The sequence below is a fragment of the Antechinus flavipes genome, chromosome 5 (assembly GCF_016432865.1).
Source record: "Antechinus flavipes isolate AdamAnt ecotype Samford, QLD, Australia chromosome 5, AdamAnt_v2, whole genome shotgun sequence".
Taxonomy (NCBI): domain Eukaryota; kingdom Metazoa; phylum Chordata; class Mammalia; order Dasyuromorphia; family Dasyuridae; genus Antechinus; species Antechinus flavipes.
Window position 1 is genome coordinate 20,281,724 of NC_067402.1, and position 144,179 is coordinate 20,425,902.

The following is a 144,179-nucleotide window of genomic DNA, read 5'->3' on the forward strand; positions in this document are numbered from 1 at the left end:
TGAGTTCAAATTCAGCTTCACATACTTACTTGTTATATAGGTCACTTAATGTTTGTTTCGATTTCCTCAAATGTAAAATGGAGTAAAACCACCAACGTCCCAGGGTTATTGTGAGACTCAAATGACATAATATTTGTAGAACGTTTAGCGTAATACCTGGCACATAATAGGTACTATGTGAATGCTTGTTCCCTTTCCCCCTACTATGTGAATGCTATTCTAGGCATTGGGAATGATAAGGGAGGGGAAAATAGGCACATCTCAAGGTGTTCAATGATCCTTGCCAGAGTGGGAATGTACAGGGATATGTACTATAATACAAGGCCCCCAAAGGATGGGGGCAGAGACTCTGATTTTAAAATGTTCTAGGGCTAAGGACACAGTATTCAGATTTTCATAGACCATTTTTGTTTCTGTTAAAGATAGTGAATTTAAATTAATGTATTTTAGAAAAGGCCAACTTAGAAACTATTTCAAACTATCTGCTAAATAGACATGTTTTGTATTTTGTTAATATTTTGTGTCCCAAAGCTTGAGCTTTTTTGTAAATCATAATTTGTATAAAGTTATTTGATAGTTTATTGGTTTGTAAATTTAAAAAGATGCAGAGAGCAGCAGTACCAAGTGGGGAAATCGGAGATCTTTCTGAGGAAAGAGGCAGCTGAGCAGCTGAGGCTTGACGTATCTTGGTACCCAGAGAACTGATTGCTTCATGATCATTTTTGACTTGCTAAAAATTTAGTTCTTCCTGGGTCTAATATCGTAACTGTTGAATATTCTGAGAACTTAAACAGAAATAAATTAATCTTCTCCAGGTCTTTAGATATTTTCTAGAGTTTAGGAAGGAGGCAAGAGAGAAATATGAATCTGGTATTTTTTAGTAGCTATGACTCTGAGGTCCTCTAGTGGAAATAAAGCTAATCAGGCATTCCAAAGACAAATCTATATTTCTAAATAATACTGGTAGGTTGCATGACTTTTGAAGCAGAAATTTTTTTAAAAGCTTTTTTTCCCCTGTAGTTGAACTAGATTTATCGATCTCTAACACTTATTGGAAAATACATATTACCTTTGGGTAAACCTAGAATTGGCTGATATCCCTGTTTAGAGAGAGATCTAATCTAAAATTCAATCGTGTACCCATCAGTTGGAGAATGGCTGAATGAGTTATGGCATATGAATGTTATGGAATATTATTGTCCTATATAAGAAACAAGCAGCAGGATGATTTCAGAGAGACCTGGAGAGACTCACATGAACTTATGCTGAGGGAAGTGAGTAGTACGTGGCAACCCCACAATTATACAATGATCAATTCTGATGGACGTGACCCTTTTCAACAGCAAGGTGATTCAGGGCAGTTCTAATGGTCTTGTGATGGAGAGCCATATGCACCCAAAGAAAGAACTATGGGGATTAAGTATGGATCACAACATAGTATTTTCACTCTTTTTGTTGCTGTTTGCTTACGTTTTATTTTCTCATTTTTTTCCTTTTTGATCTAATTTTTCTTGTGCAGCATGATAATTATGAAAATATATATAGAAGAATTTCACATGTTTAACATATATTGGATTACTTGCCATCTGGAAGAGGAAATGGGGGATTAGAGGGGAAAAATGGAACACGAGGTTTTACAAAAGTGAATTTTGAAAATTATCTATGCATATGTTTTGAAAATAAAAAGCTTTAATAAAAAAGTAAAAAGAAAATTGAATCATGGATCTGAACTTGGTAAAATACCAGGGATTCATTTAGGAGAAAAGATTAAGCACATATCAGGACAGTGGGAAAATATATTTCAAGGCATTTTCAGGAATATGTCAATGTCTAAAATGTTTCTACCAATAATATCATGTGGAGAGGGTACTCATGAAAACTTTTTTTTTTAATCTAAATCAGAAATAATCCTATGAGTGTTTGTTTCTTATTCAAAGGAAGCAATAAAGATCCTGGGTCTAGAGTGGGCCCATACTGGGATTTAAAAAAAAAAAAAAAAAAAAGAGTGGAGGGAAGGGTCAGTTAGGTTCATGACGAAGTAGAGAAGCTGTGAAACTCTCTGGGGACAATGACAGATCAGATTATGATTAAAACCCCACAAAGTAATTTGCCTCGGTCACCATTTAGGTTATAATTCTGCTAAGAAATGATATTTAAATAAGGAATTCCCACACAATTCACACTGAGGTAATTTTCTTGCTTAGAAAGCATATCCTATGGATTTGTATAGTGACGTATATAGTTTGAAGTGACTCATCTTATGTCATTTAAAAATTGAGATACAGATGCTATATATCATACATGACTTGTATCTATTCAATCAATATAATAGTGCCTTCTGTGTTCCTCTGATGTAAACTGACATCTTGAATGTATTTTCTGAAAATTCCTAGCCTAAACCTTTACTACAAGTATTTTACAATAAAAGTTGTGGTGTATCCGTATCAGTTACTTCACTGATGTGCATTCCCTCCTATGAAGTAGATAGCAATTCGTCCATATCTATCCATCCTATGTGACTCTTCATCTGTCTTCCCATCAATTTCAGGGGTAAGGAGAGAAAGAGATGGTTTTCCATATAACCTCTTAAAGTGAGAATGCCAATTTAGCATGTGAGCTGAGCTATGATTCACCAGTTATCTCAATCTTGTTGTGTGGTAGGAACACTTTTTTTTCCAATCACATATTTCTTTGACAATCACATGCTGTTTTTCCTATGAAATTTCTTGTATTCACTGTATTACTGAATTATATAATTTTGTGGTCTCAAAAAACTAAGATGGTGGCTATGGGTACCTCCTATGGCAAAGGAGATATGCATGGTAGGTGTAAGCTTCAATATGAAATGAACCAAGAATTGCACAGGATAAACATAACGTATCAGTCGCTCGACTGGAATAAGAAATGGGCAAATGATCTTACAAAAATAAAGGGATATCTGATAGTCATCATATCATCATTCTGATATCCTTATACCATCGAGCAGTCTAGAAGGAAGATTCCTAGCACGTCAGGTAAGCCTCTTCTGGAGGATGTATGGAAAAGCATGAATAAGAGCTGCAAAGGATGAGAGAAAGATGGGGGCCCAACTTGGAGTACTGTCATCAATGGGATCACAGATTCGTGCCAAATAAGAAGTGGTTGAAGGAACACTGGTTGAGCCTGGAGAAAAAATTGGGGAAAGGAAAGCAAGAAGGATAAGAAGTGTCTAAGGGCAATCATCTGGAAGGCCTAGTTAGGTTCTGCTTGGCCACAAAGGGCCAAAGTAGGAAAAGTGGGTAGAAGTTTCAGAGAGGTAAAATGAGGCTTTTAAAAAAACTTCTCCAAAATTAAAGCTTTGTAATCAATGAAACAGAACATCTCAGGAGACCATAAGATCATAGACCTTATCTGAAAAAGACTTTAAAGAACATCTAATCTAACCTCTTCATCTCAAAAAACTGAGGCCATCTGAAGAAGATGGAGAGGGAGGAATGGGAAAGAGAGAAGCCTATCATTGCCAAATCTTAAACTGTATTATCATCAGTAATCATCAAAAATGCTTTGATTAAAAAGATCAATTCATAAAAAATGATTAACTACATAGCATATATAGAAGCAAATAAACAAAGCATCATGTTTAATATATTCAAGGACCCCAATTTCTATGGAGGAGAATCACTATTAGGAAAACTAGCTTTTTGACAAAAATTAACTCAACATCTCAACATTCCAGAATAAACTGCAAATGATATATTCTAGACATAAAAAGTGATATAATTAGATGAGCAATGGAAGAAATCGTCTCTCAGATCAAAAGCATAAGAATTTGATAAGGACAGAAAGAATCGATGATAACAGAAAACTTGTATTATATACAAAGATCTAAAGTTTTTGTACAAATAAAATTAAAGCTAAAATAAAACAAAACATACACACACACACACACACAAAAAAAAAAAAAAAACAGATCATTGGGCATAACTGCTATGGCAAGTTTCTTCTAATAAATACCTCTTATCCAAGTTCATAAGGAACCGATTGAAACAAGAGCCATTTCCCAGTTAATTGAAAGGTCAAAAGATTAGAAACAAGCAGTTTTCAAAGGAAGAAATGCAAGCTAACAACAATCTGGGGGAGGGAGACGGGCAGAGGCAGAGTTCCAAATCACTAATCATGGAAATGCAAGTTAAAACAACTGAGCTTTCTTACCCAGCAAGGATAAAAAAAAAAACGGGAAATAACAAATGTTGGAGGGACTACAGGAAAACAGGCACACTAATGTAGTCTATAAAGCTAGCACAGTCATTCTGGAAAGTAACTTGGAACGTTGTCCAAATAGTGACCAAACTGTTTGATCCTTTGACCAGATGATACCAGACTTATATGTCAATATTTTTTACAAATACATAAATTTAAAAAAATTCTTAGGAACTCTATGACAATATATGGACTTTGGGATCCATGACTATAAATGGAAGTTCTATATAATATTTATAAGTAGTTCCAAAGTGGAAACTGCAGGAGTGCTCACCTATTGAAGAATGGCTAACCACATTATGAAACATGAACAAAATAGGCTAAAGTGCCATAGAAATTATGAAATGAATAGTTTCAGAAGACCTCTATAAACTGATAGCAAGTGAAGAAAGCAGAACTGCAAAAATGTATACAATATCAAAACATTTTACAAATTTCTAAAAACTTTAGAATTTCAATCAGCATGACAAACCACAAGAAGAATGAAGATGAAACATATTTTCTATCCATATACTGCAAGAGAAAGGGATAGCCTCTTACTAATATGCAGAATAAGATATACATTTTCCAATATGGTCAACCTCAAAATTTTTGTTGCACTGTGCTTATTTGTTACGGACATTTTTTTTTAATTGTTCAAGTTGAGGAGGTAGCAGTGGAAGCACATCACAAAGGCTTGTAAAAAATTGTTTTTAATAAAAACCAAAAGTATGTAAAATCTTTTCCACTCTCCCTTCCTAATAATAAAAACTTGATTTTCACAATTTGTGACTGGCAAAATCTAGGAATGCTGTGGTCTTAAACTGGCTAAAGAATAGAGTATTAATTGATCGACACTAGAATATTTTGTCTTTCACATTAAAGATGACCTATGTAGATCCAAATAAATAGACATAAGCATTCATGAACATTTTTAATATTTAGCAAACATTCATTAAGTACTGACTCTTCAAAGCAGAGTTTGGGGCTGGATGTGGGATTGGAACAAGAAAGAAACACAGATGAAGACAGTTTCTTTACCTTGAGCAATTTCTTCCAGAGAATGTAATTAGACATATACAGTTCTTAATTTATATTTTGATTAAATGAATGAGAGCTAAGAAATCAGATGAGGAAGAAGAATTGATTTAGTTTGAAAGATCAGGGAAGAGATTCAGAAGAGGAAATTACATTTGAACTGGGTCTTTAAAATGGTTTAAAACTTCATGCTGGGTGTTGAGAGAGGAGCATGGAAATAATTTGGATACAGAAATTGTTGGGTTTGGCTGGGATCCAAAGTGAGGGAGAGGAAATGTGACCAGACCACGATGTCTCAACTTCAGAAGCCAAGGAAGGAAGAGTCACTCAAGAGAGTAAGGGAGACTAGATACTAGAAGCAAATTAGGAAAGCATTATCAGATCTCTGAAGAAGGGAGGAATTTATTGCCAAGGACTTAGAAAACATTATGAAATGCAAAAGGGACAACTCTGATTACATTAAATTAAAAAGGTTTTGCACAAACAAAACCTATGCAGCCAAGATCAGAAGGGAAGCAGAAAACTGGGGGAAAAAATTTTAGTCAGTGTTTATGATAAAGGTCTCATTTCTAAAAATATAAAGAACTAGGGCAGTTAGTTGGTATAGTGAAAATACAGCACCAGCCCTGAAGTCAGGAGGACCTAGTTCAAATCTGAGCTCTGCCCCTTAACCAGTGTTCCTGGCTGTGTGACCCTGGGCAAGTCACTTAACCCCAATTGTCTCAGCAAAATAAATATAAAATATATATATATATATATATATATATATATATATATATATATATATATATATATATATATAAAGAACTGAATCAAATTTATAAGAATACATGTCATTCCCCAATTGATAAATGGTCAAAGGGTATAAATAATTTTCAGGTGAAGAAATTAAAGTCATCTATAGTTAGCTGAAAAAAATGCTCTAAATTACTATTGATTAGAAATACAAAATAAACAACTCTAATGAACCACTTCACACCTCTCAGATTAGCTAAAATGACAAGAAATAATGATAAATGTTGGAGGGGATGTGGGATACTAATCTATTTTTGAGGGAATTGTGAAATGATCCAACTGCATTCTGGAGAGCAATTTGGAACTTGCCCAAGGAACTCTGAAACTGTGCTAACTTTTGATCCAGCAGTGCCACTACTGGGTCTGTGTCCCAAAGAAATCATAAAGGAAGGGGAAAGACCCCTATGTACAAAAGTGTTTGTAACAGTTTTTTGTGGTGGCAAAGAAATGGAAAATGAGCAGACTCCCATCAGTTGGGGAATGGCTGAATAAGTTATATGGTATATGAATGTAATGGGCTATTATTGTTCTACCAAAAAAAAAAAAAAAACAAACTGATTTTAGAAAGGTCTGGAAAGATTTACAGGGGAACTGATACTGAGCAAAACAAGCAGAATCAGGAATGCACATTCGTGCTGTTACTATATACAGTGTGATATCAACTATGACAGATCCAGTTCTTCTCACTGGTTGTGATCCAAGCAGTCCCAATAAACTTTGGAATCCATTCTCATCCAGAGAGAGAACAAAGGAGACAATATAAATCAACACATGCTATGTTCACTTTTTCTTTTTTCTTGCTTTTTTTTTTTTCTTGTGCTTTTCCCTTTTGTTCTGATTTTTCTCTCCTAACATAATTCATAAGAAAATATGTAAATAAATAAATGTATAACAAAAAAAGGGGGGGTTGTTGTCGTTTTTTTACATATAATTGGAGAAAATAAAGAGAAAGTAGGACTAGAAGCGATTTCATTTTGCTGCTTTTCTTAGACTAGGGTTCGGGAGGCTCGAGTTTATAGAGTGGATCGAACGGCCCCAGCTACACGGTTCGCCTGGTCCAGAAGGAAAGGCTCCTTCTCCAGCCCAAGCAGAGATTGGAGAATGGCCACGAAGGCAAGAGCTGGAATGGGGGCGCTCTCCTGCCAACGCTACAGGCTTCTTTGCTAAGTGGCCTGGGGGAGGGACGCCTGGGGGAGAGGGGGGAGGGGAGCTCCGAAGTGGGCGTTCGGAGAGGTGCACTGGGTCAGTGACCCCAGGCTTCGGGGAGCAGCCCGGGAGAGACTGCCCGGCCCCGATGGGTGTGGCTTCGTCCTGCGAGGCTCGGCAACCAGAAGCAGAGAAGGTGGGCGGAGGGCGCATCCTGGCTGGAAGGGCGCTCAGCCTGTGCTAAGGGCCTGAAAGATGGAAGACGGTCAAGGTGAGTGAGGGATTCTGGGAAAGTGGGGGAACTGAGCCAGGTCCCCGGAGTTCAGTCCCGGGACCTCCTTAGGAGTAGCTGAAAGTCCATTCGGCCTAGTCCACCGTGTAGCGGCTTAGAGGCCCCGATGGCGGACCCCTAGGGAGGGGGAGGGGCGGGATGCGGTCCAGGGTGACTCAAAAGCAGTGAGCACAGCACTGACGCAAAGGCTGATGGGGGCTAGAGGGTTCTGACGCCTGGCACCTGAAGCTCAGCCAGGTGAGGGCTGCGAGTGTGATCTCGGGCACAGAGGAAGCACTTAATAAATGCTCGTTCATGGATTCTGGGCCTCATTTGTGCCCAAGGAGAAGTTGCTTGTGGGGTAAGGCATCCTGTATATGCTCGGCAGGGGCTCTGGCTTCCCACTGATAGCCTCCCCCTCCCACGTGGGCCTCACTTTTGCTCCAGGGGACACCTGACTGACAGACCTCACCCTCCCCGCCCCCACTTCCCATGCGCCGGCCTCGCTTTCGCCTTGGAGGCCTTCACACTGTGGGGAGCCCCTCCACTTTGTACCTCCTCCCCCTCCCGTGTGAACCTCGCTTTCGCTTGGAAAGCTGGCTGACTGGCCTCTCTCCCCGTTCCCCCACCCCCACCCTTGCGCGAGCCTCTTTGGCTCCGGAGGCTGCCAGACGGGGGCCTCCACCCTCTCGCCCGCTCTCCCCCATCCCCCGCCCCTCCTGTGCTGCTGGCCTCGCTTTCGCTTGGGAAAGCCACCTGACAGACCAGTCTCCGGCTCCCCTCCCCATCCCTGCACGAACCGAACCTCGCTTTAGCTCCCGCTCCGGACGCTGCTGATACTCAGGGGCACCGGTGTAGGTTGATTGGGGAGGGAGGGAGTAGAAGGGGGACTCGGAGGGTCCCGCGCGTCACTTCCGCTTTCCCACTGCCTCGCCCTTAGCGTGTGAGGAGCACGAGTCGCGCGCGCCCGGGAGCGAGGCTGGCTCGAGGAGTGGCGCGAGGCAGTGGCAGCGGCGGCCGTAGCCGGGGTGCACGTCGAGGCGGCGGCAGCGGAGGCTGCTTGGGGGCGGGGCGGGTCATGCCGCGGTTGCGGTCGCGGGGCTCGGGGCCCGCGCGGCCTGGCGACGGCGACGACGGCGGCAGCGACGAGGCGGAACGGGAGTGGGCGTCGGGCCGCCGCCTGTGCACTCGGGCCTCGGCCTTGTCAGCAGGGCCCTGCCCGGAGTCCGCCTCAGCCAGGCGGGACAGGAGGAGGAGGCGCCGGCGCCGGCGCGCCCGGGAGACTGTGGCGGCAGCCGCCGAAGCAGAGGAGGAGGCGCCGCGGCGCAAGCGCGGCCGCAGGCCCGGCGCCGGGGAGGCCCGGTCGGCTAGCGAGCAGCAGCCGCAGCCTCCGGGGCGCGGGCTGAGCCGGGACCGCAGCCTGGGCCTGAGGGGAGTGGGGCCCTGTGCAGCCGGGGACGAGGCCTCGGGCGAGCAGAGCCTCAGCGACGGGTCGGGAGAGGAGAGGAAGCAGCGGAAGCGGCGCAGGCGGAGCCGGAGCCTGGGCCCTCCCTGGGCCCCAGAGCAGCCGCCGGTGCCGGGGCAGGAGGAACCGGAGCCCAAGGACAGAGGTGGGGCGTACTCGCAGCCGGGGCGGGGGAGCAGGGTGTGGCCGCATCCCCAATCTACAGATGGGGAAACTGAGGTTGAGTTCGGGGTCCGGGCCGCAGGCGGGAAGAAGGTAGTGTGTGGGCTGTGGGGCCTCGGATCCTGCACCTTAGCCTGCCACCCAGACTGGCCCAACTGTCTGTTGCAGAGGGAAGGCTTTAAAGTGGTCAGAATTCAGCCTCCTTTTGGTTGAGAAGATGTCCTTACTTAATCCTTACCTCTAAATTTTACTCTGAGAGCATCTGAAATACTGATTTTTGGTTTTTTGTTTTTTATTTAGCAAAGAAAAAAACTAAAGAAGATTTAAGTGGAAAAGATGAGCTTCTGCCAGCAACTGACTTGAATTTGCTTTGTGATTGTAGCATGAAGGAATCATTAATCAGTTCTGAATCTTTTCAAACAATGGAGTCCAGTGCATTTAAAAGCATGACTTTAATGCAGACTTTGGGCAAGGAAGACTTAGTACAATGTAGTAAAAGAAAAATTAGAATTGCAAAACCTAAAGGTTTAGAAACCTCCTCTCCCAAAGTAGCTGAAAACAGGGATATACAGAACACTTTAGCAGAGTTCCAAGATGGGCTGTATAGGGAGAGTTCCAATTATTCTCATAACAGCCTGTCACCTACAGTAGAGATGGGTCCAGTGATTAAAGGTGACAGTAATTGCCAACCCTTTTTAAAGGATTCTAGTGATGAAAGAAGTCCTGCTTATAAAAGTGGTGAGCATGTGCATGTAGCAGAAATGGCCTCAAAGATAAAGAAAGAGAATGTGGAGAAGAGTGATGTGAATGGTATCCCTCAAGTTCTGTTAAAGGAAGAAAATGCAGGAGCAAAAAAATCATTGCTTGAAGGAAACAAAGAAGGATTACACCAGAACAGAAACAATGGTACATTTTCTTGCTTTCAAAATACAAAAAACAAGCACTCCAAAGAAGTTAAAAGAGGTGTTGGGAGAAAACCCAGGAAAAGGATGAGATTATCTGAAAAAATGGATGAAACAGTTACTGAGATAAGTTTCCCAAATGTGGATAACAAATCAGATGAGTTGTTGTTGCAAGCAAAGCAAATGTTCACAGAAAACAAAGATACTTTAGATTTTAAAACAAATTCAGTTGTTTTAAGAAAGGGTTCCTCTATAATGGATAATTCTCTTAGTTCTCAGGAAATCACTGAAGAGAAGAATTACAAGAAAATGAGCATAAGACACCATGCAAATGATACATTTGAGAAAACATTTGAACCCTGTGGTAGAAAAGAAAGAACTAAGACTGTTCCAGAGCCCTATGACCATAAAAGCACAAAGTCAGATGAACACCTTAAGTTAGTGAAAAACCCCATAGTGAAACTGTCTCGAGATATATTTGACATTTCTGATTATCATTGTGTTGAAAAGAAAGCTTCAGAAGACTTAAAAAATGAAACTGAAGAATTAAAACTAAGCTGTAGAAGAGCAATTCCAATGACTGGTAAAAGAATTTGGCCTTATTATTCATGTGCTAGGACATCTGTTTGGTGTCATAAAAAGGGTATCTTAATTGAATCGAATGCCTTTCCTTCTGCACCTCAAGAAAGTCTATGTGAAGATAATTCTGATAGGCTGCTTCTAAGTAATGAACTCTTAGTTGATAATGCCCAATTAATGTTACAGAGTTTTGTTACAGAAGCAAAGAGAACACCTTCAAGTAAAGAAAAAGGGGACGTAAAAGGTTTTTTGTCTTCTGTTACTGCGCTAACATCTCCTTTAATGGATATAGAGGAGCATGTAAACAGCAATAACAAAAAAGGGAAGTCAGAAGAGCTGAGTAGAATCGAATCGGAGGTGATTTCTAATGGCAGTGAAAATACTCACTCAACTAATGTGACCCTACATTTGGCGGTGAATTCAAGAAAAGATAAAGGAATTTCAGCAAAATTTAATCTGTCCTCTTCTCAAGATAATCAGGATGTAAACAATGTTGCTGGCAAAATTATGAGTCGGAAAGCAGCTCTTGCCCAACAGACACTTGCAGTGCCAAATTTAGTGAAAATGCTAAATACTGGGCGGCTGACAAACTTTAAAATCCCTTTACTCAAGAATAAAACAGAACCCAAAAAGGAGGCAAATGTTAAGACAGAGAAGGAAGCCTATAGTCCCCTGGAGCTCCTTGACAATTTCTCTACAACAGAAATTAGACAGAATAGGATGAAAGAAATTGGCAGTACAGCAAATTCAAACCAGCAGTCTCTGTGCATCCCAGCTGGTGTCCCACTAATGCAAGCAAATACTGATGAGATCTGCAGTAAAAACTCTAGTACTTTTTCTCACAGCTTTGTGAAACAAGCTAAAACCAATTCACCTGACTTGCTTTCTGAGGCTGTACTAGAAACTATAGCTCCTACCTATGAGAAGAGTGATTTTTCTTCTGATTCTGGTTATATAAAGAAAAGCCCTTTATGCTCGCCTTGCAGGGAACCTCACTTGTTTGATTCTTTTATTTCATCTGGAGAAGTTGGTGAGGAAGCATCCAGAAAAAGCTTTGCAGAAATTAAAGTTGCATTTCCAGATATACTTCAAGCTTATGAAGATGATGTCCTTGTAATTGATGTAATTCAAGATGATCCAGATCTCTTTGGGATTGAAGGGGAACCTTTATTTACTTCAGATGATGCTTTTAAAAACCAAGAACCTAATAGTGCTGAAGACTTCCAAGAAATTGATTCGAAGCCTATGAAACTGCAAGAGAAAAGAGACCCAAGCAATGACTCTGGGTATGCCTGTCAGCATGTAAAGAGGTACCTTTTTAGATGCAAAATATTGCAGAAGTTCAGTTTTTGTTTTTTTATTTTTACTTTTTTAGATGACACTAGTTTTTTTTTCAGTTACCAATAAGCTGGGTTAGTGGGTTTGTTTCTTTAATGTAATTTCAGATCACAGTATCGAGACAAGGAAATAATTATGAGAAAAGCAAAGTGGAAGTAAAGGTTTACCTAAATCTTAGACATTAGATATGGTATAAGTATCAGGTATACATATGATAGAAAACTTTTTTGTTGCTACATTTACAAATCAGTAATAAATATTAATTGCATATGTAGTTAATGGAAAATATTAAGCAGTAATAACAAATAAGATTTCCCAATATACTTTAAATTCATGTTTTTTGTTTTTTTTAATATCTTCTGAATTAATACATTTCCTTCCCTGAAAGGCAGCTCTTCTCTAGAAACTTAACTTTTGTGGTTAGTATTTCAAATATTTGATGTCCATGGGGTGGCTTTTCACTGGGAGGAAAAGCCTTATTTGTTAAGGGAGAGATTCTATCTTCCATTTTTCTTAAAACCTTTAAATGAATTGAGTTTAACATTCTGTATTTACAGAGATAAAAGTAAAAAACAGATGAAACTATGGAGTTATGTTATAGATTTTATAAATTTATATAGAATTAATGTATTTGAAGCTTAACTTACTGTGATGAAATATTTCTCTTTAGTCACTGCACTACATAAGATTTCCTAGGAGGACAAAATTTAACAAATACTCCACTTTAAGTAAATATAATCATAGTCAACCTCTCATTTTCCAGGCAGGAGATATTAAGCCTAACATATGATAGTAAAAACACAGGAATCTTGTTGGGTACAAATATATCTAATATTCTTAATCAAGTACTGAGGTGGTATAGTGGCTAGAGTTCAGATTAGAAAACAACCCCTAAATGTTCACTACCATTTTTACCAAGGATGCATACTTAATTTACATTTGAATTTCATTGAAAACTATAGATACAGTACAATCCTAAAGTTTAAGATTTAAACAACTTTTTTTAGCCATTACTTCATTCTAAATTAATGTCGTCGTGAGATCATAGAATTAGAAGGAACTTCACAAATGACCTAGTGCAACTTCCTATTTTAGAGACTGAGAGACTGATTTATTCAAAGTCAAATCTTAAGAAGTAGGAAAGTCAAGATTCGAAAGCAGTTCTTTCCTAACTGGTGCTTTTTTTACACTTTTGCCTCAATTCTCAAGGAGCTGTGAGCGTGGTGAATTTTAAGATAGTTTTGAGTGAACTGTTTGAAATGGCACAAAAAATGGAAATAATCACAAATTGGCTACCTGCATTTTACTTCAATACCTTACCTACACTTCATATCTTTGAAGATTTCTAAATTGGACTTCTCCCCTCTTAAAAAACCTCTGATGATCAACCTGCACTTTTTCTGTATGTCAAGAGATTACCATTAAAAATACCATCAAAATAATTTAATCACAAAACCTAATTCCATACATTCAAATGCATTTCCTTCACTTATGTAGTTTTCAAACTGGGTAATAAATACATCTCCTATTTTTTTGTGATTGAGGCAAACTGGGATTTAGTGAGTTAATTTTGTAGAGGAAAAGCATTACCTTCTGTCTCTGCACAGATCACCATATTGTACAGTATTTATATATAGATAATCATGTTATAGGTGTAAAACTAAGTGCGTGAGCATTATGTTAACCTACCCTGAAAAGTTACTTATTTAGCATTCAAGAAGTAATTTGTTTTTAGTATTCAGAAACTTGATTTCTTAATGATTTGGACGTACATTTTTAAATTTCTAATTGCTTTTAAATCTCATGGTGTTTCATTTTCCTCCCCAAGCTTTATTATATTCTTTTTATTGTACAGATTTATATTGTATCTTTTTTGTTTTTATTGGGATTTTTTTAATTGTTTAAATCCCTAGATTTAGAATTAAAGGAGAGATGATGTTGACAGTTTTTAAACAGATCTTTTATTTCCCCCAACTTTAGTTTTTCTTCTCAAAAAATGTTTGTTATTTTGTAATAACTATTATTACTACTGTGTTTGAGGGTTAAAAAAAAGCTGATTAAGGAATCAAATGTTATGGCTATCTTAGTCATTGCTTAAACATATTTGATCAGTTTTGTAGATTGCTCTTTCCATCTAGCTTTATATGATGTCACTTCAGTTGGTTGTGGGGCAGTAGCTGGCACAGTGGATAGAATGCTAGGCCTTGAGTCAGGAAGACCCGAGTTCAAATTTGACCTCAGACATTTGCTGATTGTAATCTGGGGCAAATCACTTAACTCTTTTTTTTAATCTCAATTTTCTCATCTGTAAAATGAGCTGGAGAAGAAAATGCAAACTCTCCAGTATCTCTCACAAAATTTTCCCATATGGTCACAACTGATAAATAATAGTTGGTTATACTGTTCTAATGGACAAAAGTTTGTCCATTTGTTTAATAAGGATTTGAAAATATTTGTTTAATGGGAATTTGAAAATATCAAATACTTAATTCATCAAACTATCACCCTGTTGGATTCTCATTGTAATTTGCATATTTCTTAATTGAAAGACTGCCCCAATTTTTATTGTTAATAACTGTCCTTTAAAATTGTTATCATAGCCAAGTCTCACAGTTTTATATTATAAGTTTGGTGTTCTTCATCATTACTGTAGTTTATAGTTTTGGTTTTTTTTTTCCCCCCCAAGTCTCATAAGAAAGTTAAAGAAGGAAATGCAAGACTGTGCTCTCTGAAGAGAGTAGCAGATGTCATCAGGAAGAGCAAATCTTCCTCTGACTCAGATGAGCATCTTGGTCCTTGCTACTTTATACCTATAGACACAGGCAAAGGAGCCTTATTTTCCTGGTAATATATAAAGAGACTCCTGGGCACTAGATTCAAACTTGAGATCAGTTTAGGAAGAAAGAGAATCAGAATCTGAGATTTGGAAGAGACTGTAGTCATATAATCCAACCCCATGATAAGTTATAGGAGTTATCATCCAGCCTTTGCTTGAAGAACTTCCAGGGTTTGAAACTACCACTTCTCAAGGCAGCTCATTCCATTTTTGAGAAACTGTAAGTGTTACAACTTTTACCCTTTACTCCTGGTTCTGCTTCCTGGGGCCAAACAGAACAATTCCAATCCCTCTACATAGTAGCCCTTCAGTTACTTAAAGATAGCTACCATGTCACCCTGTGTCTGGGGTCAGTGTACAAGATGGCTTGAAGAAGAGAAACTGAAGGCAACTAAGTTTAAAAGGATGTTGCAGTGGTGCATGGCAAGAGGTCATGGGACTTTGTGAAATGGAAAAGGAAAGAAAAGGGGACAAGAACAAGCAAAGGTTAAAAAAGTTTGGAGATTAGGTGACCTAGGTGTTTGGTGTCCTTTAACAAAAACAATTAAGAGGAGGGGCAAGCATGTAGGCGTGATGGCTTTCCTGCCTGAAACAAGTTTCAGTCAAAAAGCATTTTTGCTTACTATTATGTGCTAGAATAATATGTGGTTATAAAGGAAAACAAATAACTTTTGTCCTTGAAGTTCACATTCTAATAGAAGAGAACATGTAGGTACACACAGAACATATCCAGAATAGATTGTTAAAATGAAAATCCTTTTTTCAGGTAAAGAAAGTGTAAAAGGTCTCTATTAAAAAGACAACAAGGCAGAAAGGCATCGGTGGGTTGGCCTCTCTGGCCAGCCTGGAATTCAAATAGGAATTGCCTTTAAAGATAATCTGCCCAAATAAGAGCAAGACTGTTCTGATAGGTACACCTTTCTAAAAGGGGATGGGCCATTGCCACATCATAGGAAATAAAATTAGAGGGAAGGAAGCACATCCAGTAAAATAAGGTCTAGGGAAAGGAACAAAAAAGTTGCTACCCACTGCTACCCACAGACAGTCTCACCCGAAAAGACCAGCAACACTGGAAACAAAATGGTCACTAGGACTGAGTCAGCAATAGACTTAGTATCTAAGTCTTCAAGAAAGCCAGGGCAACTAAGGAGATGGAAGTTGAGGCAAGGCATCATATGAAAACAGCCAGTGCAAAGGTATATACATGGGAGCTGGAGTAGTGTATGTAGAGACAGCAAATAGGTCTGTGAGACTAGGCTAGAACATTCATGGAAGGGAATAAAGTATGAGACTGAAATGGTAAGAAGGGGGATAGTACTGAATGATTATGTGATGAATGAGACATGATCATGACCTTCAGGAAAATCCTGTTAACAGCAGAGCAGAGGATGACTTGGAATCATGAAGACCCATTAGAAGGCTCTTTCAAGAATCCTCAGGAGAGATAATAGGGTTCTCAGTGAGAGTGATGAATGAGAATGGCAATAAGAGGTCCACTGGCAGTGATGTTTTAACAGATTATGTGTGGAATGAGTGAAAGCAAGGAATTGAGGATGACGCCCTCAATAGAGATTAAAAAAACCAATCCCCACAACAGTAATGAGGAAGCACCCTTCATTGGGCATTATTAGAAATGTGAGTTAAGGCCTAGATTCTGCTGTCCAGAAGCTTATGATCTAATAGTAGAGAAAGACAAACCCAAAAGAACTCAGATGAGAATTGTAATTAGCCAACAAGAAATCTAAATAGTGCTGTTTGAGGTGTGGAGGACCAGTTGGAGGTAGCATTTAAGCTAGGGCTTAAAGGAAAGCAGGCCGAGGATGTTTAGGGGAGAGGGCAGTGTTCCAGGTATGCAAAGGTCCAGAGAAGAAAACAATTAAGACATTAGCAAGTAGCTGTTTTTGTCTGAAACAAAATGATAAGGTGGTTTTGAAATCAAGAACCCCAGAATTCTCCACCAGGTAGTTGAAAATGAAGTTACCAATTTAGTTTCATCTACAAAGATGGTAACAGTTGAGAATAACTGCAAAGGACTTGGGCTCACAAGGAGAGCACTGGAAGTGTGAAGAATATGGGGAAGATGCCAGATGAGGTTCAAGTGGATTTGGAGCAAGATGGGAAGGAGGCAGTGGACAGAAAGGGAGAGTAGATTTGTTCTGGGCTTTGTCTTTTCTTAATCTGTATATATTAAAACCCTTCTTTCCCCCCATGGAAAACTTTGGGGAGAACCTGGACCAGAATCACAAGGCATTGCAGGCATCGGCTGGGCTGTAGTCTTCATCATCAGAGACGTCCTAGAACTGTTGGAGTGACTCCCGAATCCTTGTTCCAAAGCCAAGTTCACTGCTAAGAACTGGCTTCAAAAACGCTTTGCCAATGTCAAGATGGAAGACAAGCTACTGTTGTTTTAAACTGTAAAGATAGCTGTGTGTTCACAGATGCCAACTGTTAGACTCAGTTTAACTCCCTCTCTGGGTTTGTTTCACTGTTCAAATGGGTCACAAGGGCCTATTTGTAAGAGCTCATCTACTTTGCTTATACTTTATTGGATGTAGATCCAGATTGCTTATAAAGGTGCAAGTCACGTTTCTTCTACTATCAAATGTTAACTGATGTATGGAAAACCACATTCTATCTGTTTCCTACTTTTTGACGATAATTACAGCACGTGCTAAAGTTGTATGAAAAACATGCTCTTTGCAGTACATGACCAGGGAATATTTAATACTAGTCTTGGTATTGGGGAAAAATTGATTGTTTTGTTGTTTAATGATTTCATAGGAAAAATATTTATGAATTTTCTTCAACCAGCTGTGTGTTAGCTCAAACTGAACTTCCCCCAAGGCATTCCTCTTCACTCTGCACTATCCTCATTCATAGACTCAAACCTTAAGGCCCTCCTTTGAGCATTTATTGTTATTCAGTTCTCTCCCATTTAGGGTTTCCTTGGCAGAGATACTGGTGTAATTGGCAATTTTCTTCTACCATTCATTTTACAGATGAGGAAACTGAGTCAAAAAAAGGGTGAAGAGACTTAAGTGCCCAGAGTCATGCAGCTAGTTAGTGTCTAAGGCCATGTTTGAATTCACAAAGATGAGTCTTCCTGATTTCAGGCCCATCACTCTAACCACTGCACCACCAGTGCCAGTTGCAGGGCTAAGCCCTAGCATTGTGAAGTTAATGAGAAAAAAATGGTTTCAAATGCTTGCTCCACTTCTTACTGTACGTAGGACCCCTGATTTGTCTCCACCTCTCCAGGAGGACCTATTTCCTCATTGTCTTCATGTTCTGTAATATCCTTTCCAGCTACAGTGAGATCTTCATTCCCACCTATGGGAACCCTATCCAATCATCAGTATCATCACAATTTTTTTTTCTCAGTGTAGTTTCTAAATTAGACTTTCCTCTATTCTTGCCACTTAGTCTTAGCGCCTCCTATTCGGATTAGTCTAATAGTCTCCTAAATGGTCTCGGTGATTCCTTTAATTCATCTAGCATATGAAACATTTTCAATGTGTTGTTTCTCTCAAAGTCCTTTAGGGACTTCCCATAGAAAACCTCTGTAGGAAAGTGTGTGTGCTTTGTCTCTGCTGCCTTGGATTCTTATGGGGATTTGTCCCAACATCCCTGGGCCTTCCTGTTGTCTAAAGTTGGGAGAGTTAGTCTGTGCCTGGTGCAGGCCTGGGAATATAGGCATGTCGTTTTGATGGCTAATTTTGGGACTGAGTTTTAGGAAGCCTTTTCAAAGCCCTTTCAACAAACACATAGTACAGGCATTTTATAGCTTAGGACCCTGGCATTCAGCTCAAGTCCCTTAGCTTTTGAGGCTGCTCTGGAGCTTTGCTAGCTCAGGCCAAGTATGATTCTGCTTCTTCTAGTAAAAAATGGAAACCCAGCACCTTGTGAAACTTATTTGGGTTCCATCAGCATCTTATGGTGGCCATAGATTCCCCTTCTCTTTATTCAGCAGAACCCAAACTCTGCTGTTTTGACTGCTAAAACTGCTTATTTAGCTTTGTTCATTTGTAGAGCAGAAATGACTGCCTTGTTCTGATTTTAATGAATGGGGAAGGTTTTCCAGGGGAATAGCTCTTCTATCTGACATCTGCTCTTTGTCTTTCTCCTGCTCCTCCTTCATTACTTGTTGCTCTACTCAGACTTCTTTGTTTCTCTTGCTGTGACTTTGCTCATATTTTCTTGATCTGGAATGCCCCCCCTCCCCCATTCTTTTCACCTTCTCAATTCTATTCCAGTTCTAGTTTTCCATAGAAAGTCTTTGGATTATTCTAGCTCTGAACTCAAAAAGTACTAGTGTTTTACTTCATTTTAAAATTTAAAACAGGCTTATGTTTGCAACTTCATGCATTAGTCATAGCCTTCCAATTAGATTATTAGTTCCTTCAGGGCCAGTAGCTTCATGCTTTTCTATTCCATATCATCTATACAGTGATGTGCATGTTGCCTGGAACAAAGTAAAATAATTAATTTGACATATAAAATTTTTACTTTTTTCCCTTAAAGACTTTTTGTATGCAATAAATCCTTTTGCTAAAATAATTTGTTTTATTTAATTTGACATTGATTTCATAAGATTTTGACGCATTCTTTAATCATTTATCATGAAAACACATTTTTATCTCATTGGATGATGTATATCTTTGATAATCCAAATTTTCAACTCTGGTCTTATTATAGTGCATGGGTTTGCAGTGGTGTTTAAATTTGGTGAGTTCTTAGGCCATTCAAGTATGCATCTCCCTATCTTAGATAAATTTCTTAATCTCTCGTTAACATGTGACATGATATAAGGTGATACTGCTGTATTCCATCTCCATTTGAGAATTTCTCTAATTCCCAAACAGTTCTGTCTTTCAAGATATCAATATTTATCAGAATTCATTACCCCCTAAAAGGAGATAAGACTTTCAGGCTCATTGGAAGTTAGGGAAAAAAATCTCCAAATCATTGGGAATGGTAGTGAATCATTTTTATCAGTCTGATGAAAGCATTTTGATCTTAAAAGCTGACCAACCTAGTGTTCTATAAAACGTTTTGGTATAACCTTAAGTGAAAATGTTAACTTTATCCAATTAAAAATTGCATTTTGTATTGCTTTGCCCATGACAAAAATTCTTCCAAAACAGCATTTAGTAGCTGTTTGGTCTCTCTGTCTCTGTCTCAGTCTCTCACATACTCACGCATTTGCCTGCTGTTCTTCTAACACTGAAAAACTCGTACTGTACTACAGAACAGTGGACTCCTTTAGCTAGCAAATTCCTCTGAACATAACTGAGCAATTTCACAGTAATTATTGGTCAGTTCTTGGTTTTTTTTGTTTTTAACTATACTCTGCACTTAAGTGTGATTTGATTTAATTTCATTGTGGGCTTGAATAAACCTTTAAACACTTGGCTTCCCCATGTCAACAGCTGCTGCAGGATCTCTGAAAGTCCTTGACTTTGGCTCTTTAAGGGATACAACTGCAGCAAGTGATTGTCATTGTTAAACAGCATTAAAAAACAAGAGAACAATGAAACTTCATGGTTTCCTGCACTCAGCAGACATAGATTAGATTTAACCAAAGGTAGGGAAGTAAGCTCCTCCTATTTGATCTTGTGGAAGTCCAAAATTCTGAGTTAGCCTAGTATGCGTGACATTGCTTTCTTAAAATGAAATCATGAGAATCTTTGCTCCCCTCTCCAAGTAATTTGTATTCTGCCATAGCTCAGTGCTAAGAAATTACTGATTTATATAGTACTTTAAAATTTTGTAAACTGTTTTTCCATCCATTGTCTCACTTGGACTTTGCAACACTCAGAGAGTGAGATTGGTTACAATAGGAATTGACTCCATTTTACAGGTGAAGAAACTGAGGTAAATTATCCTTTGAGTGTAAAGTATTTCCTTTAAATAACTTTCAATGATGGCTTGCCACTTAATTAAGCTGAGAGCTCATTCTTCTAAGATTGATTTTTCTTAAGTGGTTATTACCTAAGATTATTATGGACTTGAGAGGGACAGTTTGAGATTTAACAAATGAAAAAAAGTATGATTTGATCTATACTCAGTACTCGCCAATTCTTTCTGGAGGTGTTTTTTTCCTAATTCTTTCACTTCTCTCTAGCTTTTTATAGCCCCTCCTTCTGTGAATACTCTTACTTTCTTGGCTTTCCAATCCCTGTCCTCAATGTCTTTGGCTTGATCAGAAATTATCGTTCATTTTCTCTCTTCCCCCTCCCATATATAGTTAGTATCCCAATTCCATCATCTCTTTTCTATGTCCTCTCTTGGTGATCTCATTGGCTTCCAGGGATTTCTTTATGCAAATGCTTACTTAGATCTCTGTATCCAGCCAGTCTCGCTGGCTCTCCTCAGTTTTGAATGCCACCTGCCTGTCAGACATCACCACTTGAATGCCCTGTTGGTATCTTATCAAAGTCACATAATACCATCCTCTAATTGCCCATTTTTGTAACCTTGGAGTCCCTGAAGTGCGGAATAGAGTGGGAGAGGGTTTGTGTCCACCGAGTTTCTGTCCAATGTCTTGAAGTTCATCCTCTGGAATTTTATGGTTAACTAAGTGCTAGTTGTCCTTTATTTTCTCTCTTGATACATGATAGATCCTATTTATTGAGCAAACATTAGAAACATTCCACAGTACCCTCTGGGCATTCATGACTTTGATTCTTCAGAAGTGGGGTAGGGGCATTCTAAGGGTTATAACAAGGTACCTAAGAGAATGTTATAGTCTTCATTTGACATTAGTAATCAGAGGCTGAGTGAACAAAGTTCTCTCTCTAATTATTATTCCAAGAAATCTCTCTTGAATCCTATATCCAGGCAGGCTCCCAACCTTGGATCACTCTTATCATTTATTATGACCTTTATGTCTACACAGGTGCTTAAATGAAATTGACTGCAAATTGATGTTGTATAACCTCACCTGGGCCCTCACTTCTTCTAGGCAATCCCACTATTATTCTTTTATCTTCCTATTCTACTCTCCACAGAGCTTCTACGAAATTTTTCCTCATTCTTCAAAAGTCCTGAGGCTTGTGTCCATCTCCCCTACCCCTTTCAGGTGAGGATCTTGTGTCATATTTTACTGGGAAAAAATGAGGCCATTCACCATAATCTCTGTATCCTTTCTCCTCTCCTGTCATTCAGATGTTTTCTTGCCACTTTCTCCTCTTTCACCCCTGTTTCACATGGTGAAATGGCCAGCTATCTGCATTTTCTCAGATGTTTCCCATGCCTGGAAGACTCTTCCTCCTCTGTGCTAACTACTAATCTCCCTGATTTCTTTAAATTTCAGCTGAAATTCTACCCTTTACAAGAAACCTCAGCCTCTCAATTCCAGTGCCTTTCCTATTTTTCCTATATTTTTTGCTTTGTATACATTTGTTTGTATTTTTCGCATTAGATTCTAAACTCTATGAGGTCAGGGACTCTCTTTTTCCCTTGTTTGTAAATTTAGGACTCGGCACAGTCCCAGGCATAATTGATTAATTCTTAACAAGCTTTTCCTCTCCACCTCAAATTTAAATAAAATTAAGCTGTTTTTACTAGTTTGGCCCCATTTGTTTTTACTTTTAGGCAAGTTATTTGTGAATGTTTTTAAATCTCAATTTTGGAATAAGCTATAAAGCAGTATTATGAAATATTGAGTTAACGCTGGAGTTGAATAGAAAACATTCTTGACCTTTATGAATTAAAGCTTTGCCATGTGCAATCAATATTTTGTAATTTTTTCAGAGCACTTCGGGGCATGTTATTCCAAGTGTTCTACTTACTCTTGTTAATGCTTTCCTAGGAAAGGCAATGAGTTTAATAGCTCTAAATGGAGGAAATTAATCCTAGAACTTTAAAATCTATTTTAAGATATACATGCTACAATGCCCTCCCTCTGTCTTTTCCCCTTAGACCTGATTTTAAGGCAAGTATGAAGATCTATTTTTCCTTCCTATAACCTCTTTAGTAGGCTGTCAAATATTGAAGTCCTGAACTTATGAAAGGGAGTGGTCAATAAGAGGTAGTTCAAAAGCTATGAGTTGTCTCTTTCTCTAAATTGTATATAGGTGGCCAAGTCTACAGATATAAATTCTATCTATGTTGTCAGAAGCAAATGATGATTTTTGCAAAGCTGATTTTTTTCTCTCTTTTTTAAAATCTCTGTTATCTAAGATTAATAATCGGTTCCTAGGTCTGTCAGTCTGGGCATCTACTTTCTCTTCTCTGTAAAGGGTCTGGAACTAGATCAGGTTAAATCCTGGGGAATCCTGGCCTCTAAGGAGAAGCCAATCTAGTCACCATCTCCCCACAATCCTTGGTTCCTTAAATACTAATCATCATTTCTTGGTTATGGTTTACTTATAGCTTAGGTTTTAGACTTACAGCTAAGATTTCTGCTAAAGGGCAGTGGGAAGGAGAAAGATACTCAGTATATAAAATGTTTCATATCTAGAACCAGTATTTTATGTCTACACATAAAAGAAGTGCTAAACATAGAAGATTCACAGTACACATTTACAGAATGGCTTAACTAGATTCAGTTAATTTAACTTAAAATTACTGTCACGATCTGTGGGAGTTTTTTGCAGACCAAGAATAACCAGGCCAGTCTCTTGGTAGTTTAGCATAGAGATTAGAATAAAATGAGACAAAACAATAAAAAAGAATGAAATGAAACATGTGCTTTTCTAACCGTTAACAAAAAAATTTCTTAGCTATTTGGGGGGAAGGATAGTCCACAAAGCTATTCAGTGAGGACAAAGCATTGATTCATCTTAATGAAGTTCTTGAGTTTCTCTGCTGCCCAGGAGGGATGTCTGAATCAGGAAGGAACTAGAGCTCTCCTGGAAGGAACTAGAACTCTCCTTGTGATTTTTTGGTACTTGGACAACCAGAAAGTACCAGTAGATCCCCAGGCCTTTAGTCCCCTGAGTCACTTGAGTCCTAGATAGATAGATATCTTTTTTAATGGAAAAAACCTAGCCCAGCCCGTGTAGGAGACTAGTAGAAATTGCTGCTATTTCACACTTCAAAAAATTATTTTCAAAGACATTCCTCCAATGAAATGTTTTTAAGGCTGTTAACAGACAAACCCCAACCTTGGAGATTTGAAAAGCCTTGCAAAGTAGCTCTGATGGAGGGAAACCAAACCAGAAACATAGCAAAACAACAAGCGATGTGGCCCATGAGAGAGTGAATGAATAATGGGGGGAGGGAAAACCAGAAATCCCAGGCTACCCTGTCGCCTTTTGGAAAGAGCACTTCTCACATCTAAACAGTGTGCTAGAGGATGGGGACTGCCAAATCTTTGTGGATCACCATGGATCCTCAGGTGTAAAGAGGCAGCCAGAAGGAGCTTCTGAGACATCATGGTTACAGCGAAGATGACATCTCCTGCCTTACAAGGTGTTGGTTACAAGAATCCACCTTTAAGCAAAGAGTTCTTAACCTTTTGTGTATCATGGACCATTGAGTATCTGATGAAGCCTATCGAGCCCTTTTCAGAATAAATTTTAATTGCATAAAATAAAATAAACAGGATTACAAAGGAAACAAATTCTGTTGAAATACAGATAGAAGGTTCAGAGCCCCTCCTCTCAGCCTTTTCCTAAGATCGCTTTCCAGTGTCCCCTGGCTAATATATTGCTGGCCTGGAAGGACCCTGTCAGTTGCAGATAGTTTTCAAAATGACTAAATTAAGCTTGCCTTTTGTCACTGTCCATGCTCATGCCCACTTGGTATTATGGGACCTGGTTCCTCATAGGCTAGAAGGGAACAAGCATTTATTAAGCACCTACTGTGAGCCAGGCACTGTGCTAAGTCCTTTAGGAATCTCTCCAGTGAACCTCACTTCTAGAATCAATGCTGCTGTTAATCATTCTTTGCAGTTGAAGAACTAAGGCAGAGTTTAAACGGTTTGCCCAACTTTGTCTCCCTGATTCCAAGCCCACCCTTTGATTCATATCTAGTTGGATACAGTTTCACCTTGGCCTGAGGCCGGAAAACAAGGCCATTTTTTTTGGTTTCCTAGTCCTCCATGGGAAGGAGCTGCCAGGGGACTTCTGGGATACTATAGAGGGATATATATCCTTATATCAGTGTAAAGGGATTTGTGGATTGCATTAAGCAGAGGGATATACTGGGGCAGTCTCTCGTTATAGATTCCTTGGGCCTATGTTGCTATATTTTGTGATTGGGACCCAGCATTGCTTCCCTTTGCTAGACCTGGCAGTGTCTCAGTGCTAGGGCCTGAGTGCTCCTATTAATATTCCCTTTTTCCCTCCCCCATAAGGAAAGAAAGAAGGAAAGAAGGAAAGGATCTTTTAAGTGCCTGTTACATGCCAGGTGCTGTATTAAGTATGTTATAAAATACCTCAATTATTTCTCACAGTACTTCTGGAAGTTAGGTGTGATTATTATTCCCATTTTATAGTGGAAAAAATTGAGTCACTACCCCCAGATCCCTGGGTACTCTTCTGGGACTTGAATTCCCCACCCCCTTTTTACTTGGCCTTCTGGTGACACAGATCATGGTATCAATGCTCAGATGATTTACCATATTGATGAAATTAGCAGGCTCCTACATAATGTCATAAGTGACTCAAAGGAGTTTGACCAGCCAGGCCAGAGTTTGGTTTCTGGTCCTATCAGTGCTCATCATTGCCAATGTAAAACATCAGTCCTACTAACTGCTCCTATTGAAGGACCCTCAATTTGAACTCCAGAGGCATTTGCTAAGGCTAGGAATGCTCTGACCCTTCTCCTGTGCTCAGAGAAAGAGAAACCAAGCGAAAAGCAGACCTCAGCCAGAGACCCTCCTAGTCTAGGATGTGGCCTCTCTCTAGCTGCCGTGTGCAAGCAAGTTGCTTTTTTTGCTGTAAGTGGGGAGGAAGGCAACTGGGACCTGAGCTCCAGAGAAGTCATCTTCCATTCCATGGAAATGAGAATGACGGTGACCATTAGAGAAAAAGAAAAGTCATCTCTGTTTTTCAGCTGAAGTCCCACCTGACATAGCATCTTTTTGGCCCCAGAAAGATTTAGGACTCAGGCTGGATAATCAACATTAGCAGTTCAGGTACCCTCCTTGGTACCTTGAGTTCTAATAAAATCCATGTGTTAACAGTTCCCAGGGGCTTCCCAAATGTCACATAAAACCCTAATATTTCCTTCAGCACAGTTTTTCCAACTAGTTCTTCTTTCACACACATCTCATATCCAAAAAAAGTCTTTTCTTTTAATATAACTTGATAAGGGGATGTCATCACATTGGAGATAAATCCCCTGATAGACAAGTTGTTAAGTATATCTTTTTTCTGCTGAGAGAAAACACGTTACATTCCTCAAATAATCCTTTCCTTGCTGTTTCAATTGAGTTATAAGAAATCTTTTAGACTTGCTTGTTTTAAGAGAGAGAAACAATCAGCCAAATCAACTCATCAGAAGAATCAGAAATGCAGATGAATGGGGGGTGGGTCTTAAATCACTTTTTTGAGGACCTTGTTCTCTAATTTTGAATATTCACTTTGTTATGTGCTTGTTACTCTTTCCATTTACACTGAACATCTTCATTCTTACCAGTTCATGTCTTTCCTTGCTTCTCAGTATTAAATATTCATTGCTTCTAGTCCATGGACATCTAGTTTGTTTGCATCTCTGCCAATAAATGGGCTAGAGTCTTCTCATAACTTTTCTCTGAGGCCATACTTTTTCTTAACTTTATAGTATTCACTTGTGATTGTTTTATGGCTCTTTCCACTTACATTTTTTTTTCAGCTTTTTACTTCATTTTGCATTAATTTATGTGTCTTAACATGCTTCTCTATAGTCATCATATTTTTCATTTGTTATAGTTTGGTCATATTATATCAATCTTCTATAGTGGAGTTAGCCATTACTCAAGTCAGTGGGCCTCTTCTTTATTTCTAGCTCTTTGCTACCACAAACTGTGGTGTGTATAGGAGGACTTTTTGTTAAATCTATAAATAGACTTTGTTACTGGTCCTTTTTTTATATATTAATTTCCAATTATTACATCTCTTTGGCATAATTGCTTAGTAGGAGAATCTTGGGTGTGGACATTTTAGTCACTTTATTTGTATTCTTCCAAATTATTTTCTGAGGTGGTTATACTAATCCATAGCCCTGTCAGCAATGCACTAGTGCGCCTATCTTCCCACAATTTTCCTGACATTGATCAACAAAAGGAAAAGAGCTAAACTGCAAGGCCAGAAATTATGGTAGCCACTCTTCCCTCACCACATTTAAATCTGGCATTTAAATCTCATTAGAGCATAAAGTAGTCTGTAGATCTACTGTTTAGGCTTCTTACATTTGATCTTTGTTCTCTACTGTCCAAACAATTTTTGTTATGTATCTGCTGTTAAAACTGCCAGGCTTGGACCAGTGCACAGTTAGTGACTGTGTGCAAAAGCTTCCTCTGCCACCAGTTAGTTTCATTGATTGGACCCAGGAATTGTGGATCTCTTCAATTCTGGATTTCCAGTAGAGGTGGAAAGAATTGTGAGTTATGTGATGCCATGTGACAGATAAAAGGGAGAGGGCCAACTGGAAAGGCCTCTCTTAGGCTTGATAAGTAAAGAGAAAGGAAGAAACATATTCAGAAATGAATGAGACATAAAGATATTGGGATATGCTGTATGCATGGGAAAACGGATTTGCAGGGCAAGGGCTCTACATCTGAGGAACTCCTGCATAAGATCACAGATGGAGAACTGGAAGGAATAACTGGGAGGATGTCTATTTCAGGCTGCTCATTTTACAGATGAAAAAACTGAGATGGGAGAATGGAGCCAACACTATATGTCCAGGCTCAAATAGATAATGAGAAAATAAATAGCAGGATTTGAATTTGTACCTAGATCACTAACTTGAATTTGTATAAATTTTATAGTCTTTATAGGCGTTCATATACTTCCATGCATTTTTATTTTAAAAAAAATCTGTTTAAGTACCAAATAATGGTATATAGAAAAATGTAATTGAAAGAATGTAGAGATATTTCTGTAGACTAAAGTAGTTGAGAAACGCTTTATAGAAGACTAGGATTTGAGCTAGGCATACAGCACTATTGTAGCTAGTGATAGGTTGCTAATGTTTAATTATAAATTTTGAATTTTCAAATTTAATTTGCTTTATGATAGAGAATTTCCTGCACAGGACCATGGATCGTTGACATCAGAAATCTGTTCCAGCACTTCATTAATAACTGGTAATTTAAATTAGCAAAATTATAATACAAAAAGGGAATTTTTAAGTCATTTTCAGGCTTGGTCAAAAATAAATTCATTTAACTTTGACAAATTCATTTTTAGAATATATTAAGTAGTGATTGGAAGAAGGCTTTTTCAGAGTTTAGTTTTCAAGGAAACATTTTCTAGACGTTTATTGAATTATTTGGGAAGGGGGTTTTGAGTCTTAAAATATCTTGCCATCTTTATTTTTAAATCTAACATTTGCTTTGAAAGACATGGCTTAGTTTATATTTCTTTGACTATCAGATTTTAAAATTTTGGAAAACTATTTGGATTATAATAAAATCATATGATCCATTATTGATATACCATTGAAATGACTTGTGAATTACATCACTTTACTTGAATGAGTCTGTGCTATCATCAAATATTCTCCCAGATGCTACTAAAATCCAACTATACCTGCCCATCCTTTTCAACTTTTGACCTTGTAATCCCATAACATTTCATAACTGATATATTTGAAAAGAGCCTTCTTCCAGTTCTCTTGACATTGCAGAGAGATCAGTGGAACACATTGGTCATGACTCATTTTGTGATTGGTCTTATTTTCTTATTAATTTGTCTTCCTATTAATATCCTTTATGCCACTCATCTTGCCCAATTCTTGTTCAGTTTTGCAATCGTTCACCCTTATCCTGGGAGCTGTCAAATTTAAATCTTTGCCTATATAGTATTCCCTGATTTATAATCATAGGATTATTGCTGAGTTTTGTTTTAGAGTATTGTTGTTTTTTAAATGAGCCTTTGTTTCAGGGAGAAACTTGAAGTCATTAAAAGCTCCAGGCAACTCAACAAAGGCTATCCAACCTCCTCTATCTTGTGCTCAATTCTAAACCTATCTCATGGTCCATTTGCTGTGTTTGTCTCAGATACGTATTGTGGAGGTGTTGATCAAACAACTATAGATTTCATAGCAAAAATCAATACCAAATTGGAAGAATAAAAATGAGATAGGAATGTAATAGTATACAATAAGCAAAATCAGGGCTAAGTGACTTGCCCAGGGTCACAGCTAGGAACCATTAAGTGTCTGAGGCCAGAGTTGAACTCGGGTCCTCCTGACTTCAGGACTGGTGCTCTATACACCTCCTAGCTGGCCCTACTTGCTACTTCTTATATACATAGACCAAACTTTTGATAATTCTAGATCTTATCTAAAAGTTTCTGTGGTGTTCTAGGCCTTGGAAGCGGTCAACACAATAATATCTCAAAAAAGATTTATCCACTGCCCTTTCTCATCAGACTTGCCACTGAACTTCCTCTCAGTGGTGAACATTTCTGGCCAACATGTCTCCCTGCTTTACTCTTCTTTTGATATCACCGGACAGAAGTCCATTAAAAAAAAAAAGTTTTAACTTCTATTTTGCCAAGGGGTCTTGTGATTTTGACGCAGACTCAGAAGATAGATTGTGAGCCTTTAAGTTCCATTTTATTTTGTTGGATCAAATTCATTTTTTTAGATGGGTGGATGGTGCAAATCTATGACTTTTTTGGTGAAGGGAGCTCCTTGTAATGAGGAAATCCTTTCTACAGCCCAGTTTAGCATTTTACTAGCTGAGAATGTTGCCAGATAATTTAATCAGAATTACTTAACTGATGGCGTTTCAAAGTGGTATATAAACCATATCTTCTTAGCAATCTTTTTAAAATTATCAAATACCCAAAAGCCCAGTTGGGCCCTATATTTATTTTCTTCTTTTCCCTCTCCTTTACGTGCCCACTTTTAAATTTTATTGTATTTAACAAGCAGTTATTTTCTCTACATTTCAACTACCATCCTTATTGTGAAAAACAAAATCCATAGTAAAGCAAATACATTTTTATATGGCTGCTATCAGAATTTGCCTTGTTTTGCCCTTGAGTCCCATTACCTCTTTATCATAAGATAAGTAACAGTTTGAAACCAGTTGGTCATTGCATTGATTAGAGTTCTTAAATCTTTCAAAGTTGTTAATATTTGTTATTGTATAAATTGTTCTAATTCCGCTCATTACACTTTGTGTTGGTTCATACAAGTTCTTTCTGTGAAGCCATACTTTTCATCATTTCTTTTTATCACAGTAGTATTCCATGAGATTCCAAATATTGTTTACCAATTAAGGGGCACCTCCTTAGGTTCCATTTCTTTGCTACTTCAAAAAGAATTGCTATAAATATTTTTTGATATGTAGTTTTTTTCCTTCTTTCTAGCTGTTTGCTCAGATTATTCCTCTGTGAAGAGTACTTGTTCATTTCTTTTATCTATGCATGAGTGATTTATGCCTTCAGAGGCATATGCACATCTCTAAATTTTGTAATTTATTTTTGTTCATATTTCTTTTTTTATTATAGCTTTTTATTTACAAGATATATGTATGGGTAATTTTTCAGCATTGACAATTGCAAAACTTTTTGTTCCAACTTTTCCCTCCTTCCCCCCCACCCCTTCCCGCAGATGGCAGATTGACCAATACATGTTAAATATGTTAAAATATAAGTTAAATATAATATATGTATACATGTCCAAACAGTTTAAATTTTGTAATTTATTTTTTTAAAAAGTTACTCCATTTGTATTGATGGAAAGAGTTTCCATACCAGGAGTTCCTTACCCTTGTAAAATCATAAGTCCAAACCAAGAAGAAACATATTTTGTTCAGTTTCTTTTTTATTCAACTACTGCCAGAGAGATAAAATGTTTGCTGGCTGAGGAAATTCCAATCCCTTTTGATCTCCTTGTTATAGTGATTGAACATTTTTAGAAGATAGTGATAGCTTTTCTATAATCTGTTCTTTTATGTTTCCTCTTATTTTTTCAATTGATAGTCTATTTAAATTAGTCAGATTGGATTTTCCTCAGAATTACATTCCTATCTCATTTCTATTCTTCCAATTTGGTATTGACTTTTGCTATGATAAATCTATAGTTTGGACACAAACATGTATTTGTTTCCTATATGTTAAAATGTAATCAGCTTAATTTTTTATAGTTTTATACTGTTTTCTGTTTTATTACCTTTCTGATTTTTTTATTAAAGAAAACATCCATGTTATATAAGCATGAAGTTTTTTGTAGTGTCTACTTTTACTTCTTTTATTTTAGAACAGTTATAGCACACTAGTAATTAATTATATTGATAGAGCACACCATTAATTAATGGATTTCTCCAAAAGAATTTTTATGTAAAAGGAATTTTTTGTTGAATTTGGATATTATAATTCATTTTAAATTATTGATCCCTCAAATTTTAAACACTGAGTTCTTGATTCATTTGAATAACATTCTTTGTGCCTGTAAGTAATTGGGTCTCTGTACCATTGAAGCTTTTACAGTCAAACATTTCATCTTTCCAGTAAATGAGAGCAAGCATGATTCTCCAATTCTGAATAATTCTTTGGGAAGGATCACTAATGAGGAGGAAAATCCAGAAGAGTTAAATGAACATAAAATGGGGCTGGACATGGAGGAAAAGGTATTTGGGGAAAGTTTGGCCTTTCTTCTCTCTAGTTAGGTATGATGCTATGTGAGGAATCTTCTGCATAGATCTTACCTCTGTTGACAGGGTTCTGTTTTATTGAGATCAAAAACTTCACTTTGATGTAAAGCATTACTTTGACACATGAGGTTAGAGCTCTGCCCACAATCTAGGGAGGATTTAGGGTTAGGATTTGGTTGTACTTATACCATGGCAGCTTCAAAACACACTGCTTTGGGAAGACTTGAGTTCAGATTCCCCCTTTGAACACTGATCTGTGTGACCTTAAACAAGTCACTTAACTTTTGTTTGCCCCAGTTTTCTCAATGGTAAAATGAAGCTAATCTGAGGGAGGGAGGGAATTCAATTAGACAGTAATAGTAAAGTGTTTAGCACAGAGCCTGATAGCAGATCCTATTTTTCTGAATGCAAGGTATCTAAGATATCTTTATGCTATTGTGGCACTCTTTACCTAAAAAAAAAAGAAGTTGTAAATTTGTGATGTCATGTGCATATGTCAAAATTGTTTTGAACCTTACAAACAATTCTTAGTGAAATTTTCTTTAGCTTCAAGTCATTGGCTTTTGACTCGGGTTACAAACGCTTTCCATGCATTTTCTTTTTTGATTCTCACAAAGTTTTAAAGATGGCTACCATTACTATTTCCATTTTTCATATGAGGAAACTGAGGCTTAAAGAAGTTAAGAGTCACATTGCTAGTAAATGTCCAAATTGAGATTTGAACTGGGATCTTCTGACACCAAGTCTCACACTTTTGGATATTATATCATGCTCTGTACCATGTGTTCAAGGGTGTCTGAATCTGTAGTTGAGCTATATTCTTTAGGTTTCCTCATCCCATTAGCTCTAACTATTGACTGGATATTTAACAAAGCTGAGGTGTCCTTTTAAAATATTCTTCCTCATCCTTGATTCTTTGCTTCTTAGAGACTCTATGTCTTAGAAGTGTTGGGTGTTTTTTTTTTTTTGTTTTTGTTTTTTTTTGTTTGTTTGTTTGTTTGTTTTTTGCTGCCTCCATAGAGTAAAATCTGTATTTGACAAGAAATTGGAACTAATGAATTTGATATATTTAAGCCTAAAGTGCCCAGGGTGGTCCAAACTGCCAGTGTTTCTCTTGCTGTGTTTAGATGGTTTTTATTAGGAGGAAAACAAAAAATGACTTGCTAGAACTTTCCTTTTTCATTCTTTTATGTCTTGTGGATGGGAAGCAACATTTAAGAGAGCTATAGTCTCATTCTATTAGGCACATTATATTAGACAGAGCCTTGGGGGACTGGTTTGATCAGTCAAGATGTCTAAATTGTTGACAGTTATTTGAATCAAAATAATCTTACAATTAAATAATTGTAGTCATAGTATTTTGTTGGTTTTTTTCCCCCAACTTAAATGTTTTCCATGCTACCTAAGAAGTAACTATTTCTAGTAAATTATAAATTTCAAAAGTTTTTGAAGAATGAAAAGTAACAATCTGACTTAGCATTTTGTGTTAAATGTTAGAAATCAAACAACTTGGTTTATCAGAACTTATAAATTTTGGCATATGTGATCTAGGTTAAAACTGAAGTTGAACAATGTGTTGCTTCATCTGTGATTATTTATAGTTAGCTGAAGGAAAGTGGTAATGTAAAGTGGTCTATGATTTTTTAAAACTACATAGAAATTTATTCCTTAACTTTGACCAAATGTAGTTTAATAAATAATTGCTTTAGATTAATTTACTGTTAAACATAGTCTTTAGAAATAACATTGGTCATTTAAATATGACATTTAGAAATGACATAACACTGCTTTTCAGGTAAATATGTTTAACTCTGTTCTCTTCACAGTGTAAATTTTCAGGTAACGTGACAATAAAAGAAGAAAAAGAAAACATTTTTGAACTTGAAAAAAGGTTTGTCAAATTATTTTAAAAGCACCATAATATTACATAATATTTTAAAAGATATTAATACAATTTGTAAGTTAAACAATGAGCCAAATATGGGACATGAATTGTTTAACATGTCAGAAAATGAGTGTAATTTTCCACTGTAGTAATTGTTGCTATTTACCAAAAGAGAATTAGAAGGGTTCTTGAGATCACATATATGTATCTGAGTCAGAAAAGATTGCTACGAAAGAGGGACTGAAAGAGATGCTGGCTAACATACACTTCTACACTTCAGGGGAAAATGTATGGTTTTCTGAAAGTCATGGAAGCAAGTATAAGGACAAAACTGGATGACTTTCTCTGTTGGGCCAGTGTTCCCCCGACAGATCTCAAAGAACATGTTTAGAAGAAATAATACAGTTTAAAGCTAATATAAACTTGACATTTTTTTAGCTCAGTTCAGTTATTTTATGAAAAATAAAGCCCAGAAAGACAAAGAGCCAAAAATGAAAGAGACTATTTATTGAATGAAACTAGGCAAGAGTTTAATTGGTACACAATAGTTAAAACTACATAAATTACAGTGTAGGATTATAGAATTTGAACACAAGATGGTATATTAGAAGTCAGTCTGGCCTAACTCTTCCCCCCTTTTATAGGTGAGAAAAGAGACCCAGAAATGAATGACTTGGCCAAAATCACATGGTTAATCTGCCACTTCTTTTGCCTGCAAATGCAGTGTTTGTTTTGTCCCCCATGCCATGTTTTTCATGAGTTATCTAATTGGAGAATATTAAAAAGGAAAAAAATGACAAACAATATGTTGGAAAAACTGAACTTAAATCAAAAGTGTCTTATTTCTTCTATAAAATGTAAGCTGAGGGGCAGCTAGGTGGCACAGTGGATAGAGCACCAGCCCTGAAGTTAGGAGGACTTTTTTTAAGGAGTTCAGATCTGGTCTCAGACACTTAACATTTCCTAGCTGTGTGACACCGGGCAAGTCATTTAACCCCACTTGCCTCAGCAACAACAAAAAATGTAAGTCAACCTAGCTCACTTTTCAATTCTCCCCTAACAATTATTCATCCTTTTTAAAAAGTCATTTATTTTAGTTAATATTACCATAATTTTCTCGTTTTTATTTGGTAACAGTGAAAGTTTGCTACTTATCAGATAATTACTTCAATACTTTAAGGGTCTGCAATTTTTCATCTTGTGTGGTTACCCCCTCAAACTCATGAAGTGGTCTTTAGATACATGCTGTGGTATTCCTGGCTGAGTTAGTCCTTGCAACAACCCATTTTGTGACCTTGCCCTTATTTCAAACCTCTGTCACTCAGTAGGACCAGCCAGAGCTTAAGATCTCCTGACACATTTCATTGAGAATCTAGGGTTACCTTTGGACCATGGTGGGGCATGAGGATAGGTTAGGAGAGATTAAGTAAGCATAGAAAATACTGTTGTTAAAGTTCTAAAGACATTTTGCAAAGTGTAGGATATTACAAGTAATATCTGATACTTCACTGATTAACAAGTTTTTGGTTGCAATTTTTCTTTTAATACAGCAAAGATTCTAAATATGCGGAAATTCTTGTGGGTGAGCGTCAGTTAACATCCCTGTGTCCAACAACCCCATGTCTGCCAATACCTTCTTTGAATCTCAAAGCTCATCAGGATGGCACGATCCTGAAACCCTGGATGAATGGTATTATTTTATGAACCAAAAAAATCCTGTTGTCTTTGTGGCTTGATGCAAGAAAGTCCATGTTCGCAGCTTAGAAAATGACTTCTTTAAGATGCATTTTAAAATCTGAAAGCCTCCATATGGTGACTTGGTACTATTGAAATAGTGAAATCTTGATTAAGTGTAGCAGGGTAAAGTCACAAAAATGCACGGGAAGGCGAGTAAAGACAAGACTTGTCTGTATAGTCTATTTAAAAATAAAGTTGCACAATTTAATTGAAAGGGGGCTAGACTAAGTCAAGAGCCTCCAATTCAGATCCTGTCCCCGATTCTTACCAAGCACGTGACCATGGGCAGTCTGTTTCATCATCTGTGTTGGTGCTAATGACATTCACATAAACTGCTTTACAAGTCTGATCAAAAGATTAAATGAAAGCATTAATTTAACTGCTCCACAAAGCTTCAACTATTCTACAACTGTGAGCTGGTTGGTATTTTCATCTGGCTTATTAAAATTCATAATGTTTCAAATAAAATCATAAAACATACTGACGTGACTCAGGAATCACCTAGAGCCTGTCTTACTCTTTTCATTCAACTCAGTTGTTTCATGCTTCTTTCTTTTGGACTCCATAGATCTTACTTGCTATTTTGGGGGGAGAAAAGAGATAATTGTTGGATGAAAAGACCTTTCCAATAGTAATAGTTTTTATATCATTGTTTTTTCTGCTTAATTCCTTGAAATTGCCAAAATTTTCTGCTGTTCGTTACAGATGCTTATTGTGTGTGTGTATAATATATATCGATTTATGTATGTATATAGGCACACAAATATTTATTTTCCTGCAAGTTTTACCACCACCAACCTCACCTGCCTGTTCTTGTTCTCTCTCTCTCTCTCTCACTCATACTCGCATACACACACACACACACACACACACACACACCCCTCCTTCATTCATTCTCAAGTCAATTTCTTGACATTTCTGGAGGAAATTGCAGTAGTCAGCTTTGTAATACATTTCTGCAGGAAGCAAGTGTGAAGCTCAAGATGAGCACACATGCACTTTACAGAAGCAAGAGTCCCTCCTTCATCTCCCTATTGGCTGGTGTGATGAAGTTAACATACTTTCCCAATCCTCCTACAACATACACTCCTTAATGTATTTTCTCTCCCGCTACATACATTGTATGACCATTAAAATGAACCTTAGCTCCTCCTGGGGAGGAGAAGTTAATATTTATAAAGCGATTAAGCATGCGGACTCCAGCCAAGCTATCACTTTTGTCCTACTTTTTTAGCTACCCAGCCAGTTCTGCCCAGTTTTACCCAGTTTCAGCTGGTTTCAGGAGCTCCCCTCCGCTGAACTATTTCCATTTTCAGACATCCGGATTTTCTCACTATGGAAAACATAACTGTCGTTTCTCATTCATGGACAAGTGGCATCCTCCTGTGGCCTTAGCTCTTCACTTCCCTTTAGGCGAGTTTAAAATTTATTATCGCAGTTCTGTATTAACAAATTAATTATGGATGCCTAAAAAGAGGCTTTATCTTACTAGTCAATAACATTTTGACTTTCTAGAAAATTTGTACTATAATGGAATAGATTTAAGTATCCCTGGCTCCCATATAGAAATTGATACTCTCTAAAGTTCCAAGAAAATCTTCAGCACATGTAAAAGAAGTTTTGTGAATCTGAAAGAAAAATGATATTAACCAGATTTGTCTTTTTTTTTTTCCAGATTTCAGATTTTCAGGAAAATATCCTCTCCTTATGTTACAGAATCCTGAAAATTGTGAGATATTTAAAAGGGAAAAAAATGCAGGGGTTAGTATCTCTACTCACACAGACATACATACACATGCTTAATTGTTTCATATTCTCAGGTGGGGGGAATTCAAGTTGGTTATGAAAAGTTGCTTCTTAGAAATACTGAAAGTAAATTTCTTTCATTTTCATTAATTTTCTGGTCATTCTATATCAAATTAAGTGTCATTCATTTCCTTCCAGTTTTGTGGGGTTTTTTTTTTCAATTAAACAATTATCTAAAGTACATGTTAAATAATATGTAACAACCTTATTAGAAATTGTATTGGGGAAAAGTAGAGAAAATTGGTAGAAAAATAAATTTCTCTTTTGCAAATATAAAATAGAAATTCATTTTCTTATTAAATTAGCCCTGGCTAATATTGCTCATTTTTATATGTAACATTCCAACCTATTCTTAATGTCTCTTTCTTTCCCTTACATTGCCCATACAAATAGTTCCTGTATTTTACTAGCTGAAAGTATTTATCTTGCTTTTTTTTCTCCCTTCTTTTAAAAACAATCCTTAGATGTTCCAGAAGCCCTTGGGGTTGATGATGTTACCCCATGGATACTGCAAATTTCATTTTAATACATTACGTGGCTGTGAGCGATCACTGTGTAAATTTACTCACGTTCCTGAACAAGCAGATGAAAAGGTACAGTCTCTAAGGGTTTGAAGGAGAGATTATTTATAATAAACAACTAAGAAAAATTAAGGTTGATTTTTAACCCGTATTTTATTAAAAATGCATGGTTCTAAAATGATGTAGTTAAATGTTTTCTCTTGAAAGTTACATCATTTTTATTAGGCTACAACATATAGTAAAATAGAAGTTGTACAATAAACAAATAGCCACATGTAGTAGTTATTTTGGTCCCCAGTGAGGTAAATTCTCTAGTTTTTCATTTTCTGTTTTATTGATTAGCCATTTCTTGAGTTTTTTCTTATCCTTAGATTAGATCAGATAATCTATTATTTTTCCTTATTTCCTAAAGTGTAGCCTGATGAGTTCTCCTCATGTATGTATCATACCTCCTTCAAATCATTTTGACTTACAAGTAAAGTGACAAATGAGAATCTCATGTTAATAAGCATGGGACTGAGGAGCTGCTCTGAGTCATGCACCAAAATCAGTCCAGATCCAGTAGACATTTTTACATTTTCATTCTGATGGGCTCTGTGTAGTAGCTCAGACTTGGTAGAAAAGTCTTAGCACCCTGAACAAATAGGGAGGTTTGGAGAAGTTGGTGGGCATGTGGCAGTGGTGGTCTGGGCTCCCTCACTCATCTTGCCCAGTGTGCAGGCCCCTTGCTGCTGTTTCAGATGAATCCAGAGCTAATTGTATGTCTTTTTCTACAGTCATGTGTAGTTCATGGTCAGATTCTATACTGCTGGGGAGCCAGAACAGAAGCATCTCTCAGAGGGCTCTCCTGCAGCAGCAACATGGTTGCAACCTTGAGCTTCAGAACCACATAACTGATTGAATTTCAAGGCAGGATTCAGATGACCATCACAAAAGATCTGTGGTCCAGTAATGAGCATTTTGGGGTCAGAACATTACAGTGAGGGAAATATTTGTTGTTCTTCAGTTCCTTCCTGATCAAAAGGGTAGTCTTGACTTAACTTCATTCAGTTAAGACTATAACTACTGCCCCCATAATATCTTGGACACCAGAGAGACAAAAGCATTTTCTTCTATCCTTTTCTAAGGGAAATGATACTTGGTTCACAGTGGAAGGAAACCTCCAGGGGTTAATTACATTGAGGAAAACCCAGGTAGCTGTATGTCTGTGGAGATGGTGCTGTCTTAAGGGGGACAGAGACAACTGGCAGGCTGGGCATTTACAGCCTCACTCTTCCCCGGTCCCGGGGAGGTACCTGCCAGAATCTCCTGAGTCAGAGTCAGAGTGTGTGCCCCATTGCTTTAAATGAAATACCTACAATAGGATCCCAATGGGTCTTGGTCCCCTCATACACATAAGTACAGAAAGTCTTGGCTCCCCCGCCACCTTTTTATCTTACATAGTTTTGGGGCAGCTAGATGGTACAGTGGATAGAGCACCAGCCCTGGAATCAGGAGGACCTAGGTTCAAATTCGGTCTCAGACACTTAATACTTGCTAGCTGTGTGACCCTGAGCAAGTCACTTAACCCCAATTGCCTCACCAAAAAAATCATAGTTCTATATAAAAAGTAATGTTCTATTTGAAAGTATTACCTTCTAAGGCAGTGAATTATACTTGAGTTTGGTTTGCAGCATTTTTTGTTTTTGTCTTTCAGCAGCTCTTATCTCTACTCTGGATTTGTCTGCATGAAAATTATTTTAAATGGGGAAAAAAAAGCTGGAGTCAGCCTTGGTGTAATATTGTTTATGCCCCATGATGTGTGAGGATTGCACACTCTCAAGGGAGTAAAAAGACTTTTAGGTTCTTCAGACTTTTTCTTTGAAATTGATATTAATTTTTTCCCCTGATCCTCACAAATTGGTATTTAAACTTCAGTTAAATAACTTTTGATTCTGAGCCTGTTATTTTCTAGTCTGCCTATTTCAGTTGCAGTAACCGTTTGGACAACTATCAAAAACCTCACAAGACTGAAACGGCTTTCCATCACCTTATTTAAATCAAAATGCTGGCAACTAAATGGTAAAGTGAATAAAATGCCAGACTTTAAAAGTCACGAATATCTGAGTTCAAATTCTGCCTCACATGCTTATTAGCCTCATAAGTCTTTAATTTTTCTCAGTTTCAGTTTCCTCATTTATAAAATGGAAATAATAATTATCTATTTAACAAGGCTACTATGAGGAGCAAATGAAATCGTATTTATAAAGTACTTTGCACTACACAAATACTTAAAGCATTATGTAAATGCTAGCCATTATTATTAATGTATTTTGTTTTTTGTGTTAAGGGTGGCTTGACTTAGAAAAATAAATGACATATGATTTAGCTTACTTTACAGAAGAAAAGACCTAGGAATGTGGAACAGTTAACAAAGAATGTTAGCTGTTAACCATATGAAAAAAATGTTCCCTGTGACTATCAAAAAATGCTTATTAAAGCAGCTTTTGAGTTTTCTTAGTCAGATCCATCAGCTTAACAAAGATAACAAAAAATAGAAATAGTGTTGGAAGGGCTATGGGAAGGGATGACTGGTAGAATTGAATTGTATGGCTGGTCTAGAAAATAACTTGGAATTATTTAAGAAAAGTCACTATGTTGATATGTTCCAAGGAGGTCAAAGATAGCATGGTCCTTTTTAATGCGATATTAATAAATGCACTTTGGTATAGCAGAAAGCTAGAAATAAACGGGTTCCATTGAAACATAGTTGGAGAAGTCACGGTATATGAACTTAATGGCATGGCTAACATGAGTAATTCAGATTGGGAAGGTTCATATGAAGAAAACAAAACCAGGAAAGTATTATACATGGTGACTACAGTTAAATAAGTAAAAGGCAGTGAACTTGGAATTAAATGCAATGATGGTATCAGAATATAGGTGATAAAACATATTTTCTTTAGTTTTTTCTTTTTCTTTAGTTTGGAGATCTGGTAAACTACAGCTCAGGCCTCCAGAAAACTGTATCCATTCTTCTCTGGATGAGTTGCTGTGTTGACTGGATTGGCTTATTTTATTTGTACCCATGTGATCTGACCACATCCGAGTTGGCACTCACTTGTATTTCTTGTTTAACAAGTTCTCCTTCCCAGATAGAAGATTTTTGGGAGAAAGAATTGCCTATTTTTTTTGGGGGGGGGGCTTTTTCCACCCAAGACTATCACAGTGCCTTAGCATATGGAGAACACCCAGTAAATGCTTTTGTTAGGTTGATTCTGCTGGGCCCCAGAATTGGCTGCAATAAGTAGAAGATGCAAAGAGTAAATGAAGGATTGAGATAAAAGAAAACATCCTAACAATTAGAGCTGATCAGAAGCAGGCCGCCTTATCAAGAGGTGATAGATTATTCCTTTTTGAAGATGTGCAGAGAAAATAAGTTTTATGATCACATTTAATTCCGTCATCAGACATTTATTGAGCATCTCCTTTGGGCACTGTGCTAGGCTTTTGAAATACAAAGACAAAAACAAGGGCTCCTTGCCCTCAAAGAGTTTGTTCTGTCTGGAGAGACATAAACATCTGAGATTATACAAGGTCATTTCAAGGAGGAAGAACTAGGAGTTGAGGAGATCAAGAAAAGCTTAATTTGAAGTGAAATATTAACATTTTTGAAGAAAAAGAAAAGAAAAATGGAAGTGAGTGCTTTCAAGTTATATAGTGAGATGGTAGTAGTGGTAAATTGAGATAGACTGCGCAAAATCCCCTCTTCCTCCTCGCCCACCCCAGTACAGTAAATGATCAGAGGAAGAAAAAAGATCAATGTGAGAGACATTATGGAGGTAGATTGAACAAGACTTGGTGTAGCTGGTTGGAAATGGAGAGGGGAAGGTACATAAGAAATCAAGAATAATTGCAAGATTATGAAACTAGATGACTGGAAGAATTTCTAAAGAAATAGAGATATTGGGTGCAGTGGATAAAGCACCAGTCCCGAAGTCAGGAGGACCCGAGTTCAAATTCGGCCTCAGACATTTAACACATCCTAGCTGTATTGTCCTGGGCAAGTCACTTAACCCCAATTGCCTCAGCCAAAAAACATAAAAGATATTGAAAAGAAGGGTGAGTGGGAGAGAGAGAGGAAGATGAGTTCTTTTGATATATTGAGTTGGAGATACCAATAGGCATGTCGTAGGAAGGATTCTTTAGTATGTGTGGCCCTAGAAAGCCTTTTGAGATACCTTCTAACTCCCTTTCTGTGATTTGGCCCTAGTACGATTGACAGATCTTCAGTTTGTAAAAACCGTTAAGAGACTAACATTTGTCTCATATGGAAAAACATAGTGGCTTGCTGAAAGATAATCATGACCCTGTAAAGGATTACACCATCAGTGATATAATACAGTTCTTCTGTACTCAAATTTGTAATGAATATTCAAAAATGCTGCCAAAGTAGTACAATCTATAATAGTTCTTATTGAAAATTGAAACTGAGAAAAGTCTTGTTAATTTAGGAACTAAAAGCCGAAGAGAATTATATTTTTCATTTCAATATAAGATTGTCTACTTCTCTACGTCTCAAACTTGGTAACTAGATTTTACAAGCAAGGAATCTCCCTTTGGAAAAGTCAGAAATATTATACAGCATTATAAGAGAGTTCTCTTTGGAAAGCTCTTTAGAGATAGAAAATTCAGTTTAACCATAGGCTTAACTCTTGGCATTGTTAGCATAAAGCTTTAATATAAATTCCCTTTTTACCTTCTCTAAATTTAAATATTTAAATGTTTTAGGCACATGTCCAATGAATTAATTCCTGATACTCTGAAGTGAGCAGTACAGTTTTGTTTTGTTTTTTAAGAATCATAACTATATACTTTTTAATGGACTCCTACATTGTGATATGGATTTAAAATTGGCTTTTTTTCTCTCATGTCCCTATGACTCAAGACCATCTTTTTTATCCCAAATTATTTAAACTTAAGCAAAATGTGGAGCAACCAACAAGATAAAACTATTATTTATGTAAATTTTGCTTTTATATCTGCTCAAGAATGAGTCATAACAATTTTTCATGACTTCTGCAGGTTTGCATGGAAATACTTAAGAAATACATAAATATTGGTGAGGTGTGTCTGCTTCAACGTGCAGGTATGAGACAAACTGCTGAAATGTTATTCAGTAATGTGTATATTTCAAATGTAAACTTCAGTTGCATACGTTAGACAATAAATACTGTGTTCTGAGCATTAAAATGGCATGACTTTCTGGAAAAGGTTCTGCTGCCCCAAGAAAGTATTGAAATGTAATAGTTTGCTTGTTTAAAATATATCTGTAACTATCTAATCCTATAAGTCATTATTAAGCACTATTTTTTCATTATTTAAGAATTTTCCATACTCAAATTATTGAAAGAGATTTTTCTAAAAAATTTGATTTATTTACATATAAAACATTTATGTCCTATGTTACTAAAATTACATATTGATTCTTTTATATAAACATGTATAAATTGCATTGTCTCCCAGTAATTTATGCAAATTTATTATTTATCTCTTTTGCCTTAGAGAATTTGACAAATGGGTTTTTATTTTATGAAAAGGGGGCACAGGTGAGATAAAGTAGCCTTCTCAAATCCATGTAAGATACACAAAGAGCACACAATTCATGTTAGGAGATTCCATTCAAAAGTTGTTCCTTTACTTTTCACCTGGATTTTTATTTCTTACATGGCATTCAAAAATTACTAGGTGAAAAACTGGTGGGGAAAAGATGTCAGTTTTTAATAGTATTCTTTTCTGAAATTTACCATTTGGCTAAATATTATTGTCTTTGAGCAGTGTTCCCACAATTTCCACTCCTCCACCAAAATACTGAGTGTAGCCCAGAGAAACTGGAGATTAGAGAAACACCTAGGGTACTTGAGAAGACTTGAGAGCATAGTAGATGGGAAGAATGACTGACTCATACAGCATGTAGCAGGGAATAATTGTGGGGACTCCTGCGGCTGTCCTGACACCACAGGTAGTGCCTGCACTCTGACACTGACTCATCCAGACTCTGCTGGGTTCCCAACAATAGTCATGACTTCCAGAATAAGCTTCACTTAAATAGTTGAGAAATCAGCTGTCCTAAGTATGCAAATTGGGGCAGGTTTTAATCATATTCTGCAGCTATCTTGATATCCTATTGTGTGTATGTAGAAATCGTAAATGTCTTTTTTCTGACAGCTAAAAATAAGAGTAACAATTTAAATTGTGTCCAGACACTTTCATACTCCCTGGAACATGTGATTCACATTCCAGTGTTCTATATTAAGAAATCATGCCTTCTTCTACAAAGTATATAGAATTGATGACCAAAACTATGTGTCAATCTTAACAACTAACACAAAACAGATAATCTGTTCTTAAACTGCCTGAACACCACCAAATAATATAAGTCAAGTCATTTTTTATTATTGTCTTCTGTCATCACTGGCCACAGGTACATAGTCACAAAATTGAATAGCCAATTATATACAAAAGCTCACCGTGTATCAAAAAGAAGGCACTTTGGTTTGGATATACTTGTGTTATTTATTCCCTGATAAAGGATTTTAATGTTTTCTACAAATCTATCACATGTAGGCACTGCCATATTGTCACAAACATGAGAGGAAGGTAGATGCCAGAAGTTTGCCTCCTGCATACCCTCCCAGGATCAGTTATTCTGAACGAAGGAGCAAGTCACCATCTCTGAAGTTGAATAATCACATTTTCTTCTTGATAAATGCTTAGTAAATTTAGTAATACCTACAAAAAGTCGATAATATATATTATTTTCTGTAATCCTTTTTATATGTGCTAATATTCTTAAGAAATTCTTTAAAGATAAATGAAACTTACTTAATTTGACCACTCAGAATAATTGGATAGTTTGTGATCAAAGAGTTCTCAAAAACTTGACTGTTGATCATCGTAAAAAAGCATAATCTGAATTGCTAATGAGAAGCACACACCAAAAAGGTTCTTTTCATCTCACATCCAGCAAATTGGCAAAAGTGACAAAAGATAATAGTTATTAGAGGTATTGTAGGAAGATAGACGTATTCATTGTATTGTTGGAGCTGTGAATCTGCAATAGTTGTGGAAAGTAGTTTTGAGTCATAAGAATACATTAATTCAAATGTAATGGCCTTTGACCCAAAGATTCTACTACTAGGCATATTCCTTAAGAGGAGGCAAACTGACAAGAAAACCCACCTAAATATCAAATGTTGATAGCAGTACTTTTTGTAGTTGTAAAGGACTGGAAACATAATTTAGATGCCCATCAATTGAAATGACATTAAACAAATTAGTGTACATGAATGGGAAGGAATGTTACTATGCTGTAAGAAATGATAGACTTTGAATCTCACACCTCATTATATCTATGTGAATTGCCACAGAAGGAAATCAGCAGAACCAGTAAAACTGTTACACAGTACACAGCCACTACAGTAATGTAAATGGAAAAAACAATGACAAAACAATTGGAAGTAACTTGCAAAATTATAAAAACCAAGCATGGCCTCAAAAAAGTTATGAAAAGATACCTTCCATCTCACACCTCTGCAGAGCTGTAAGCTTCATGATGAGAGTAGAACTTTATATTTTTCTTCTTCTACTTTTTTTTTCTTTAAGGAAATTATTTGTTATATGGAGTATGCCTCAGAGAGGGGGAATGCCAGGGGAAACTTTGGCAATATAAAAACAATAGTATCAGTAAACATTTATTAAATAAGATACTACAATAGTCATCTACCTATAGAGATACAAAATTGTTCACATTTTTAATTTTCCCACTGATGTTAGCCACCAAAAAAAAAATTGTCTTGTTGATTGTAATCCCTGATGTTTAGTTGAGAACCAATCAACTGTCATTTGCTATTTAAGGTACAAAGCAAAGAGTAAAGCCATTAATGATAGTTATTTCAGACAACCAAAGACCTGAATTTGGAAAGCAACCAGAGAAAAAAATACATGGAGACTGCTGTTAATGTTCTTGCTATGTAAAAATAAGCCACATTAAAACTAAAAGGAAGAAAAAAGTGGGCCACCTAAAGGAAATCGTTTTCTCTGTTTTATAAAGCACTACTCTTTAGCAATCTTTGAAACTCTGCTACTACCTATTCGATCAATTAAATTTTAAAGTAAATAGGAAGGCAAATAGTCTATTTAAATTTTCTGATGGCTAGTTATATAAATCAAGGAGGTTTATTTTTCTAATCCTCATATTTCATAAAGCCTGACTTTTACCAAAAATTGGATAAAGACCTGCATTGACATAAGACAATGATGAATTATGAACCAGGAATGGTTTCCTTTACCCAAGTTCAAAGAAATAAATCATTGAAAACATCTCCCATTGATATGTTATCCCTTCCCCTACAACCCACATCTTCAGTAAGAGTTCTTGTCTGTGTTCTCCCATGATTTTCCAAAGAGAATCTTGCTATACACTTGGTGGCTGCCTTGGAGCTATGTGGGTTTAGGAGATTTCATTTTTTTTTTTATATTCTATGTGCAAAGATGATCTGTTAAAAATAATTATAAAGTGATCCCCAGTGTCTGCCTATATACATACCCTTCTGTTTTCATCAAACATTCTCTTGGTACATGCATAGAGCATTCTCAAAAGGATTTTACAGTTAGGAGATAGTAAGCTTTGGGTCAGTAGTTACTGTCTTCTTATGCTGTCTTTTGTGTGTGTGTGTGTGTGTGTGTGTGTGTGGTAGTATTTTCTGTGATGTTTTCTCCATTTTGATAGTCTCCTTGTCAGATGATTAGCGAATGAATGAAAAATATCTGCTTAGCAACTTTGTGCCCAACATTGGTAATAAAAATACTGTCCCTGCTCTCAAGTAGTTTACATTCTACTAGTGAGAGACAACATATGTAGAGGATTGGTCGACAAGGAGGGATATTTTGGTTTGGGAATTGATTGGGATAATAAATGGAGCAATAGGAGAAGTGATTGACATGGTCTTTCCAATAGCAGTATGATCTGATTACAATTTTATCTAGAAAACAAAAGTCAGTGGAATATCTATCTGATGGTGGATAAATGACCAAATGCCAGAGGTCTGGAAGAGTCAATAGTTGTCAGGATAGATGCGTCATCCAAAGTCCCCTTTGAAAATGTGGCTGGGATAGAATGTGAAGCATAACTAGGACCAGTTAGATAGACTGGGCCACTTGATATGTAGGCCCCAGGATAGGAATCCTTACCAAGTGGTCTCCTCCAGCACAGAGTTCTGTGTGCACTTGTTCCATTCTAGCTGCGTTTTCCCAGTTTCATCTTCTGTACCATTCCTTATGTGAGTATATTAGGTATTGAAGTGTTGGAATCAAAAAATGGTAGTTCCATTGTCATTCAAACTAAGAATAGAGAGCACTCTAGAAAGATCTTTCCAGTATCCTTTAACAATTCTGAGTCGTAGTTGGGTTTTATCCCAAGCTTTCTACAGATCAGTTTTCATTTTTACTGACTTTTGCTGTTTTCTGAAATGATTAGTGCTCATTATTTTACATGATCTTGGGCGGGGGAGAAAGGGAACAAGAGTTAGATCCTCCAGGACAATATGGAAGGCATTAGTAAACTGACCTCACAACTGTGAGGTTCTCTGTGGTCACAGAGGTTGAGACTTTTAGGGAAAGTTACTGGTTTTATTCTCTTATGATCACTAAAGGATCAGATTGATAAAAAGGAAAATTCATAATATTGTAATAGTGGAAAGGGATAACCAAAGACATAGTTTTAAGCCAATCTTTAGAAGTGTTTGTCAAGTAAAGTTGAGACTAGAAGAGGAATTGACTCAAAATTCTGCTTGTGACCCCAAGGGAAATAATATTTCGGAGCAGCACACTGCATCTTTTAGAGGCAGGTCTTTTATTCTTAAGAGATGGGAGAAACTCCTAATCATGACGAATAACTCTTGGGAAAGTAGGAAATCTCTTCTGCAAAAGATTGTCTATGAGAAGTGGAGCTAACGGATTGCATGGTAGAGGATATTTCTGGACATCCCTTAAAGATGATCTTCATATCTTTAAACAAGGATGTTCCTATAACATTAAAACTGTGCAAAGAGAGAGAAAGTGTGTGTAGTGTTTTCCATTATATTACCACTTTCTAATGTCCTACACTGAATTATCAGTCTTTCAACTCAAAGAAATTCTTAGCTGAAATTCATACTTTGTTCTCCAGAATATAGTTGCCTAGATGAGGATGGCTTTTCATCATTATTTGACAATCTTTGAGATCTATCTTCATGATAACTTCTTTTAATCCATAGCATGTCATTTTCAATTGTATTGAGAACATTGAATTGAGAATTGTATTGAGATTGTACAACTCAATTGTAGAACTCAAACAGTTTAATTCTAAAAAAAATTTGTGACACATTTTAAAATGTTATCTTGAAAGTACTATTTAAAAAATTATAAAGATAAAAGCAAGAAAATTTTAAGACTATCAGATAAATAGCCAGAAATCCTCCATTAATATTGGACTTGATACCTGGCAATATAACAGATATTTCAGTGACGTTCTTTTTTTTTTTTTTTCCTCTCTTCACTAGTGACATTACAAGATGTTTGCATTTAGTAAGTGCCTACTATGTACCAGGCATTGTGCTGGGCGCTAGGGATGCAAAGGCAAAAATGAAACAGCCCCTGCCCTCAAGGAACTTACACTTTATCAGAGAAGACAACATATACACATATAAGCATAGACAAATAAGGTAATTTGGGGGCAGGGTAGGGGTAGATATTGGAGGCTTAGGCAAGGCCTCATACAGGAAATGCCAGTTGGACAGATTTGGGAAGGAAACAAAGAATTCTGAGGTGAGGAGAATTCCAGGCATGGAGAATTCAACAAAGGAGAAGAAACAGTGTGTTCTGTGTGATGAACAGTAAGGGGAGTTTGAACCGTGGAATTCAGGAAGAGGAGCAGCACTTAAAAATACCTATCGATAGTACAGTGAAGTTGAAAAAAAGGTTGGAGCTAGATTGTGAAAGACTCTAGATGTCAAAGAGAAGAATTTGTATGTGGTCCTAGAGATAATAGGGAGTCACATGGGAGCAAGGGAGTGACCTGATCAGGCCCTTATTTAAGGGTCACACTTTGACAGTTCTGTAGAGTTGTGGAGTACAGAGTAGAGATCACTCGTGGATCCCAGCTAGAGTATTGTGGCTCTGGAGATAGAATAGTTAAGGACAATAAAAAATACTTTTTGTTTCACCCCTTGTTGAAAATCTTTTCCATGTGTATTAGAATGTAATTTTCTGCTTATCATTCTTCAATATTTAGATTGTCTTGATATCCCAACAGAGATTCAAATTGTAGCCCCCCCTGATGTCTTTTCATCTGTGCTTCAACATAAATCTTTCATACAAGACCAAACTGACATGCTTGAGACCTTTTGTTTTATATACCAAACATACTAATCTGTTGTTCTGTTAATTTGCACCAACTCTGAGCTTTCATTCCCCTCCTTTTGTAGTCCTACGCATCTTAGGGGATATTTTATGTTCCACTTTTATGTTTTTATAACATTTTATTCTCTGCTTATGTCCACCGTGCATCATTCCATAGATTTTTTTAGTTATTTTGTGATGTAATTTGTATATTCATGACTAAAAATAGAATCATTAGGAAAATATTGGTAGGTATAAAGATGAACATTTTTTGGAGGATAAAAGTTTAGAGTTATTAAAATTAGTGCACAGTTTCACAAATATAATTCAGTCTGATCTCTTACAGCTCAAAATTGATCCCATCTTGTCAACATTTATACATAACCTTTGCCTGAGATGCATGTAGATGAATTAGTTTGGAACACCCCTCTATCCCTATCTATGAGGGTAAAGTTAATTTTTTTTAATCCCAGTATAATTCTTTGCATTTATCCATATTATATGTTATTATTTTTTTTTTTTTAGTATGACTCAGTATCCTGCCAAGGTCTATTTGAATACTAACACTTTTAGCCAATATGAGAGTTAAGTTTTCCAGCTTGTGTCATCTGCAAATTTGATAAATCTCTCCTTTATCCAAGTCAGTCATTGGTAAAAATGTTGGAGGTTTCAGGACTAAGCACAGATTCCTTTTCTTCTCAAGCCCTCCTGTACCACTTCATTCTCTGAGCAGAGAATTTCAGCTCCTGCTTTGCCAAAAGCGGAGGTTAACTATCCACCATTCTTCTCATATCCCGCTGCTCAGAACCTTCCATAGTTCCCTTTCTCTTCCTGTGTTCCAGTCTCTAATTGGAAAGGCCAACACTACTTATGTCCTCTAGTTGCCTGCAGCAGCTTGGTGCTTCACGCATCCTTCTCTGACCTGAAATCGCTCCCTCTCCTGCATTCCTCCCCATTCACGAGGACAGTGGCTCAGCAGTCAAAGCTGCTGATAGAATCACTCACTACTTTATTTGTAGTGGATCTAGGCCAGATTACCTGAAGTCATCAGACTCCTGACTCTTATCACCATTTCTTTGCATGAATAAGGCACAGGCCATAAATCTGTCTAGTTCATTCTTCATCTTGGATCCCAGCCCTTAGCACATGGCAAGTGCTCAGTAAATGCGGTGGATGGATTTCGTTGTGATGAGGAATATTTGGTGTGGAAGCTCTGTCTAGTTCAAGTTGACAGCCCCGCAGCCTTGAGGGATTAAGCAGCACACCCCAATCTCACGTGCCAGCGCTCTGTGCTCCAGTCTTCCCACTGCTCCTGGCTGGCTCTTGGGAGGCCTCTCTCTGCTGCTACAAGCCAAACAAGACCTGAGCAGGAGCAGCCCTGTCCTGTTCTGTCTCTGCCACCCTTTTCTTCTATGGCTTCTGGCTCCAGCTTTCTCTCTTCTCCTCCAAGGCTGCTTTTTAAAAACAGTTTGAAGTTGTGTTATATTTGTTCATGCTTCCAGGACTTTTATGTCTTTGGTGCTCAGAGGTCCCGAGTGGAGAGTCGGGAATACCTAAATTCTAGTTCTTTCTTCAACACTGACTAGCTCTGCAATTTAACCTCTCTGGGACTTGGTTTCTTCATTTATAAATGATATGTACAATATATACCTACAGTGGTGGTAAGACTCGAGTGAAATAGTGTATTGAGATGCTTTGCTCTGTAAATACTATAATTATCAGGTGCTATTATTATTAATCAAATCAAAATTATCTGAGTTGAATCATTCTAAGACATCTTTAATGTAATACAAAGAACATAGACTGTAGAGTTCACTGGCTAAGCTCTCATGTAGAACATGTTATGTGTGTGACTTTGTGGGAGCATGAAGTCAGTGTTTTGGGGCCTCAATTTCCTTATTATAAATTGAAGAGGATAGACTAGATCATTAAGGTCTCTTCTGGCTGTAGCAGGACTTGTTAAACTTTTTCACTCACAACCCCATTTCACCCAAGAAATTTTTACATGACCCCAGGTACATAGGTATATAAAATAGGTATGCAAATCAAACATTTACTGATAATAAGTCATATTATTATTATATGCATAACCGACATTCAGTTACAAGACCCCATATGGGGTGGCAAACAGCAGTTTAATAAGCTGGGAGCACTAGGCCTCTCATTTTTTAAAATAAAACTTAATGAATTGTGTTTAATTTCCAAATGGCAATATCTTAAAATCATATCATCTGAATCTTACATTTTCAGTAAACCTGTTTATGGAGTACTACAGAAAGTTTCCTCCTGGGGTACATTTTGAATCACAAGTGCTAAATGACCTTCTGATTTCTTTACTCAAACATTGTTTATTGAAAGAAGTGTTTCAGGTAGTGAACATCAGCATAATGGTCAAAATGCTGGTAAGTAATCTAGAAATACCTTTGAAAGTTTTTTCACTAAGTGAATGTTGTTTCATTATGCATTTGTTTGTGTAATTTAGTGGCTTGATATTTATGTTTATTAAATACCTCCTAGAGAACAAGTGCATTTTCAGCCTGAATTAATTTGAGAAAGCAAAAGTATCCTGAAAGAAGAAATTGTGAAAATGAGTGTGCATCTTTTTTTTGTTTTATCCAGCCTGCTCTAAAAGTATTAATAAAAGTATTTGAGCATGTGGCATCTATGAACTTAAGGAATGCTGTACCAACTCTAATTGATATCTTTTGCAAGGTATGATTGTCCTCTTATACTTTTTTTTTAATTTAAAACATTTATTAAGCAGCTATTGGTACTGGTGATAAACAGAAAAACATGAAGTAGTCTGTCTTTATCAGGTTTATCCTTTCTTGTAAGGATACTATATATATGGATAAATAAATATAAGATAGATTGTGATGGGAAAGAAGGGGAGAAATGAGCATTTATTAAGCACCTACTCCAGGCTAACAAGCATCTCATTGTTCCTCACAGCAATCTTTGAAAAATTTACCGTTAATATCCTCATTTTACAGTGAGGAATCTCAGGCAAACACATATTATATGCCTTGCTCAGAGTCACAGAACTAGTGAATGTCTGAGGATGGATTTGAACTCGGCTCTTTTGGACTCCAGTACCAGTGCTCTGTCCACTGCTGCCACCTAGTTGCCTAATTCTAGGTTAGGGAACTGGACATAGCAGAGCCCTCATGGCTTTCTGTAGGAAGTAGAACCTGAGAACTTCTGAGGTTAGGGGAAGGATTCCAAGCTCTCAAGACAAGAGCTGCAGATACAAGTCTGGAATGTCAAGTTCAGAGATTGGCTGGAACATTTGGCAGGTAATATGAAATGAGTCTGGAAAGATGGTTGTGGAGGACTTTCAGTGGTAGGCTAGCGAGTTTGAATTTTGCCCTAGAGACATTAGAACAGCCAAATAGGAAACTTGAGTAGGGAGTGACATATTCACAGTGACATTTTAGGATTGTTAACTGGACATTTGTGTAGAGGAGAGCTGGATGACTTGAGTCTGATTGCAAGTAAACCAATATGATAGCATCTTCAGTAGACCAAGTAAAAGGCAAAGGATGCTGTAGCTACAAAGTAAAGGATATGGAGAAAGAAAGGAGAAGATATAGTGAGGTAAAATAGAAAAGATGTGACCATGATTTACTGAGAACAGCAGAAAGAAAACATAAGAATTCTTTAGGTTGTGGCTCTGAATACCTGGAGGACAGTGGAACCAACAAAAATAAGGAAGTTTAGAAGTGGAGTGGGATCAGAGAGGAAATTCATAGAGAAGTCAGCTTGGGGTCTAGGTAAGTTCAGTTCATAGCCAGTCATTATCCAGGCCTGGAATCAAGAGGATAACAATGACTAGAGACAGAAGTTAGTGAGATGTGGGCGGGTGGATGTAGATGCAGTGTAGATAAATGGCTTATAGTAAATTGAAGTTCAAAATATGAAAGAAAAATCATGAGAGACCATCTAGTTGCCTTTGATGAAATTAGGTTATTTGAACCAAATGAACTCTTTCCTCTTTTTTTCTGGAGGAAAACTCGCATCTGGCTTTTGCAATTGCTCAATTACTGCCAGTGATTTTTGAAAGATTGGGAGAGAGGGGAAGAAGACCATGAAAACCTGAAGAATTTTCTGCCACAGAAGTGGAGAAGGGAAATAGTGCTAATTTAAAAAAAAAAAAAAAAAAAAAAAGGAAAGAGAACTGTAGTGCAAATGATAGGACACTGAGCTTAACTTTTAGTTCCAGGGGGAAATCCTAGATGTGATCATAAAATAAAAAGATTAGAGCTAGAAAGAAGTGGTGATTACAGAAAGATAGCACATCTTGGCAAAAAACATCATGCTAGACTAATTTTATTTCCTTTTAAAAAAAAATAGTGTTACTCATATGCTTTTAGCATATTTAACATGTATTGGTCTACCTGCCATCTGGGGGGGCCGGGTGGGAAGAAGGAGGGGAAAAATTAGAACAGAAGGTTTTGCAAGGGTCAATGCTGAAAAACTACCCATGCATATATCTTGTAAATAAAAAGTATAATTAAAAAAAAAAGAAAGAAATACTCAACCATTCTCAAAGGCCTAAAAATTAAAAATATATATATGTATATATATATATATATATATCAAATTACCCAATTAGAAGTTATCTGTAAGCATATAAAAATGCTCTAAATCATTATTGAATCTATTTTTCTTGTTTTTTAAAATGTGTTTTTTAATCACACCATGACTATATTGAATTGTCTTTTCAAGAATGCACAAAAAAGATGGAGAAAATTGAACTTCACTTTTCAAAATGATAAAAATTGTGTTTACATGTAATTCAGGAAAATATTAAATGAATAAAAATATTTGATAGAGTTCACTTGCAAAAAAAAAAAAACAAAAACAGGGTTATTAAACTAGTACATTAGCCAGCCAAACTTTAGAGTTCGGTAAAGCATTTGACACAGTATTTCATGCTATTATGGAAAAGAGGGAGAAACAGGATTAAACAATAATATAATTAGATAATATGATTAGAGTCAGAATTAATTGAAAAGTTTGATTCAAAGAATCATGATTATAGATTATTGAAAGAATGAAAATAGTAAGGAGACAATTTCCTAGAACAGAAAGGACAGAATGGCTTCAAGAATACACGTAGAGGGGCTTGCTCATCACCTAGAGGTGACCCTTCTCCTTATCAAGGGTGAAGGAAAAGATCTGAGTGATGTGAGACAAAGGAAGGAGAAGAAGGAACTTTTGGTTAATGTCCTCAGTTTTTTAAGCTCGTATCCTGAGGGGTCAATAGATAATAGCTCTGATGATCTTAAATGACAAATATGGACAGAATGAACTTCAGAGGAGAGTTCATTGAGTTGATAATAGTAAAAGAAGAGTCTGGAAATGGCAATAAGGAACAAAGAGCATTTTGAGTTAAAGACATACTGGAAAGGGTAACTAGGGAAGTTGTGTCATCAGGGGAAAGCCAGGTCTCTCTCAGTCAAGGTGAGAAGATAAATGGGGAGGGGAAAAGTATGGAGAGAGCTCTACAGTGGAATCTGGTGAGGAGGATAAGGGAAGAGAGAAGAACAGATGGAAGTCAGCATGAAAAAAAACTTTGCATCCAGAAATAAGGATACGACACCACACCTCAGCATTCTCTGCTGCTCTGGAGAGTGTCCTGAGTTTAAGAAGACCTTGATTAGGGTGAAAGCCTCTGTGCCAGCTGAGGATCCGTTGTTGAAGGAATTAGACTCAGATAAGACATGATTGCTAGGTTCATGTATTTCAGGGACTGTAATATGGAAGAGTTTGGCCCCAAAAGCCGCGGAATCACAATTAACCAGAAATTAGAAAGATGCCAGATTAAGGTAGAAAGGCATGTGCTCCCTCTGGCAGTTGGGAGTCTCCCATCACCAGGAGTCTTCCAATAGGCCAAATGGCCACTTATTGAATATTTAGTATGAGGAATTCTTGCTTCAGAATGGGTTGGACTAAATGGTCCCTGAGGTCCCTTCCTGTGCTGAGATCCTGGAAGGAAGTGGGGAAGGAAACAAGAGGGATTTGATTGTGAGAGGGAGAAGAGAATGAGGAGGCTTGAAGAGAATTGTTTGTTTTTTTTAATGAATGGGAGAGACCAAGACATGTGATGGGGAGCAGGGAAGAAGTATCTGGAAAAATGCAGCATTGAGGATTAGAAAGAGGTAGCAAAGTGTAGGGCTAGCCTTGGATTCAGGAAGATGTGGCTTCAAATCCTACCTGACACTTCTGTGTGGCCGTGGACAAGGCACTTCAGTGTCCTCACCTGATGGTAATTCTAGGAGCCGCTTCAAAAATCTGCTTTTTGCTTTATATTTTTGGCCTGGACCAACTCCACAGAAGAGAAGCTCCTTCCTTGATATAGAACAGCAACTTGTCTAAATCCCATCAATCTTAGCATTGCCTGAAGCACTGAGAGATGGACCAGCCTGCCCAAAGTTAGCTAGCTCTAGGGTGTGAATTAATGGTAGAAGATGAGCTGAGAGGCTGACCTTCTACATAGCCCTGCATCAGGCTGCTTTTCCAGAGTGGGAGACTCAGATGAGCGACTGTGGGCAATACTTTGCTAACGAACTTGAGCATTCTATATGAAGGTATCACCTAGGATGGTTTGGAAGCTTGAGAGTGGGTGGGATGGAGGGAACCAATGTGGGGCTAGGGGTAAAGGTTGTCTTTGTCAGAAGAAGGAGTCTTACTCCCCAATATAAAATAATTCTTTTTTGGAATCTAATGCATCCAATTAATATACTATGTGTATTAGGGTGTGTGGATAAATAGACACTGCTTATACCACTAGGGTCTATGTGGTATACATGCACACACACACACGCTCTTAGAACACTTGTCATTATCACACTTTGTTTTCAGAGTGGCTTTGCTCTCTTCAGAAACTTTTTGAGTAGATTTTTTAAACTAGCAACTATTCCCCACTGCCTAAAATAGCACTTTCCTAGTTAAATATTTTAATTCTTTAGTTAATTCTTTTGTGGTATCGGTAGGTTCCATCCTCATTCCTTTTGGCAATAATTAACAGTCTAAAGAAAGCAGAAGAAGAATGGCTGAATGCTTTGTTTTGTCTAAATGTTTGCAGTAGAAAGTATTATCAATATTTTTTCTCTTGCTATTTTGCAGCTTGTAGAAGCTGGGATGATTCTTGATTCTGAACATTTTAACTATCTTATTAAGCTCTTATACCAAGTACAGGCTTCCAAACAAGAAATAAATGCTGTTTTAGAAATGAAATCCAGGTAAGAAAGCTTTAAAAAAAAAAAAAAAAAGCTTTATTAAAATACCAAAAATGTTTTTTTTCTTTTCGTCTCGGAAATAAGTTCAGAAATTAAAACACCAATACAGAATTTTACTTTGTCACAAGTTATTCACGCTCTCCTCTAAGACAGTCTCATACTCAAGGCTTGCCCAAATGGCAGATGTCTAAGTTAAGAAATGTCACTCACACACTGCTTCCCATTTGTCCATCTACCTTACAGCTGTTCCAGATGTCAGTTTGCATGTCCTGGGTTTATGATCCTTGATGGTAGTCATCTTGGCCATCCTCTGATCCTCAAGGGTCTTTCATTCCCACCTCCTTTCTTTCCTCTTAGTAGGATTTTACATATGCTTGCCCTTACCTTTTTCTTCTATTTCCCACCATTTCAGAGTTTAGATACTTGTTACTTTTGATGATTATTCTTAAGTCTATGTGAGTACCCAGATGTGTCCCTCCAGAATGACTATAATGCTTCTTCTGTTTCCTCATCTATCTCTAATTACGATACTGTTAAAGATGGTTTTAAAAATGACTACATATACCAAATCAAATAAGACCTTTAATAAGCTTTATAACTCTGTGCTGTTAAGGTGCCCCTGTTCTCTGAATAAAATAAATTCTCATGAATTCAGGAGTTATGAATTCATGATAATTTAGTTACCTGTTTAAATGTTCAGTGTCTTCTGAACATAGTGATGGTGCCCCCATTCTAAATAGCAAAATAGAATGAGTTTCACAGAACTAGATTTTCAGAGTGGTAGTAAATAAACTGTTGACATTTTACTAGTTTCAAATAGTTATATTTTCTCAACTTGGACTTTATGAATTTAAAGAAGTGGTTTCTGTCCATCATTTCAGACAAAGATTGTATTGATAATACACACAATTGAAAAAATATTGGTTGCAAAACATATTTCTCTTAACTTAATTATATTTTCCCACTTAATTATATTACTAAAGGAAGAAGATAAAACATAACCTGTTACAAACAATTTCATTTTTCTAACAGAATTCTGAGTTCTCAACAGCTGACTAAAAAATGAACTTTTAGATTGTAGCCCACTGTAAGTCAAGAGAGCTCTTAATATTATCCTCATCACTAGACAGTTCATACAGTCTGCCTCATTTGAGCCAATATTACATTTTACACCTTGAAAATAGACTGTCCCACACCCATAGAATCAACAGAATGTTGTCAGCAAGATGTGAAAATTTTTTCCCTTGGAAAATATAAACCAAGCTTCCATCTAGGTAGCACCATCTCTTAGAGAGAGATGCTGATTGATGGACAGAAGAGCAACCCCATACTTAGCCAGAACTCTCTCTTAAAAATATTTGCCATTAACAAGCAGTTATTCTCTCCCCCTCCTGCTTTCTTTCCTTTGAGGGGAAAAAAGCAACAGGAAAACAAAACCCATGTGACATTCACAGTCAAGCACAACAAATCCCCTTATTGGCCATGTCCAAAAATAAGCACCTTGCTCTGCATCTTGAGCCATTCATCTTTCTGTCAGGTGGCTTCCCCCAAACTTTCTATTCTGCTGTAGTCCTTAAGAGTTGCAGACACTTCTTTCTCCCCCATAATAACTGAAAACTTTACTAATTGTTAAAGAAGGATTTGGTTGTACATCAGAAGACTAGTTTCTAATCACCTTAAAATGATTTCCTATGTTTTGCCATTAATACCCTCTTTTTTTTCCTGCAACATTTTTTCTGGACCATTCTGTATTATCAAGTGCTATGATAAATGCTACAGTGAATTTTATTTTGAAATTTCCTGATAACTTTTTAGAGGTCGGAAACTTTTATACCATCCTGAAATTTATCTAAGGTGAAAAGCATTTGAACTTCTAAAAATATCCAGCCTTGTAGTCTGGTAAACATAAGAGTAATTAACCTTTTTCCATTGTTAAAGGTTACGGGTGAGACAGTTTAAAAAGAATTGGCTCTCTGACTTAAATTCAGCAATAACTGAAATAGAGGTAAGTGACCTATCGACTTAGAACTTTTGTTTTTAAGACAGATTGCTTATTTTCTATTCATCCAATAAAAATCCAAAGAAAATATTTAATTATATCTCCAACTTAAAATTTTTGAAGAGGGAAGAATACTCAAATGTTTAGCAAACCAAGATTAATAACTGATTTAAAATATATTTCCACTCTTAACACTAATTTCTTTATCTTGTAGGTTTATTAAACTCGAGAAAACAAAATTTATTTTCATTAGAAAACATATTCCATTAAAGACAATAGTTACTGGCCAATTTTAAACTTCAGGATCTGCTTTTTTTTTTTTTTATTCTGATGACCTAGCCATTGATTTAGTAGTAGAGTATGCAAGCCAAATTGATGTTACTTACACAGTTTTAATTTGATCATAGTCATATGCCATCTAATGTGATTTCTACAAAAATGGAATATTAAATGAAACATTACACATCACAGTTATTCCATGGAAATGGTATTGTAAACAATTTTAAGTAAATGATCAAGTGGATCTCATCAACTGGATGAGAATAGGGGGTCTGTTATTGTTCAGTTACTTAAGTCATAACCAGCTAGTTTTGACCTTGTTTGGGGGTTTTCTTGGCAAAGATCCTGGATTAGTTTTGTCAGTTTCTTTTCTGACTTAAGAAACTAAGGCAAACAAGGTTATGTGACTTGCCCTGGGACACAGAGCTAGAAGGTGTCCGAGGCTGGATTAGAACTCAAGTTTTCTTGACTCCTAGACTGGAATCTGTGAGTCTAAATACTATTCACTTCACTATATTATCTAGCTGCTCTAACATAGGAGTTTATAACATAACTATGTGAGCACACCTGTATCATTAAGTAAGTATTTCAACTTAGATCTTTAAAGTATATAACACAGGAATTGTGACCTTCAATACAGTTTTTGGTACAAAATGTATAGCAAACTAATATTTTATCATTAAGCATTCGTCCATTCATTTTTCAGTCATGTCCAACTTTTGTGACCCCATTTGAGGTTTTCTTTACAGAGATACTGGAATGGTTTGTCATTCCCTTCACAAGCTCATTTTATAGGTAAGAAAACTAAGACAAACAGGAGAGTGACACAACTAATAAGTGTCTGATACCCAATTTGAACTCAGGAAGAGGAGAATCCCTAATTCTAGGCCTGGTACTCTCTCTACTGAGCCATGCAATTGCCCCATTATTAAGTATATTCTCTCTTTTTAAAAAAATTATCTTTAAAGATGAAATAAATACCATAGATATTTTTAGAGAAGAGTATACCACTAAGCATCAGCTGCTCTTAAAATGCTTAATTGTACTAAACATAATTAAATTTACAAAAATGTATTTTAGCAACCAATCTTATAAGAGTATATCATCAGTAGTCTTTTTTTTTTTTTTGAATTGGTAGGCAGAAAACAGTTTTTTCATTCATAAAGTCCAAGTTATAGGAAAACATAATTATTTGAAACTAGTAAAATTTCAACAGTTTACATATCTGAAAACCTAATTTTGTGAAATTCATTGCATCTTGCCATTCAGTATGGGGGATACTTCATGGAATTAAATAGAAGTTGAAGATTTAAATTGTGAAATCTTCTAAAACTCCTGAATTCATAAAAATTTATTATATTCAGAAAAGAGAGGTGTACCTCAGCATAGAATTGTAATGCCTATTTAAAGGTTTTATTTGATTTAGTGTAAGTAATCATTTTTTCTGTCATCTTCAATAGCATTGTAAAGAAAAAGGTGACTGGACCAGTTTGGGAAATTTGTACATTAATGTAAAAATAGGCTGTGAAAAATTTGCAGATCTTCAGAGATTTTCAGCTTTCATTGCTGAAGCATTAACCAAAGATTACAAAGAAGAAAGACAAGGAATTCCTTTTTGTGAATTTGCTGATGCAGGTAAAAGTTACTCGGATGTGATGGAGAAGTTGACTCCTAGCTTGCTCTTGACCCTAGAAAAACTGGAGGGGGGGGGAAGAGGAGAAGGGGCTCTTTTTATGCTGTAAAATTGAAAGGAAGCAGACATGAAATAATCTATTCCTACATGCTTATTTTGCTTCTTTCAATGATGCATTAACTACAAAAGAATTTTTATAAACTAAATTACATGTGAATTACATGAATAATAGCATTCAAATCCAAGATTCTGGAGTTCTAATCTCCACTATTTCATAAGCTTTATTTTTTTTTCATTTGAAGTAGCAGCAAGGGTGCTAGCAAATTAGAAAGAACATTCCAAGTTTTTTTAGTTCTTGTCACTGAGAGCAAATCTCATAATTTCTTCCTAATTTAATTCCTCAATAACTGGAGTAAAATTTGAGGTCTCGCCTGATTTGAAATTATTTGAGATAATATATTTATTACTATAAAGTATAAAAATGTTGCTTTTAAAATATTACTTTAATCTATCATTTAAAATAATTTGTACAGGTTAAAGTTGCTATTTCACGTTCTATCATAACTATTTACTTTTCAGTCTGCAAAGATCCCCAAAACAGTGAAATTGATAAAACTTTATTGGGAAGAATCGGGATCAGTGCAATCTACTTTTATCACAAACTTCTACAGTGGTCAAAGGTATTTCATGGTGGGGGAGAGGGATTATTTTGTTTTGGGAATGAAATATATCGAGTTTATATATTAAGATAATTAGTCACTTCCATGCCCAAGCTCTATACTTTTTATGGGAGACAAAAATGATGTCCATGCAGATGGCTGATGAGTTGGAGAGGACCCAGGATAGAGGAAAGCCTGAAGAAACAGTGCCTGACTCACAGCTGTTTTAAATTCCCCTCTGCTCAGCATTAGAATCTTAACCCCAAGTGTGGGGACATATACATTTTATAAAGTCATTTTTTATATATTCTCTTTCTTGTGAGGTAATGCCAGAGATAGTTGGGCTTAATCCAAGGGACTAAAGGACGGTTGTATTTCTCCTTAAAACCTACCTGACATGTATCTTGGTGTTAGAGATGGACTTCTGGCATCAAAACCTAAGGCTACCTTTCAGTGCTATGCTTATACTCTGGTCACTGTGCTTATTATAATACCAGTCTCCCTAAATCCTTAATAAGGACAAGTCTACCCATTGGGATAAAAAGACCCTCAATAGTCAATGCATAGAAGAGTCCATGGAAAACAGAAGGAAGGGGGAACCAGGACCTAAGGAGAAAGATGCACCAGTGTCTTACATCCCTGCCCTCCCTCATAAGGGTATTCTCTGCACTGTAGAGTCACCAGGCACAGTGGTGAGCCTGAGCTCAAACCTACCATAGATTAGCAGTTAAGGGATTGCTTAAACTCTCCCTGTCTCTGTTCTTATCTATAGAATGAGAAGAAGAAAGGATACTAATACCTTTTTCCAAAGGTTATTGTGAGGATCAAAAAAACAAAACAAAACAGTACACATAAAGCACTTTACAGACCTTACAACACAGAAATGCTGCTTATTAAACATACTTGTAGTCACACTTCTTTCATAGGAAATAAAGCCAAACTTAGCATATTCCTGATGTTACTCAAGATTGCTTCAATTCTTACTGATTTCCTTTTAGAACAAGTAGAACAAGGACTACTTCAAATCTAGGAATATTTTAATAGGTTAAAAACTTCAGTTAAGAATATTTTAATACAACTTGACATAGGCTCCCTACAATAGTTAAATCCCTTGTTTGTTTATCTTGATACTTGATTGTTGATTAAGGTATGTCCGTTTCTTGATTTTGTTCAAGTCTTAGCTAAAAATCTTACCTTCTATAGAAAGATTTTTTCCAATTCCCCCTTGATTCTAGTCCCCTGCCTGGTGATTGTTCCAGTTCATTCTGTAGTTTGTTCTCTTCCGCATTAGACTGTGGACCCCTCAAGGGCAGGAACTATCATGCATGTCTTTATACTCTGATTACCTTCAGTGATTGGTCTTACAGTTACCCGGTGCAGAACAGCTCTGGGGTGATCCCATAGATCATTGTGTGTCACAATACTATCTGGCTTTCCATAGATAACTTGTTCTACTTTGTGGCTTTTAGGGATTTCTATGTAGCCAAAAGTGTTCAGTGTCCTTCATATTAATCCCCAAGCATCTTTGAGATTCCTTTGTAAGAGCTAGTAAAATATTAAATAATATTAAATATATTAAATGACTCTTTAGAATTTATGTGCCTCCATGCTAGAAGGAAAAACATTTCTTAAATAGCTCAGTTTGGCAATATTCCTAATCCTCTGGTGGGGCAAATAACAATATACAGATTTTTTTGATGTTGTTATCCATACTAAAAGAAAAGAGTGATGAAAAGTAAATTAGAAACACATATAACCTCAAAATCTGGTTTGCTTCTGATAGACCTGTATCTCTGTATCTGAATTAATAAGAAAAAGCAAATTTTGGTAAAACTCAGTTATTTTGGCTTTTTTGTTATTTGAGTAGCTAAATTTACCACTAGAGTAATTATTGTCCATAGTTAAAGATAGTAAGGTCCTAGATAATTCACAAATTGAATAATTGTACCAATAATAAGTGAGTAACTCTTTATTACTCTAAATATCTAAAGTAATATAATCAAGTTAGTTGGTTTTCTTTGTTTTTGCTACAGGGAAGGAAGGTACTTGACAAACTGCATGAACTGCAAATCCATTTCACAAATTTAAAAGGACTTACTGGCCCTGAGAAGTTAGCATCACGGTGCCAGATTGTTAATGTGGCAGCAGAAATTTTTCTTAAAAGTGGGAGTATGGATGGTGCCATTTGGGTATTGAGGGGTAAGTTATATTTATAATGCTTCAGATACAAAAGATTTGGGATTGTATTTTGTTCTGTATTTCAACTGATCTTTTCCTTGTAATGACTAGTAAGTAGTAATATTGAGCTGATTATTGTTCCTGAGTACAGTAGAAGTGAGTAGAATGGGGATTTGTACTTGGTGGCAGGGCAGATATCAAGATGCTGAGCAGCTTAGGCCCTGGTAGCTGGTAGTAGGTTGAGTGAAATAATCTAGGGCAGTCAGGTTTAGGAGGCCAAAGCAAAGATCAACCAAAGTTGAATAAATTCAATTTTATCTAAGACTAGAGATCAGATTGTCCCCTGAATGAGACAAACAAATCACACCTAATCTAAACTGGATTGATTTCAGTATAAGTTTCCCCTGAAGTTCCATACTTGTTGAAAATGTCATCCACTTGTAGAACAATCTGATTTTGCCCAGGGAGCCCTCCAAGGTCCTGTCCTTTGGCATTGTGAGCCTTTTACATAGAAGTAGTTTCTTTTCTGGGGTTAAAATCAGATAGAGCTCTGTGACCTGTGGTGAGCACCTGTGAAATCCAGATCAGATGGCACCAATTAGACAGACCCCACTGAGGAGTGCCAAAGCAGAGAGAACACAAGCTGAAGATTAGCAGTTCATGGTGAGGTAACACAAGACAGTCGACCACTAGAAATAGGACTACATATTTGTGGTGTTGATTCAGATGAAGAAGCTAGGACAAGGACAAACTCTCACTGTTAGCTAGGAGGTCTAGGAGCCAGATGCTCCAGGAGAGAGCCAGAAACAGAACTTTAACCTAATATTTGCCACATTCAGCATCTGCTTTCTGGAAAACCTCTTTCAGACCTTGCATGATGATCACAGAAGCATACACTTAAAGATGGAAGAATCTTAAAATTTTTTGAGAGCTATTTCTCGAAGTAGGAAAGCTGTAGGGACCTCAGTGGATATCTAGTCTGAAAAGCCTCCTATAACAACCTGAGTGATTGTTCAGCTTCTCCTTCCCTGACAGAGACCACCAGGGCTTACACTTTGGAAATTATTTTCAGTTCTTTTCACTCTCACATAACCAGGATTCTGCTGATTCTCCATAATATTTCAGGAATAGATACTTTTCTTTCATTTCTGAATTGCCATATGTCACTATGCTTGCTGTGTGACAACACCCTCCTGATCAATTTATCTGCCTCCAATCTTCATCTTTTCCTGTAATCATCCACTAAAGGCTTATTAAGCACCAACTGTGTACTAGATACTGTGTACCTGAGCACTAGAGATACAAAGAGAGATACTAGACAATACAGAGAGTCTGCCTTTGAGGAGCTCACAACCTTATCTTGAAGATAACAGCCACATAAGCTATAGACAGGATAACTGGAAGTCATCAGCAGGTGATTGAAATTGAGACCTTCCAAATTGAGAAACTGACTTTCCAAAGAAGGAGAGATTTTAGCTGAGGCTTGAAGGAAGCCAGAAAATGTAGATGAGGAGAAGAGTATTCCAGGAGTGGGGGACAGCCAGAGATTGGCCCAAGTAGGAAGATGGAGTATCTTGTTCAAGGAACAAGTAAGGAACAATGTCACTGCATTATAGAGAACTTGGTGAGGGATGAATTGGAAAGAAAGAGGGGAGGTTATGAAGGGCTTTAAATACCAGAGGAATTTGTATTTGATCATAGAAGTGACAGAACATTGATGGGAGTTTATTTGGGGGACAAGAGGGGAAGTGGTCAAATCTGCACTTGAAGAAGAGCTTTACCAGTTGAGTAGAAAATGGAGTAGAATTGGAAGAGAATTGAGGCAAGCAGAGTCTCTAGTAGTCTAGTGCAATGATCCAGGCTTGAGGAGATTGGGGCCTGTACTAGAGGGGTTAACAATGTCAGAGCACAAAAGGTTATGAAGACAGATTTTATGAAGGTAAAATCAACAGATTGGACAAGGGGTGGTGCCTTTGAAAATAGTAGGGAAGTCTGGAGGGGAATAGAAGTTGGGAGGAAAAAAAGGAAGTTCCATTTTAGATCTATTGAGTTTAAGATAGCTGCAGGACAATTCTGGGGAGAATATGTAAACAAACCAACTATTTCCAGGATGCCAGCGTTTTTCCTGATATAATCCAACCTTTGAAAGTAATCTAACCCTATACATAGCTTTAAAGGGGGAAAATTAAAACTTGGACTATAATGCCCCACTCATTGTCCCTACTCTCTCCAGAAAGGATAATCAGAATAGAAGAGGTCTACTAGTATGAAACTCAGAACATCCTTCAACAGATGTTGGGGGTAATATTTTTCATTTATTTATTTATTTTTGCTGAGGCAATTGGGGTTAAGTGACTTGCCCAGGGTCACACAGCTAGGAAGTGTTAAGTGTGTGAGACTAGATTTGAACTTAAGTCCTCCTGACTTCAGGGCTGGTACTTTATCTACTGCGTCACCCAGCTGCCCCCAGTAATAACTTTTTACATAACATTGGGTGCAGGAATTCAAGAGGAACTTTGCTACTTTATCCAATCAAATGATTACATACTCTGAATAGCCTGATATCTTCAGTTCAATAAGAACTACTCCCATGTATTTGTAGTTGTTGATTTTGGGGCTCCCCCATTGTCAAATAAGTGAATACATGATCTTGCTACTTCTTGTAGCCCTAGCTTACCCTTTCTACTTCGGTGGGAGAAAGGGTTGAATGAAAATCCTTGAAAACTATATTCTTTGCACATTCTAAATATTTTGGCAAGCTCCTATCCTCAATCAAACAGATGTGTTTCTTCTGACTACTGCCCATAATTTAGCAATTCTTAAATTCTCATCAAATACCAGGCCACTGGATTTTTTCCATTATATTTCATTCATTACCACAAAATTCAAACTCAGTTGCAGAATTTCCTGTCTTGAACTTTTTTCTGCTTAATGAGTGTGATACCACAGCATTTCAATTTTCTTCTCTCACAATGGACTCTTTAAGAAGCATGTTTATTTTGGGGGGGGGCAGGGGAGATGCTAGAGAGTACTGTCGTCCACAGGAGAAAAAGCAGCAGATGATGAGAGTGATCTGAGGCTGATCTCAGCACTATGAAGGCATGAAAGGGGCAACATAGAATTAAACTCGATACCAAGGGATCAGGATGGAGAAAGGAAGTCAGTGAAGCTAGCCCAAGGCTTGATGTCTTGGAAGAGAACTGAGAAGTTATGGGATTGGAAGTCACAAAGTGGACCAAAAACAAGGTGTGGGATTGGAAGACCAGGAGAGGAGGTGGTATGGCAAGAAACTGATCAGCTAAGAGAATTTCAGAGTTCATGCACAAGGAAGTGGCAAGATCAAAGTCATGACCATTTTTAAGGCAGGTGGAAGAATAGGTCATGGAAGATAAGTAAACACTGAGTAACTGTAAGGTTAGGGTGATAAAGGGAGTATTGGTACATATGTTGAAATCCCCTAAAATAAGGGCAGGAATCAAGAAGGAGAGCCAGGTACTGAACTCATTGGGGCAAAGGGGAGAGTATCCTGGAAATAAGATAAAGGCTGCCAGAGGTCTGGTGAGTTTGATTGGGTGATAGATTTGAACTGAGTGAGGAGGAGGAGGAGTGATGGTGGAGGAAGGAGAACCTAGAAGTAGAGATGGGAACCAGGACTAGAAAGGTAGCCAAGGAAGCTATGTCATCAAGAGTAAGCTAGTAAAAATAAATAAAGAGTAAGCTAGTAAGATGACAATAAAAGAAAATGACGAATGTTGGAGGGAATAAGGGAAAACTGAAACACTAATACATTGTTAGTGGAGTCATGAACTGATCCATCCATTTTAAAGAGCGATATGGAACAATGCTCAAAGAGCTATCAAACTGTGGATACCCTTTGATCGGTGTTTTTACTGGGCCAGTTACCCAAGAAATCATAAAAAAGGGAGGGGGACCCACATGTGCAGAAATGTTTGTGGCAGCCTTTTGTGTAGTGTCGAGGAACTAGAAACTGAGTGGATGCTCATCAATTGGAGAATGGCTGAATAAGTTATAGGATATGAATATAATGAAATATTATTCTATAAGAAACGCTCAGCAGGATGATTTCACAGAAGCCTGGAAGGACTTATGTGAACTAATGCTGAGTGAAATGAGTAGAACCAAGAGAGCATTGTACATGGCAACAACAAGATTATGTAATAACCAACTGTGATGGATTTGGCTCTTTTCAACAATGAGGTGATTAAGACCAATTCCAGTAGACTTGTGATGGAGAGAGCCATCTGCATCCAGAGAAAGGACTACGGGGACTGAATGTAGATCACAACATAGTACTTTCAGTTTTTTGTTATTGTTTGCTTTTTTTTCTTTATTTTTTTCCCTCTTTGATATGACTTTTTTGTATGTAGCATGATAATTGTGGAACTATGTATAGAAGAATTGCCTGTTTAACCTATATATTGGATTGCTTGCCATCTAGGGGAGGGAAGGAGGAAGAAGGGAAAGAGGAAAAACCTGGAACATAGGGTTTTGCAAGAGTGGATGTTGAAAATTATCTTTGGATGTATTTTGAAAATAAAAAACAATTATTTAAAAATAAAATTTTAAGTGAGCTGGAAGATAAAAGTAGAGGAAAGATTTTGGATAAAAGTTTGGTGCTTTTACCCCAGATATTCCAAAGTATACAGAAAAGGGAAATAGCTATGGGACTGGAGCATGGCAGTGGGCCATAAGGGAAATGAGAATAAAAGATCAGGTGGGGACACCTCAGCATGTAGTTTTCATGAAGACTAGCCAGGGTTCAACATCCCTAGGATAGTGAAGACTTGACCAGGGGATAGTATTAATCCTATATGCAAATATCTTATGCAAGTTCACCCCCAAAACTTTTCTCCTGTCATCTCATTCCTTAAGAACCAGTATAGCTTCCAATTGCTCATCCCATCAAACCCAGACATTCGGCTCATTTCCAAATGCCATTTCCATTTCCTTTGTACCGACTCAGCATTCTACACTCCACCAGCCTTAGATATATAACTATGTCTAAGATCCGTGATTGTATCAGGATGCACCTGGTGTGGGAAATCCCTCTACCAGTTAGCAGACTGTTACTCAGTAGATCATTTCTGACAAGTGGTTTTAAGACACAGAACTGAAAGGACTCGCCTTTCTTCCAAATTTCCCAGTTTGTGGTTAGGGCACCAGCTCTTCTGGCTTGATTTTGAAATCATACTCATCCTTCACACAACTCACAAACATCAGAAGCTTGTTGTGAAGCTAACTCTTCCTGATGACAAGATTATTACTCTATTTTGTCATATTACACAATTTCTTCCAGTATCCATATTGCCAATTAAAATGCTTTTGTCATTCATCTTTGCCATAAACATCTTTGAGCCAGTCCACACACATGATACAAATCAAAAATTTTCATTGATACCTTCATTGACTAACCACATCCTACTCTCGTTGTTTGTTAAGTGTCTCCTCAGCATTTTGAATAAATGGTTTACATATAATTTTAACTATATGTTATTTCAGTTGATCATAATGGCTGTCTGGGGTATGGACTACAGAACCTAGCACCATTTTGCAGATGAAATAACCAAGACTTAGAGGTTGTGACTTGCCCAGATTTACATAATAACCAGTCAATGGCAAAATTGGGGAATCAAAGTCAGATATTTTGAATCTAATGTTCTTCCTTCTAAACCATATTATATACATGTCTAAATACATAGATGTATTGCCATGTGGTCATATGGTTCAATATAGACATGTTTTCTCTTTTGTTGGTGTGTGATTTCTGGAGGAAATGTACTATCTTCCTCTCTGTTTGTGCTCTCTCCCTCTTTCCCCAGTTCACTATATAATTGTTGGAAAAAAATATCCAAATGAATGAACTCAAAGTTCTGTTTTAACATTTCTGTTATTCAGGTCCTAATAAATGTTTTGATTTTTGCCTTAGGAATGTGATACTAAGAGTTTATATTGTCTGATCTCAATGGAAAGCTATAGTCCTTTTTTTTTTTTTTTAACTGAGGCAGTTGGGGTTAAGTGACTTGCCCAGGGGCACACAGGTAGGAAGTATTAAGTGTCTGAGATCACATTTGAACTCAGGTCTTCCTGACTTCAGGGCTAGTGCCCTATCCACTGTGTCACCTAGCTGTTCTCATAGACTACTTTTAAAGAAAAAGATTATATATTTAGAATAGTGGCCACTACATATAGTTAATACAATATAAATTGTTTCTTAGTAATTTTAAGCCTTTTTTGATTTACCACCAATTAAAATTTTGCTATTTTCTCCAAGAAGAAATTTCTAAAATATTTGCAAAAATTGTTGACTATGGATAATTGAATTTTAATAGCCTTAATTCACATAGATGAAATATTCATAATAAAATACTTTTTTTCTTCATTTAAGAGTCAGAATGGATAATAAATACACCACTATGGCCCTGTGATAGGATGGATGTCCTCAACAGACATAACTTGCTCTGTACAATTGCACATGAGATCTTGGCCAAGAGCCTTTACCGACAAACATTTGAAGTTCTCCAGAATTTACCCGGTTTCCAAAATTCTCAAGGTATGTTTGGAAAAATCTGTATCCATTTTCTCCCCTTAAGATCTGTTCTTATAGGAGAGTAATTCTTGACTGCCAGCATGGTTACATCTGTCTCACCTGACAAGTATCCCTTCACTTTATTTAATAACTTCTAGTACTAGCTTTGAAAATAAAAAACAATTGTTGGAGGGAATAAGGTTTATCAGATAGTTAATCTATAAATAGAATGTTTACTATCCTAGAATTTTATATTTAAAGAACCATTTTCATAAATTGAATAAGCCTGCAACAACAATAATTATCCCCATTATCTATTGTGCAAAAAGTTTAAATGTAATCTTAAAAGTGGGGCATACTTCTGAAAATATAAGGTGCTAATGCTGAGTTTAGTTTATATGGTTAGTTACTCAATTTCCTCTTCTGAAAAATGAGGGGAATTAGACTTGATGTCCCCCAAAGGTTTCTTCCTACTCTAATTATTTAAATCTTTCCACTGCCTTCTCTAAGGCTATATGGTTTCCTAGAGTGGTTCCATGGAGAACTTTCCTTCTAGATATCCAAGTCTCTGTGTTTCTTATGACCAAGTTATCTCTGACCTTCCAACTCTTTCTTCTGATGAGTCTCCAGCTTTCTCTTAAAAATCTAACCCCCAAAATATGTAGGTCAGGTATATAATTTATATTTATATCATTTGTCATTCATCTTTAGGGTGTCCTTTGGGCTTCCAGGGCCAGACAATTCATACCTTAGGAAAGAAGTAAACTTAAAAGGAAATTTTACATGTTGTTAAGGATTTGTGGGGGATAGAGGGAAGAGGCATAAGGATTTGGCACCAGTGCTCAATACCAAGGGTTCATCAATAGGGTAACAAGGCCCCACATTAAAGTTTAGGTACCACTATTTAACAGGTACATAGAAGATAGTTATGGCATAGTCGATAAGTGAATGCTGAGATGGCACAATCAGTGAGTGCTGTGGAAATTAAGGTGACATCACTGTGGCCTGAAGTAGCAGAAGCGTGCTTGGAAAGTGGGAATGTGGGTAGGATTTGAAGGCCGATTTTAGTTACCCAAGAGAGAAAGTTTGAGAAACTACTAAATCAGATCAATTTAGTAAATTTAATATCATTTCTTTGTTTCAGAAACTGTGGAGGTCTCGCAGTATAGCCTTCTTTTTAACAAGCTTCTAGATGCTTGCATAGAGAGCAATAGTCTGGGTGTGTCATCTTCCGTTGCAGAATTCATGTTTTCAAAGAACATCCCTATTGATTTTTCTTTTCTCAGAAGGTTAATTACTGCTTTAGGGAGAAGTTGTTTATGGCCAAAAGCCAGAGCTCATTACAAAAGTAAGTTACAATTGAAATCCATATGAATCTTAAAATCTTAGATATATTATTTATATATTTAATAGTTTTTTTAAACTACTGTGTTTTAAGGTACATTTGCCAATTTTGAAAATAAATTTTTATTTATCATAAAAGATATCATTTAAATGCAGTTTTAAACTATATAAACCATGCCATCCTGGAAAAGTTTTATGAATTTATAATACACAATTAAGCTTAAGGGCATCAATGTCCTTTTTACAGAGAAATGTTTGCTGCTTTGTTTTACATTTAAAATGTGTAGTTTGTCTTTTAAATGTATAAAGAAGAATCACTTAAAATAGGCTTTCATAAAATACTTTTGGAGAGAATGACATTATTTTATAATGCAAATAATTTATCCAATATATTTTAAAAGTTTGGATTTTTATATTCTTATACATATATATGTGCATGTGTAGTCATATGTTTTTGTGATATTTGTCCTATAATTAATGTATTATTTAACTTTTAGGTGCTCTGTCACTGGGCTGTTATCCACCATTGGAAGGAAATTTGTACCGAAAACTTCTGCTAATTCCTTCCTACCTGTCTGAGATTGAAATGCTTTTAGCTATTGAAATTTTTCTAGTATCTAATGCTAGTAGTATTCAGAGTCCTGGTGCTTCTTCACAGACACTACAAATAGTACTGAAAAGGTTTGTAGACCTTATTTTATATTACATTGAAAACAGACAGTGAAGATACTTGACTGAGTGGAGGCCATAGAAGCATAAATAAGATGGTGACTGAAAGCCCACTGGTAAAATGGAAACCCTCCATATCTCCCTTACTGTTTTGTGTGACCTTGCACAAGTTATTGAGTCTCTGGCTCAGTTCATAAACACTTAAGTGGAGGCATATAAGCTGGAATAATTATCATCTGTTATTTTCAAATCGGTACACAATTAGCAAATACCTATCAAGTACTGACTAATAAAAGGGTTATTTCCAGGATGCTAAATTTAGAGGGCCCTTGTGGTCCTTTAGAAACAAACAATAGAATTTAGTGTCTGGTTGGCAAGAATAATCAAAATTGATTATTTGGTAGTTGTGATCTATGTGATCACATAGTTTTGTGATAGTTTTGCAAATATTCCTCTTCTTTTGCCTTGATAGCTTTCTACAGGTCTCTGTCTCCTTCCCTACCCCCCCCCCCCCGCCTTGTCTTAACTAGGGACACATTTTTTGGCATCTTTACCTTAATGCAAAAATACCTAATTATAGCTATGAGACCATGGAAGTACAAAAATAAAAATATAACAATCTATGAAAGAAGACCAGATAAATTATTTGCTATTAAATAACATTTTAGTCAAAGTTTCTAATCTTTGAACTATCTATCCCAGAAATCTACCATAAGATTCAAATATCATTCCTATAGTTCTCATATTCTAGTACATTATGGGAAATTCCCCAAAGATTTTTGCTTATGATCCTCTTTGAATAGAATAAAAGGCATTGTGCCCTTAGTGTTAATATTTCAGTTTTCTTTTATCTAATTTGAATAAATTTTCATCTCTATATAGCTTACAAATTTCTCTAGAATTGCTGATTTAAGCATTTAATATTTTACATATTAAGGTAGCCCTAGTGAGGACAAGAAACATAATAGAAAGAAGTCATTAAATATTCTATCAGGAAACAAAATAATTACTTCCCTCTCATATTAGATATTATTATAACTTTAGAAAATTGTTTCCTATGAATATGTGAAAATTATAGGCAATTCCTTAAAAGATACAACCAAAAATAACTGTAAACAACTCTCTGATTATTATCAAACAAGGTTAAAAATAAGAGCATGCATATTCTCCCAAAGTATTTGCTACTGTCATGACATATCTCTAGCAACAAACATATGGAAAAAGGAATCTTTATGGATGGTGAGACTCTCCAGATACTCATATTTGCAGGTAACAATTTGATTGCTTTATGCCTTGGAATATTGCAGTGTCTTTATGAGATCCACAATAATTCAAAAGAGTTAAGCCTAATTAGTTACACAGAAAAAACCAAGTGATTGAAGAATGCTTCATCTAACTATGCAGTTCCTTCAGTAAAGCTGTTCCAGTAGAACATATATCTTGGGCAAATATTGGTCAGTGAGCTGAGTCCAAAATTCAGTAAGAGGAGGAAAGTAGCCTGGATTATTTTTGGAATAACGTATAGAACTTTTTAACAATTCCAAATTTTTCCTGAAATAGGCCCATTTTCTCAACAACAGTGTTCTTAAGATGAAGCTTTATGGCCTTGAGTCTTGGAACACCACAGTTTCTGAGTAAAGTACAAGCCCAGGGCCACCCACAAGGCAGTGGAGGGGTTATACTGCTTACTCTTCTAGCAAAGAAGTGCACAAGAGAAGCATATTGTTTTAACAGAGGAGAATACGGGAAAACAGGAATGATGTGCTGCTCCATCCTCTCAAGCCAGCCAGAAAAAGCCCATTTGGTAGAGCTCTTTGGAGGATTTCCTGCATAACATGACCAAGGGAATAGAAGGTGGTCCTCTCCACTAGTGGATAGAACCTCTGATACCAGGAAAGTGATCTAAGGAACTTAGGAAAATCATTGTTCTGTTTCATGGGATGCGGTAACTCCCCATTTTCTTTTCATGATATGTTCTCTAATTACAAGCATCTCTTTCCTGCTCCCTGTCTTATATTCTAACCAAGAGGCTTCCTGTGGCTCACTAGTGCTCTGCCCAGCCTTGTGATGGTATTCGTTATTATATCAGGGTTTCTGCCAAGGTAACCCTGCTCTTCTTTGGCCTCTGAATCTGCCCTCTCCCAGATTGTCCTCAGCAGTGTCATCTGGATGCCTCTTCTATTTGTTGATCGTGTTTCCTTTTTCCATTTGTTTTGTGCCTTGGACTTTTGTGGCCATCTCTGAACCTTAGAAAATTGGACCAAGACTACTTTGTATATAGCTTTTGGGTATATGCTGACTATGCAAGTATTTTGAAGACTTTTCTCACTTTCCCAAATCAATCACTTTTCACAGCATCATAGCCTAATATGTTCCCATCATTTTACAGTTTAAGAAACTGAAATCCATAAGACATTAAGGATCTTGCCTGACTTAGTAACAGTGTTTAACTCCTTGTCCTTTGTTCTTTCCTATCATCGTACCCATTGCTTGCCATTTTTAATAGGAATCTGATGCTCAAGTAATCTCATGGGGCTCCTAGAAAAAATGTCTGCTTCTCTCCTAACCTGTGTTTCATGCTTTGAGGATTCTGTCTGGCTTCTCTCCAGACAACAAGATTAGCTTCTCCCAGAAGAAAAATAATTTCTTTCATTTTCTTGCCTCTACTTGGGATTTTCTATTATCCTAGGAAAGGTAGAACTCTTTCATCCAGTTCTATGACTTTTTAATTTAAATGTTCCTTTAAAACTAAAAGTAGTGAAAGCGTAGGCTGGAGAAAAAAGAGACTAAAAGTAGAGTGACAAGTTAAAAGCTCTGTAGCAGTCACCAGTTATCTCAGAGTGAGAAGGGACTTGACTACTCTCTCCATACTGCCCAACAAGGCTTCATCCAGACACTGTGGGAAGACTTTAGGGGGAACCATCAACTTCCTCAGGGAATTAAGTCCTCTTTGCAATAACTCTAATTCTTAGGAAGTTTTTCCACTCCTTCGTTACAAAGTTGTCTCTTTACAATGTTTGCTTGTTGTTTGTTGTTCTTCCTTCTTCAAGTACTTGACATACAATCTCATTCCCCTCTAAGCTTTTCAAATCCTTGGTTCTGTCCATTGATCCTGCTGCCTTTCTCTGGCTGTTTTCCAACTGACTGGTCAGGCATTCTCAATTCCCTTGTCCTGAACCTTCTGCCTCTCTAAATGTAGTCCAATTGGTTAGCAGTCATTGAAAATTTAAGAAGCATTTATTCACTATCTATGAGGTACTGTTTGTCTAAGATCACAGGTATTTTGGCCTCCACATAAATCAATCTTACAGGAGTTTGTCTTTAAAAGATCTGAGGGCTTTAGAAATCCACTAAAGCCCTCAGATCTTTTAAAGACAAACTCCTGTGAGATTGATTTTTTTAAAAAACCCAAGTGTAAGATTTACCTTTCTCCCTATTAAATTTCATTGTATTCAGTCCAGTGTTTTAGCCTGTCAGGATCTTTTGAATCCCGACTTTCATCCAGAGCATTAGCTAGCTCTTTTTCCTCCACCTTTATGTTCATCTGCAAATTTGAAAAACATGTCATCTAAAGTATTAATGAAAATGTTAAGCAGCAAGTTTCCTTGGAGAGTTCACTGGAGGTTTTATTTCATGTTTAGTTGCAAAACATTCATCAATACATAAATGACTACTTGTTGAGAAATATTAAGGGCTAGAACTAGAGTGGTTTGTCAGTGTGAGTGAAACAGTGGAAGAGATCCAAGAGACATGGTGAGGTAGAATTTATCTACAAACACCTAGAAAAGAATTATATTCCTTATTTATGCAATGCAACAAGTATTAATATGCACTTACCAAATGTGAAACAGTCCTAGATTTTTAACAGTGACTAATAACATTCATATTTCACATTATAGTGTACAAAACACTTTTACATTCATTATCTCAAATGAGCATCACCTCCAGACTATCAAATAGAGAAAATAGCACCTGCCCCTTGTCCAGCAGATGGAATGCTGGGTTTGATAAAGCCCAGCTCTCCCATGTCTAGGTGTGTGTGTGGCCTCTGCCTTCACTTTACAGATGAGGAAGCAGCTGCTGTGAGATGGAGTAATTTGTCCTGGTCCAGGGCTTTTTCCTGCATGAAAGTTGTGTGATCTTAACTCTAGGTTGGTTGTGGCACCATATGAAGGAAACAGACTTTATATTGCTTCTCTCAATTTTTTGTGCTTGATGCAATGGTCCTTTTACAGGTGTGAAGAAGACAAAGGCCGGAGTAAAGATGACTATCGAACAGCAGTGGAAAGATTGATCATGGCTGCTCGGATATCGGATCCAAAGCTTTTCATTAAGCACATGACAGTAAATATTACTATGGAGCAAGTTTATAGTTTGGAACATTGTTCTGCCCTGAAATGGTTGAAAGAGAATATGAAATGGGCTGGGAAAGTTTGGCTTTTTCAGTAAGTATTAGGTTATAAAGACTTTTTTTTTTCAAGTTCCAGCAATCATTGTTGAAAATGAATGGTAATAAAGGCAGTTCTCACTGTGTCCGGACTCAATGATTTCTATGTATAATACTTTTAGCTACAGTGTCTTACACAATTTTGAATGCTACCATACCTTTGGGTATGTGATTTCACTGATGTGAGGACCTCCTGGGCATGGAAACCTGTGATCCTAAAAAAGAACAGATAAACATTGCTATTGTCCTATGAAATTAAATTGGCTCACTTATGAATAATCTCTTACAGCAATGCCCACCTTCTGCTTTTTAAAAAATTTTATTATTATAGCTTTTTATTTACAAAACACATGCATGGGTAATTTTTCAATATTGATCCTTGCAAAACCTTCTGTTCCAACTTTTCCCCTCCTTTCCTCCACTCCCTCCCCTAGATGGCAGGAAGTCCAATACATGTTAAATATGTTCAAGTATATGTTAAATCCAATATATGTATATATATTTATACAGTTATCTTGCTACACAAGAAAAATCAGATCAATCTAGAAAGGAAAAAAAACTGAGAAGGAAAACAAAAATGCAAGCAAACAATAACAGAAAGAGTAGAAATGCTATGTTGTAGTCCACACTCATTTCCCATAGTTCTCTCTCTCAGTGTAGCTGACTCTTTTCATTACTGAACAATTGGAACTGGTTTGAATCATTGTTGAAGAGATCTACATCTATCATAGTTGATCATCATATAATCTTTTCTCCTGGTTCTGCTCATTTCACTTAGCATCAGTCCCAGTAAGTCTCTCCAGGCCTCTCTGAAATCATCCTGTTGGTATTTCTTACAGAACAATAATGTTCCATAACATTCATATACCAGAATTTGTTCAGCCATTCTCCAACTCTTGGGCGTCCACTCAGTTTCCAGTTTCTTGCCACTACAGAAAAGGCTGCCACAAACAGTTTTGCACATGTGGGTCCCTTTTCCCCCCTTTAAGATCTCTTTAGGATATAAGCCCAGTAGAAACACTGGGCATGCACATTTTGATAGCCCTTAAGGCATAGTTCCAAATTGCTCTCCAGAATAGTTGGATCCATTCACAACTCCACCAATAATGTATCAGGACCCATTTTCCCACATCCCTTCCAACATCCATCATTATCTTTTCCTGTCATCTTTAGCCAATCTTAACAATTGGAACTGGTTTGAATCATCTAATTGTTGAAAAGAGCCATGTCCATCAGAATTGATCATCAGAGTCTTGTTGCTGTGTATAATGATCTCCTGGTTCTGCTCATTTCACTTAGCTTTACTTCATCACATGAACAGTTAATGAGCCACTGCTTCCCTATCCTGTGGTTTATATGGCTGATTTTTTTGAAGTTCTCTTCAGGACTTGGAATTTTTTCCTACAAACTTCTTTATTGTTAAATTTGGTTTGTCTTTTAAGTTTGTTGAGACATTTTGGATCTAGTTTTTAAGTCCATATTGCTGCCTTCAGATTTAGGTTAGCCATAAATTTGATAAGCATGCCATCTGTGACTTCATGTCAAGTATTGCGGAAACTTCTAGAAAGAAAAACTATGACACTTTCAAAAATAATTTACAAACACCAAAAGAACACAAGTGCCAGATAATTAGAACACACACAAATGCACCAACACATAATGTCTGATTTAAAATACAGTAACCTAACATGAGGGATCAGAGAGTGAATGTGGACGCTCTTCCCCCACTGTGGAGGTCACACCTTCCATCCTTTCTTATGCCATGTGATTCTTGTTCATGTTCTCTATAAAGTCCTCTACAAACAGTCCATCTGTGACATTGTAGAAATCTGCTTTCCTTGTAGCATTCCTGATAACCTTTTGTTATTTCTCCCCACACGAGTAGACAGCTTCCAATTCCAATCCTTCATCTCCTATGGAATATCTTATATCTTACGTAAACTTGTCGCATTGTTTTTTTGTTTTAAATTATTGCACAACTAAGCAATATAATGGTGGTCATATTGGTTATACATATAACCAATATACAATATATATTGGTTATAATTTCTGCCTTATGAATTCTGCAAAGGCTGTATCCTTGCCATCAGAGGCCAGATATCTTAAAAATGAAGTCTTCTGTTTACATTCAAGCACTGGAAATCTTGTGCCTAAGTGGTATTAGGAGCACAGCATGGCTGACCATACAAGACTTCACTCCAGTGTGAACTATCCCAGGTCTAATTTAGTTTGAGCTGCAAGAATCTTTAATATGATTTTCTAGTATTTAATCACTCATCATAAGTCATTCTGTTACTTCTTTATCTGACTCATTTTCCCTATCATGTTTTAGATTGGAGAGGTGAAAAATGTACCTTCTGCATCTTTCCACCATTTCCAAGAGAAATTTTTCTTAAGAGTGTTCTGTTCCCCTTTGGATTAGGAAGTTACCTCAGCAGCTTGAGCCCTACTACTTTGGATGAACCAAGTTTTAAAAAACAACCAAGGCTACATGGCAGAAACTGGTAGATATTGCTACTATGGAATCATAACTCTGTGCCTAAATGCCCTATTTCTTCTTTCTGTCCAGGTAGCTTGTGTTATAGTTTAATGACAATATTTTTCTTCCATCATTAAATGTCATCACCTATACTTCTCCCACTTTCTCCTGAATTTCCTAACATGATCATATTACGCAGTGTTTTTTGCCTTCCACTTCCACTCATCCTATTTCTTTGAATAAAACAATCCCTTTTAGAACCACATTACTGGCATAAATGTCATCCCAAGTTTCAGGGCCAGCTATGAAGTTGAATTTGTCCTCCTCTTTTAGGACTGCCCAAGTTCTCTTGTCTAAACTTTGAATCTGAAACCAAGGATTTTGTCCTGTAAACTATGTTGAAGTACTCTCATGTGCTATTCTAACTTCATAGTAGCTGCTTTATAGACGAGGAGATGTAAATAAGCCGTTTTTTCCATGCCCCACACTTTTTCTGTGCCTGGATCTGAAGAAAACCGGAGTCAACCAAAGACATGAGAAATGTTTGGAGAAAAACAAGAGTGAGAGGCCGAGAAGGAGAGGTGGTGGTCAGTAGTGTCAGGCGATAGAGACACCAAGGAAGAGGAGGGTGTAAAAGAGGTTTGCTGACGAGGGAGTCAAGAAATGAACACTGTGACCCTTCCCATGTCGGTGTCAGCAGAGTGGCCAGTGGAGAAGGAGGGAGTTGGTAGCAAGGCAGGTGGAAACAGTTTTGTCAAGGGGACAAAGTCTTTTCCATGATGGCAGTGATACCTATCGAGATCACCAGTTCATCTCCATACCAGCCTACCCCAAGGAGCCTTGTGGTCTTGAGTTGCGTCTAAGCTTCAATGTGGTGTGCATTTGGGGGCAAAGGGAAAGGCAGGAGGCAAAAGGGGAGTGGGTACCAAGCTTCAGCAAGAGAGTGGGAGATGTGAATGGTATTGTTAGAAAAGAAGAGCCCCACAGCTGCCTTAGAGAGCCCCTTGAACCCCAGCTGATAGAGCGTTAGGTAGGTGGAAAATAGGATTGAGTCTTCAACCCAAAGCCTCAGATCCCAGGCAGTCCAACCCTAAGAGAAGAATCTTCCAGAAGCAGCTGCAACTTAGAAGGCTGAACCAACAGCACTGGACAAGTGGTTTCTGAGGCAAGCAACAGTTGTGGGAGGCTGGAGTGCAAACAATGACTTAGATTAAGACAAAGAGCTTCTGAGAGAAGTATTCCAGCCACAATTCCATCTGCAAGGAATGAGTTTCTGTAGTAGCATGATGTATTTACCCATTGTAAAAGGGTGAGTTTGTGAAAGCTTGTTTTCATTGTTTATAGAGCCTAATAATGATCTTGCTGCTTGCTTTCCCCGTCTATATGTTATTAATATTTTTACATCAGGAGTTCTTAACTTTTGTATTATGGACTCTTTGGTTATCTGGTGAAATCTAAGGACCTCTTCTCAGAGTAATGTTTTTAGGTGCATAAAATATATAGGATTAAAAAGGAAATCAGTCACATTAAAATAAATGCAGTTAACTTTTTTAAGGTCACAAACCTATAAGGTTGAAACTCTGTATTAAAATAGTGCTCTGCTGCTATTTGTAGCTCCTGCCTGATATGTGAATAGAAATGGAATTAATTGGAGGCTTGAGCCAGATGTGTTTTCACATAAAGACAATGAATGTAATTAAATTAATATAGGGGACTATGGCTGAGTGGAAAATTTGTAGCCAGATATAACATTTTTTACAAATCTGGTTCTTTAAAGGGAAGAGATGGAAATTGAATAAAAATAAGCAAAGAAAGCAAAACTATTTTTGTACTTGATATAATGGCATAATTAGAGAACTCTAGAAAATAAAGTAAAAATTAATAACTTCAGAAATAAATCCACTTAAGTCACCAACCAATATATAACCACCAAAATCCAGCAGGGAGATTCAAGATTACAAAGCTATCATATATCTTGGAGTGTACCTAAGATTCATTAAGGGATTATATGAATCTAAGTGCGAAGCACTTTTAACAAATAAAGACTAGTAAATAATTGAAGAAACATTGTTTAATGGGCAGGTCGGGTGAATATTTTTTAAAAAGATAAATTTATATATTCAGTATTGTACAACTCAAAGGAATACTGTACGATCTAGGAAAGAATTGTCGTGGAAATTCATGAGGAGGAACAAAAGAATGTCGTGTCTCGGTACTAGCTACACAGCAGCATCATTCAAATGGTCGGTAGCGGCACAGGTTGGCCAGCGACGGCACGGGGCTGGGTAGACAGACCCAAGACTCCAACTTCCCGGAAGAGGGCGGCAGCACTGGCCTCCCGAGCAGCAGCTCCCACCACTCGCAGAGACAGGATGGGAAGGGGGAGTGGGGATCAAGAGGGTGATGGAGGCACGCCCAGAAAAGGGCTGTGGCCAGAGGAGGCTCGGATCTAACCCCCAGTTTTATAGAGGGGAAGCCGAGGAACGCCACGCAGCCGAGACTGGCCCAGTGTCACTGCTCCGAGCATCAATCAAGTTACAGCACGCGCTCAGTGGGCGGGGGAGGGGGGTCTCTACTGCGCAGGCGCCAAACCAGCTGGCTCTCGAAACTTCCGCAGGCTTGAGGTCAATCAACCAATCGGAAGAAAAGAACCTAGTCCAGCTTGAGAGCGCATGCGTAAGAGCTACGCTCCTCCCCCGCCCCCAAACTCTACCACCTGCAGCTCAAGCCCCCCCGCCCCCGCGCGCGGGACCGTGCGGCGTGTCCCTGTCTCCCTTCCCTGCCCGCGGGCTCACTCTCCCTTAAACCAGACGTCGGGAGTGGGCGAAGCTCTCCCGGGACAGGCTGGTAAGGGAACCGGGCAGGGGCAGGCCGAAGGCTTGGGGCAGCACCAGGGCCTTCTCCAGGGAAAAGGGCTGGGGGAGAAGCACATTGAGCTTCCACCAGAATTGGTGGCTGGGGAAAGACTAGCTGAGGAGGAAGGGCCACTGGAAGCTTCTTTAACGGGTCTCAGGCTACGCGCGCCGTGGAGCGAGGCCTGGCGCGGCTCAGCCAATCGGCGCACGGCTCCCGCAACCGCGTCCTCTCCGAGCCTTATGTAGCCAAGCCAATGAGCGCGCAGAGAGGCGGATTCCCACGCCAGCCACCTTGTCCTGCTAGACCCAAGAGTGATCCGAGGCGGGGCCTCGAGGAACTTAGCCAATGGAAAGGCAGAGGAAGTCCCTTTTCCCCTGCCCTCCCCAGCCGCTTTGACCTCACAGACTCTAGTCTGGCACAAGTCAGCCAATAGGCGCGCGCCTTGGGGCCGCTCCCCTTCCCTAAGGCTGCACTCCCGTATCTTGGCACCTTTTCGTCTTCTCCAGACCCAGAGACAGTGCAGAATGAGGAGGGGCCAGGAAGCGGGGCGGGGCGAGGAGCAGCCAATGGCTATGCGGCCCGGCGGCTCCTCCCGACGTCCTCGCGGCCTCGCGGGACCCTGGAGCTGGGCTGGGGGCAAAGGCCAAATGGACTGGCCGGGATCGTGGCCCTGCGTGGGCGGCCCTCCGCGCGTGAATCGGGCCCCAGCCGTGCCGCCTCGGGGGAGGGAAGGTGTAATCGTGCGAGCCGCGCCGGCCGCGGGTCCGGGCGTCCGGCCCAGGTGAGCCCCAGCCGGCGGGGCTGTGGGAGGAGGGGTCACTACCCTGACCTTGATTTTGGCCCCGCCCCCCTCTGTGCGGCCGGGCCCTGTGGACCTCTACTCCAGACAGCCGAGGAAACAGGGCCCGGGTCCCCAGGTGTTCATGGGGGGCGTGCGAGCTCGGGGTCACTCTTGGTCCTCGGAATCCCGAAACCCACGGGCAATGCCCGGACCCTGTCCTAAGCCGCCTTTTCCTGCCAACGGCCCCGCTTGTGGGATGCCCCGCAGTCCCCGCTGTGTGCTTCCCCTAGTCACTTGTATTTGCGGCCCTAGTGGTCATTCAGGAGTTGCCCGCTCGGTGCAGGCCCGTGTTGAGCCGCGGAGAGCCGTGCCCGCCCTCTCGACTTACGTTGGAATGTCCCGAGGAAAATGAGGGGGGCCGTCCTTCAGGCAGAAGGGAGCCCTGGGGAAGTGAACCAGCGGCAGGGCCGGGCACGAGGGGAAGGGGGAGGAGGCACTTTAGCGGGGACCTGGGCCGAGATAGTAGAGAAACCTCCTGCCCACTGAGGGGAAGGGTAGTAGGACACAGAGAACCCCCTTCTTTCTCCCCCCCCCCATTCAGATCCTGCCTACGGACCCTCACTGGCCAGGCCCTTGTCCTTCTGTGCATCTAGAAAGTCACCAATGCCCCACCCCCGAGTGTTTTCGTGTTTTGCTGTGATTTATTAGGAAATTTTAATTACCCCCTTGTTTTTAATTCTTTCCTTTTTCCCAAGTTTTGCTCAAAAAGAAAATAAGTTTTACTGCCTTTTCCTCCTATATGTTCCATTCATTTACTGACACTCAGCACCTACTGTGCGCTAATGTGGATCTAGGATATGGAAGATGACCGAGCGTTTTAGATGCCCCCCCAGATCTCAAGGACTATTAATCACATTTTAGGTAAATTAATAATATATGAATTATTAGTAATCAACACATTTCATTAGCATTTACATGAGGTAAATACTTCCTGTATTAGTAGGCCCATTTTACAGATGAGGAAACTAAAGTTCAGATAAATTTGACAAGTGACAAAGCTGGGATTTAAGTCTTTTGACTCTTGTTCTTTCCACTTATTCACCTGTGTCTGAAATTAGATAGTTTATATCACCCTGAAATTACTGTGTTGATTTTAAATAATACTTATCAACTAAGGCATGTTCCAGAAGCTTTGACAACATTTGATTAGTGATTTTTAAGAAAAAACGAATTGAAAGTCAAAAATATTGATTGGCTTTTAGAGCAATGAAAGAACTAACAGGTGGGATTGGAAAAAGCCATTGTCAATGGAAACCTCTGGAGAATAAGACCAGAGAAAGATAGATGTTTTGATTTGGACAAGGAAGGAATTTGGTTAAGATTTCTGGCAAAAATTTAATAAGGTTATTAAAGGGATGGATTGTTTTAGTAAACTAATCACAAAGTTAATGGGCCTTCATCAAGATCCTTTATGGGGTCATGACCACAGTTTAAGAAACCAGGAACTGAATGGTAGTAGTTAAGTACATTCAGAATTGGATAAGTGTTACCTTTTCAGGAGGTTTCTAATGGAGAGCTCCAAGGAACTCTACTTAGCCTTTTGCCTTTTAACATTTTTATCAGCATTTTGGATGTGAGTATGGACATGCTTATCAAATTTGCAGTAATATAGAATTGAAAAAGCAAGCACTGAATGATAGAACCAGGATTTGGAAAGATATGATAGCTTAAAATTGGAATTAAATCTTAATTAGATTCCATTTAGGGTCATTTTAAAGTCTTATACTTGGGTTCACTTAAGTAGGGGACCGAGGGTAGAAGTACAAAGAGTGAAACAATCCCAACTTACAGTAGGCACAAACTAAACTATACATACCACCAAGGGAAATAATATACAAAGTAGTCAAATGCAAGGGCAAGATAAAGAAAGACTTCATAAGGAAAGCAGTTAGTGGTTTGAGGAGGAAAGGACTCTGAGAGAATATCCAATCCATTTTTCTGGATCAACAAGTAGAAAAAAAAGTCATTCTCTCAAGACAGGAAGGATAAATAAGTGCATTAGGGAACCACCTGAGTTGATTAAGGAGGGAATCAGCTAGCCAGAACCAATTTGTCTTTGGCAGCCTGGTAGAGGATTCAGAGGACCAGTGAAAAATGAGGCAGGGAGACCAGTTAGGAGGCTGTCACAGTAATCCAGGGAGATGTAATGAGAGGGTTGTGGAGAAAGATGTAAGAATCTACAGTGTAGATACAGCAAGATTTGGCAACTGTTAAGATGTGGGATAAAGGAGAATAAGGAGTCCAGCACAATTCAGAATCACAAATCTTACCCACCATCTAGGGAAGGGGCTGGAGGGAAGGAGGGAAAAATTTGGAACAGAAAGTTTTGCAAGGGTCAATGTTGAAAAATTATCCATGCATATGTTTTGTAAGTAAAAAAACTTTAATAATAAAAAAGACAAAAAAAATAACAATCACAAATCTGAGGTACTGCCTTCAACATAAACAGGAAAATTGGGGGGCAGAAAAGACATTTAGGAGGAAAGGGGAAAAATTCAGTGTAAGACATGTCAAGTTTAAGGTCTCTCTGGGACATCCAGTTTGAAATGTCCAGTTTGAAAAGTTAGTTTTGCAGGAGTAAGGACCGTTCTGAGAAGAGATTGAGGCAAGAATCTTCTATACAGAGATGGTGGCCACTGGGGGAGAATACAATGGATCCTGGACAAGCTGGGGGAATATGAGCCCTGACATGGTCAGATGGAGGGAGGAGAAAAGTATCCAGGAGAATGTGTCAGGACTGAGGAATGACCTTTAGATCTGGGGATGAAAAATTCTCTGGTCAGTGGAGAGAGCCAGATAAGAAAAAACTAAATGGATAAAAGGAGAGAAAATGGAGGCAGCTTTTTCAAAGAGTTTGGCCAAGAAAGGGAGGATGGATAGAAGATAGATCACTCAAGATGTATAGTGAAATAAAGGTTTTTTTCAAACAGTGGAGGGGATTTGAGCATGTATGAAGTCAGAAGGGAAAGAACCAATTCACAAGGATAGATTTTTTTTTCACAGATCTAAATTGGGGAAGATGAGGCTAGAAAGTTTGTCAGAAAAAAAATCTGGAGGGTCTTAGTGGTCTATAAGATAAATATGAGTTTAAAAATGCGTTGGATGGAATTGTGAGTATTCTCTCCAGAGATGCAGTTTAGAGCCTTCTGCAGTGACCTTTGTCCAGGCTCTCCTATGAATAAATAAATAGCCATTGAGGAGCTCACCCACTATTTGTCCTGGCTTTTTTCAGCAAAGCCCACAATGGGTCCAGTCCATTCCTCCCTCAGGCCACATGACCAGCTCCCTTTCTCTGCTGGCCTCCCATCTCTCTCATGATCATCTCTTAGGCCACTTCTCTTGCACTTGTTCTTGAGTAACATATCGATTATGTTTCTGCCTCCTCATGCCAGCCCTTCAGATGACCCACAATTTTAAGTCTTCAGAGACTGTTGTATTGTGTGATTCATAGCCCTGCAGCTTCAGAGGGAAATTTTGGCTGCTGGAAAATGGGCCTTTGTTTCTTGGTAGACTGTGAAACAGTGTGGGAACATCTGTGACAATTCACTGAACGTTAGCCTGCATTAAAAGAGGAAGCGTTTGGGGACCAGCAAGGTGAATGTGCTTTCATTAGTCTTCTTATTGAACACATTCTCATGGTTTGGTTCATCCAACTGCAAATCAGTTCCACTTGAGGCCAAAATGTTTGTGCAGCAATCTTTTGTTCTTTTCAAATGAATAATCTCACTTAGAGGGATGCCCAGGGAGAGGAGAGCTGAGAATTTGTCTCAACTTTGAACTAGTCTGGAAGCTTCCTGAGGGCAAGGACTATCGCTTATTGGTCTTTGTGTCTTCTGACTTGGTTTCTTGTTCTATGAATATCTATGAATATGAATAAATTAGTTATACTTACTTGTTGGAATTGGTATTTGGAAGTTATGGGGTAATTAGAGTTTATTGTGATTCTGGAATTTAAATAAAGAATTGGCATTAAGGTTTTTCAGATAGTATTACAGCCATTTGCTGTATAAAAGAAGTTGATTACCTGAAATAAAGTCAGTGCCAGTAGTAGTTCTATATTAAGTATGATGGTTTTCATTTTACTTAATAATCGTGTCTCCAGGATAAAATATAAACTCCCTTTATTTGGCTCTTGACCACCTTCTCAGAGTTGCCATGCTCTAACTGTCCTCCCTGTGTCCCTGTAGCCTCCGTGGATTGGTGAGCCCATCCTGGAACATCATTTCACCAATCTTGATCCCACCTCCCACTAGCTTCTCCCAGTCCTTTTCACTGGCTTTTGCTTCTGTGTGTATTCCTGGCCCTGAGCCCAAGGTCTGGCTCTTAGGAAACTTGGACCCCACCTAGTCTGTGCATTCCCTGGGCTCCATATATATCTCAGGCTGGGTGATCCAGCCACACTCATCTCACTGCTTCTCCCCCTTGGGACTCCTGCTCCTGGCTTGGGTTGGCTCTTCCACCATGTTGAGAAGGCACTTCTTGATCTTCTAGAGTCTCTCTTCTTCTAGACTGAGCCTAAGCCCCCTCCTTCTGTGCCATCTCCTCCAGCTGCTACTACCTATTGTCTCCCCCTTTAAGTGGAGCTGCCTCAGGAGCAGAGATGAATTAATCCTCTGTGTCCTCTGGGCTAACTCTGTGCCTGGCTCAGACCTGTGCTTGAGGCTGTGGATTGATTGGTTAGTAGAATAAGAACTGCTCTGATCTGTACTGGTCACCTTAACATTCTGCAGAGAATTTTGTGCATACCCTCATTCACATAAGCTTCCCAGCCACCCTGAAACTTGGGTATGGCAAACCTTTGTCCCCATATTACAGAAGTGCAGCCAGATTCAGAAAAATGAAGGGATTCCACAGGAAGAAAGTGTCAAGGCTCTTAGAGGTCGGTTGCCAGTGCGGACCACCCTCCTTGGTAATCTCAGCTCTCTTGGATTTAATTACTGTCTCTATACAAATGATTCTCAAATCTGCCTGTTGGATATTTGGAACTGCATGTCTCAGAACAGTTAAACTCAGTGTGAGTTTATGGAACTCGGAGTCAGAATCCATAAACATTTAAGTACCTACTATGTGCCAAGTACTGTGCTAAGCACTTGGGATACCAAAAAAGACCTAAGTTGATCCCCACCCTCAAGGAGCTCACAGCCTCACTAGGTAGACAGCACATACAAGGGAGCTGAAAAGGATGGGCATGAGGGAGGGTGGCGGTGAGCGATGACAAACTCATTCATGGAGCTGGGCTGAGAAATAAGGGGAAGAAGGGAGAGTTTTAGAAGCAATTTCATCTTTGGTGATCATGAAGATCAGCAAAGGAGCCAGATGGGAAAGGATTTCCTTATCTTTCCTCACTGCGCTCTCCCTTCTACCTAACTCACTGTCATTGTCAGGGGCACCAGCATCCTCCCAATCATCCAGGTCCTCTACCTCAATGGTGCCCTCAGTGCTTCCATTCTCTCTAGTTCTTCCATTGTCCAGTTAGTTGCTGATTTTGTAGCTTCTTCTTTTATGCCCCCTTCTCTCCTCTGACACTACTATTTCCTCCCTCATCACCTCCCTCCTGTACTGTTGCAGAGTGTACTACAGGCCATCATTTAAGTGGGTGTTAATGGATCTCCTTAAGCCCAGGGTTGACCTTGTCTCACTCATTCTGTCAACTCCAGGGGCTCCCTATCACCTCTAGGACCAAATGTAAACTCTTGTGTTTGATTTTTAAAGCCTCTCACAAACCATTCCTTTCCTCCTTTTCCAGTCTGCTTCCGTCTCACTCCCACACATTCCCAGTCCCATGATGTTGGCCACCTGGCTCTCCCATCTCCCAGCCCTCGGTATTTGCTTGGGCTTTCCCCATGCTTCCTACTCTCTGCTTCCTGATTTTTCTGGTTCTCTAAAGTCTATCTTTTACAAGACACCCTTCCTAGGCTTGTCACATCCCAGTGCCTTCCATTGGAAGTTATCTGTTTTGTATCTGTCTTGTTTGTGCAAAGCATGTTGTTTCCCTGTAAACTGTGAGCTCCTTGAGAAAGGACTGGTTTTTGCCTTTTCTTGTATCCCCAGGTCTTATTCCAGTGCATAGAATATAGTAGGAACAGACTTAGTTGCCTTTAAAAATTGTCAGTTTTCCTGTCACCCTTAAATGTTGTTTTTCATACCAGCCCCAAAGTCAGAAGGACCTGAATTCAAATCCAGCCTTAAACACTTAGCACTATTTGTGTAACTCTGGGCAAGTCACTTAACCCCAATTGCGTCATCAAAAAAAAATTATTCATTCTTCATTTTCAAAGAGAAATAGTGAATGACATCATGGGTAATGTTTTGACTTGTGCTTGAGCAAAGCAGAGTTACATGAAGTCAGCCTCACTCTCTCTGCCTGAGTCATCAGTTGTGAAGACCCTTAATTAGGATTTCATGAGCATGAACATAAATGTCACATAAAGAAGTGTGTAGTGTGACATTAATTTTGAATGGTAAGATAATTATGAATTCAAATCTGAATAAACAAACTGCTCCAGGAACACATTACATGAATTTTTAAAATATCTTTTTTTTTTTTTAAAATCACCGTGGTGGAATGTTTCAGTGAACTGGAATGTTTAAAAGGTTATCCTAATAATGAATCAAAGTTTTGAGGGGATTTGGAAGTTTTTTCTTTAGAGCAATTTAATATTGTCGTCATTGGACATTATAGTATTACTCTAAGGCAATATTATTTTAAGAAAATTTCCACTTCCTTTGTAAAAGACTGAAAAAGTTCATGTACTCTGTTTTTAAAATTGTTCTCTTCCTATTATGTTTCATTCTTGTAGTGATTAATGGATTCCGGGAAGTTGATTTGCAGCAGCATATAGAAATGTTTTTCCACTTGAGACCTATAAGGAGGTAAGATTGGCTGTCAAATTTGTCTTAATATTAAAAACAAATTTCATTATGTTAGCTAACTTAAAATTGTTTTTCAAATTTCAAATCATTGTGGGGAAAGCAAGCAAAAGCGAAAAGGCATGTAAAACTGGCCAAGTCTTTGGAAACCCCTTCAGAGACTTAGAAGGAAAAAATATACTGACACTTAAAACTCTTGGTTATGAAAAGCATACAGGGAAAAAACACTTTGTGAAACAAACATCACTTATAATCATCTAGACTGGTGACAAATGATGCATTTGTTAAGCAACAGGGTGGGGCAGCGAACAGAACCCCGTTAATCAAATCTGGCCTCAGACCCCTACTCTCTGTGTGACTTGGGCAAGTCATTTAAACCTGTCTGCCTCAGTTTGCTCATCTGTCAAATATAATTTCCTTCTAAATGACAAACTACTCCATTATCTTTGTCAAGAAAACCCCAATGGGGTCACAGAGAGTCAGACATGACAAGGATCCTGCTTCTACTGGGGGAGACAATGAGTAAAGGGAACCAGAAATCAGGGGGGAATCAGACATATGGGCTTCCCAGGGGAGCAGGCCTGGGTGGGGCCTCAGTGGAATGGGAGCCGAGAGAGAAGCTAGAATTAGAGTGGCTGGTGAAAAGACGGAGCCGCCCCACGAGGGAGTCGAGCTTGCGGTAGGGTCGGGGAGGGGTGGGTTGAGAAGGAAGAGGGGGAGGGGAGGCCATGGCCCTCTTGAAGGTTGTGTGCCCCAGACTCACCAGTCAGAAAAACAGGCCTTGCTGCCATCATATTTTAACAGATAAGTTTGAAATGGAAGCTAGTGTTGCCCGTAGCTCTCCATTTGAGAAGTGAGATTTTGTTTAATGGAATGAATCAATCACTAAGCATTAATTAAGCACCAGCTATGTACTAAGCACAGCTTTGGCAAGTATTGCATCAGGGGGTACAAAGATAAAAATGATTTAGTCCCTACCATCAAGGAAATTCCTCCTGTTCCTACTTAGTGACAAGGTTGCCCATTTGTGGTTGAAGCAGTTTCTGGGCTCTTTTGGACACCTTATATCCATTTTGCTCATCTAAGAAATGGTGATAATCCAAGTCAGCATCTGTAGCTTTATTTTCCTTTTTTTTTTTCTGTCATCTGTTTACTCCTTATAATAACTTACATTGGAGTAGTTGTAACTATTTGTAGTGGTTCCTCATTTTTTTAACTCTCTTTCCATTTGATGCTAATTTTGACCTTCAGTATGATGACAGCGTGGCCATATAAACAGCTGATTCCAAAATAAACCCCAGTTTTGTGCTGTTACAATATAGTCTTTTTCAGTGATGTTGTTCAGTACTTGCTACGTCCAATGCCTTTCACCTTTCTTTTTTGAAGAAAGGGATGATAGACAGGCTTGAGTCTTCTGGGTAAATGTACCAGGCTTTGGTCACTCATTTCTTAACCCCACACCATATTTTCCAATCTATTTTATGCTGTCCTCCTCATACCATTGATGTCTTTGGGCCTCAAGGGGAACGTTAACTCAGTTTGGACGATCTTGTGAAGCTTACTATAGATTTCAGAAGAGAATATTCTTTACTTGGACTGCTCTTGGAAGTTTTATTATCCAGAAATAGTGTTCTATTTTAATCATATCTATTTGAATCATTTTGTACCTTTACTTTTATTCTTCTTTATGCCTTGATGGATAACAAAACCTTTTTTATATACCTATAAGGTTATGTCTAGAGAAAATATTACCCCCCTGGCTTCTTCACTCGAGAACTCTCTCAGGAGCTGAGGCCGTAAATGCTCTGAGACCTTTCTATTTTGCAGTGCACCCAGATTTCTTTGGACAGCATCCCAGAGAGAGGGTGAGCATTTGTCCTTGTACTTTGGTCCCCTTGGTGTTTGTTGGGTGTGACCAGGCCTAGTGAAATGTGCTGTGGAAGGGTGGTCGGTTTGGGTTTGTTAATTGGGCTGGGATAATTCTTTTGTTACCTAATTGAAAGAGTATGATGGTGAAACTTTAAAATGTAATAAACTAATTCAAATTTTACTTACAATTACATTTTGTGTATTGATTTTTAGAAGAAAAATGGAGAATTTTGAAAATCTTTCAGATTGGTGTTCCTGAGTGCAGGTGTCCCAAAAGTCTCAGTGCAGCTGGAAGTTTTTATCCGCCTCAAGCAGCACTAAGACTTTTGGGACACTCTGTCGAGTCCATTCTTGATGATGCCTGTGGGGGCCGTCGTTTTGTGTGTCGTCCGTGCACGGTTTTTAATAAATATCTCAAGATGTTTTCCCCTTTGTCATAGAACCCACATACCCGCGGCGAGATAGCGTGTCATAGTGCAGAGTTAGAGAGATCTGGATTCCAATCCCACCCTGGACCCTGGGCGGGCCTCCTACCTCCTCTGAGCCTTCTTTCCTTAAATGTGGAGATGGCCTAAGGTGGGTGAGGTCCAGAGGAGAGAAGGTCTAGAAGTACTTTAAGACATTCTTCTGGGACTCCTTTACCTTTCTTAACTGGTCTCTCCTGAGGGCCCCATCCCCATTCCAGAGCCACTGAGCTATTTGTAGACTCCATGTGCTGGAAGTATCTCCAACTCCACAAGGCCCAGCAGAACCCATTCTCTTTTCCCAGACCCTTTCCCTTGCTGATTTCCCACTTGCTGTTGACACATCCTCCTTAAACTCACCTATTCTCAGATCCTCCATCTCACACATGGTCATCAGATCCCATCTTTTCCATCTTCAAAACTCAGACACACACAGCCATCACCCACCCTCACCACCTCTCCTGGGGACTATGGCAGTGACCCTTTTGTCTCCTTGTCTCCAGTCTTTCCACACCAGGCCATGCTCCACGGGCCACCAGAGATTGTCCTGGACCTCCCCTGTCCAATATACAAAGCTCTCAGTCACCTCTGCAGACATCCTGCCTGTGACTTCCCTCCATTTACACTGCAGTCTGGCCCTATGGACCTTTTGGATGTTCTGTACACAAGAAATTTCATCTCCTTCTTTGTAGTTTGGTCCCTGGAGGGCTCTCCTTCTTCCCCTCTGCCTTTCTGATCTCTGAACTTGCTTTTGATCTCCACAGCTGCTACTGCCATTCCTCCCCAAATTACATTATATTCATTTTGTGTGTACTCTGCAAATAATGAAATGTGTACATGTTGCCTCCCCCAGTCGAATGGAGTTCTTTGAGGACTAAGGACTATTCCACTTTTGTCTCTGTACCCCCAGCTCGCCTGGCACATAGGAGTTGCATAATACACGCTTGCCGATTGACTGAGGATCATTGAGAGTGACTGACTGTGAAAGAGCAAATTTGTTTCTTCTAAAACTCTGTTGAAAATTTAAACTGTCATTAGATAAAGAAAAAATACAATTCCCAGTTAAAAATAAATCAGTGCCAATGCTTTGAGTGTGGTTTTTGACACTGTTATTTTAAAACAAATCATGGTTAATTGATTGACAAATTTATTACCCATAGCTCAACTCTCTGATGTGACAATAGATAATGGTCTGTATTTGTTCTCTTGGAAATGTTTTACTATTTTATAATTAGATCATGCACACAGCAAGAAACTTGGAACCCGTAAGTGAGTGACTCCCCCACCAGCCTCATGCCCTAACCCATGCTTGCTTTTTTAAATGGACTTGAGGTCTTGATGACATCTTCTCTAAAGAGATTTTCCACCCTCCCAGGATCTTTATATGTTCACTCTTAGACTGAGCCAAGGGAAGCAGCATATGCATCAAGCTCCCCAGTTGAAATCTTCTCCCCCATCCTCCCAAGGCCTTTTCCAAGGAAAGGAATACAGCGAGCCAGACCCAGACTGATTGCCTTGTTTGTCTTTAAGAGAATAAAGCATCTCAGATTGCTGCCAATCTCTTTAGAACTCAGAATCTGGACTTGCCCTTGATGCATATATGACTTACATGTGTATTATTAGAAGTGCTAGCCTTGGTTTGACTTCATCCTTTATGTACTTTGAGCTGGACTCACTGACTGCCTAACATGTAGAAGGAAAGGTCCATCAAGTCCAGCACCTTGGACAGCAGATATTGGACTGCCCAGTAAAAGAGAACCACATACACCCAGTGTATTTCCAGTCTGTGCCTCTGCCACAGCTATGCTGTCAGTCCCAGAAGTCAGAGAGTTGCAGTGAAATGCAAAGAAACACATGAAAAGAGGAAAAGTCAGTCGTTTTAATAAACCCCTCAATTCACTTTCAGATTTTAGTACCTTATTACATAGATAGTAAATTTTTTAAAATTATCTAAAGCCTATCTAACAAAGCATTATCTAATGTTGACAAATAGCAGTCTCCTATCGTTTCACATCATTGTATATGTGACTATTTTTTTTTTGTCCCCCAGGAAATCAACGAAAATTCTCTTAAGAAATTAAGTGCCTACTTGGAAAACCTCCAGAAACCGGGCTTCAAATCTTTGAAACCAACTCAGCTTACTTTTTATGTGAGAGAAACTGAGCAGACATCCTCGGATGGCCACGAATCATTGAATGTTCTAGGTGCCTTGTCTGTTTGTACGATGCTTCCGACACGGTTCACCCTCCTTGTACAGAGTAGTCATAAATGTGTGGGAAGAAATCTTTGAAAAGAGGCTCTGTCCTGGGAAGCCCAATGGCCATTAACCTTGGAATCCCCAGAGCAGGATTCTCTGTCAACTTTAGAGATGGCCATCTGTCTAGAATATGAAAGATTAAACCACATGCTTCAAAGGTTTTGAAGTTAGAATGCAGGACAGTTTTTCTTTTATATCTTAGATGCTTGATGTCAATCATTCTGATGTTTAAGAATGGCTTGGGGAATATGAACAGAGAATTTGAATTGTGCTTTGCTACTGTGACCAGGCTAGAAAAAAAAGAGGGGTGTGATCGGATTGATGGCTGCTCTTGCCGTGGCCTTGGCCCAGCCCAGCTAGGTCAGGGTCACCACAGAGGAAATGTAATCATCTTTAAAAGAACCCTGATTTTTGCCCATCATCAACTGCATATAGCAGGTTTCTCTTAAGAAAAGTGCTGTGTAAATTGAAGGAGAGTGACATCAGTTTATTTTGAATTTTTAATAGTTTTGTTATTATATTCCAAAGCCCAATTCTTCTCTTTCAGGCAGAATTCACATAACTATGCATATGGAGGCATGGGAAGGGGATAACACAGGTTTTCTAAGAGGTTGTAGGCTGATTTCTCTAGTTCCTCCACATTCTCCTTTCCAGGGCCATTGTCCTGGTGTCCTCAGCACCTCTTTCCTCTCCTCAAAATCTTCAAGATAAAAACCATCAAAGTCATAGAAAGGGAACCTCATGCCTTTGACTGGACTCAACCCATCTTCTCTTGAATATTTCTTTTTGTTTTTGTTTTGCAAGGCAATTGGGATTAAGTGACTTGCCTAGGATCACATAGCTAGTAAGTGTTAAATGTCTAAGTTTGGATTTGAACTCCAGTCCTCCTGACTTCAGGATCGGTGCTCTGTCCACTGCACTATCCAGCTGCCCTATTCTCATGGATATTTCAAGGAATCTTTAAGACCTTCCACTCTAACTGATAGGGGTCACCAAGTTCCAGAGAAAGTTAAAATCGGATTTAATAATGGGGAATAGAAAGTCTCAGGATAGCATTGATACCAAATGTAATTTTCAGAAGTTAATGGAACAAAGCAGCTCTAAAGTAGAGGGAAGAATAACATTTTATGTGCCTTAATTATGTCCCTTTGATTCCCAAACCATATCCTGCAATTTGTTTTACCATTGAGGATTGGAGTGATGCATGCATTTTTGTATAGACATATTCTAGAAAATAAGCTTCTTATTAATCATTTAATAACTTCAGATTTAAATCAATGACTGGCTCAAGAAGATGATGACTAATCATGTCTTCAGATTCAAAAATCAGATGATCAATCAGACATAGAAACAGCAGGCCCTGGCCCTGTGGGAAAGCAAGTATGAGGTCAGAGGAAATGTTGTCCCACCACACAAAGAAAACTTAGGTTCCCATGCTAGGTATGCACCAAAATGATTTCTCTGAAATTCTTTCTAAAAGAGATAGGCTGGCTTTTGTTCTTCAGACTGCCAGGATTCATGGCCCCTGAGAAGGTCTTCTGTGCATTCTTACTCATAGGACAATTTTCCTGTGACTGGGGCTATGGAGACTGACCCCAAACTTGATCCCCTGACTTGGGGTTGGTAACCCTTAATTTCTAAGGTCCATATTCTAGATTGCTGCCCTTTAGCTATAAAGGATTTACCGACTCTCAATTTTGCATAGCAATGATGAAACTAAAAGAGAGGTTGAGGGCAGTACAGAGGCAAGTATATTGAGAGTAGAGGGGTGAAAGGTTTTGTTTTTTCACTAATATTTTGCCATTAAAAATAATTTTAAAGTAATTAAGGATAATTTTTCATTACACACTTAGATCTTATGAACTGAATAGAACATATATTTTCATTTGAATATGTTTTGAATGGGAAAGATTACCTTTTTAAAGCAAAGGTGATATTAAACTGAACCCAAAATTAATTGTCATGGGATTCCATTTTTTAGGGTTCCGAGCCGTCACTTTGACTTTGCATAGCAGAGATCTCCTGAGCACCGTCTTAAATATTCTCAACTCCTGTAGCTTATCGACTAAGCACATCCGAAGTTTGAGTCCTAATGTGGCTTCCGAAGCCCCCAAGGGGGCAAAAAGGACATTTGACAGACCTATTAAATGGGACAAGACTTACTACTCCTTTACTGGATTCAAGGACCCTGAAGAAGAACTGGAAAAGGTTCAAAGAATGGAAACTTCTCTCATGTATGTAAATGCTTTTACTTAATTAAGCTGCCACTGTAGCACATAGCTCAAAATCTTTTTTTAATAGAAAACTACTAAAAATAGTCTCAAACTAATTTCTTCATCCAGTAACACTATTTTTGAAATGATGTATAATTCAGAGCCTCATCAGTCTCCGTCTTTCATAACTTTACTCTTCATCAAATTTCAAGAATCATTTAGGGAATATTTCTTGAACATTAATTATTTTTGGAAATTGACTTCACTTGGGTCTTTTGAAAAACTTATGTTTATAAGACACATGACATATCTACCAGAAGGCTAGCAGTTAAACAACAACAAAAAAGTTTAGTATTACAACCTTTTTTATTGTTATTTGACAGTTTTGATAAGTCAAATTAAAGTGGTTTTTTTCCACACAGTTCTGATAACATCAAATACATGACAAGGTAAGAATTTCTTTTCCAAGAGAGTTTCTTAAAAATTTCTAGGGAAAGATTCTGCCAACTTTTAGAAATCTGCCTCTTCAATGAAAGAAAAAAATAATACCAGTTTTCACCTTGGCAGTCTTTAAGTTGACTATTGCTGGAATAAATTGTTTTTGGAACTGATCAGTGGCACACAATCAAAAACATCACTCTTGATATCCAGTGTAAAGAGATTCCCTGTAATATTATTTGGCATCCATGTTCTAACAGAAATACTGACGGCAATACTTTACAACCCACCAACAGATCAACTGCTTTTCAGAATCTTTTTGCTCATCTGTTCTTCACAGATCCCAGCTGACCAAGAGTAAGACTGAATCAAGAAGGGGACAAGAATATTAAAGAGGAGGGGAGGAGAGAATAAGGGAGGACACATGAGCATTTATTAAGCACTTACTATTTGCCAGGAGCTGTAGTAAGCACTTTAAAGATATTCTCTCACTTTATTCATCCAACAAAACTGGAAGGTGTATATTATCTCCATCTCATAGTTGAAGAAACCGAGGCTGGCCAAGATTAAGAGGCTTGGCCAAAGTCACGTAGCTAGGAAGTCTCAGAGACTGGATTGGAATCCAGATGTTCCTAATTCTGTCTTCTGTGTTTCCTAGACTTCTGACCATTGTGCCTTTTGGATTAGATTCATAAAGATGTAAATGCACAGGCCTGGCTGCCATGAAATTCCCTGGTTCCTCATGATGTTGGCCATAATTGCACAATTTTCTGCTGCAGACAAAATTATTCTAAGACTTTTGGGGAAGATGTGGGTACTGATGTGAATTTAATGATGGTCAGGGAGTTAACTGGCAGTCAACAGAGCTACAGAGAAGAAGGGTGGAAAAAAGGCATGGCTGGAGGTGCAGGGCCAGGGTTCATGAGATAGGGATGGGAACCATTTCTCACATGAGAGAATGCAAGACCTCCCATGGGTATCCATGAGACTCTGATGTTGAGCTCAAAGGCCCATAGGTCAGGAGGAATGAGTCGGTCTAAAATGTAGAGCAGATTTTCTGATGGACACTGACCCAAGGTGAGCTGCCCAACAAGAACATTGTTGGACAACATCAGGAGTCTGCCATTTTGACCCAGAGTAAATGAGAACTCAGTGACCCCAAGCACAAAGGCTGAGAAGGAAACATCAGCATTATTTAATCCGGCGTGTCATGGACTCGGCTGCCTGCATGATACTCTTCTGAAGTTTATTTTTCCCTAAGATTTCTTACCTTGTACTAGAAATTTTACACAGAATGGCTAACCAAGCAGGCAGCAGTGTCTTGAGGGTGATGATCTTCCCGAGATGGAGGTCTGCAGAGGCTGGCAGCGGCCACGGCACAGAATAGCAACAAGCTTCTTCAGTAACAGTTTCTTCGTAAAGTTTTTATTTGCTAAAAAAAAATTTCCCACGGATAGCAGGAAATGCGGGATGTCCCAAAAGTCCTTGGGTGATTTTAAAAGCTCAGGCTGCTCTGAGACTTTGAGGACACTCCGTGACTCGACGCTAGAAGGTTTTGCATGTTTCTGCTTGTCTACCTAGACGCCTCATTTCTACAAAGGTTCCTCTCCTATTTCAAACATGAGCTAATTCTTGAGAACAATCATATCGTTTGGAAGGTTAAAGATGGCACCCCCTTCCCCAACACGTGACCCTGCACCTCATCTCTGCCCGCCACAGGAATGCCAGGCCTGGCCTTGTTAAAGAGAGTTTCCTCTGGGAGAGCTGCCTTACTGTCAGACAGTATCTGCTCCAGGAAGCCATCTGCTAATTCAATCGATCACAAACTTGACACCTGAACCTTTGCTAATTATTACACATTAACCAATTTCCAGGCAGCTCCCAAGCAGATACTTGGATTGTGAAGAAGGATTGGCCATTTCATTCTTTGGGGCAGGTGGTCTCATTCCCAGAGGTGGGGCAGCAGTGAGACAGTCCCTGCCATCAAGGGGAAAGGAGAGGCCATCTGGGCACATCTTGGCGGGGTAACAAGGCCATGAGGAGGTTGTTTTCAGATGGGGGGGGGGAGGGAACCCCCAAAGAAGCCTTGGCTTCAGCCTTGAAAAGACGAGGAGCAGGAGTTCTGTCCTTGAGGCAAAGGTCCTGAGGTGGGACATGGAGTATCATGTGGGAGGAAGGCTGGTCTCCATGGGCCCAGATGGTCTCTGCTTTATCCCTTTGTATTAAGGACTGTTGGAACCTGTTGGCCCGCCCTCTGATGCAAGACCAGAAAGGCCTCCTGGCCCAAAGTGTGGACAATTTGAGGCTTTTTAAGGAGAAAATGACTCCTTTTTCACTCTTTGTGATCACTTCCCCCTTTGGTTTGGCCTAAATTATGGTTGAGATTTGGGGGCTAATGCACCACTTATTTTCTCTCTGGCAGAAAGGGGTTGGGGGGGAGGGGTCTGATGGCAGCTCCGAAGGGTCTCTTGTGTTTGATGGAAGGCAGCATTTTAAAGTTCCTTCTGTGTGTGAGATGGACAGATTAGAAAGTGGGAGTGTCTGAAAAGCCAGATCTCCCCGGAGGGTGAGAAAAGGCATAAATACAAATAACTATGCAAGAGAGGCTCAGAGGTAAAGGACAAAGATCAGGCTTAAAATAAGGTCAGAGGGTAACCCTGAGCAAACAAGAGATAAGGATGAACGAGTGCTGGAGCCAAGACAGCGTGTTGTACAGCTCTTTGGGAAGTTTACAACTTCATTTACAGTGCCCTTTTTACAGTGCAGGCCCCTTTGAGGGGGGTTAATTCTGTTGGTCACATAGTAGGATGTAACACTTTAACTGGGTAATCAATTCTCAGGGAATTTTGGTTGAGGTAGGAAGAAAGCAGAGGCTTGTGGCCAAGTAAGGTATGGGAGACAAGCAGAAAACCACATTGGGCTGGGGACGCTGAGAGCCAGCCAGGGCAAAGGAGAAGAGACAGAGGAAGTGCGTGGTCACCGGCCGTGGATGTCGGCTTGTGTGCTGCTGTAACACTTGCCTGATGTTGCCGGTGCCCAATTGAGTGATCGGGGGTGAGCTTGGAAGGCTGTGAAGTCCAGCATCTCAGTCCCAGGCCAGTAGCTCTCTGCAGCCCTCGCCCTTCTGTGCCAATAGAAGGGAGAGAAAAAGGGAAGGGAGCAGGAGTAGAGAGAAGTATCTGTGAGGGTTGCCTGTCCTTCCATGTCTTTGTGGCCACAGTATGGATGGGCTTTCTTCTCTGAAGGTCTAAGACTTTTCTTCCCCCTCCCAGAAAGCTGAGTGTACAGTGTACAATGGATGGGATCAATGATGCAGTTCAGCTCCTTGGCTGGTAATCCAGTGCTGTGTGCCAGGCAGGCACCATGTGCCAGTGGAGCCCCATGCCAATGGTACCCACTCAGGGCAATACTTGGAAACAAAACCCTGAAACTCCCAAGGAAGGTCTGTCCTTTTCCTCAGGGTGGGGGCGCTATTTCCAAAAGGGCACATTCTGTTCTCTTCTTAGCTATGTAGTGAGAAGCACAGTTCCATTTTCCATTTAGAGTTTGAGCAAATACTCAGCTAATTTAATCATGATGCTTAAGGTAAAATGCTGCACCTCTGCCACAGTAACAGCTTCTTCCAAAGAGTGTTTGGCTATAGGACATAACACATTTCCTTGTGCCCAGACACTAGCAGTGTGACCTGGACAAGTCACCTCATCCTATTTTCTCATCTGTCAAATGAGCTAGAAAAGGAAATGGCCACCCACCTCAGGATCTTTGCCAAGAAACCTCTCATGGAGAGTGGAACGTGATGGAAGAATAATTAATCGGCTACCACCAAGCCAGAAGTGACCACTGTAGTGTGGGTGGTGAGGAATGACTGGCATTGGTTATTCTCCTTGTGCATGGTCTGAGGTTTAGGAGTCTCACATTTCTATCTTTTTAGCTTCATGTAGCTTGGTTCTGACCACCCGTCTTCTCCATACTGGAGAGTAAACAGGATTCCTGCTGATGTTTTATTAGCTAAGAGCTAATGAATCTTCAACTTGGTTGGATGTTGCCATTCTTCCATTTCCCAGACTTTCGGCATCTAATCAACTGGCCTTACTCGGTCAGATAAATTAAGGGAGGAGTCAGTTCACTCTCCCAGCAGGCACTGGGCCATGATGGGCATTTTCATTTTTTAAAATACCAATAGTGGTAGGAATAGGAGGATGCTGTTCATATAGTTTATGCTCAAAAAGTAAATTGTTGTATTTAGACCCCCCCAAAAAAATGCTTCCTATCTGTCATAACATAGATGATAAAAGTTAATGTTTATGTTTAGATTTTTTTCTCAATTTAAATGCCACTGTGCTTTGCACATAATAGTGTTCAAAATGAATTTGAATTTGTTGTTTCTTAGAAGCCTTTCTTCTTGCTCCTGAAAGAATATTTGAAGTCATTGCTTGGACACCTGGAAAAAGGTTTTTGAGAGCTCACAAGTCATTCAACTCAGGCCTGAAAGGAAAAGGGAAGGGGGCTGCTCCTAGAGGACCAGAGGGTCTCTTTGTGTGTTCCCATGGGATGCATGGGCAGTGTTTTTAGGCTGGGAGAATGCCAAAGGATCATTGATGAGATGAAGAGACCACAAGTGCTACTCTGAAGTCATCAGAGGGAGCTAATGAACTGACGGGAGACACCCAGCTGGGAAGCTTCGGAGGCCAAATGGAGATGGAGGGCTCATGATCAGTGCTAAAAGTCTGGTGAGGGTCCATATGTATGACTGGGGGAGGGATGGCCTACACCTGGAAGTGATATTGTCAAGAACTCCTGGTGGGGAAACTACAAATCAGCAGGTAATCAATCCAGAGTCGGGTGAGAGAGGAGCTGCAGAGCCTCCAGGGTATGTGTAGGAGGCAGGACTCCTGACTAAGCTTCTCTGATTCCAGAGCAGGCTCTGCAGCCTCTCCTTAACAATGTAATGCCTGATTTGGGACCACAGACTAAAATATTTGGGCCTGGAATGAAGTCTACTTAATGAGAAACAATAAAAATTTATTTGCCCACTTTTCACAATTTTGATCAAAAAACTTCAAGAAAATTGCCCACACTCTGCATCCCCGCTGGCTACAATGTAGGAAGAAGAGCAGAAAAGACAACGTTTTCGGGAGAGAATGTACTAAGTAAAGCTCATTTACTGAAGAGGGTGACCTTGTAGTCATCACCTTAGCAGGACCGGCCCAGAGCCACACTGACACTCTGAAGACATCGACTTTGGAGACAGCTCCGTGCCTTTTTGTGTCCTTGAGGCACCTGAAGGGAAAGTCTGGAGGTAGCAGCTGCCAGGAACATCCAACCACTGAGAGGGTCAGCCCAGGGACCCAACCCCACCTGGAATTGTTGGCCACTTCCTTCACCGATTCATTTTACAGATGAGGAAATTGAGATTGACAGGGTCGAGTGACTGGCCCAGGGTCAGTCTGACCCAAGCCAGAATTAACTCAGGAAGAAGTCTTCCAACTTGTCCTAATGTTCTCTCTACCACAGTGCCACCCAGCTGCCCCAGTCCTGGGCATTGTGGCCCAACAACTGCTTCTCTATCCACGGTTCCTGAAAACCCAGAAAATAAATTCTTGATATAAACCAAATCCTTCATACTATTGATGGTCAATATTGAACATGACTGCAGTTTGGCGGAGGAAATAGCTTTCCTGTCTGCTTTGCTGCTGCGCTTTGGCCTCCCCTTATGATTTCTATAGTCTTCCCATTAGAGCTTCTGGAGCCAGGGTTCTGTTCCCCGTCTTGTTATCCACATCCCCAGTGCACTCAGCATAGGGTTTTATACATACAGAGGATTGAATAAATTATTTTTCATTCATTCAATTCGTAAAAGGGAACGTGATGGTGTAGCAGTGTATATATGGAGGAGCTATCCTGAGGAATCCCAGAATTCACAGGGAGATGCATGGGGAGCAATTGGAGCAAGATCCAGGAGTGGGAAAAGCCACGTGAAAGTGTGGTACTTTAGCTCATATACTGCAGACTGAACAGAAGGAGGAAGTCAATGAGGAGCTCAAAAAATAATATAAACATGATAGAGAGGCATGATGTGTGAAAAGGGACATCAACTTCTCAGGAGGTTTATCTTCTGTAAAAATAAACTGAATACACAGATGAATAAATACAAGAAGAGGAAGGAAGAGAACCCCATGCCCTGAGATGAAGGAAGAGGGGATTCGCAAAAGTCACCTTCAAATTGAGCCTTGAATCAAGGAACGAGAGGGATCATGTTCCAGGCGCAGGACCCCTTAGCAGGCACAAAGCAGTGAATAGATCAGTGGGTCTAGAAGGAAGAGGATGGAAAGATCAAAAGTGAGAATGAAGCAGTGATGGCAGAGCAGGTCGGCAGAACCAAATTATGAATGGTCTTTGGTGCCAGGTTCAGAAGTCTGTAGCTTCTCTTTGGCCATAAGAGAATGGTAGAGACCAGTCATGGAAATAGGCAGCTGACTGAGGCTGGATACACAAGCGTGGTACTATCCTAAAAGAATTGGGATAATACTTACTGCTCAGGAGAAACTGAGGCTGGTGATCTGTTCTGTTTGGGGCATTTAGAACATGAAGATTAAATTAGATAATGTCCATAAAACACTTTGCACAGTGCTTAGCACACAGCAGGTGCTATGTAACTACTCATTGCCTTTTCTTCCTCTTAAGGAGAAGCTTGCTGGAGCTGGGGTTGGAGCTAGGGCTGGCTTAAAGCCAGTGAATGCTCACCAAACAGCAGCCCAGGCCTGGGTCAGCCCTCAAGTGCCTAGGCAGAGGTGAAAGCTGAAGAGAAGGAATCTGGTGGGTCAGTGACCACTACATGGATAAAGTGCTTAAAACCCCTCATGTGAAAGACTCATCACTTACTCTTTAGGCCTCTGGAACTTGTATGCCTTCAGTCTCTACCCAGAAACCTGGGGTGTCCACCTGCTAGATGACCAGTGCTGAATCATGGGCAGAAATGCTGCCCAAAAGACACCCTGACCTGAGAAATAAGTTGGTGGTGGCCAAGCAGGGAGTCTGGCAATCTCCCACCATTCAGTGTTCTCCCAGAATGTTTTGGTAGGGGAAGCTGGTTCCGTCATTACGGGGCGGTCATTGTCAGTGTTTGCTGTGAGACTGGGTGTCAGTAATGCCCTCCCTACTTTGCTGTCCAAATAGCAGGGCCTTGTGCCTGTACTTCAGCCCTGTGGCCCCTGGGCCTCTGTTGCTGCCCAGGCCAGTGGCCCCCGCTGTAGGACACTCCAGGATCTTGATCAGCTCATGTGTGGGGTCTCTCCTCTAGTAAAGATGGCAGTCCAACCCATTCCTCCATCCTTCTCCTTTCCCTCTGCCCAGGAATCCTGGCAATGGACGGTGCTCTGGAGCATCAAGGATGCATTTCTAAAGTCGAACTTTCCTCTGCCTGCTGTGGAAGAGAACTTTCAGCTCTTTTGCGACTTTTTGCACATTCTTGGGTATCTCTATGCAGTCCAGATTTTGTATGCAAGTTCTAGTCCAACTTTAGCGTTTCCCTCGGCCTTCTCTGCACTCGCTGTGCTCCCCTGTCCAAACCTGTCCATTATCATTTGACTTGGCAATGTGGCACGTGGGAGAGGGTCGGCTTCCAGTTCTGTCTCCTACCCTTACTGGCTGTGGACCATGAATGCCCTGGGCAGTATGGCAGCTGGAGGGGGTTCCCAACAGATCTGAGAGGAGGAAACACCATCAAAGACTTAATGTGACAGGTCCCTGGGGTGCTGGGGGAAGAAGCTGGCCCTTCAGATACCTCCCATCCTTGGAAAATGCAACACAGAAAAAAAATGCCCTTTAATAAAAAGGCATAAAAATATATAGCCAAATATACGAGAGTATAAATGCATATGTGGGGATTTTGTGCTTACAAAAATTTAGGCAAGAATTCAAATATTTTATATGCTGAATTTTAAGAACATTTGCCCACTTAAAAAATTAGTTGTTCGGCTTTTGTTTTCTTAATTTTGAGGGGTTGTTTAAAGAATAAATGGAATCTTTGTCTCTGAGTTCACCTTTACCTCTTACTTCCCTCCCAATTAGAAAGTTGTTCCACAGTTTATAAGGAATTATTTGTGGGTTTTCTTACTGCATGTGTGTTATCATTTGTGGCTTGATGATTTCTGAGATCCTTGGCATCAATAGCTGGCTGGGAATGACTCTTGGCTGAATTGTAATTTAGTTTCAGGTTTTTGATTGGAAAATTGATCAAATATTGAATTAAAACCTGTTCAGCCTTTCCATCAATTATGAAATTGGAAGTTTGGTGATCCTTAAACAGTTGTGATCAGCATAGAGAAAAAAAAAAGTCTAAATGATGACTTTGTAAGCTTTTTTCCTTCTAAGGAAGGCCTTCTGCCAGCAATTTGAGGGTAGGTTTTGTGAATCCTCAAGCTACTCTGGTATAGAAATCATGAATCATCATGGCCTAAAGGCGACTTGACATCCTGAGGAACTTTAGAGGAGCATGGACTGGAGAAGGATAATGAGGTTAATGAGGAGCTTCTAGGTCTCGGGAGGGGTGATGAGACTGGAATCCTTGCTGTGCATTTGTGACAGCTCAAGACAAATTAAGGAAGGCATTCCTCTACTGGCTGCACCATCCAGCCTTCAGCCTTATATGCTTCTAACATGTTGGTTTGTGTACTTTGTGCCCAGCACAAACGAGTCAAAATTGAAAATAAGTTAAACAGTGCACAGCCAGATAAGGTGGAGAGCTGGACCAAGAGAAAGTCAGCAGCCCAGATACCCGAGTGAAGGTTCACTTCTCTCTGGAAGTCACATGGCCCATCAGCATTGTGGCATGGACATATTTTCAGAAGAAGAGTTTCTTAGCAAAGGTTTTTTTTTCCTCCAAACTTCTTAAGCTGTGACGGCCATTCTTTTCACAAAAGTGATTATTTTACCTAGGGACGTTGAACTACAATAGTCTGCATTGACCAGAGAGGAGAATGCAAACCCATGGGAGTATCTGAAGCACAATAGGAAAGACTTTGCAGGAAATTTGGAAAGTGCTAAAAACGCAAATGATAATGTGGAAAGATAGGAGTCTGTTGATCTTTTTTTTTTTTTATTTTAAACAAATGGTAATCTTAATAGAAATTTGAATGATTTAACTGAGACTGCTTTTAACGCTACAATCACACATGTCTTTTAATAATTAAGAGTTTACAACTCTGAGGTACCACCTCTCACCTATCAGATTGACTAATATGACAAGAAAGAAAATTGGTAAATGTTGGTTGGAGATGTGACAAAACTAGGACATTAATGCATTGTTGGTGGAGTTATAAACTAATCTAACCATTTTGGGAAGCAATTTGGAGCCATGACCAGAGACTGGAAAACTATACATGCCCTTTGATACAGAAATGCCACTGTTGGGACAAAATAGTCAATAACTATAGCAATCTAATGTTTGACAAACCCAAAGACCCCATCTTTTGGGATAAAAATTCACTATTTGATAAAAACTACAGGGAAAATTGGAAACTAGTATGGCAGAAACTAGGCATTGACCCACACTTAACACTGTATACTAAAATAAAGTCAAAATGGATTCATGATCTAGGCATAAAGAATGATATTATAAATAAATTAGAAGAACATAGCATAGTTTACCTCTCAGACCTGTGGAGGAGGAAGGAATTTGTGACCAAAGAAGAACTAGAGATCATTATTGATCACAAAGTAGATAATTTTGATTATATTAAGTTAAAACAAAACTAATGCAGACAAGATTAGAAGGGAAGCAATAAACATTTTTACAGTCAAAAGTTCTGATAAAGGCCTCATTTCCAAAATATATAGAGAATTGACTCAAAATTTATAAGAAATCAAGCCATTCTCCAATTGATAAATGGTCAAAGGATATGAACAGACAATTCTCAGATGAAGAAATTGAAACTATTTCTAGCCATATGAAAATGTGCTCCAAATCATTATTAATCAGAGAAATACAAATTAAGACAACTCTGAGATACCACTACACACCTGTCAGATTGGCTAGGATGACAGGGAAAGGTAATGTGAAATGTTGGAGGGGTGTGGGAAAACAGGGACACTGATACATTGTTGGTGGAATTGTGAACACATCCAGCCATTCTGGAGAGCAATTTGGAACTATGCTCAAAAAAGATATCAAACTGTGCATATCCTTTGATCCAGCAGTGTTTCTACTGGGCTTATACCCCAAAGAGATACTAAAGAAGGGAAAGGGACCTGTATGTGCCAAAATGTTTGTGGCAATCCTGTCTGTAGTAGCTAGAAGCTGGAAAATGAATGGATGCCCATCATTTGAAGAATGGTTGTGTAAACTGGTATATGAATGTTATGGAATATTATTGTTCTGTAAGAAATGACCAGCAGGATGAATACAGAGAGGACTGGCGAGACTTATGAACTGATGCTAAGTGAAATGAGCAGAACCAGGAGATCATTATATACCTCAACAATGATACTGTATGAGGATGTATTCTGATGGAAGTGGATTTCTTCGATAAAGATACCTAACTCAGTTTCACTTGATCAAGGCTGGACAGAAGCAGCTACACCCAAAGAAAGAACACTGGGAAATAAATATAAACTGCTTAGATTTTTGTTTTTCTTCCCGGGTTATTTATACCTTCTGAATCGAATTCTCCCTGTGCAACAAGAAAACTGTTCAGTTCTGCACACATATATTGTATCTGGGATATACTATAGCCTATTTAACATGTATAGTACTGCTTGCCATCTCGGGGAGGGGGTGGAGGGAGAGAGGGGAAAAATCAGAACATAAGTGAGTGCAAGGGATAATGTAAAAAATTACCCTGGCTTGGGTTCTGTCAATAAAAAGTTATTTAAAAAAAAAAAAAAGTTTTTGTACAAACAAAACTAATGCAGACAAGATTAGAAGGGAAGCGATAAACTGGGAAAACATTTTTACCATCAAAGATTCTGATAAAGGCCTCATTTCCAAAATATATAAAGAATTGGCTCAAAATTTATAAGAAATCAAGCCATTCTCCAATTGATAAATGGTCAAAGGATATGAACAGACAATTTTCAGATGAAGAAATTGAAACTATTTCTAGTCATATAAAAAGGTGTTCCAAATCATTGTTGATCAGAGAAATAGAAATTAAGACAACTCTGAGATACCACTATACCTCTCAGACTGGCTAAGATGACAGGAAAAGATAATGCTGAATGTTGGAGGGAATGTGGGAAAACAGGGACACTGATATATTGTTGGTGGAATTGTGAACATATCCAGCTATTCTGGAGAGCAATTTGGAACTATGCTCAAAAAGATATCAAACTGTGCATATCCTTTGATCTAGCAGTGTTTCTACTGGGCTTATACCCCAAAGAGATACTGAAGAAGGAAAAGCGACCTATATGTGCCAAAATGTTTGTGGCAGCCCTGTTTGTAGTGGCTAGAAGCTGGAAACTGAGTGGATGCCCATCAATTGGAGAATGGCTGAATAAGTTATGGAACATGAATGTTATGGAATATTACTGTTCTGTAAGAAACGATCAACAGGATGATTTCAGAAAAGCCTGGAAAGGCTTACATGAACTGAGTGAAATGAGCAGAAACAGAAGATTATACACTTCAGCAACAATATTTTATAATGATCAATTCTGATGGACGTGGCTTTCTTCAACAATGAGATGTTCCAAACCAGTTTCAATTGTTCAGTAATGAAGAGAATCAGCTACACCCAGAGAGAACTATGGGAAATTAGTGTGGACCACAACATAGCATTTACACTCTTTCTGTTACTGTTTGCTTGCATTTTTGTTTTCCTTCTCATGTTTTTTTTTTACCTTCTTTCTAGATCTGATCTTTCTTGAGCAGCAAGATAACTGCTTGTATACTTATATTGTATTTAACATATACTTTAACATATTTAACATGTATTGGACTACCTGCTATCTAGGGGAAAGATGGGGGAAAGGAGGGGAAAAGTTGGAACAGAAGGTTTTGCAGGGTCAGTGCTGAAACATTACCCATGCATATGTTTTGTAAATAAAAAGCTATAATAAAAAGGTAACCTAAAAAAATAAAATAAATAAATTCAGGGGGAAAAAAGGAAATACCACTGTTGAAAGGGGGGAGAGTGGGAGGGAAGGGGGGAGAGAGAGAAAGAGTGCGAGCACGCGCAGGAGGAAGGGAGAGATCAAAAAAAGTGAAATGGACCTATTTGTACAAAAATATAACACATCTTTTTGTGGTAGTTAAAAATTAGAAATTAGGGGATACCTGCTAATTAGGGACAGAACTGAACAAGTTTTGGTATATGATTATGATGGAATATTATTATGCTATAAGAAGTGACAGGCAGGGTGATTTCAGAAAAAAAATCTGGAAAGACTTACATGAACTGATGCATAGTGAAGTGAGCAGAACCAGGAGGTCATTATATACAACAACAGCGATCTTGTTCTATGAAGATCTGTGAATGACTTCTATTGTTAGCAGTACGATGATCCAAGCAATCCCAAAAGCCTCATGGTGAAACAGCATGTCCCCTTCAGAGAAAGAACTGATGTTGTCTAATTACAGACTGAAACATGCCATTCACCTTTCTCTCCCATTGTTTTGTTGTTCTAGTCTTCTTGTAGAAAATGACTCGTGGAAATGTTTTACATAATTGCATGTGGATGATCTATTATAAGTAAGCCATCTAATATGTGGAAGAGGGATAGTTTAAACTCAAAACTTTAGAAATAAAGTTAGAAATCATTTTAACATGTAATTGGGGGGGAATAAAACATCTTTTAAAATAATAGGAGTTTTAATTTTGCGTTCTGTGGGAGTAAATGGGCAATTCCAATGGTTACTTCTCTCTTTTTCTTTCTAGGTCCTGGTTAAATAGTAATGAAAAAAGTGCCATTAAAAAGCTGACCAATAGTTTGCCACTGAGAGAGGAACTAAACCGTTTAAAAGAAGAACTGTCTCGTCAACTCCTGCTCGCAGATATCAGGTAATGCTGCAGAGATCAAACTGAGCATGTGCTGCCCCCTCACCTGGCTTTCTTCCTTTTCATAGTTAATATCATTCTATTTGTCTTCAAGGTCCTTCCACTTTATTTCACCAGAAATAGCTGGACACGTGCATAGATAGCATTGAAGTGTTTTCATCATTTTAGAGCTGGAGGAGGGACAGAAGGACTGTCTCTCAGCTTCCTTTTGTATATGCAGAAGTAGGAGTCCCAAGACCATCCAGGTGCTAAAGGTCTGGGTTCAAACTCAGCCCCTCTGACGCCAAGGCCATAACCATTAACCTCTAACCATTGGGGCATAAGTCCTCTCCATGGAGGGCAAATTACTGCATTCAGCACACTCAACATTCCTGTGTAACCAGGACCCAGGGGTATTATTGTCTCCATTTTATGGATTGGAAAAGAGGGGCTTAAAGAGGTGGCAAGACGTGCTCGGGTCCCCGGTAGGATTTGAACCCAAATCTCTTTCAACTCTTGCATGTTGTCTTCTGTAAAACTTGTGACCTGTCCCACAAGACTAAAGTTCTAGGCTTCCATAGCGGATTCCATCTTGTACTCAAGCACAAGTACTTGCTACCCAAGTAACGGAGCTCTTTAGCTCATTCCTGCATACAGGGTTTGCCTGGAAGCATCACTGTTTGACTCTACAACCAGAAGATGAAGGTCCTCAGCTCCCTTGCAAGCACCCGGCTGGCAGTGCACTGAATACAGGGAGAGCATTGGGTTGTCCAGTGCAGATGCCATAGCGAGGATAGTTCTTTTCCCCTCTCCACTATTGTTCCACTTCTCTGGGAACTTAGAAAGTCATAGGAAAAGGGGGCTCAGTAGCGTTTTAACCCATTCATTACATACTGAACAGGTTTTCTAGCCTTTTTACTGCCCCAGGATTGGAAGAAAGAATTCCCCCAATCCATATTTACTGCTCTCTCCTAGTTGGGTTCTGCCTTCTTGCAAAGTAGAAATATCCTGTCGTCACTGCCAACACATCCAGTGCACAGAACTCGTATGGTCCTGGAAAGACAGGGCCCAGGTTTACCACTCAACAGTCCGACTCTCTTACTTGCTTTGTTCAGCTCACATGCCCACTTGGACTAGAGACTCGGTGTGGTCCAGGACCTCCTTTACTGCTTTCCCTCTGCTTCTCCATTTCAGCCATCTCTGGGAGCAGTAGGTTCCCTGGGAAGCTCCAAGAATATTTGTCTCTGTCTCATAACCATTTGGGCCCAGACCATGATCTGAATGTAGCACCAGGAGGAAGAGAGGGAAAGAAGGAAGGAGGAAGAAAGGAAAGAAGGATATATGAAGCTCCTTTGTGATGCTTGTAAAGTTGTTCAGTCATCTCCAGCTCTTTATTACAGCCTGGGTCCATAGCATACTTCCCAAATCTGAGCTCCTGTTCATTCCTTCCATGACACTCTTTATCCACTTCATTCTCTGCCATCCTCTTTTCCTTTTGCCTTCAAACTTTACAAAGTCAGGATCTTTTCCAGTGAATCCTGTCTTCTCATATGTGCCAAAATATTTAAACTTTAGTTTCAGTGTTTAACTTTCTGAATTAATTTCTTTAAATATTGACTTGCTGTCTGAGGAACTTCCCAAAATCTCCAGCACTACTATTTAAAAGCATCAAATCTGTCACACTCAGCTCTCCTTCCAGTCCAACTCTCACAATCAGACATTACTACTGGAACAAACCAGAGTATTGACTATACAGACCTTTGTCGCCAAAGGTGATGTCTGCTTTTTAGTCTGCTGTCCAGATTGGCCATCGCTTTCCTTCCAAGGAGCAAGTCGCCATCTGCGGTGCCTAGGAATACAAAAATCCGACCCTGCTTCCCTCCTCCCTCTGAATCCTAAGACTGAAAGGGCCGAGATTTTGATATTAAGCTTCAGGCTACTTTTTACACTCTCCTCTTTCATCCTCTTCAAGAGGCTCCTTAAATCTTCATTTTCTGCCATCAGAGAGAAGCCTCATCTGCATATCTGAGACTGTTGATATTTCTCCCTTCATTCTGGCTTCTGATTCATTCCAGATGTACTTTGCTTGTAAGTTAAAGAAGATGATAATATGCAGCCTTATCACACTCCTTTTCCAATCTTAAACCAATCAGTTCTTCCGCATTCAGTTCTAATTGTTGCTTCTTGGCCAACAGATTTCTCAGGACGAAAATCTATACCCCCATTTCTTTGAGAACTTGCCACATTTTGTTATGATCTACACAGTCAAAGGCTTTGGTGTAGTCAATGAAGCAGAAGAAGTTTTTCTCCAAAACTCCTTTATTTTTTCCATAATCCTGCAAATATTGGCTTTTTGGTCTCTCATTCCTCTGCCTCTTTGAAAACCAATCTGTTCCTCTGATCTTTTTCAGTTCACATGTGGCTGAACCTCAGCTTGCAGCATCTTAAGCTGGTGTGTGAAGTGAGTGCAGGTGTTTGTTTGCTGGGATCACCTGAGTTTGGGAATTCTGAGAAGGAAGGAGGAAGCTAAGCCCAATACCAATATGGTGGATCCCTAGGAGAGGCCCCAGGCCAGGTTGGAAATGCAGCCAGCTAAGACGCCCATGCTCTCCACCAGCAGAATTAGGCCTCAGAGCAGTGGATGCTCTTCCACTGGGGAAAAAAAAATTTAGGGAGGCCTCATCCTTTAAAAAAAAAAAATCTTCCTTGGACATTACTGGGTTCCCCACAGTGGATTCAGGAAATCAGCCAAGTCTGTAACTTTCTCCTTGGTTGCTTTTTCAAAGGCTCTTGATAGTATTGATGTGGAGATAGTCCCATGGCATACATGCCTCCCAAGGGGGCTTTTGACAACTCTGGCAAGGAGTCGCCATCTGCGCGCCCCGACCCCCCAAATGTGCTGGTGATGTTCTCTCTGTGCCTTTTTGTGCAGATGGCAGAGGAGCTGGGGGATAGCTCACTGCTTTAGAGGTGTATCTGATAGGTATCCCAACTCTGAGGCGAGCTGGTCTTAGAGTCAGGAAAACCCAAGTTCAAATCCAGCCGACCTGAAAGCAATATTAGCTTGAGGAGAATAGCAGTTAATGACTTACTCATAATGACAATAAACTGGCCCAAGCCACCTATACAAATGAGAAAGTTGTTAACTCTTATTCTCCTATGACTTCTGGGGTGTAAGGAACTCCCAGTGAGAGCCTTCCCTTCACCCATGTACATGATGAATTCACCGTGATTTATGATTGGAGAGAATTGTCTGGAGAATGGAAGTTAAGTGGTTTATCTAGAGTTGCACCACCACTGTGTCAAACAGCTTGGGCCCAGGGCTTCCTGACTGTTGAAGAAGCTGTCTCTTTCCAATATTAAGTTACCAGCATTCAAGCAGAAAATAAATGCCAACCAAAGTGTTTTCTGAATGATTTTTGTCATTGGATAAGAGGATGGAAATAACATCACAATCTTTCATTATGGTTAAAAAGAACTAAGAATGTTATAAATGGACATTTAATTCAAGTCAAAATTTGTGAACATCAGATTTAATTTTCCCTCTAAATTTTGAAAAACATTTCAAATATTTTAAAAAGCCAGATCATTATACTAATCTCAACATAGAAAATCCTGGCATATGAAACCCCATACCTTTAAAATCATAAATAATGTCTCTGAAAGAAATACACAGTAAAAAAAAAAACAAAACAAAAAAGACCAGTTGTGGACCACAAACATACAGATTTGGGAAAAGTACAGCTTTTATTTGAACTAAAATAGCACATGGTTTACATGAAAATGATTTTCTGTACCAAAAACTCATTTCTATTAGCTAAAGGTTTTTTTTAATGATGTTTGCCAGGGATTTTTAGGAAAATGAAATGATTTTACTAAAAAAAAAAAAAAAAGGGTGGGGGGAATAATTGTTTTATTATAATTTTCGACAGAGAAGAGAATGGATCAGTGCAGGTCAGTTTGTGCTTTGCCACTTCTCACCCAAGATAGCTCCTGCCAAATGGCTTGCCCGAGACCATACAGCCAGTGTCTGTCACAGGCACAGTAAATCCAGGGGTGGCCAGCTCGAGGTTGGCGCTCTCGGTCCTGACAAAGCATGTCAGATTTTTAATACTTTTCTTCCTTGCTTTTAGATACCTCTATTACAAGCTTTAAAAATCCAATTTGCTTACTCATTCATGATCATTCAACCTAGCCACCTTCTCGATTCAGGAAATCAGCCAAGTCCGTGACTTTCTCCTTGGTTGTTTTCTCAAAGGCTCTTGACACTGTTGATGTGGAGATAGTCCTGTGGCACACATGCCTCCCAAGGGGCTCTTGGCAACTGGCAAGGCGTCATCATCTCCTGCACGCCCCGATCCCCCAAATGTGCCAGTGACATTCTCTCTGTGCCCTTTTGTGCAGGTGGCAGAGGAGCTGGGGGATAGCTCACCGCTGTAGCCAGCTGCACAGCCTGGCCCGCTTAGCCCAGCACAACCTGGAAGTCCTGCAGAATGTTAAAGGTGAGTCTGTGGGCGTCTCTTGCTCACGGTGGGTTGTGAGGGGGTAATGTTTGTGCCGACGTCTCTCATTCCTGGGGGCTCGTGTGGGCGTCTAACATCGTCTGCCAGTTTCTGCTTTTGTTCCCGGCCACAGGCCATGTAACATCCTCTTGCTGCCTGAGGTCACCGTGAGGGAGGGAGCACACCCAAGGACTCAGGGCGCAGCCTCGGGTGAGCTAAAGGGTTTCTGGTTTTGTCTTCAGGATGCACAATCGTGTTCACGGACCGCTCAGGCATGAGTGCCTCGGGCCACGTCATGCTCGGAACCATGGATGTTCATCATCACTGGACAAAAGTAAGGAAAACCCGAAAGCAAAAGGAGAGCACTGCCCTTAAAACTATTAGAAACGACTGGCTTGCATCCACTACCCAAACTCCCTGATCAGGTTTGACATCTTCCAAATAGAAGACCAGGTATTAGAACTGAACCAGATGGCTCGAAGGACCTTCCTCATAAGAATCAGATTAGACTAGAAAACAGCAGAATGATTTATTTTCCCCAAAAAATCTGAGATGTGGTAAGTAATTATAGGTGGAAGTTAGGGTAGTTATAGGAGGAAGTTAGGGGGCGCCACAGTTCCCAGAGCATTAAATCTGGAATCAAGCTCCTCTTCCTGAGTTCAAATCCAGCTTCATACACTTCCTGGCTGTGTGACCCAGGACAAGTTTCTGCAGCCTGTCTGCCTTAGTTTCCTCATCTCTTAAATGAGGTAGAGAAGGAAAAGGCAAAACCCCTCCCATATCTCTGCCAAAAAAGCCCCAAATGGGGGGTCACAGACTTGACACCCCCAAAACACCCCAACCGCATCAAAGTAGTTGGGGGGGTCCCCTCTTTTTTTTTTTTTTTTTGGCAGTTGCTACTAGCGTTTTGACCATGACAGATTTTTCTCCTCATCACTTCCTTAGAGAAGATCAGTCAAAAAGATGAGGGTGTGAATCCAAATTCTCTTTCCTGTGACCTTCTCCCCATTTTCAGCCTCCTGAGCTAAAGCACATTTCAGCAAATCCTGATCCTTCAGGCGTGGGCCCATGAGCCCAGCACCGCCTCTCTGGGGCTCGGATCCAAAGGTCCTTGCGATGGCTACTGTCATGCACCGACTGCTAGCCAGCTTCCTGCATTCTGGTTTTATTTTATTGTTCTTACATATCTTGGTTGCCTCTGATGAAAAGTTCTCTTTCTCTTCTTTGGGCTATAGCTCTTTGAAAGGTTGCCCAGTTACTTTGCCCTGCAGAGGAAGCTGGTGCTTTTGGAGGACCGGATCAGCTACCTGCTGGGCGGCATCCAGGTGGTCTACCTGGAGGAGCTGCAGCCAGCCCTGACCATCGAGGAGTACTACGCTCTCCTCGACGGCTTCTGTTCCCGGCTTCTGAAGAGCCGGCTGCCTTTCCATCCTCGCAGTCTCCGCGGCCTGCAGATGATCCTGGACAGGTAAGCCTCGTGTTTCCTCAACTTGCGCTCCGGAAGGAAGAGCGTGCTGTGTCCCAATTGCTGGGGCAGCTGAGAGGCTGCGGGATCAGGACTCTCTTCGGGGGATGGTCCGGTGCCTGCTGGCCAGATGTGGCACAAGTGCCAGGGCCGCGCATGCGAGACAGGGCGTGTCTGAAAGGCCTTTGGTCTCCATTTCCCTGCAGTGACAGGTACGCTCCCAGCCTCCACGAGCTCGGCCACTTCAACATCCCAGCACTGTGTGACCCCGTGTCCCTCCAATGGTTCATTTTCACCAAAGCGGCCCAAGCCAGAGAAAACATGAAAAGGAAGGAGGAGTAAGTATTTGTCAGCTCTGCTCTGTACTGCCGGCAGCTGCTTGGTCATCCCCAAGGCCTGCGTGCTGAGCTCCTCCCCCCGCCACTGCTGCCTCTCAAGATTAGAGGGGGCTTCAGGCCTCCAGGGAGCCAGTCCTTAGGCCTTTGGAGGCCAACAAAGTCCAACCCCATCTCCGAGGTGAGACTGAGGGCCTCTGCCTGAGGCCCAAAGATGTTCTTTCCCAGATGGCCCCAGGACACGGGGGCCTCCACTTGCTCAGGCAGAACCAGCTAGATCCTCCAGAGCACAGCACCCTGTATACAGCTGGCACTTAACCAATGTTTATTTGAATGGAATCAAACTCTGTAATTTTTAAGTCTTCAAGTCAGTGGGTACATTATTGATCCTCTGACCTCTGGCACTTCCTTACTGTATTCCAAGCCGACCATTATGTGGCAGGGCCTGAGTTTGATTCCAGACCATGTGGCTTTTGCCAGATCACATGCTCTTGATGCCCTCTCCCAACCCCCAGGGACGGGCCTGTGATCTTCCCAAGTTATCCTCACTCACACTCTGTGGGGCTTCTTTACGTTCATAAGCTCTGAAAGCTTTCTCATTCCCGTCTCAGGTTAAAGATGATTGAAAATGAATTGATCCATGCTTCAATTAAGAAATTTTCCCTGAAAAAATTGTACAAGGAGCCCAGCGTTTCTAGTGCCCAGATGATCGACTGCCTGAAGCGACTCCTCGATCAGTCACTGCCGTATCTGCAGGGGATGCACGTCTGCGTTTCACATTTTTATTCTGTTATGCAAGATGGAGACCTGTGTATTCCTTGGAACTGGAAGCGTTGAGGAACCACCTCACGGGACAAAAAACCATGTGGTTTTTTTTGTAAGAAGTCACCGAGAAATAAATTTTCGACTTAACTTATTTAAATCTACATTTTGCTACAACAGTATTGTTATACCTCTTGCCGGAGGGTAACCCCTCATTGCTGCTTTGAAAGTAGAAGTTCTGGTACACTTGGTGAAGACTTTGTGTATTTCCAGTTCTCACCCCTCGCCTTCCATGGTTTCCAAAATGATAGATAAGTCTAACTTAGAGGTATTGGAATGAAAGAGGCCATTTATATTTTTAATAGTGGGCAAAAGACACTTTTAAACGAAGCAAGAATTCTACAAAAGAAACATTTCTATTTTTATATGCACGGCTGTTGGGGTCGGGGTAGGGCCCAAGAAAGGAACAGACACAGAATGAAGTAGAGAGAACCGAGTCTCCTTCCTGTAGGCACCTGGTCCAGTGCCCTGTATATAAGAGGCGCTTACTCAGTGCTTATTGAATTGAAGTGAAACTTCTCGCTTTTCTTTATTGTCAAACCTCATACCTACATGTTTTGTCACTAGAGGTGGACAGTTGGTATTAGCCAAAGAGGGTGATTCCTAGGAAGCAAAAATTAATTCTCCATTTTGATTTGGAAAGAGATTAGAATTATGAAAAGTTGTATATATAGACTATATGGTGTCCCTTTGATGTTTTTATAAGCTATTTGGGGCCAATATGTTTTCAATGGCATCATCTACTCTTGTTGCTGGAGAATCTGGTTTTTAGATAATTGCTCCCATAATTGAGGGTTTCCTGTCAGGATTTGACAGCACATGAGTCGAGGGGCTGACTTTTCCACATGGGAAATTGTTCTCAGGAAGACTCTGGCCATAGGCTACAGGAGGCTGTTGCCCAGAGCAGGGTTGAGGTCAGGGGTCACTTGAATCCTTCCCAACCCCCTTGGGTTCCTGCTGCCGTGTCCCTGAGGAGCCTGTGAAGGACCCAGGGCCTGCTCATCCTAGAGCTGAGTGTTCTGTTGAGGGCAACTTCATGGATTACACGGCTCCTGCCTGCCCAGAGTCTCCCCAGAACATTGACGGGGCCAACAACAGGGAGGTCAGGCAGTGGTCTGGTTCGGCTTCCCTGGGCACCGCAGGGTAGCATGGAAAGTGCCCATTTTCAGTGTGGGCTGTTAGACGTTGGAGGAGATTGGGGCAGATTTAATTTAATCTGAAACCTAGATTCAAAAATCATCTGATTCAATTCAAAAATGCAAACAAAAATTTAAAATTCTGGATTAAAAAAAACTGTTCATTTGAATTGTTATTAATGTTTGTAGATGCAAACATTATCCTTTTTACCTCTGCATAAATCTGCTACAAAAAAATATCTTCTGTCTTTTAGAATGAACGTCTGCTGCCTCGGAACATTTGACCAAACCTGCAAAGAACCCTAAAACTGCCATCTTATCAGTAATTTTTAAATGAAAAAAAAATAGAACTAGATTATCCCCTTTGTAAGATTAACTAAAATGTAATTTCCAGTAGTATGTTTTGAACTGGATTTTGCCTCTAAGAACTAATTAATTGTTACACAATAAAGATAATCTGTATTAATCATATAAATATCTTCCTTACTATTTTGTTATTAACAAACCGTTTTCTATTCATTGGGAAGAAAAGATGCTTTTATTAGACAAATGCCTCACCCATAAGTGATCTGCCCACCCGACAGGTAGTGAGTCGGCACTAAGCTAGTGACTGGAGTCTGCATGAACACATACGGGATAAAACGGAGGAGCTTTTCATTCCCCACTGGACTTCTCGGTGGGTGTCTGACTTTTCTGCCTCTCCTCCTCTCCCTTACTTTGTATTCACAGTGCAACAGAAAACAGTAATAATATGTGCGCTCAGGACCCATAACCTTTGAGTTACACACTATAAGTCTGTAATAAGTAAGTGATTATCCACACTTTACAGATGAAGAAACAGAGTCCGGAGGAAAGATGGCAATTTTTTTTTTTTAACATGGAGAGGATCCTCACAAGTGGTGAATTTTGAAACCTGGTTCAAACCTGGGTCTCCTAACTTCAGATCTCTCCCAGCCCTTTTTCATGAGTTTCCTACTTACAGGCACAGGGAAGAGTGTACCCAGCTATCTCACAGATCCCAGAAAGCACCTCTGCTCCGGCCTTGTCCTTTACCTGCTCCCCATCTGGAGATTCAGTTAACTTCAGTTCAAAACATCAAGCAGTTATTAAGAACTTGCTATGTATAAGTAACTTACTCTAAATTGTGCTCAGGTATAAAGATAAAAACTAAATAATCCACATCCTTATACATTCTACTGAAAAAAGCTACAGAACACGAGTGGACCAAAAACAATATTCCTTGAGTCTTAAGTTCAGAGCCTGACTTGTTAGCATTGGTGATGGTTTCTTTATGAATTAATGTATTTGGAATGCCTACTCATTGGAGAACAGAACAGATTATGGTATATGAGTGTTAATTGAAGACTTTATTTTGCAAGAAGTGATGAGGGATAGAAGTCCAGAAACAAAACAATGTAGTTCAAATGAGAAGAGAATCAGATAAATAAGGAAGATCTTTGTAGCATTTTTCTCCAGTAAAGATCCCTTTTCTAAGAGATACAGAAAATTGATTTACTTAAGAATAATTTCCCCATTGATTTCCCCCATTTCCCCAAATGATAAAATATATAATAAAAAGTTTTCAGAGAAAGAAATCCAAGCTATATCTATATTTTTAAAGTGCCCTGAATAATTAGAGAAGTGTAAATTAAAATACCTCAAAAATTTTGCCTCATACTGATCAGATTAATAAGACTGGCAAAAAAAAGAAAGAAAAAATAATGTGCTTGAGAGACTGAGAAAACAGGTATATTGATGTAATCATTCTTAATGGAGCTGTGAACTGATCCAGGCATTCTGAAAAGATATTTGGAACTATACCCAAAAAGCTATTAAACGGTGCATACCCTTTGCCCCAACTATACTCATCAATGGGTCTGTATTCCACAGATATAAAGAGGATAAAGACCCAAATGTACAAAAATATTTATGGCGGCTCTTTTTGTAGTAGCAACAAAATGGAAACTGAGGAGGCATTCGTCAGCTGGAAAAGCTGAACAAATTATGGAAAATGTGCTGGAACCTTATTGTGCTATGAGAAATGATGAAGGAAACAGTTTCAAAGAAACCTGGAAAGAATTGCAAATTGATGCAAAGTGAGATGTGCAGAACCAGAAGAACAATTTATATAAAAGAAACATTGTAAAGTCAAGTAACTTTGCAAGATTTAGGAACCCAAATCAATACAAATTTTCCAACCACAATTCTAATTTGCACAAGAAAACATATTACTTGCCTCCTGAAGTGTTAGATTTAGAGAGCAGATTTGGGAGGGGACGGGGAGTGTATGGCCAATAAGGTCATTTGTTTTGCTTGCTTTTGTATATTATGAGGGAATTTTTTCCCCAGTTGGGGTAGGGGTGCATATATGAAAGTATTGTGGGAAAGAGAAAATAGATTTCTTAATTTAATTTTTAATTAAATTTAATTGTTTAATTAAACACTATGTAATGATTTTCTTTTCTTTTCCTCAATAGTATTTCAGTTTTCCAAATACATGTAAAGATAGTTTTCAACATTCATTTTTGTAAAACTTTATGCTCCAGATTTTTTCTCCTTTAACATCCCCCTCCCTACAATAGCAAGCAATCTGATTTAGGTTATACATGTGCAATACTTTTAAACTTATTTCCATATTTGTCACATTGTGCAAGAAAAATTAGACCAAAAAGGAAAAAACATGAGAAAGAAAAAGCAAACGAACAACAACAAAAAAAAAAAAACAAAAAAAAAAAAAAAAGGTGAAAATACTCTGCTTGATCCACGTTCAGTCTCCATAATTCTTTCTCTCGATGTGGATGACATTTTCCATCCCGAGTTCATTGGCCGTTGTCTTGGATTACTGGATTGCTGAGGAGGGCTAAATCTCTCATCACATAATCTTGCTGTTGCCGTGTACAATGTTCTGGTTCTGCTCACTTCACTCAGCATCAGTTCATGCAAGTTTCCAGGCTTTTTTGGAATCAGCCTGCTGATCATTTCTTATAGATCCATAATGGCTTTCACAGTGGGTCGAATTTACTCTGGCTAAAGAATCCATCAGGTAGGGACCAACTTGGTAAGCTAATACTTAGGTTAATCCACCACAAGCTGAAATAGCCTCATGCCCTCATCCATATTCAAAAGTCTTTCCAGCATAGAAGAACCTGCCATCTTCTGCACTAAACTGATCCAGTTTTACAAACCCACTATCAACCCATCATGATGAGGTGGGAAAGTATCCTAGCTTGAGGATCTTCAGGTTTCATAATATTCAAACATATGGGATTTGAGGGGAAGAGCTATACTTTGGAAATATCTCACACTTCCCTAATTCTGTATTTAGGGTCATTCATTGTTGCCCCAAAATGAGATACTTGTAAAGCACTTGGCATAGTGCCTGGTACACTGTGGGAGCGTAATAAATGCTTATTATTTATCCTTTCTTACTCTTATCCTGGCCACACACAACTAATGCCGATACGTCTGCCACCTCCCCACGGCACCTTGATCTGGCATTTTAAGGTTTTTGCTACAAAGTAGCCAATCTAGAATTAATTCTAGCAATATGAATTCTATATATGCCATTATTCCTGCCCTTTGTGGATTCTACAAAGCAAAAAGTCTAATTATAAAAAAATTATTCAAAATGATTCATAAAAGGCATAAGGGCTAACCCTCAGAGCCTGCCACTGACATACGTATGCTGATGATGGGATCCTGTGCAAGTCTCCTCCCTTTGCCTCTGTTGCTTCAACTGTAAAATGGGGACAAACTATCTCCCAGGATTGCTGTGAGGATCAAATGAGATTGAGAAAGTCCTCAGCACATAGTGGGTCCTAATAAATGATTTTTTTCTTCTGCCAAGTCAAACTCCCATACCAATGAATTCACATGTCCGCCTCTTGTCCCTGCAAGAAAGTTGCTTTACAAGCAATCTATCTTGTAAGAAAGAAAGAAGGAAGGAGGGAAGGAAGGAAGGAAGGAAGGAAGGAAGGAAGGAAGGAAGGAAGGAAGGAAGGAAGGAAGGAAGGAAGGAAGGAAGGAAGGAAGGAAGGAAGGAAGGAAGAAAGAAGGAAGGAAGGAAGGAAGGAAGGAAGGAAGGAAGGAAGGAAGGAAGGAGGAAGGAAGGAAGGAAGGAAGGGAGGGAGGAAGGAAGGAAGGAAGGAAGGAAGGAAGAAGGAAGGAAGGAAGGAAGGAAGGAAGGAAGGAACTGATTTACTCTGATTTATCAAATTAGTAAATGTTTTATCATCCAGGTTGGAATGCTCTAAGATAGTCATGTTTTACACCAGCACATTTGAAGGCAACATTTGTGTCCTGCAATTTTAGCTCTTAATCTCTGATTTAAATCTCTGATTTAAAATTGATTGAATGCTCTTTGGGAACTGGCTGTAACGTTAGCAAGTGCTCATCTTGCCATATTTTGTTTTCAGTTCTTCATTACAGATGATGGGGACCCGCTAACAGTCCTCAAAGCAATTATAGTTCACTTAGCAGGGATGGGGATGCTCTTAGCAGGATTCTCTTTTTGAATGATGGAGCATGTTTTGTATTGTCTCCTAGAAACATGACTGGAAGAAAGGAAGATGTTGTCAAATTCTAAATAAGCTTTTTACCCAGAGGAATCCATCTGTTTGCCTCATGTCTGCATGTGTCCAAAGTGGAATCTACATAAACAAGGCTTCATAAGTAACCCCCAGCAGTCTGAAGATGAAGATGATAATAAAAAACAAAATGAAATCTGTCTTGTAACCTGAACACTCTTACCAGATAAATCTCCCTTAATCACTTGAATCATGTCACTCCTTGGATCAAAAAACTCCCTAGTGCCGAAAACAGTAGCCCCCAAACTGTTTCTTTTTCTTTCTTTTTAAACCTTATTTATTTTCAAAACATATGTATAGTTTTCAACATTCACCCTTGTGAAACCTTGTGTTCCAATTTTTTTCTCCCTCCTTTCCCACCCCTCCCCTAGATGGTAATATATATTAAACATGTGCAATTCTTCTCTAATCATTTCCACAAATATCATGCTGCACAAGAAAAATCAGCCCAAAAAGGGAAAAAATGAGAAAGAAAACAAAATGCAAGCAAACAATGACAAAAAGAATGAGAATGTTATGTTGTGAACCACACTCAGTTCCCACAGTCCTCTCTCTGGGTATGGATGGCTCTCTTCATCACAAGATCATTAGGACGGGTCTGAATCATCTCATTGTTGAAAAGAGCCACGTCCATCAGAATCAATCATTGTATAATCTTGTTGTTGCCATGTACAATGATCTGGTTCTACTCATTTCACTCAGCGTCACTTCAAGTAAGTGTTCCCGGATCTCTCTGAAATCATCCTGCTGGTCATTTCTTACAGAACAATAATATTCCATAACATTCATATACCAGAACTTATTCAGCCATTCTCCAACTGATGGGCATCCACTCAGTTTCCAGTTTCTGCCACAAACATTTTTGCACATGTGGGTCTCTTTCCCTCCTTTAAGATCTCTTTGGGATATAAACCCAGTAGAAACACTGCTGGGTCAAAGGGTATGCACAGTTTCATAGTTCTTTGTGCTTAGTTCCATATTGTTCTCCAGAAAGGTTGGATCAGTTCACAAGTCTACCAACAATGTATTAACATATCAGTTTTCCCACATCCCCTCTAACATTCATCATTATCTTTCCCTGTCACTCTAGCCAATCTGACAGGTGTGTAGTGGGATCTCAGAGTTGTCTTAATTTGCATTTCTCTGATCAATAGTGATTTATAGCACCTTTTCATAGGAATAGAAATAATTTCAATTTCATCTGAAAATTATCTGTTCATATCCTTTGATCATTTATCAATTGGAGAATGACTTGTATTCTTATAAATTTGAGCCAGTTCTCTATATATTTTAGAAATGAGATGGGGCAGGTAGGTGGAATAGTGGATAGAGCACCAGCCTTGAAGTCAGGAAGACCTGAGTTCAAATGTGGTCTCAGATACTTATCACTTCCTAGCTGTGTGTCCTTGGGCAAGTCACTTAACCCCAAATGTCTCAGCAAGAAAAAACAAAGAAAAAAGAAAGAAATGAGGCTTTTATCAGAACTCTTGGATGTAAAAATGTTTTCCCAGTTTATTGCTTCCCTTCTAACACTGTCTGCATAAACTGGGAAAACATTTTTACAGTCAAAGGTTCTGATAAAGGCCTCATTTCCAAAATATAGAGAGAATTGACTTTAATTTATAAGAAATCAAACCATCCTCCAATTGATAAATGGTCAAAGGATATGAACAGACAATTCTCAGACGAAGAAATTGAAACTATTTCTAGCCATATGAAAAGATGCTCCAAGTCATTATCAATCAGAGAAATGCAAATTAAGACAACTCTGAGATACCACTACACACCTCTCAGATTGGCTAGAGTGACAGGGAAAGATAATGTGGAATGTTGGAGGGGATGTGGGAAAACAGGGACACTGATACATTGTTGGTAGAGTTGTGAACGAACCCAACCATTCTGGAGAGCAGTCTGGAACTATGCTCAAAAAGTTATCAAATTGTGCCTACCCTTTGATCCAGCAGTGTTTCTACTGGGCTTATACCCCAAAGAGATACTAAAGAAAGGAAAGGGACCTGTATGTGCATGAATGTTTGTGGCAGCCCTGTTTGTAGTGGCTAGAAGCTGAAAATGAATGGATGCCCATCAATTGGAGAATGGTTGAGTAAACTGTGGTATATGAGCATTATGGAATATTATTGTTCTGTAAGGAATGACCAGCAGGGTGAATACAGAGAGGACTGGCGAGACTCACATGAACTGATGCTGAGTGAAATGAGCAGAACCAGGAGATCATTATATACCTCAACAACGATACTGTGTGAGAATGTATTCTGATGGAAGTAGATTTCTTTGACAAGGAGAAGATCTAACTCAGTTTCACTTGATCAAGGCTGGACAGAAGCAGCTACATCCAGAGAAAGAACACTGGGAAATGAATGTAAACTGCTTGGATTTTTGTCTTTCTTCCCAGGTTATTTTTACCTTCTAAATCCAAGTCTCCCTGTGCAACAAGAAAACTGTTTGGTTCTGCACACATATATTGTACCTAGGATACACTGTGACATATTTAACTTGTATAGGACTGCTTGCCATCTGGGGGAGGGGGTGAAGGGAGGGAGGGGAAAAGTCAGAACAGAAGTGAGTGCAAGGGATAATATTGTAAAAAAAACTTACCCAGGCATGGGCTCTGTCAATAAAAAGTTATTTAAAAAATAATAACATTGTCTGTATGGGTTTTGTCTGTACAAAACTTTTTCAATTCAATATAATCAAAATTATCCATTTTGCATTCCACAGTGTACTCTAATTCTTCTTTGGCCACAAATTCCTTCCTTCTCCACAGATCTGAGAGGTAAACTATTCTATGTTCTTCTAATTTGCCTGTAGCATCTTTCTTTACCAAATCATGAACCCATTTCAATCTTATCTTGGTATAGGGTGGATCAATGCCTAATTTCTGCCATACTAATTTCCAGTTTTCCCAGCAATTTTTGTCAAATAATGAATTCTTATCCCAGAAGCTCTCTTAAACAGTTTCAAATTTCTTTAAGTAATAGGAGAAAAAAAAAAAAAGCACCCACCATCACCAACATGTAAATGTTTACTTTTTAAATTACAGTTCTAATAATCAAGTACATTATAAGACTTATGGGGAAAAAAAAGAGAAACTTCAAAATATAGATTCAATAGTATCTAGCTCTAGAGTCAACAAGGAGCTGCTGGGATCTATAGAGTGGGAAGATGACAGTAAGATTTGAGCTTTAGGAAAATCATTTAGGCAACTGAGTGGATGGAGGATAGACTGGAGTGGACAGAGACTTGAGACAAAGAGACCAAGCGGGAGATCACTGCAATAGTCCTGGAGAGAAGAGGGGTGGATTTGATAGATTAGATTCTATAAGAAGATCTGTGATTTGTCATAATACATCTGTGAATGGTTGTCCCATGCCAAAGTGAAATGGGGAGGCATTCCTCACAGGCCATGGGGGCCTTCCACGGTCACCTATGGTAGCCATTGAGTGATGGGGAGGGGGAGAAAAAGAGAGGATTGAATTTTCACAATGGCACCTGAGGAGTAGCAACGGAATGCCCTGAGGGATCAATGCCTAACTCATAAGGAGAGAAGTTGATTACTTGTAGGATAGAATGTGAAGATGAGTTGTGTGTTGTGTTGGAAGTAAGCCCAACTCCTGGTTACCTTAGGGAAGATGGAAGCTTCCCACCTTCCAATTAGTTGATCCCATGCCTCTTTAAGGTCAGGATGTAATTTCCTAACATTAAAGCATTCTGGGATCTCTCTCCCCACATTGAAGTCCATTTTCTTGTACTAACTCAACTCTAAGAAGGCAATGAGGTCCAATAGAAAGAGAATTAAAACAAAAGCGCTGGGCAAGTCATATAATCCCTCTGGTTTTCTCTACTACCTAACCTAATCCTAATACCTAACCCATGAAAGAATAAAGCAAAGACAGCTAAATTTTCATCAATATTCATGAATATCAATATAAAAATTTTAAATAAAATTCTGGGGAAAAAAACTGCCATAATATATCCACACACAATTATTCACTATGATCAAGTTCAATTTATATCAAGGACAAGTGGACAATTCAACATTAGAAGAATAATTAACGTAATCATTTTTAAAAGAAAAAATATTCAATTATGGAGGGATCCAAAAAGAGCCTTTTGCAATATCTTAATGCTAAGAAAGAAAGAAAAAAAATCTACAAAGTATAAGTATAAAGGGACTATATTTATATCCAAGGTATATATTAAGAAGCAAAAGCTAGCATTATATGTAATGGAGAAACTGTAGAAATTTTCCAAATAAATTTACAAGTAAAGCAAAGATGTCATCTTTTCCTACTGCTACTTCCAGAAAGGAAAGAAAGAGATCAAAGTCATGAAGAGAGGCCAAAAGGGAGAAGATGGTTATGGGGAAGAGAAGCTTCATGGCTGAGCTCTACTAATAAAAATTGAGATGATACTACCCAAAATTAATTTGCATATTTAGTGCTATACCAAAGTGCCAAGGGGGTAATTTCTAGGTAAACTGAGAATAATATTTATTTGGAGGAGCAAAAGAATGAGAATCTCAAGAGAAATAATAAAAAATTAGGAATGACGAGAATAGCATTTCCAGATGTCAAATTCTATTTAAAACAAAATCATGAAAATGATTCAGGACTACCTAAAAAATGGAAAACTAGATCAGCAGAATAGATTACATCAGGAAGAATAAGAAATAATTGAACAACGTCATTGAGTGTTTAATAAACTAGAGAAGGACAGAAACTCTATTCAAAAAGAATTGCTGGGGAAAATGAAGAGCAGTTTGGCAAAAATTAGAGTTAGAGAAATGATTTACACCATAAGTTTTAATCAGCTCCAAGTAGATACAGCCTGGATGAGAAGGGCCTCACCTTAAAAAAAAATCATAGGAAAACCACATCAGATACCCTTCACAACTGTGACAAGGGGAAGAATTTCTAACCAGATAATGACAAAAGATGATTGTAAGAAATAAAATAGGTAATTTTCATCACATGCAATTTGTACAAACAATGCCATTAGGATACAAGGAAAGTGGTCAGTCTTTGCCTCAGCTCTGCTAAGAGTCTGATATCCAAGGTACGTAAAAGACTAGAATAAATATATTAGATCAAAAGCCATTCCACAAAAAATAAATAATCAAAGGATATGAAGAGCTCTCCAAAGAATTAGCAACTGTTCACAGCTATGTGAAGTCACTCCAATTCACAAATAATAAGAGAAATTCAAATCAAAATAGGCTTGAAGTGATTTGGTTGAAATGAGGTTCCATTGAATACCTAGAAAATTGAAAAGATAACATAACATAAATTTAAAAAATAAATAAGAATAATTAGCATTAATGTCTTGTTTTTGGAACGGTAAATTGGTCCAACCATTTGTGGAAAGCATTTTGATATTATGCTAAGAAAGTGACTAAAATGTGGTACCTTCTGAGCAAGAGATCTCACTTCTAAGTATATACCCCAAGGAGTTCAATAATAAAAAGATATATATATCTCATCTATACCAAAATATTGAGAGCAGCATTATTTTATAACAGCAAAGAACTGAAAGCCAAGTACACTTCTATCTATTGAAAAATGGCTAGACATGTTGTAGTACCCAAATGTGTTGGAATATCACCACCACATAAGAAACAATTTGAACAGTAGAGAGAAACATGGGAAGACTTATTAAAACCAATGCAAAGTGAAAAAAGGATAACCAGAAATTTTTTCAAAATGATTATGACAGTGGAAATGATAATTATGAAATAACAAAATGCAATGAAATTATAATGATAAAACATGTTCCAAGGAAGACATATAATAAGAATATTATAATTCATGGATCCCTGCAAAATAACCTCAGTCTAGGTTGTTGTGCTGATTACTTTGGCTGTGCTATTTCTTTTTTTTTTTTTTTTCTTTATTAGAAACAATGGTTTTCTGGGAAAGAAAAATGGAAGAAATTTATCAGAAAATGTAAGTGATGTAAAGATAAAGTTTAATGAAACTTTACAAATAAAAAATTTAAATATTCTAATCCATTCTCTGATTCGAAGACTTCTTATAATTTGAATCCACAATAATAGTGAGGATAGGATGAAATAATATTTTGAAGCTCTTTGCAAACCTTAATGTGGGACTTCACTTGTTTCAGTTATGTCCCCCTTTCCGTGACTCCAATTTAGGATTTTCTTGGCAAAGTTATTGTAATGGCTTACCATTTTCTTCTCCGCTCATTTTACAGATGAGAAAACTGAGAAAAACCAGGATCACAGAACTAGGAAGTGTCGGAAGTCAGATTTGAACTCAGAAAGATGTGGCTTCCTGTCTCCAGGCCAGAGCTCTATCCACTGCAGCGCCACCTAGCACCAATTTTTAAAACATAAAGTGTTATGTAAATTCTAAATCCCATTACTAATAAGTAATTGTTTTGTTCATTGGTAATTGACTGTATTAATAAATAATATGAATATCTAATTACTAGTTAATCTGAAATGCTTGGAGAGTTTACAATTAGATCCGGGACTTTTGCCGCTCTCAGGCCATGAGTAAGTATTTCTTTGCAGGTTTGGCCCTTTGCTTAAGAGACTTGATGAAAGAATGAACAAATCATGGAACTAGAAGTAGGCCAGTTGCCCGCCTTATAAGGGCTTTACTGACTCCTTTTAGACTTGGACCTGCCAGTGTAAAGAACTGTTTACAATAAGTCTTCACTGCTTTTAGATGTGAGGGGAAAATCCTTCCGTGAATTGAATGGAGTGATAGGGCGACCTCTGGTGGTCTTAGAAGCAGAAACAAGGGGATTCTCTTCCTCAGAGATCATTTAAACATTGTGTTTATTGTATTTGAATTATTCTTATTGATTGATAGCTAATGCATTTATAGTAGAAAATTTCCTAGCAGCCAAGGGGCAAGTCTTTGGAAAGAAAGGTAGGCAATTGTCTAAAACAGTGTCAGCAATGAATGCCCCCTTTTAAATTAGTCTTTACCATCAATTCAATATTAGATTTCTCCATTTAAGGGAGCTGAAAGAATCTGATAATAGGGAGGAAATGGATTAGAAAGTTTAAAAAGAAAGACAGAACAAAAGAAAGAGAGATCAAGGCAGAGAGACAGAGACAGAGAAACAGGTCAACAGACAGACAGGGAGACAGATAGAGGGACACAGATGGAAAGACAGAGTCAGAGTTACAAAGGAAGAGACAGAGATAGAGAGACAGACAGCCAGAGATGGAGAGAGAGAAGCAGAAACAGAGACAGAAGGATGGAATATCTGAAAACATGAGTATGAAGAAACATGAGGCTGAAAATTGAATTAGAAAACCAGAATATTTCCTTCTGTTTCAGCTGACAGTCTCTCCCACTTTCTTGTTAGATGCCCAGTGAATGTGGTATGAAGTCTTGTGACCTTTTCTTCTATTGCACTTATGAGCACAGTCCCGTGTTCCCGTGTTCCCGTGTTCCCAGGATTTCAACGATATCGAATATTTGATATGACCCTGGATCAATGGGCTGTGCACTTCTTCCTAAGCCCCTTGTGTCTTTGGCAAGAGTCCATGTCAGTGGAGGGTTGGGGGGAAGAGGGGAGGGAGAGACAATTAATATGTAAGACCACTTCAGAACACTGGATTTGAATTTGGAACAAAGAGAAAGGAGGAGAATAAGAACCTAGAAACTTCAACGAACCTCCTCCTCTGCAAGCTGGGGAAAAGGATAATTCTTTCACTACTCACCTTACTAAATTCTATGTGAAACATTTTTCCCCACATCATTGCCCCATTACACAAAGAACCAGGGATGCAAATACAAAATGAAAAGACAAATCCCTACATGAACTGATGCTAAGTGAAACGAGCAGAACCAGGAGATCATTATATACCTCAACAACGCTACTGTTTGAGGATATATTCTGATGGAAGTGGATCTCTTCGATAAAGAGATCTAATTCAGTTTCAATGGATCAAGGATAGACAGAAGCAGCTACACCCAAAGAAAGAACACTGGGAGATGAATATAAACTGCTTGCATTTTTGTTTTTCTTCCCAGATTATTTCTACCTTCTAAATCCAATTCTCCCCGTGCAACGAGAGAACTGTTCGGTTCTGCACACATATGTTGTATCTGGGATATACTGTAACCTATTCAACATGTAAAGGACTGCTTGCCATCTGGGGGAGGGGAAAAATTGGAACAGAAGTGAGTGCAAGGGATAATGCTGTAAAAAATTATCCTGGCATGGCTTCTGTCAATAAAAAGGTATTAAAATAAATAAATAAATAAATAAATATTTATCAGAAAAAAAAAAAAAAAAGACAAGTCCCCAACTTCAAGGAGCATGGACTGAGGGATTCCTTCTCAGCCACATCAGTTTTTTAATTTAATTTTTTGTAGGTTACTCATGTACATTCATTTTTTACATATTTCCATATGAGTCATGTTGGGAGAGAAAAATCAGAACAAAAGGGAAAAACCACTAGAAAAAAAAGAACAGAAGAGGAAAAAAGTATGCTTTGATCCACATTCATTCTCCATAGTCCTCTCTCTGCATGTAGATGGCTGTTTTGATCACCAGACCTTTGGAACTGGCCTGAGTCACCTCATTGTTGAAAAGAGCCACGTCCATCAGAAGTGATCTTCGTAGAATCTTGTTGTGCCATGTTCTGCTGACTTCACTTCCCATCAGTTCCTGCAAGTCTCTCCAGGCCTCTCTGAAATCATCCTGCTGGTCGTTTCTTACCAAACAATATTCCATAACATTCATATCCCGTAACTTATTCAGCCATTCTCCCACTGATGGGCGTCCACTCCGTTTCCAGTTCCTCGCCACTACACAAAGGGCTGCTGTAATGTCCGGGCTAGCTCTCTGGAGGATCTCGGGACCAGCCTTGATCTTAGTAAAGGAGGGCAGGAGGCAGGAGAGCCACCTGGAGGAAGGTCAAAGGTGGAGTGTCTCATCTCCGGTCCTCTCAGCCCTTAAATACCTTGGTATGATTACATCATCACAGCACACTGAGCATGTGTGAACTAGAGAGCCATTACATCACCAGACTGTACTAAGTATATGTGAACTAGAGAACCATGATCTCATCAGTCACTCTGAGTAAGCATCCTGTGGTAAGTATTCTGGTTTCAATTATACTTCTCCAGAGTTCCCCAACATCTGCGGTCCTCTACAAGCCGCCACAAACATTTTTGCACATGTGGGTCCCTTTCCCTTTATATTTATGATCTCTTTGGGATACAGGCCCAGGAGAGACGCTGCTGGATCAAAAGTTATGCACAGTCTGAGAGCCCTTTGGGCATAGATCCGGATTGCTCTCCAGAATAGTTGGATCAGTTCACAACTCTACCAACCATGTAGTAGTGCCCCAATTTTCCCACATCCTCTCCACCATTTATCATTATCTTTTCCTATCATGAGGTACCACTCAGGTCTTCCTGCCTCGGACTCTCACCAGCTGCTTCATGACTTAGATGATAGCAGCACCGACCTCCCAGGATGGCAAGGATCATGTAAGTTAATTTATGCGAAGGATTTTGAAAAATACATTCTCTTGGCAATATTATATATTATTCCTCTACAGAATTCCATATTTAAAACTGAAAAGGAAGATGAGGTCATCTAGTCAAATCCTCCTATTTTACAAATGAAGAAACTGAGACATGGCTGGGCAAACTGACCTGCTTGGATCAGACCGGTCTGGCGGTGGGGCTGAGCTGAGAGCCCAGTCCGCTTTGCTTCCACTATACCCAATGTTTCTCAGCATCCCACCGATCTCTGACCTGCGTGCCCGTGTGCCACTGGATATGCTAATGACTTTCAGTGAACCTGTTTAAAAAATATAAATAAATAAACAATAAAGGACACAGGGAAGACAAAAAGGATGCTCCCCCAAACAAGAAATTCTGCCAGAGTTTGGGGAGGAAAATGCTCCTTCAGGGCATGTGGGTGAGTAAATACCCCACAAAGGCCAATGGGGAAAGTTAACACCATCCCAAGAACCACTGGCCCACTCCTACTTGGGTTGCCCTGAATTTTAAAATGTCATATTGTGTCACTGGCCTTTCCCTCAAGAAAGAATAAGTTCATCCATAATTGTTTTAGCAGGGGACATGAATTCGAATCTATCTTTGCCATTTCCTACATGCATGATCTTGAGCAAATAACTTAATGGCTCTGTGCCTCAGTTTCCTCCTCTGTAAAATGAGGAGATAAGACTAGATCCACACCCCAGCTCTACAGTAGAGGTCTACCCTAAAGACCCTGTGAAACATACCAGCAATTCAGTCTCTCACAATAGGGGCCATTCAGGGCCACAAAGAGTGGTGGGCTCAGGAAATGCTATCAGATGACCAGAAGAGCTGCCCAAGCCTCTGTGGAGGAGGCTACTGATAACAGCGGCAACAATTCATGTTTCTAGAGTTTATCAGACACTCTGCTCACACCCCTGGCTTATTCACAGCCCACCCACGCTCAGCTCTGGATTCTGAAGCTAACTGGGTTCTGGGTGAGATGTGATGATAAAGTCCCCTACTTGGGACACCGAGGGGCTGTGGGCTGCTGGTTCTTTCCAGGTCGCTTTCCTCATCTTGCATCAGAAACTTATGATTCAATTCAAATCTGAGCCCAGAAAGAGTACCCCGTCTTTTCCAAGAAGGGATTGCGAGTGGGGGTCCATTTGTCCACCTCTCTTTATGGGTTACTCAGGGGAGCTGGGAGACTGGCCATACTGGGAAAGAACTGGTGAGAACCAGGCTCAAATTTGGCTGGTTTGCCTCTCAGCTCAGAGAAGCTCCCAACGTCTACCTTATCCCATACCCTCCGAACAACATGGCGGCAGTACAACCAGCCACTGAGCCCTGTCTCTCCTTCACGTAATAGACCTGAGGTTGGACGGGACTCACGACAATTTTAGGACTGGAAGGCCGACTAAGAAAATTGTGGCTGTCTAAACCAACCCATCTGCAAAGAACTTCTACCTCAACTTTCCTGACTCATCTTCCAGCTTTTCCTTAGAGACTTCCCAGGAAGAAGGGACTCCTGGAGTTAACAGGCAGCAGCCTCTCTACACAAATTATCTCCTGCCATGAAATCCCTAAACCCCCCAGCGCCTGCCAAGCGCAGATAAGGACGGTGGAATTGTTGGATCTTTGTAGCCTAGAACCTAAGGGCCCAATAACTGTATACAGCAGGCAACTAAAAAACTCCTACACACTCACCTTTATCTCATAGTACTTTGGACCTTTCCTTTGCGTATAATTGTGCCAGAGAATAGCAGATGACTCTTGTGCGTTTATTCCCCAAGTATATCATTAACTACCTGAGAGTAGAGACTGTGTCTGATTTCATCACTGTAATAATGAATAATAATATTGATGTTGGAATATTGATTATTATTAATATATTAATAAATATTAATTATTAATAACATATGTATTATGTTGATTGTTTAATGTATTTATATATTTACATTCATATGAATATAATATATACATTTCAATAAATAATATGTTTATATGATAATATAATTATGATATGATAATTACTATATTATAGTGATAATAATGATGATATTCATATTAATTTAGTACTGGGTTTGTGAAGTGCTTTACAAACATTTCATTTGTTCCTCATATATAAGTGCTATCAAGAGCCCCATTTTACAGATGAGGAAACTGAGGCCTCAGTTTCAAAAGGAGATCAAATGTGATAAAGTCACACAGCTAGAAGTGTCTGAGGCAGAATTTGAACTCAGGTCTCCCTGACTTCAGGCCCAGTGCTCTATCTATTGTACCCCCTGAGACTCTGCAGAGTCTCAATGGTGCTTTGATTATAAATGTTTAAGTTGAATCTCACCATCTCTTATGGAACATTTTAATAGGATACCATCTTTTCCCATGAGCCGGCCACTCAACATTTCATGGGAAGAGCATCAGAACCAAAAAAAAAAAGGAAAAGAAATATAAATGTTAGATGACAGAGGGAGAGAAAATATTTTGAAAGCTTTTAAACTGCTTAAAGAATATAACCTCAGGGGCAGCTAGGTGGTGCAGTGGTTAAAGTCAGGAGTCTGAGGAGTCAGGAGGACCTGAGTTTGAATCTGGCCTTAGATACTTAACACTTCCTAGCTGTGTGACCCTGGGCAAGTCACTTAACCTCAAGGGAAAAAAAAAAAGAATATAACCTCAGAAAGTCAAATCCTTGGCTGGGAGAAAGAGAAGTTTGATGGGTGGGAATTGGGGCGGGCTGGAGATGAAGGAGATCCAAAATCCCCTCTTTGGATTAGTAGATATGATGGAACATCAGAAGATAATGTCGAACCCTGGCCCTGGGTAAAAAGGTGGTGGACGTCGGGTTTGAAGTAAGGCATGCCTTTTCATACATAATCAATGTGTTGATTCTTCTTGAATTGTATCTATTTGTTATAAGAGAGGTTTTTAAGAGATGGAGAGAGGTACTGGGATTTAAACAACCATGTTTCAAAAGCAAAATATTTTTTTAAACCAAAATAAAGGGTTAGAGCAATGAATTTGGAGTCCAAGGACCAAGATTTGAATGGGGAAGCTGCCGCCTCCTGGCAGATGTTGAGCAGGTGACTTTCCTCGTCCCGGCCTCAGCCACTTTATGTGTAAGATGAGAAACGAGTGGGTTGGACTGAATGGCCTCTGAGCTCCCATCTCGCTCTGAGCCTGTTATTTTTACCCCAAAGGCCTCAAGAAGGGATTCGCCGGGCCCATCGTGGTGACGTTTCCAAAACAAATGAAGGACTTTGGGTCCTCCCTTGTTCTCTGGCCCCTGGGCCCTCACCGCAGCTGTTTTCACAGAAACCTCAGGCCTGAGCTGACCAGCGCCCTCTCATCCGCCAAAGAGCCGGCGGTTTTGATCTTAGCCCAGAGCCCCCAGCTCCAAGTACCTTCACTAGAAAAACATCCTGGAGAAGGATCTTTCCTCAAGTTTCTCAAGCAGCTTGTTTTGAATAGATTAGGCTGAGAGCTCTGTGTTTACCTAAGAAACTCTAGGATTACAAGGCAAACACAGTGGGAATGTGCCGTTTCCCTCCCTCAACTTGGTCTTCCAAGTTTTCCATTTTATTAAGAGGAAAGGATTTGGGGGATCAGTCTTTTGCCCCCACACATGGATCCACCATGCTTCGAAATCTTATTCAAATTCCCGTGGGGAGCCCTCCCTTTTGTCATCCCATCTCGTTTTTTGTAAATGTCACTTGGCTCAATTTCATGGGGATCAGGAAGCTTCACTCCACACACAGGCACATGTGGTCCCCTCTACTTCCTCAGGTGCCCCCAAAAAGGGTCTTAACAGCAAGATTAAGATATTTCCAAAGTATTTTTTTTTTCAACCAAAAGATTACGACGAGACTGACGGGTTGTGGAAGAAATATTGGATTGGGAGGCAGGGTCTCCGAGTGTCGTCATTGTTCAGTCTTGTTTCAGTTGTGCCGGACTCTCGGTGATCCCATTTGGGGTTTTCTTGGCAGAGATGCAGGAGTGGCTTGCCATATCCTTCTCCAGCTCATTTTACAGATGAGTAAACTGAGACAAACATGGACTTGCCCGGTGTCATCGAGTTAATAAAAGTCTGAGGCCAGCTGTGAATTTAGGAAGAGTTTTCCCGAGTCCAAGCCCAGTGCTCTTTCCACTGTATTATCTTCTGTATCCCTCGGCAGCTCTTTTCACGGTGGAGAGCTGGGCCTGAAATCAAGAAGATTCATTTTCCTAAGTTCAAATTCAGCTTCAGACACTAACTAGGCTGTGTAACCCTGGCCAAAACGTGTTTGCCTCAGTTTCTTCAGCTGGAAAATAATCTGGAAAAGGACATGGCAAATCAGACCAGGATTTCTGCCAAGAAGACCCCCAATGGATCATGAAGAAATAAGGAAATCCAATTAGTCAATTCTTAAAGAAATTGATTCAGACTATTTAGTGGAAGGTCAAATACTGGAACTGAAGCTCAAGTATTTTGGCCACATCATGAGAAGACAGGACTCACTGGAAGAGATCCTGATGTTGAAAGAGATAGAAAGGGAATGTTAACAAGAAAGAATCATCCATTCCTTCCAGTCACTTGTACTATTCCAGCCCCATCCAGACTTTACAGGGTCTGCTCCGGAATCATTTTACATTCCACCTCTATCGAGTGCAGATTGGTTGGGCCAAAGGAGCTCTCCCTTCTCATCTTCTCTCCTCCCCGGTGACTCTCTCCCTCTTGGCCATTCCCTGTCTGTCACAGACTTTGGTAGCTGATGGCCCACTGCTCTGGCGCCCAGAGAGAGGAACACACCAGCTGCAAAAGGAAGGGAATGGCAGAGGAGGGGAGGGTTAGAGACTGTCTTGGAAACAATAAATGTGAATTTTTCCGAGATAATGGAGAACAGAAGGGTCTGGTCCCTAAAGTCAACAAAGACTAGCACAAGACTGAACAACTCTATTCCAGCCATCACTATCACTGCCAGTGGTGAACAAGAAGCTGGGGAGTTAAATGAATGAAATGACAGACTTTCTAATATGACCCTTAGGTCAATATTATACAATAGTGGTCCCAATTTGCAGCAAATTTTACGGGCTTATCAAAGCTTTATTTATGAACACAAGTCCTGACTTCATAGAACTTGGTGCATAATAAGTGCTTGATAAATGCTTGTTGACTGTTTACTTAGAGGGTAAATTCCCCAGGGTTTCTGGCATTCCCCCTTTCTCCTCCCCCCTTTGTCTTTCTGCTGGTTCTTATCTCTTCTTCTTCAGAGAAGAGATAAGCCTTCAGGAGGTCAGAATAGCCCACAGAGAAAAGTTAATGATTTTAAAAGGCTACAGTAGAGCTAGTTTGGGAAATGCTACCCGGGGGCTGAGGGACACTTTGATGGATATCTATCTGGCTGTGGCTAGCCAGGGGCCAAAAGGCAGAGACTATCTGAGGCCTTCCGGAATCCCTGTGGCCCCTACCCCTCACCTCCCTGTGGAGCAATTCTAGTATCAACAGGATTCCATTTTGGAATAATCTCACACAGAAAGGGAATGTTAACAAGAAAGACTCATGATTCCTTCCAGTCACTTGTACTATTCCAGCCCCATCCGGACTTTACAGGGCCTGCTCCGGAATCATTTTACATTCCACCTTTATCGAGTGCAGCCTGGTTGGGCCAAAGGAGCTCTCCCTTCTCATCTTCTCTCCTCCCGGGTATCTCTCTCCCTCTTGGCCATTCTCTGTCACAGACTGGTAGCTGATGGCCCACTGCTCTGGCGCCCAGAGAGAGGAACACACCAGCTGACTTTGGAGATGTCACAAGGCTCCGTTCAAAAGGAAAGAAGGCATAAGGTGAGGTTGTCCCGTCCACAGCATCAGCTCTTGGCTTACAGACTCGCCCTCCAGAGGGGCATCCTCCAATGGCTACAAGGGGCTCCAGGGAGATGGATCTCGTCAGTGTAGCCTTAGAATTCCAGCTCAGAGCAGCCCGAGGATAATTGTGCTTGCTCTGGTTTACACTGATTGTTCCATGAAAAGAGAGAGGATGGAAGAGATCCTAGTGGCCTAGGTCAGGGTATTGCCACTGGGGGTATAAAGCTAAAGCAACTCCATCTTGTTTGCAATTCCTCCATCTTGCCTCTGGCCCTGTTTGGATTGCAGGCCCAAATTCCCTACACACATACACACACACACACACACACACACACACCACCTTTACCTTCCCCACTGCTGCAACAGCAAGGACAATCCTATTTATTAGGGCATGGTGACAAAAGCTAACCTAAAGAAGAGCTTTTCTGGTTATTAGCCCTTGCAAGGGGCCTGTCCAATCAAAGGACGCCATCTTCTCTATTCCTACCCTATTAGGTCTCAGAGCCGGACTTGTCCAGTCCTAAGGTACCTCATGCCCAACTCCTTCTGCCTAAATTCTACCTGTACAAATTTTGTCCTTTTGTTCCTTCCGGGAATCTTTACCTGAGCACGTGGGGCTCTGTTGGTGACATATATTAATTCCCATTGGTTCCTAAAGTTATGGTATTGGGTTTTAAGGTTTAAGTTGTGATTGTGGTTTGTAATGGTACCAACAAATTTTACCCACACCATCTATTTCATGGCATTTAACCATGTTTTTGTACTCTAACATGTATTTACAAGAGACATACTTCAAACAGACAGATACACAAGAGTTAAAATAAAGGGCTGGAGCAGAATCTTATCATTGTACAATGGAAGTTTTTTTTTTAATGGCAGATGTATTAATTATGGTCTCATATAAAACAAAAGCAAAAATAGACCTAATTAAAAGAGATTGTCAGGGAAACTACATATTGCTTAAAAAAAAAAAAGTACCACAGAAAATAAAGCACGCCAATAATAAACATATATGTACCAAATAGCATGGCGTGCAAATTCTTGATGGAAAAGTTAAATGAACAACAAAACCAACTTCTGGGGGACTCAATTTATCCTCTCATACTTAGATGAATCTAACCATAAGATAAATTAGAAGATTAAAAGGTTAACAGAATTCTATGAAATATAGATATAATAGATCTTTGGAGGATATTAAATGGGAATAAAAAGGAGTATGCCCTTTTTCCAACTGTACATGACACCTTCACAGAAATTGACTGAATCCGGACATGAAACCTCACAGACAAATGCAGAAAAGCAGAAATAATAATGTTTCCTTTTGGGACTATAGTGCAATAAAAATTATATCCAATATGAAAAGGCTCCTCTTTCATGTATAGCAGAAAGCAAGCCTTCCCCAAGCTTTTATGAGTTGACTAGGATGCCACCAGAGCCTAATGGTAGAGTGGAAATCAGAGAAGATATAAATAAAATGGCAAAAAAAAAAAAAAAAACATTTAGCATATCTGTTGTTTGCTTACGAATATTTGCTTCTGAAGCATCAGAGAAGCAAAAACTTTAGAGCTAGAAGGAATCTTAGAGGGTTCTAGTCCTATATTCTCTCTAAAGGGATGAAAAATAGAATTCTGGAGAAGTTACAGGGTTAAAACAAGGTCAAAAATGTTCAGGGTGAGGATTTGAATCTAAGTCCTCAGACTGGATCTCATTCTTTCTACTGCATTGGGATGGTAGCTGTTGGTAGCTCCTGTTCATTTACTCAGTCAACCGTTTTCCAAGTACTCTAAAAGATGATCTGGGGACCAATCTCTGTCCAGTTTCTATTGATTCCTAATCCTGAAGCACCCAAATAAGTGAGTCTTTACCATGGGTAATAGAGAAATCTGCTCTTCTTATCCAGCAATCAATCCCTTATCAGCTGGAGAAATAGGAGGCAAGAGAGAAGGGGGTATGAGTCAAGGAATTAGAGAACTCAAGCACCAGGAACAATTACTCCGCCTTTTAAAAAGTGACCATCTCCTCTGCCATAGATATTACAAAATATTTCTTCAAGACCCAGTTCATAATCCACAACCTCCATAAAATCCTCCCAGATTTCCCATCTACATACTCACCATCTTCTCCCACAGAGGAAAAATAGAAATCATTGCGCTCTGAGCATTGGATGGCCAATAAATGTTGAAGAAGTTCTCTCCACCCCAGGGTGCTATTGAATTATACCTCCAAGTCATTCTCCCCTTCCCCCATGCCCTCAGGCTTTCTTCAAGTAATGAGGGTCTCTTCTCCCAGCATGCTCCTTCCTCTAACTCAAAAAAAAAAAAAAAAAAAAGAACAGATTTAGGGCAAACAGAGATCAAAGAATAATGGCATTGAAATATTGACAGGCGTCCAGGGAGTCCAGCACAGTCTTTTTTTTTTTAATAATCTCACTAGATTTATTTCATATATATATATTTAAGCTTTTTATTTTCAAAACACATGCAAGGATAATTTTTCACCATTGACCCTTGCAAAACCTTGTGTTCCAATTTCCTTCTCCCTTCCCTCCACCTCCCTCCTCTCCTAGACAGCAAGTAATCCAATACATGTTAAACATGGTAAATATATATGCAAATCCAATATGGGCATACATATTTATATAATAATCTTGCTGCACAAGAAAAATCAGATCAAAAAGGAAAGAAATGAGAAAAAATAAAATTCAAGCAAACCACAACAAAAAGAGTGAAAATGCTATGTTATGATCCATACTCAGTTCCCACAGTCTCTCTCTGGGTGCAGATGCTCTCTCCATCACAAGATCATTGGAACTGGTTGAATCATCTCATTGTTGAAAAGAACCACATCCGTCAGAATTGATCATCCTAGAGTATTATTGTTGAAGTATATAATGATCTCCTGGTCCTGCTCATTTCACTCAGCATCAGTCCATGTAAATCTCTCCAGGCCTCTCGGACATCATCCTGCTGGTCGTTTCTTACAGAACAATAATATTCCATAACATTCATTTTTGCACATGTGGGTCCCTTGCCCTCCTTTAAGATCTCTTTGGGATACAGGCCCAGCACAGTCTTTATAAGCCCTGCTGAAGAGTCTAAGAATCAGACACTAAACACAATTAAATGAATAAGATAAAACTGTCACTAAAACTCCTCAAGGGCTGTGTTGTCCAGAGGAGAAAGAGGAAGGGATCCTGGGGCTCTTGAAGGCTCCGCGGGAGAGCAGTGGAGCGGCTTTCCCATAATTGCTCATGATGGCAATCCCTCTAGTGGTGCAGGTTGTCAATCCTGTGGGACTAGTTCATTAGAGAAGGGAGAGCTATCCACCCTTCTGTGTTAAAGTCAGACTTCAGTCTCCTGGAGCCAAGCCATAACCTTTCCCCCTACACAGAGCACACTCTCTTGAGAAAAAGCCATCTTTTCAAATAACCATGTAGACCACATCATGTGGATAATATAGCACATTTTCATCGGCCTTTGAGGTATACAAAGCCCACCCCCTCTAACAACTATGGGAAGGTAGCAAGTGATGAACTCTATCTCCACAAGCATTACATATATTATATATTTCCTTATCTGCCATTTTACTAAACAACAATAAATAAACAACAAAATAAATAAAACAACAAAAATAAAGTATTTTAAATGCTCCAAAAAAAAGAATTTTGTCTCCAGTTTACAGAAGAAAAGCGGAGAGCTTCGATCGGTCGTCCAGAATTACCCAGCTGGCCACTCTTTTGACCCCAAGGCCAATGTTCGCCCTCCGCCATCGGAGCTGTTCAAGTAGGACATGAATGACCCCTTATCAAGGAGCCACATGACTAAAGAAACCTCTGATTCTATGCTCTCATGATCCCCCGCTCTGATTTCAAAAAAGACCCGGATTCTAACCTCAGCTCTGTGACCTTGGCAAGTCATTTAACCTAAATGGGCCTCAGTTTCCTCATCTGCAAAAGTAAGGAAGCTGCACTGGCTGATCCCTAGCTCCAAATCTAGAAACCTACAACTGGCCTTGTTTCCCAGAATGTGGGATGCCATCACCCAGTCCAAGGCAGCGGCTGGCGGCTCTGCTGAGCACCAGGGGGTGCTGTTACACTAGGAAAATGAGAGGTACCAGGACCTAATCATTGTTTCCATTTAATTCAGGGGCCTGCCAGGGATTTTAAAAACCGGACAGATAATATCTTCCATCCAGCAGCAAAAAAGAAACATTGTAATCGGGGTTTGCCCAGGTGGAGTAGCTTGACATCTTCAAATGAGAGGCTACATGCTTTAGTGGAGAGAAGGGATCTGGGTGGGAGTCCGCTATCGTCAGTTGTATGTTCAGGAGGATACATGTAACCCTTCACAGCCTCGGTGTCCTCCCCTACAAAACAGAGATGATACATTTCTCAGCTTTGCTCCGCGAAAAGCACTTTGTAAACCTGGACCTACTTGATAATGAGCAGAACTTCTTTGTTCCCTATGAAGCTGGGCCAGCGGATGAAGAGGATTCAAGAGAGGTGGGGAGGGGCCGGGGATTCTCCCTTCCTCCTTCCCAGAATGGAGTCTAGAATTCAATAACAGCTGCCACCGATGTGGCACATTAAGGTTTACAGTATTAGGTCCCAATAATCCCGAGAATTAGGGGCTGTTATTCTCATCCCTGTTTCATGGAAAAGGGAACTGAGGCATTTAATGGAGGCAGTGAAGCTCAAGGGTTGGAAAGTTAGTACATGTCGGAGGAGGACTTGAACTCAGATCTTTCCGCCTCTAAACCCAGCACTCCACCCCCTGCACCCAGTATTAACCTCCGGCTTACAAAGAGGCTAAGGAGAGAAACTGTCCAGAGAGGAAGTAAAAACAAACAAACAAACAAACAACCTCTCTCTCAAAAGAAATCATGGAGTCACCAGAAAAAAGTCTTAAGAGTCCGGACTTTTCTTGTTTTGTCTTGGTCCAGCTATCACTTAGCCAAGCGTGCAGAGTTGATTAATCAGGATGGAGAGGTGTGTTCTTGGACTTCTGAGTCTGTTTTGGCACGGGCTCCCTTCCATCGGAGGTTGGCTCAGTGCCCTCCCCACAGAAGGCATTTCCAGAAACCTTTATTAAGTGTGCAGGAGCCGGTGTGCCAGGCTGCTAGTTCCTGGGGCCACAGTGACCATAACAGCGATATTCCCTGTCTTCAAGGGGCTCTCGTTTTACTGGGAGAATCAGGAAGGGACGAAAGGCCATCTAGTCTAATCCCCTTATTTTACAGATGGGGATCCTGTACAGAGAAGGGTACAGACATGGGCAAATGGAAGGTCACTTAGGAAGGAGTGAACATTAGCAACCAGGGAATCACGGGAGGTTTCCCACTTCTTGGAGGAGGTACCACCCAAAACAAGCCTTGAACAAAGAAGGGGATCTAGGATTTCTCTTCTTCTCCTCCTCCTCCTCTTCTTTTTCTTCTCCTCCTCCTTCTTTCCTCCTCCTCCTCCTCTTCCTTTCCTCTGCCTCCTTCTTTCCTCTTCCTCTTTTCCTCCTCCTCCTCTTCCTGCTTTTTCTCCTCCTCCTCCTCCTTTCCTCTGCCTCCTTCTTTCCTCTTCCTCTTTTCCTCCTCCTCCTCTCCTGCTTTTTCTCCTCCTCTTTTCCTTCTCCTCTCTCCTCCTCTTTTCCTTCTCCTCTCTCCTCCTCCTCTTTTTCCTTTCTCCTTTTTCTTCCTCCCCCTCCTCCTCCTCCTATAACACACTGCCTAAGCAGCCCTCATGTAAGATTCAGAGCTCTCTCCATTATCAGAGTGTTGATTGGCTCAAGCTTTCTTGGGTTCTTTTTCAAACCAGTTTCTTTAACTTCACTTGTGAGAAAATTTTCTTCGGGGATCATCATGGATTCAGTCAGTAGAGGCGTTTTTAGAATGTCTCCAATCCAATTTGCTTATTTTACAGATCTAGAAACTGAGGCCCAGGGAGGGTAAATGTATGGCTTCATAGCCAGGAAGCAGACGCAGAAAAACTTCCAAAGCCTAAGCCGGACTCTACTCACTGTCTGAGGGGACCCTAGCCAGGGAATTTGGTGCTTTTAAAATCCATTTTAACGATTGCACTACAGTATAAGTCATTTCCTTGGCAATCCTGTGTATTTTGTTTAAAAACCATGATTCCTTGGGACAGCTAGATGGTGCAGTGGATAGCGCACCGGACCTGAGTTTGAATTTTGCTTCAGACTTTAACACTTCCTAGCTGTGTGACCCTAGGCAAATCATTTAACCCCAATTGCCTCACCAAATAATAATAATAATAAAAATGTTAAAATAAAATATAGACCCCTCTCAAAATAATGTTTAAATAAATAAATAGTGAACATCTGGATTCTGAGGAGTTCATAAGTCTCACCATTCTGCTTTCCAGCTGGCCCCACAGCACTGGCAACTGAACCATACCAAGCTCAGATGTACTCCCCTTTTGAGGCAGACTCACTGTCTCTTTCTTCTTCCTCATTGGACAGGATAACTAGGTTAGATGAAAGCAATTGTCCAATCAGTGTCATCAGAAGGGAAACTTTGCCTCCTTATAACTTCCCCACTTTCATAACTGAAATCACAGAGATGGAGAGCTCTTAATTTAAGGGCAGGGGCACCAATGAGTGGTCCAACTTGGAGAGGAGGCCAGTTTGGGGGAACAGAAAAGGGAAGCTAGACTTGGAATTAGGGGATCTGCCTTTTGCTACTTCCTCACCTTGGACAAGCCCTTTCACCTCCCTGTGCCTCAGTTCCTCCTCTGAAAATTAAGAGGATTGGACTAGACGATCTCTATGGTAGCACTCTTAGAATCAGCGGGTAGAGTGACAGAGAATCCCAGCTCCACCCAATCTCCATTCAAAGGAGATAGAA

General features: G+C 39.3%; 3 protein-coding genes across 6 annotated transcripts; 2 read left to right on the forward strand and 1 right to left on the reverse strand.

Annotated features, from left to right (window-relative positions):
* Positions 1–6,051: 6,051 nt before the first annotated feature.
* On the reverse strand, positions 6,052–9,357 carry LOC127538503 (serine/arginine repetitive matrix protein 1-like). Its single transcript, XM_051962318.1, has 3 exons — positions 9,347–9,357; positions 8,274–9,254; positions 6,052–7,445 (listed from the first exon to the last, which is right to left on the reverse strand). The coding sequence occupies exons 1-2, from the start codon at positions 9,355–9,357 to the stop codon at positions 8,405–8,407; spliced, it is 861 nt and encodes a 286-aa protein (XP_051818278.1). The 3' UTR covers positions 6,052–7,445; positions 8,274–8,404.
* Positions 9,358–9,418: 61 nt separating this feature from the next.
* TOPAZ1 (testis and ovary specific TOPAZ 1) lies at positions 9,419–75,964 on the forward strand. Its single transcript, XM_052001380.1, has 19 exons — positions 9,419–11,862; positions 27,923–27,990; positions 31,370–31,488; positions 33,339–33,403; positions 34,948–35,087; positions 36,810–36,895; positions 37,405–37,533; positions 42,526–42,589; positions 51,130–51,281; positions 51,499–51,591; positions 56,011–56,126; positions 58,062–58,128; positions 59,862–60,036; positions 60,614–60,714; positions 62,727–62,892; positions 69,278–69,442; positions 70,563–70,766; positions 71,260–71,443; positions 75,667–75,964. The coding sequence occupies exons 1-19, from the start codon at positions 9,479–9,481 to the stop codon at positions 75,878–75,880; spliced, it is 4,692 nt and encodes a 1,563-aa protein (XP_051857340.1). The 5' UTR covers positions 9,419–9,478; the 3' UTR covers positions 75,881–75,964.
* Positions 75,965–80,438: 4,474 nt separating this feature from the next.
* TCAIM (T cell activation inhibitor, mitochondrial) lies at positions 80,439–117,877 on the forward strand. Of its 4 annotated transcripts, none has more exons than XM_051963151.1 (11): positions 80,439–81,204; positions 88,855–88,927; positions 90,654–90,789; positions 93,308–93,461; positions 95,496–95,748; positions 109,044–109,166; positions 113,547–113,644; positions 113,887–113,978; positions 114,880–115,112; positions 115,316–115,447; positions 116,056–117,877. In XM_051963151.1, exons 1-11 carry the CDS (start codon positions 81,030–81,032, stop codon positions 116,279–116,281), a joined length of 1,695 nt encoding a protein of 564 aa, XP_051819111.1. In that variant the 5' UTR covers positions 80,439–81,029; the 3' UTR covers positions 116,282–117,877. The 4 variants fall into 4 exon arrangements, with proteins under 4 accessions (XP_051819111.1, XP_051819113.1, XP_051819112.1 ...); XM_051963153.1 differs by lacking the exon at positions 80,439–81,204 and adding an exon at positions 81,785–81,994; XM_051963152.1 differs by lacking the exon at positions 80,439–81,204 and adding an exon at positions 82,728–82,915.
* The last annotated feature ends 26,302 nt before the right edge of the window (positions 117,878–144,179 follow it).

Excerpts from the sequence above, each read along its gene's own strand:
- TOPAZ1 (XM_052001380.1), top strand. The coding sequence starts at position 9,479 with ATGAAGGAATCATTAATCAGTTCTGAATCTTTTCAAACAATGGAGTCC. Across the intron at positions 51,592-56,010 it reads TAATTGATATCTTTTGCAAG|CTTGTAGAAGCTGGGATGAT; the intron begins GTATGATTGTCC and ends GCTATTTTGCAG. Across the intron at positions 69,443-70,562 it reads CGGTTTCCAAAATTCTCAAG|AAACTGTGGAGGTCTCGCAG; the intron begins GTATGTTTGGAA and ends TCTTTGTTTCAG.
- TCAIM (XM_051963151.1), top strand. The coding sequence starts at position 81,030 with ATGCGTAAGAGCTACGCTCCTCCCCCGCCCCCAAACTCTACCACCTGC. Across the intron at positions 90,790-93,307 it reads GACAGCATCCCAGAGAGAGG|GAAATCAACGAAAATTCTCT; the intron begins GTGAGCATTTGT and ends TTTGTCCCCCAG. Across the intron at positions 93,462-95,495 it reads CGAATCATTGAATGTTCTAG|GGTTCCGAGCCGTCACTTTG; the intron begins GTGCCTTGTCTG and ends TCCATTTTTTAG.